Here is a 109,976-nt window from a genome sequence, read left to right on the forward strand (position 1 = left end):
ACATTCATTATATATTGTATTAGTTTCCTAGGGAAGCCATAACAAAATACCACAAACTGGGTGTCTTAGACAACAGAAGTGTATCTTCTCACAGTTCTGGAGTCTAGAAGTCTGAGATCATGGTGTCAGTAGAGTGGGTTCCTTCTGAGGGCTATGGGAAAATATCTGTTCTACACTTCTCTCCTAGCATCTGGGTGGTTTGCTGGCAATCTTTGGCACTCCTTGGCTTATAGATCTCTGCCTTCATCTTCACATGGCATTCTCCCTGTGTTTCTGTATCCAATTCTCTCCTTTTATAAGGATACCAGTCACATTGGACTAGGAGTCCACCCTACTCCAGTATGACTCCATCTCAACTAATTATATCTGCTGTGATCCTATTTCCAAATAAGGTTACATTCTAAGGTACTAGGGATTAAGACTTCAACATACGAACTTTGAGGAAGGGCACAATTCAACCCATAACATATATGTTTTGAAAACATCTCCCAGTCTATGATTTGCTGTTACACAATTAATGGTGTTGTGATAGATGAAAGATGACCATAATTTCTTTTTCACTCTCCCCATTGAGAGTTGGTGTTCATTACTCTCTCCCTCAGAATGTAGGCTTGCCCTGTGATGCTTAACCAATAAAACATGCTGAGAGTGCTGCCATACAAGTTCTGGGCCTAGCCTTTGAGAGATTGGGCAGTTTCCACTTCTTGTCTCTTAGAAGACTTGCTTTTGAGACACCAGTCTGAGAAGCCTTAGCCATATGGAGAGGCCATGTGTAGGTACTCCCAAGTTAGTAGCCCTGGCTGGACTCCCAGTCGATAACCAGCATTGACTAGCCAGCCACTGGAAAGAACCACCTTGGACATTCCAGCCTAAATGATCTTTACGTGACTCAACTCCAACCAGCATCATCTCATGGAGCAGCAGATCTGTCCAGCTGAGCCCAATCAACCCACGGAATGAGAAGAGGGAATAAAATATTTGTTGTTTATGTCAATAAGCTTTTTTTTTTATGTCGATAAGTTTTAATGAACAGAATAAAATACTTATTTTACCGTATTCCAAATATATCAATTTTTTTTTTAGGTTTAGTGCTTCTGATGTCTTGTTGAAGAAATATTTGTTTCCTTCTAGGACATGAGTTTTTACCTATATTAATTTATAGAGGAGTATTACCTTTCACATTTTAATCTGTATTACCTAAATAATTTTTGTGTATGATACAACATAGTGGGGGCATATTCCTTTTGAATTTAATGATAATGATAACTTTTTAAAATCTAGAATTAAGAGTGCACTACAAGACACCAATAGAGTAGTAAATTAACATCACAAGTAAAAGAAACCTTGAAACCTCCATAATTATTTTACCTATCTGCTATCCCATCACTTCCCAATAGGTCTCAAGACAATGGAGATTTAGTTATTCATTCATAAAACATTTATTGAGAGCCAGGATTTACATTTATATGTGCCAGTTTCTGAACTAGGTGCTGAAATTCACCCAATGAGATGTAGGCTTCTCTTCATGTAATTACAATCTTGTGGGGAAAATGGGCTATAACACATAATTTAAATTGTGTTGAATGTTTTTAAAGAAAAGCAGAGATGCTTGGGAGTGGAGCCTGAGAACTCGTAGTCCTGGGGTTTGGGATACATCAGAGAGACTCCTTGCAGAAGTGATATTTAAGCTGAGATTCATGGGATGGATATTAATTATTTAAAGGAAGAATTGGAGGGTGGGAAATTCCAGGCGGAGGCAAACACAGCATGTGCGGAAAACCCTAAGCAGGAAAGAACCCAGTGTGATACAGGAACTAAGAGGAATCTTGTGGCCAGAAGAGAGAGGATAAGGGGGACACAAGTTGAGCCTGGAGAGGTAGAAAGGGGCTAGACTTACAAGCCTTCTTAAAAGAATCCAGACTTTATCCCAAGAGCAGTGGGATGCCTTTGATGGGTTGTAAGCAAGGGAGGGGCATGGCCGGATACGTGCTTTTTGAAGATCACTAAGGCTTATAATACAAGGTAGAACATGAGCAATGTCTGACATAGGCTTCAAAGTGCCATGGTGATCCTAAGCATGGAGAAATTCCATTGTCTGAGTTATCAGGAAGGCCTTTATGGAGGAATTATTGTTTCACAGCTGAATCATTCACACATGGGAAGACAGGGTGTGTGTGTGTGTGTGTGTGTGTGTGTGTGTGTGTGTGTTTGTGCGCGCGCCCGCGTGTGTTGGGAGTCCGAGAAGGAAGTATCCAGGCATAGGAAGTAGCCTGCACTCAGTCACACAGCTAGATATGTATGGGACATGTTTGGAGAAGGGCTAACTGTCCAGTCTGGCTGGAAGATAATGGGAAATAAACCTGGAAGGATAGGCTGTAGGCATGAAGAACCCGGAAGGTATACATGGATACATACATGTACAGCCCATTCTCATAATGTGTGGAGCTGTATTGGTGAATTCACTTACTTGCTAACATTTACTTGTAACCCCCAAAATCAACACCTGCAGTACTTTCATTGTCATTTGTTGGACACGTGCAGGGTGATGAAAATTCTGAGTCACCTAGTGTATGTTTCCAGCTGAGGTTGAACAAGGTGACCCTCTGCCTTCTTGTTTCAGCTCTCATGCTGTAAATATGTGCCCCTTTTGTGGTCTACTTAACAGTACTTTTTTGCATTTTTGTGTTTTTTTGTAGGTGATTTCACTGTTTAGCATTTTATTTTTTATTTTTGTTTATTTTTGAGAGAAAGAGAGAGAGGGGGATGAAGAACACAAGCGGGGGAAGGGGCAGAAGGAGAGAGAGAGAGAAATCTCAAGCAGGCTCCATGCTCAGTGTGAAACCTAACACAGGGCTCAGTCCCAAAACCCTAGGATCATGACCTGAGCTGAAATCAAAAGTTGGATGCTCAATTGACTGAAGACCCCAGGGGCCCCCAGGGGATTTCACTGCTTAAAATAGCCCTAAAACATAGTGCTGAAGTGCTACCTACTGTTCTAAGTGCAAGAAGGCTGTTATGTGCCTTACGGAGAAAATACATATATTAAATAAACTTCATTCAGGTGTGAGTTACAGTGCTGGTGGCCATTAGCTCAATGTTAATGAATCAACAATGTACATGACGAGGATTAAGGAGTACACTTGTGATGAGCACTGGGTGAGGCATCACTATATTATACACTTGCAACTAATATTATACTGCATGTTAACTAACTGGGATTTAAATAAAAACTTTAAGAAATAAAATACATAAGGGGCGCCTGGGTGGCTCAGTCGGTTGAGTGTCCGACTTCAGCTCAGGTCACGATCTCACGGTCTGTGAGTTCGAGCCCCGTGTCGGGCTCTGGGCTGATGGCCCAGAGCCTGGAGCCTGCTTCCAATTCTGTGTCTCCCTCTCTCTCTGCTCCTCCCCTGTTCATGCTCTATCTCTCTCTGTCTCAAAAATAAATAAACGTTAAAAAAATTTTTTTAAAAAAAGAAATAAAATACATAAAAATATAATGTATATATGGTTTTTAAACAAAACATAAAATGAAATTATATATTGATCAGTGGATGAAAATGTGCCCAAAGGCTTGTAGGAACCTAACCCTGTATTTTCCCCTGGGAGCAATGGTTCAGTATTAGCAATTTCAGTGTTTGTGGTCATTTTACAGGAGTACTGGGAATAATGAGAATTGGCTGTATCTATGCACATATTTCCCCCCGCCAGAAAGCTGGTTGTTAAACATTACCCACCCACGACTTTTGGAGGCAGACCCTGCAGGAGCTTGCCACACTGTGAAGGTGGCAGCTAACCACATTCTCACAGCTGGGCAGTCTTTTCTCGAAGCTGGATCTGAGTGACACATCTCCATGTTAGCAGCAATTTCGAAACCCTTAATTAGAAGGGGGTTCAGGCGTTGGAGTCACTATGACCCAAGTTTGAATCCCAGCTCCCCGTTTTACTAGCTGTGTGTCCTCAGGCAAGTAACACTGTTAGCCTTGATGGAAGAATAATGGCCATTAGAGAGTTTTATTGTGAGTCCCCAAGACATCATGATGTAAAATGCTTGACTCAGTGCCTGGCACATACATAGATGGTGAATACTTGTTAATCCAGCAAAGGATGGGAGCAAGGAGGCCCTCTATTCTCTGCCTGCTGCTCAATCCTTTGATTACAGAGCTTCAGGATACAGCAGTGTTGTGGCCAGTCATTCTAAATCAGCTTTTCAGACTCTGTCTGAAAGGCCCAGGCTGAGTCTTGCAGTGGAGATGCCCAAACTGGAGATTCTAGAGGACCTGCTGCCTACAAGGGGTCCTCTCTTTCCAGTCTAACTCTTGTTGCTCTCCTATTATGGAAAAATAGGAACTTTCTAGCTGGTATATCTGTGTCTGTGGCTTCTGGTTTTGTGGGGGTAGAAGGGGTGTGTCTATTTGCTTGGTCCATTTTTCATCCTGTTTCTCGATACCCTAATCTGGGATTCAGAAGCCCTGACTGCCCCAATTCAGACCTTGCTTCCTCTGACTCAGCTTTACCCTCAAGATACAGCTTCATCTCTGAGTCATCAGGCTGAGCTTTCGAGGACAGCAGTCTGGCACTCCCGCTCTGTCTTCCCAGGAAAGGTGCTATGTCTCCACACCCCAGTGCCAGTCCCATGCCTAACTTGGCTCACAACACTCAGAAACAAAGAAACGGATTCTTAATGAGTTTGGAGGACACAGAGAAAAAAGGCTCTAGGACCAGGAGTCAGAATGCTGGGTTCTGTTCCAGCTCTATCAATTAGCTTGCACAACCTTGAGCTAGTCATGGAAGCCTCCTGAACTGAGATTTCCTCCTTCATAAATATAAATAGTAATCCTTGCGGGGTCTACCCCACAGGGACATCGGGAGGCCTAAGTGAAATAGTGTGAGGCGCCTCCAAACTCGAAGGCACATACTCCTGTTCCACGGGCTGGATACGGTCCATAAACTCATTTCATTTTGCTTCAACAACACTGACTTAGACTTCAAGTGTTCAGCATTTTTAAAATGAGTTATCAACAAATTGGTCAGCTGAGCAACCAACTCTTGATTTTGGCTCAGGTCGTGATCCCAGTGTCATGGGATTGAGCTCTGCATGGGGCTCCATGCTGAGTGTGGAGTCTGCTTGAAATTGTATCTCTTTCCCTCTGCCCTTCTTCCCTGTGCACGTGCGCTCTCTCTCTCAAATCAATCAATCAATCAATCAATCAATCAAAATTAAAAGATTTCCAAATTAAAAAAAAAATGGGAGGCTTCACTTAAATATCTGGATGTACAGGTTCTCTTTAAAAATGAGAAGATCTGGGGGCGCCTGGGTGGCGCAGTCGGTTAAGCGTCCGACTTCAGCCAGGTCACGATCTCACGGTCCGTGAGTTCGAGCCCCGCGTCAGGCTCTGGGCTGATGGCTCGGAGCCTGGAGCCTGTTTCCGATTCTGTGTCTCCCTCTCTCTCTGCCCCTCCCCCGTTCATGCTCTGTCTCTCTCTGTCCCAAAAATAAATAAAAAACGTTGAAAAAAAAAATTAAAAAAAAAAAATGAGAAGATCTGGGGGCGCCTGGGTGGCTCAGTCGGTTGGGCGTCCGACTTCAGCTCAGGTCACGATCTCGTGGTCCGTGGGTTCGAGCCCCGCGTCGGGCTCTGGGCTGATGGCTCAGAGCCTGGAGCCTGCTTCCGATTCTGTGTCTCCCTCTCTCTCTGCCCCTCCCCTGTTCATGCTCTGTCTCTCTCTGTCTCAAAAATAAATAAACGTTAAAAAATTAAAAAAAAAAAGAGAAGATCTGGCCATATTAACTCCTTGCTCTTTGTGAAAAGGAGAAAAAACGAATAAAGAGAGACCTCACTAAAGTGGACTCTGGCATGCTAGAAGGGGAGGCTGTTAGGGGGAGCCTTACCACTCAATGTCAATGCCCCACCCTTAACAGAAGAATCTCGACAGGAAAAAATCATCAATTACACGCCCCCACAGGGAAAGATATACTCTGCATCTCTTATAAGAAATACACCAGCCTTGCAACTCAGCCGTTGGTTATCGCCCTGAACTCTTCCTTCTCTCCACTGGACTTTTGTTTAAAACAACCCAACACAACTTCCTCCTTCTTCTTTATAAAATAATGTTCCTCTCTTTCATTTATTGGACTTGCCCATGGTTTTGCTGTATATTACTCGTCCTGGATTGAAATTCTCTGCTACTCCCAATTAAACCCATTTTTGCTGATAGAAGAACTGGCAGTTTAATTTTTTTTTTTTCAACGTTTTTTATTTATTTTTGGGACAGAGAGAGAGACAGAGCATGAACGGGGGAGGGGCAGAGAGAGAGGGAGACACAGAGTCGGAAACAGGCTCCAGGCTCCGAGCCATCAGCCCAGAGCCTGACGCGGGGCTCGAACTCACGGACCGCGAGATGGTGACCTGGCTGAAGTCGGACGCTTAACCGACTGCGCCACCCAGGCGCCCCAAATTTTAAAGGTTAACACCTTAAATGGCAACAACACACTAGAGCTGAGTGGCAGCAGCCCCTTCACTTGGGCAGGAGCCTAGAGCTACCTTCAAGCTCACCACAGTCCCCACTACTCCCTATTACTTCCCAGTACTAAGGCCAAGCCTCTGTGGCCACTTATTGTGGCTCTTGGACTATTAATTTGCTCTTAGTGGAGCCCTAGTAGAAGCAAACCTTTATAATAACCATGTTTCTATCAAAACGGGGAAATGAAAGTCCCAGAACTTGTCCCTTGCCCCAAATTCTCTCCCCCTTCAGGGCCTTCATGTCAAAAGTGCAACCCCTTTGGTTCAGTTTTACCGTGTGCCAACTGGCTCTTTGGAAGGGGTGTGAGCTGAGCCAGAGCTGGGATCTAGAGTCCCGCAGTCTCTACATTGACCCCTTCCATGCCTGTTTGTCCTCATCTATAAAATGGAGCAGTGCCACCTTTTTTTGTCCCAGGTTGCTTGTGCACAACATACGGCCCTTGGTGCGCTGATCAGTCACGGTGAGTGACTGAAATGTAAGGGGTTGGAACTGATAAAAAGCATTGTGGGTAATGGCAGAGTGAAGTGAGTGGGGTAAAGCAATGGCTGGGAAAGAAAAAAGCGAGTGGAAAAATAAATGACTTAGGGGAGATAAAAATTCCGTTACATCCATCCCCACCCTGCCTCTTCCACCTCTGCAATGAGAAAGTCCCACTAGGGATGGACATCGCCTCGCTATACTCTCGGTTCTGGTACTAATACTGGGTTCTGCTCCTGGCTTGGGCAAGCTTTACCTTGTGCGATGGTGTCTCCCCATCTGTAAGGACAAAAATGCCCCAACAGTTGGTTACTGTGGTGGCAAAGATTAACTGACATAAATGTACGTGAAAGCACTTTGGAAATCTGCAAAGCACTATACACACTTAGGAGGTTTCGGGTCTCTTTGCAAAAAGTTTTTCCTCCAAACTCTGTCCAAGGCTAAGACCCTCCCCTCGGTTTCGCAATGCTGCCCCTTCCCACACACCAAAGCCCGCGCCGCGTCAGGAGTCTTTTTTCTTCCCCTAGCGAAGGCGGGGACTCGGGTGGTGTTGGCAGCCGGCGACGCCGGCCGCGCCTGGCCAGTCCCGCATCGGCCGCGGTGGGTGTGCCCCACTGGGTGTGCGCCCCGGGCCCAGGCCCAGCCCGCCGGCGAGAGGGCGCCCGAGGGTGTGCGCGCCCTGGGCGACCAGAGTGCGCCAGCCCGGGGGTGCGCGCCCCGGACCGGGACTGTGCACCCGGAGGCTGCGTGCGCCCCGAAGCCGGGGTGTGCGCCGGCCCCAGGCACAGCCGGCCGCCTCCCTCCGGACTTCTGCGGCGCGCCAAGGTAAGGCTCTCTGCGACCCCAGCGCGCGCCGCGCGTTGAGTGGGGCGTGCCAGCACCCTGACCCGCGCGACCCGGGTGTTGGCCCCGGCGCTCGGCCACTCTTCTCTGGCTCCTCCGCCCGCCTCGTCCCCTCCCCGCGCCGCGTCCCCGGCTCCCCTTAAGACACAGGCTGCGGCAGCCTGGGCCGACCTGGCGCCCCTGCCTGGGGTCCGCGACAGAGCGGGGAGGGGGCTGCCGGGGCTGCGCGGGCTACCCAAGGGCGGGCGTCGCTCCCCTTCCCGCCCTGACCGGCTCCCCGAGTCCCAGCGCTGGCGAGGGAGGAGACCGGTGGGGAGGGGGAGGCCGCGTTGTCCTTGCGGCTCGGGTGGTGCAGCCCCCGCCCAGAGCTTCCGAGCGGGGCGCTGCGGTCCGGGATGCAGATTGCGGGACTGGGCGCCCTGCCGCCAGCTCCCAGGGCGACCTGGAATCGAGCTCTTAATCTTCTATCTTTCGCAAAAGCCGGCCCCCCAGTGTCTACCCTGGTATCCCTCGGCTCCTGGCTGAACTTTCCGGAGCTCGCGCTGGGCCACGACCTTGGGTGGAGGCAATGGGGCCGCCCCGGGGGAGGAGGGGCGGGTGCACAGGCAGCTTAGGGCGCTTTCGTTCAGCTGTGGGCCACCTGGTGAGATTCCCTCCTCATCGCTCCCTTGAGGTCAAACCTTTGGCCCCAAGTACTTTGTCCCTGTAGAGTCGCCAGTAACTTAGCACGGGAGGTGGAAAGGAGAGCCCAGGGCCGCTAAGCCTGGTCTAAATAAGTGCTTGCTCTGAGCATCTGCTAGGGCTGCAAGAACCAGTGGTTTCAGTTCTCAAGAGATAGGGTGCAGGCTGGGAGGGCTAGAAAGAGGCATTTTCCAGGAAAAGGAAGAGGAGATTCCCCCCTTCCTCAGGATGACCCTCCGAATGCCTGGGCAAAGTCCTGTTGACCATGTCCAGTCAGATGCAGCCAGTGACCAGGTTGAGGCCTGGGGAGAAAGCATCTTGAATTAAACACAGAAGCTGCCTGGATAAAACCAAATGTGGGTTCCTTTCCAACCTTTCAAGACATGACACAGAAGAACACAGAGCTACACATGGAATCACAGCAGATTCCACTCTGATATTGCCTTTTCATCCTAATCCTCCTGCCCATGTCCAAAACTCCTCCTCACTGGACCATAAGGTGAGTTCTGGGGAATGTTTAAAGGACACTGAGAATGGGGGATGGCTCAGGGTCCATTTGGTCAACAAGTACTTGCTCTGTGCCAGGTACGAGGCAAAGTAGCGGAACACAGAAATGAAGAAAACCGGCACTGTTTGGCCTTATGAAGCTTGCAGTCCAGTGGCCAAGACCGACATGAATCAAATCACTCAAATACAGAGTTACAAACAGTGCTGACTTCTTTGAAAGGAAAGGATTAGATACTGTGATTCTGTGATAGGTACAGTAGTTGCTAAGTCAGAGGCTCACAGGAGTTAATTAGTTGAAGAGGGTGGAAGCACAGCATGTGGGAAGGCCCTGAGGCCAGTAGCAGAGACCATTAGAAGGACTGAAAGACTGTTTACCAAGTGATGACCAGGGACCCATAATATGGATATGCCCTTACTTTAGCATCCCATTGCCTGGGCCAATCATTAATTTTCTTTCTCAGCCGTAATAACAGGCAGCTGGAATCCCCCAGGCTGGGAGGACAGAGGGATAAACTGTCAGGCGGGTGCCAGGCCCGTCCTGACGCACGCACTTACTACCAGCACCTTGGTCAGACAGCCCATGTCCACCCAGAGCGCCAAGGGGCAATAGTTCTTTCCTCCAGCTGTTCGCTGTTGCCCACTGTGCTCACAACTTAACCAAGGCCCCTGCCCAACATTTAGGAAGATTCATGTTGGAAGCGGTGGCTCATCCTGAGACTTTTTTTTTTTTTTTTTTAAAGTTTTTTTTTTTTTTTCAACGTTTTTTATTTATTTTTGGGACAGAGAGAGACAGAGCATGAACGGGGGAGGGGCAGAGAGAGAGGGAGACACAGAATCGGAAACAGGCTCCAGGCTCCGAGCCATCAGCCCAGAGCCTGACGCGGGGCTCGAACTCACGGACCGTGAGATCGTGACCTGGCTGAAGTCGGACGCTTAACCGACTGCGCCACCCAGGCGCCCCTGAGACTTTTAAAGCTAGAGTGAACTCACTGTCTACAATCCTAAGATTCTTTAGGATGGCTTACATGGCATTTCCTAATCTGGACCCTTCTGCCTTCCCTGCCCCATTTCTGGTTCTACCACTCCCCCATCTCCCCACCACTGCACCCCCCGCCCCCCCCCCCATGAGCACCCTCTAGGTTTTACTCACAATTACACTTCAAACAGTTCCTGGAACACACATCGTCTTTGCACATGCTGTGTTTTGTCTAAAATAGTGTTCCTACATGTTCAGCCAGTGAGTGCACAGCCAGCTTTCAACTTCAACATTAATTTTTTTAAAAATGTTTCTACGTATTTTTGAGAGAGAGACAGAGAGACAGAGTGGGAGCACGGGAAGGGCAGAGAGGGAGACACAGAATCCGAAGCAGGCTCCGGGCTCCGAGCTGTCAGCACAGAGCCAGATGTGGCACTAGAACTCATGCATCACGAGATCATGACCTGAGCCGAAGTCTGACACTAACCTACTGAGCCACCCAGGCAGGCGCCCCTCAACTTCAACATTAAATGTAAGGTTTCCACCACCACCAGCACCGCCAATGCCGTCACAGAAGGCCTTTCCTGATCAGGTCAATGCTGCCCCGTCTGTCTTTTTGAAACTCCCTGGGCATGCTTCCGTCACAGAGACTATAAACTGCACTGAACATCAGAAAAGGAGGACTCTTCTGTCATATTTGTGTTTCAAGTCTAGCACATTGAAGGTGTTCAGTAAATGCTTATTGGATAAAAATGGTCCAGGCTAGTATTTCTTAACTTTCTTTTTAGGGAGGGGAGGGAGGGTTACATATTATATCTTGGAGATTCTGATGAAAATTATGGATACTATACTCGCCTCCAAATGCCTGTAACCTAAAACATCTTATATACAATATCACATGATTCACAGCCCTCCCGTCTCCCACTGACCCCATTTCCAGAACTTTGGATAGGAAGCAGAGGCCCAGGGAGGTGCAGTGACTGCCTAAGCACCTACAGCTGGGTAACAGCATGCCATCCCCCTTCAGTGTCCCACCCCTGCACCTCCTCCCAACCCCCAGCTCTTGACTCCCCAGCCAGGGCTCCCTCCGGCTCTGTCTGCTTCTCTTAGCCAAATAGCCTCCTTTCATCCCTGGCACCTTGTGAAGGCCACTATTTATGGCTGGAAGATGGATATTTTGGTTTTGCTTCAGTTCAGTAGCAGCCTAAGGTGTGACAGGGAGAAAAATCTTATTATGGGCAGAGTTGACAATTCGGAAGATAGATGGGCCATCTCCCTGGCCTGTTTGCTGCCCCTTGCCTGCAATGTTATTACATCTGTTTTAGCTGGAGGAGGGTCACGTGTGCTTCACAGTTATCTTCCGGGCCCTGGACTGAGTTGTGTGGGCCAGGTTTGGAAACCCTCTGGATGGGATCATTGAGATCTGGGACCTAGCTCTTGGTCTTGTCAAAGGCTTCTTCCCTATAGAACAGGCTTGGGAATGGATGAAGAGAATGGGGTTCTTGCTTCCTGCCCTTGGAGCTCTTGCTGGCCTGCTTCCTGCTTTCTGCAACAAAACATCTATTTCAGGTTATTGGGCCAATCAGTACCTTCTTATCTGTGGATCAGGATTTTTACTCATTCAGTAATTCACTCACTCATCAAAACTGCACTGAGTCCCTGCTTTGTATTAGGCACTGTGCTGATTCCAGTTTATGAGGAAGGATCACAGAGTGTGAGCCAATGATAGAAGGCTCTGCTCTGTCGGGGGCAAGGAAGGGAAACTCATTCTAACTCAACCCAAACCTTAGGAGGTGTGGTAGGGAGGACAGTTAGGACTTCTTAATGCTGAGAATGTACCTTTTTTTTTTTTTTTAAGTTTATTTATTTATTTTGAGAGAGAGGGAGAGAGAGAGAGAACGGAGGAAGGGCAGAGGGAGAGGGGGACAGAAGATCTGAAGCAGGCTCTGCATTGACAGCAGAGAGCCTGATGTGGGGCTGGAACTCACGAACCGTGAGATCATCATTGAGCGGAAGTCGGACACTTAACCACCCAGGCAACTCTGTGCTCACTTCTAAAACTGGTCTCCTGCAAGTTATGTCATCTCTGAGGACTGAATTTTCTTAACTGTAAAATGGGTGTGCTAGCAATCTTGTCTTGCTTATCTCTGGGCAGTCATGCAGATAGTTCTCACATCTCAGATGGCAGATCCACTCACTGCTTCACAGGAAACAGGAGCACTTACACTATAATAATGGGCTGTCTGTGTGTCAAGCTCTGGCACATGTAATTCAGTAATCCTCAAGACAGTTGTAGTCATAACCCCAGATGTACAGATGAGGAAAATGAGGCTCAGAGAGGTTAAATGACTTGCCCAGGGCATGGAACTAATCAATGATAAGACTGAGATTGACAGATCTGTCTCTGCATATCAGATGGCCAACCACTTTGTGCTGCTCTGTATCCGTTTGTGGAAAGAGGTATGGGCTTGAAGGCTAGGGCATGCTGGGATTGGAGCCTACATCTGTTGCCAACCAACTGTGTGATCTACAGCTAGATCCCTAACCTCTCTGTGCCTAGGAATGTTAATCTCCCAGACCCAGAGTTTAGACTAAGAGGCTTCTAATAGGCTTTCTGTGAACAGTTTCCAGTCTATATGGATAATATTTCAAAGTAGGATTAAAGGAAAGAAGAGGCCCTCCCACTAAAAATAGGCCTGTCGCAGTTTCTAGGATAAAATAAATGCTGCCTCAAGATTTCAAGTAGATGGTTAATGTGATATGCAGGCAGTTATAGATTGGTGGTGTCTGAGAAGCTGGCTGAATGTTCCTTCTCCAAGGGAAAGAAGTGTATTTTCAAAAGGAATGTCTCACTGGCTTGCCCAAGCCCTGGGGCCTGGGGCCTGGGGCCTGGGCCCTGCCCCTCACATAGCTTTCTGGGGACACAGGCATTGTGGGAGAAAATCTGAATTCTCATCTGCCCTCCCCCTCCATTATTTTTCTCTCAAAGTAAATAAAACTTACTGGCTGGATATATATCTATCTTTCATGTGGCTGTGGTTTTGCCCCCTTTGCGTGGAAGTAGCCTTTGTTGTCTCCTTTGGTATGTATTTCTAATTTGCTGCTCTGACGTTAAGTGACAAGGGGGCAGAGAAATATGGCACTGGGGAGAATATGCTCCACGCAAAGATAAAAGAGCAGCCTTTGGTGCAGATTCCCCTCCGCAGCCTGGTTTTTGCCCAGCAGCCAGAGATGCCAACTCTCAGTGAAACTGATTTTGGTTTTCATAGCAGGGTACCAGGCGGCTGGGCTGTGTGTTTCCAGGTGCTGTGCTCATCTCCATTCCTCACCACTCCACCCCCTTTGGCCCTGGTAATGCAGCCATCCTACTCTTGGGGAAGGGTTTAGAAGACAGGAATGTCAGCTTGGGTGAAAACAACCTAATATGGTCAGGGTCTATATTATTAGGCACCATACTGAGTGTGTGGGGAGGTGGGGTCATTTTATCAGTAATGTTTAAGTTTTATTTTTTTTTAATGTTTTATTTTTGACGGAGACAGAGCACAAGCAGAGGAGGGGCAGAGAGAGAGAGGGGAACAAAGGACCTGAAGGGGACTCTGTGCTGACAGCAGACAGCGAGATGCGGGGCTCAAACCCACAAACTGAGAGATCATGACCTGAGCTAAAGTCAGATGTTTAACCGACTGAGCCACCCAGGCGCCCTCCCCCCCCCCTTTTTTTTAATGTTCAGTAATATTTAAGTTTTTTAAGAGATTGGTTTCGTGTATCATTTGTGTGATTTTATTTATTTCTTTTTTTAAGTTTATTTATTTATTTTGAGAGACAGAGTGCATGTGCAAGTGGGGGAGGGACAGAGAGAGAGGGAGACACAGAATCTGAAGCAGGCTCCAGGCTCTGAGCTGTCAGCACAGAGCCCGATGTGGGGCTCGAACTTATGAACCTTGAGATCGAAGTTGGACACTTAACTGACTGAGCCACCCAGATGCCCCTCATTTATGGGATTTTAAATAAATAAGTAATGAAGGCTATCACCCCTCTTCTCCTCCTCCTTAAAAAAAAAAAAAAAAAAAAAAGGAGGAGGGTCAGAGAAGGGAAATGGCTTCACCACATGCTGGCCCTGTGAGCCTGAGCAAATGACTCGTGTTTACTGAACTTGAACTTTCTCATCTTTAAAATGCTGTTGTTCATACTGGCTCTTCTGATACAGAAAACAGAGATTCCCTAAAGCTGATTCGAATGAAGAGGAAGGGAGCTGTCAAATGCAGCACTGATATTTAAGAACAGTCCTGAATGGAAGCCAGGCACCCTCGAGGCTGGGTGGAGGAGGTTCTGAGTTGGAGGCTATTCCACCAGTATAGCTGGTGCCATGGGCTCCACTCAGCACCTGCCCACCCCACCCTCAGCCTACTATCAGAGGGACCTCTCCTTTGTCACTCAGTACAAGTTCCAGGGAGGATCCTGTTGTCTGAGCTCAGTTCTCAGAACACCGAGGCTCTCTTCCTGGGCCATGTCTTGGCTGGTCCCTGGCCAGCCTGGGCACGGGTTGCTATGGAGGCAGGCATCCTCTCTGGGCCAATCAGATGGCCCAGTCCTCCCAATCAGAGGAGGCTCATGTGTACAGAATGTGACCTTTTGGGGCAGGAAGGCCTGTGGGTGGGTGGAGATTCCTGGAGAAAGAGGTGAGGGTGAGCTGGAAGTCTAGGATATGCCCCATACAAAGACTCACGGAGATCTAAGGACCTAACATTGTTAACTTGGGATTAACGGCCCCAAGGAGCTCATGTGTAGAATTCAGTTTTTAAACGTGGTTGGGAGAAAAAAGATAACATCTTTATTTGGCATTTTCTTTGATTATGTGGGTTGTAGGCAACAAACCATAGTGTATTTGCAGTACCTGGGAAGTTGTCACTGATAGAAATCACCAATCTTTTCTATTTAAAAAAAATTTTTTTTTTAGTGTTTTATTTTTGAGAGAGAGACAGAGTGTGAGTGGGGGAGGGGCAGAGAGAGGGAGACACAGAATGGAAGCAGGCTCCAGGCTCTGGGCGGTCAGTACAGGGCCTGATTCAGGGCTCAAACCCATGAACCGTGAGATCACGACCTGAGCTGGAGTCGGCCACTTAACTGACTGAGCCACCCAGGCGCCCCTAGAAATCACCAGTCTTTTCATATCACATTTGAACTGCTGCAGATAACTATTATTTATGCCTGTTGCAGCTTTGAAATTACAGCCGTTATTACACCCAGTGTTAAAGCTTGTTATTTAATGCATTAATAAAGAACGTATGTTACTATATTACATTCATTTTTTAATTTAAGAAACATTTTTTTAACGTTTATTTATTATTGAGAGGCAGAGAGAGACAAAGTATGAGCATGGGAGGGCAGAGAGAGGGAGACACAGAATCCAAGCAGGCTCCAGGCTCTGAGCTGTCAGCACAGAGCCCAACGCAGGGCTCGAACTCACAAACCGGGAGATGGTGACCTGAGCCGAAGTCGGACGCTCAACCGACTGAGCCACCCAGGCACCCCTTTTTAAAAAATTTTTTTTTAATGTTTATTTATTATTGAGAAACAGAGAGACACAGAGCATGAGCATGGGACGGGCAGAGAGAGAGGGTCATTTTTTAATTTTAATAATTATATGTCAATATAATTGAGTTTCTTTGTAGTCAAGCTATACATTTTATTTTCAATATTTGAAAATGTTCGAGAAAGGGTCCATTGTCTTCATTAGTCTGCTAAAGGGGTGCAAAAAGACTCTCTGACAGGAAGTCAGTAAACTTTAGTTCCCAATTTCCCACACTCCCTAACCATAATCTTTCATATACCCATCTATCTCTGTGTAATTAGTGCCAGGCATTCTTGGGCAGTAGTAAATTTCATTTACTAGTTTGGCATATTTGCAAGAGCACATAATTTGCAGTTTGGGTAGAAGGTTTTGATGTATATCCAGAGGTTAATTTACAAATTGCAGGCACACATGGGCAACTGGTTAGATGATTCCTATCAGCCCACAAACCCACCAGCTCATATGTTGATCGCTTGGTCCATCCCATACAAACAAGTCCATTGACACAGTCACAGAATGGACCGTTGTATTCTTGAGAGGTTAAGGAGCTTATAGGCTAATTGATGAATCACTTGATCAAATGCAAGCTAGAGTCCTTAGGAAGGAGAAGGAGCACTGGGGGAAGAGGCTTTGAAGTGGGTTCTGCAAGGGAGGGAATGCAAAGGAAGCAGACAGGAGGAAGGAGGGAGTTAGGATGTGGGGGGGACTGGCCAGATGTCGATTTTGAGGAGGAAGCATGGAGAGAGGGGAGCCCACTGGAGTGTATTAGAATACTGGTTGGTTTTTTGCTATCTTTTATTGAATGTTTAATATGTGCCTGACCCATGCCAAGCCCCTTAAATATAGTTCTCCAGTCTTTACCAACTACCCAATAAGGTGTGACTATTATTATTCCCATTGTATTGAATGAGAAAACTGAAGCTCTAAGAGGTTAAATACATGCTCTAGGTCACAGAGGGATTAAGCGGTGGAGCCAGGAGCTCAGCCCAGATTTGGCTAATTTCAGAACCCAGTGCTCTTAAAAACCACTATATACAACCACAGAAGAGTCTGTTTGGAAAAACTATGGCTGCCATTTTGTTTCAGTAAGAAAGTGCTTACTGCCCTTCCTTGTCTTTCCCATTGTATTCTCCAGCCTTTTGCCTGTTCTCACACCTCCTCCCTTTCCCTCTTTACCCTTGCTCCTCTCACAGACACACATGCTACATCAGTGAGGATAAAAATAGAGAGCAAAAGCTGTGAGGTCAAGCAGAACCGGGTTCTAACACTGGCTCTGACACCTGGCTAATACCATGCCGAGCCTCAGTTTCTATCTGTGAAAAGGAGGTAATGATGCCTTCTTCATAAATTGGCATGAGCCCTCTAGTGCTTCAGTACCATTTTGGATAGTTGTTTCCATTTGGGTGACTCCAACCTCTACACTGGGTGATGGTCCCTGTCTCCTTGCCACATGGGCTTCTCTGAGAGGGCTTCCTTGAACCCCTCAAACCTGGCCTATGGGCAGCAGGCATCACTACTTATAGCTGTCAGCTCTGGCCTGTGGGGAGAATTCAGGAGTGGTACTTGTGAGGCTGTCCCCTCTAGCTAGAAGCTCCCTCTCCCCATCCCTTGGGCCGCATCTGGTCTGGCCTGGAGAACCCTGATAAAAGCAAATGAACAGTATCCTTCGATCCCCTTTTCAGGACCAATCTTGGCACTTGTTCTAGGTTCCATCACCTAGAGCTTGTCTCTGGGAAACCTCCCTGGTTACCTACACCACCCCTCTCGTCTTACAGATGAGGAGCAGCAAGGGCAGGTGTCAAGCCCTGGTGGCACAGGGAGTGACCTGGGGCGAGAACCCAGGCCTCCTGCAGTAGCTCCCTGCCTGGCCCTCACACTAACACTGAGAGTGTCTCTTCCACGTTGTTAAGCAGGCTACTATTTTTGGGTGAGGGGACATCCATGGAGCACCTGAAATGACCTTCTGCTTTTTCTTCCTTGCCCCACACTTGTGCCTGCCTTGGGGCTGGCCTTCTCTGACCTAATCTTCTCTCTCATTCTACCCCCAAGTCCTTGGCCTTGCCAGCTGCTGAATGGAGCCCCGTGTTAGCCAGGCCCGTGGGTGGCCGCCTTCGGGTGATGCCTGGTGTTGCCAAAAGGCTCCTGCCCTGAGAATTCTGCCCACTGGCAGGGCTGAGGCCTAAAATTCCTGGCATTGGAGTCATTCCTTTGATTACTTTGTCTTCTCTAAAGAGCTATTGTTAAAATGCTAGCATGTTACCCTGAAGGGGTGAGCCTGTTAACTCACCACTGTGGCCTAGTCTGGAAGACTGGAATGGCCTGGGCCTTTGTTAACTCATACCACCTCCCTGTCCCTCAGTTTCTTATCTGTAAAATGGGGATAACAAGAAATTGCATTGTAGGGTTACCCCAAGAATGAAATGAGATAGTGCACTTAAAGCACTGGGCACATGATAAGTACTCAATAAAATTAGCTTTTTTTTTTTTTCCTTCTTTCATTCTAAGGCAGTAGATTATTTATTTTTTTAAAAAAACTTTTTGAACGTTTTTATTTATTTCTGAGAGAGAGACAGAAACAAAGACAGACCGCGAGTGGGGGAGGGGCAGAGAGCAAGGGAGACGCAGAATCCGAAGCAGGCTCCAGGCTCTGATCTGTCAGCACAGAGCCGGACACGGAGCCTGAACCCATGAACCATGAGATCATGAACTGAGCCGAAGTCGGATGCTCAGCCGAATGAGCCACCCAGGCGCCCCTAAGGCAGTAGGTTATTTGGTCAGTTCTCTGGTTTAAGTCCTGGTTCTTATCAGTTTTTGGGTTTTTTTTTGTTGTTGTTGTTTAAGTAATGTGGTCTCCTTTTAAGGTTTTTTTTTTTTTCTTCCCTAATTATAAAATGGCTTTGAACTTTATCTTCTTGTCTTTATTATTTTTTTTTTAATTTTTTTTTTTAACGTTTATTTATTTTTGAGACAGAGAGAGACAGAGCATGAACAGGGGAGGGGCAGAGAGAGAGGGAGACACAGAATCTGAAACAGGCTCCAGGCTCTGAGCGGTCAGCACAGAGCCCGACGCGGGGCTTGAACTCATGGACTGTGAGATCATGACCTGAGCCGAAGTCAGACACTCAACCGACCAAGCCACCCAGGCGCCCCTATCTTCTTGTCTTTAAAATGGGGTAAAAGATCCTATCTTACTGGTTCATTGAGAATTTACTGAGCTAAAGTACCTGCGGATGCCAGGCCTGCCAGGTCTACTCAGTGAGAGCCTGGTATTCTGTAATCCTAGAGGCAGGGATCGGAAGCACCTGGGGGTTGGGGGGAGGTTCTGGGTGGGTCACTAAGTGAGATGGGAGACAAAGAGGGAGGAGAAGGGGGAGCAAGGGGGACCCTGCTCCTCCACCCCAGCTGCTTGAATGTGGAGTCTAGGTCTCAGGGGACCTGGGAATGCTATCCTGGCTCTGGAACAGGATGGATCCTGTGACCTTTCCCCAGATCTTTGGACTTCTAGGCTTGTACTCGGAGGTTCCGAATTCCCTGGAGGAATGGCGTCCTTGGCCTCCCTCCCGGCTTGACTTTGGTGGAATGGTGGTGAGGAGACCAGAGTTTTCCTTAACCCCCTGATCTCACGGTGGCTGTCAGTAGATGCTGTAAACTGCTCCTTTGAGAGGGCAGTTAGGTTTTTGAAAACGTCAACCCAGGCTAGAGTCTCTGCAGTTTCTCCTGAAACCAAGATGGTTCTCTTTGGCCTGGGTCAGGGAGAGGGTGTAGGAGCAAGAACATCCTGGCCTAGCCTCCTGGCCTGTGAACGAGGAGGGGCTGTGTTGAGTGGCAGTGTCACAGGAGTTTTCTAGCAATCCACAGAGCAGAAAGCCTCACTTCCAGGGTTCTCTGAAGGAAGATACTCCTCTCTCCCTTGTCTACCCTGGGCAGTGAGGATTGTAGTCTGTCCTTCTCCCTGCACTGGCCCGCTGTGAGCTTCTCCAGTGTGCTTTCCTGCCAGCCTCTGGGGAAGGCTGATCCCCAACATCATCTGTCATAACGGAAGTTATCCTTCCAAAGCAGAGACTCACTGATACAGAAAATCACTTTCCCTGAGGCTGGAAGCCAGGAGCAAAGAACAGAGGTGAATGCTGATTCCTGGGACCTTGACACCAAGCAGCAAGCTGCCACCTGCCGGCCCCACTCTGGTAGGGACGGAGTATGAAGGGGGTATAACTCAAGCCTTCCCATGTATCTGCTTTTGGGCTGCAAAGGAGCCAGCATCAATTCCAGCCCAGAAGTGGGGCTCGGAACCATGCACTTTATTATACCTAACATTTGTTGATTACCTGTGGGCTATTACTATCCCTTATTCCCTCCATCCCTTTTTCTTCCCTCTCTCCCTCCCTCATTCCTTCCCTCTCTTCCTGCCATCCAACAAATACTTACTGATCACTTATCCTGGACCAGGCACTCTGCTAGGAAGGGAGCTTATAGTCCCAACAGAAGAAACAAAGAATCAGATAGCTAATTATGTTTGATGAGTGCTCTGACAGATGTTCTTACAGGGTGCTATGGGAACACAGAAGTGTGGGGAGCAGGGGGACCAGTCCAGACTGGTGTGTGGAGAAGGGAAGATGCTGGTAGGTAAAACTGTCTTGGTTGAGTAGGAGTTACTAGACGGAGAAGGAAGGAGGAGGAGGATTCTGGATAGCAGGAACAGACAGAGGTGTAGAAGATGGGCAGTATATATGGGAAGCTCAGGGTGATCACTTAGTCACTGAGTTTTGGTTTTCTGTCCTGTAAAATGAGGATAATAGTACCAAGGTCATAGCACACACACAAAAACATCCTTCCTTTTTACCAATTTATGATCTACCAGAAAGACTTAAACATGCAGAAATAATGGCAACGAGAGGCAGAATGTGAGAAGTGCCAAAATCAATGGAAATGCAGTGGAAGGGAAGTAGCTTTTGGAAGAAAGCCTTAGACGATGGACAATGTTAACTGAGATTAATATTTAGGATTAGGAAGAGCTGGTACCATTTAGGCAGATCCTTGAAGGATGGAAAAGACACTGGTAGAGAACTCAGGAAAGGGCATCTAAAAGGTTGGTGCGTTGCGAACCCAGGCACAGAGGTGCTCGGGCACAGGGTGAGGTTGTGAGGGGCAGAGGAGCTGGGAACGAGCCTGGAAAGGTGGGCCGAGGTCACATCAATGCCCAACTAGTGGGTACATGGGCAGCACTGGGCCTGCACGTGGGTTTTATTTGACCTTCATAGTGTTTACAAAAAGAAAGAAGATTTATATAAACATTTAAAAAGCAGATTTTACATAAATCCACATTCCAGCTTCTTTTGGAAAAAGGCAGGACTGGCGACACCAGCCGTGAGTTAATCCCCACATAGCAGCCCCCCCCCCCCCCACCAGAAGGCCAGTGGTGGACATTCAGATATCATGGCTGCCCGCAGTGGCAGATTGATAACCCACCAGCCAACTAGCTTGCCTGGTACCTCTGCCATTCAACTCAGTCTCAAATTCATTCAGCATGTTCAGAGAGCTCCTGCTGAAGTGCTAATTAATTACATGGGAAGAGAAAGAAAATTCTAAACCCTTAACTTTGTATTCCTTCATCATATGAGGGAATGAATTCTGCTCGGGAAAACTTTAATAATGGAGTAATGGTTAGGTGGGGGCAATCGGAAGCCTAATGCATGATGGCTTGGGAAGGAAACTCTCAGAAGTGAAAGATGGGAGCAGACACTTGAAAAGATGGAGATGTTGGGGCCCTGCGGTGAGTCATTTTGACCACTTCACTCAGCCATGAAGACTGGTGTCTTTGCTGGAAGGACCAAACACCTGTCTTTGGCAAGTATTTATTGCATTGTAAGACATTACTACCTTACTTTATTAACGTTTTAAGCTTAAAAAAAAATTGGACTCTTGAAGGACAAGGTGAAATTTGTGTGTTTTTTAATTGATAAACTAATGGAAAAGAAAATTTTCCCATTTATTTAAATTAAATTAAATTTATTTTATTTTATTATTTTCTTATTTATTTTTGAGACAGAGAGAGACAGAGCATGACCAGGGGAGGGGCAGAGAGAGAGGGAGACACGGAATCTGAAGCAGGCTCCAGGCTTTGAGCTGTCAGCACAGAGCCCAACACAGGGCTCGAACTCACAGACCGTGAGATCATGACCTGAGCTGAAGTTGGACGCTTAACCGACTGAGCCACCCAGGTGCCCCTTATTTTTTATTTTTTAAAATTTTCATCCAAATTTGTTAGCATATAGTGCAACAATGATTTCAGGAGTAGACTCCCTAGTGCCCCTTACCCATTTATCCCATCCCCCTCCCCACAACCCCTCCCATAACCCTCCGTTTGTTCTCCATATTTATGAGTCTCTTCTGTTTTGTCCCCCTCCCTGTTTTTATATTCTTTTTGTCTCCCTTCCCTTATGTTCCTCTGTTTTGTCTCTTAAAGTCCTTATATGAGTGAAGTCATATGATTTTTGTCTTTCTCTCATTTCACTTAGCATAACACCCTCCAGTTCCATCCATGTAGTTACAAATGGCAGGATTTCATTCTTTTTGATTGCTGAGTAATACTCCATTGTGTGTGTGTGTGTGTGTGTGTGTGTGTGTGTGTGTGTGTGTGTGTATATCACATCTTCTTTATCCATTCGTCCATCGATGGACATTTGGGCTCTTTCCATACTTTGGCTATTGTTGATAGTGCTGCTATAAACATGGGGGTGCAAGTGTCCCTTCGAAACAGCACACCTGTATCCCGTGGATAAATGCCTAGTAGTGCAATTGCTGGGTCGTAGGGTAGTTCTATTTTTAGTTTTTTGAGGAACCTTCATACTGTTTTCCAGAGTGGCTGCACCAACTTGCATTGCCACCAACAATGCAAAAGAGATCCTCTTTCTCTGCATCTTCACCAACATCTGTTGTTGCCTGAGTTGTTTAGCCATTCTGACAGGTGTAAGGTGGTATCTCATTGTGGTTATGATTTGTATTTTCCTGATGATGAGTGATGTGGAGCATTTTTTCATGTGTCGGTTGGCCATCTGGATATCTTCTCTGGAGAAGTGTCTATTCATGTCTTTTGCCCATTTCATCACTGGATGATTTGTTTTTTGGGTGTTGAGTTTGATAAGCTCTTTATAGATTTTGGATACTAACCCTTTATCTGATATGTCATTTGCAAATATCTTCTCCCATTCTCTTGGTTACCTTTTAGTTTTGCTGATTGTTACCTTCGCTGTGCAGAAGCTTTTAATTTTGATGAGGTCCCAGTAGTTCATTTTTGCTTTTGTTTCCCTTGCCTCTGGAGATGTGTTGAGTAAGAAGTTGCTGCGGCCAAGATCAAAGAAGTTTTTGCTTTCTTTCTCCTCGAGGATTTTGGTGGCTTCCTGTCTTACATTTAGGTCTTTCATCCATCTTGAGTTTATTTTTGTGTATGGTGTAAGAAAGTGGTCCAGGTTCATTCTTCTGCATGTCGCTGACCAGTTTTCCCTTTCCCATTTAAAAAATAATCTTTAGAGTGTGGGTGTGTGTGTGTGAGTGGGTGGTCTTTTGCAATTTGAAAGTTTCAATAAACCCTATTGGAAAAATTTTTTATTAAAAATTATTTAAAAAACCATGCCAATGAGTGGCAAACATCTAAAATAATATAGAAACACATGAAAGGGAAAACTCTGACTTGATAAGAATTGGTGGTTGGGGTTTATGGGACAGTTTGGAGTGTATTGTTTTAGACTTGGCACTACACCTATATGAGTTATAACTATAGATATAGGTATAAATTCATATACATATAATCTGGATAGAAACTTTTTTTTTAAGTTTATTTATTTATTTTGAGAGAGAGCTTGAGCTTGAGTTGGGGACGGGGAGAAAGAGGAGGAGAGAAAATCCCAAACAGGCTCCACATTGTCAGCATGGAGCTTGATATGGGGCTTGAACTCACAAACTGTGAGATCAAGACCTGAGCAGAAATCCAGAGTTGGATGCTTAACCGACTGAGCCTCCCAGGCACCCCTATTTATTTATTTATTTTGAGAGAGAGAAAGCATGTGTGAGGGAGGGGCAGAGAGATAATCCCAAGCAGGCTCCACACTGTGAACACAAAGCCTGACACAGGGCTCGAACTCACTGAACGTGAGATCATGACCCGAGGTGAAACCCAGAGTTGGAGGCTTAACTGACTAAGCCACCCGGGTGCCTCTAGATAGAAACTTTTTTATTAAAACAAATTTCTTTTAATGTTTATTTTTGAGACACACACACACACACACACACACACACACACACACACACACACACACGTGAATGGGGGAAGAGCAGAAACAGAGGGAGACACAGAATCTGGAGCAGGCTCCAGGCTCTGAGCTGTCAGCACAGAGCCCGACACGGGGCTTGAACCCGTGAACTGCAAGATCATGACCTGAGCTGGTTGGACACTCAACCAACTGAGCCACCCAGGCACCCTGATGACACTTCTTTAAAAGTTTTTTTTGAGAGAGTGAAAGTGAGTGCACATGCACAGGCGCGAGAGCAGGTGAGGGGCAGAGAGAGAGGGAGAGAGAGAATCCCAAGCAGCTTCCCTCCTGCTGTCAGTGCAGCCTGACTCGGGGCTCAATCTCTGGAACCGTAATCAAGAGTTGGACGCTTAACTGACTGAGCCACTCAGGCACCCCTGGATAGGAATTTTTTTTAATAAAAATGAGGTTTTACATACTATTCTGCTGTTTTTCTCCTAATACTCTATCTTGAATATTGAAGGTCATTACATCACTTCTATGCATATGTAAAGAGAGTCTGTGATGAGCCTCTGTTTACTCCTCTATAAAATGGGGATAACAATTCCTTTCTTCAAAGGTTAAGATGAGAGTTAAATACAATGCAAATGTGCTTGGCACAGCTTATTGGATACTGGGTGATAGAGCCCACTACACCACTGAGAAAAAGCAAACCCTGCTTACATCTTGCATTCTTTGGATGGAATTGGGAGAAGGGGAGTGTGAATTACAACTTTTCACAGTGGATTTTTATTTATTTATTTTTAATGCTTTTATTTATTTTTGAGAGAGAGGGAGAGGGGCAGAGAGGGGGACAGAGGATCTGAAGCAGGTTCTGCGCTCATGGTGCAGAGCCCAATGTGGGGCTCAAACCCATGAACCATGAGATCATGACCTGAGGCGAAGTCGGACATTTAAGCAACTGAGCCACCCAGGCGCCCCTTCACAATGGATTTTAAAAATCCTTTTTTCAGTGCTGAGTAACATTAAAATCTCAAGCTGATGCATTCAGGTTTTGATTAGGACTTTTTCTCTGGACTTACTTTTATTTATTCAGCTGCGGGAAAATTCCCGAAGCCAGGTATGTGGATAGGAAGGTATGTCTGATAGGAAGGCTGTGACCTGTGCTTGCCCTTCATGGGGGTGCCTCTTGCCAGAGGGGAAAGTCAGCCCTTCTCAGTACAAGGGGAGATTCAAACCTCTTCTTTGAACACATCCCCTTCCTGCTACCTACTTGTCTTTTTTCACGTCTCTCCTTCCCCTTCCAGCTCTGGACTATACCCATGCCATGTCCTCCCTTCCTTCCTACAGTCTCCCCTTAACACCTCTTACTTGTGTAAACCCCAACCCTGGATTAAACTTTACTGTCCCCTTTCTCTGATCTTGCCTTGCAACTGATGGATTCATTTTAAATCCATGCCCTTTAACCTCTGCCGCTGCTTGGCCTCCTTCATGTTTATCTCCGTTGTGTCTCATCCAGTCTCCCCATTGACTGCTGTAAACCTCGTCTGCTGTCCTCTGGCCTCCAATCCATTCGTAGGCTCTCCCTCCTAGCACTCGATCTGTTTCCTGCCTTCCTGGGAAGGTGGAGGTCCTGTGGCTTGAACTCTCCCTGCCCCCCACCTCATGATTTCTCCCCATCTTTGCTGTCCTCTCCCTTGCCAGAGCGCAGCCTTAACAACCTTCCCTTCCCGCCTCCAGAAACACTCTCTTTCAAACTGGCTGTGGACTCTGGAGCCAGAACTTCTGGCTTCGAATCTCAGCTCCTCCTTCGGTTAACTTGGGGGAGTTACTTAGCCTCTCTGGGCCCACTTTCTTCATTGCACAATAGGACTAATAAAATCGCCTCACTGCTGTGGTTGCAGGGAAGGTGGCATTTAACTCTGCTGCCTGTGTTAGCAGTGCCTGGATACGCATCGGTTTTTATACCCCTTCTCTTCCTTGCATCTCTGTCCATTCGTCACCTTGGCTTCTCCCCCTTGGCCTGCAGGCATGCTCACCTTCCTGCGAGCTCACCTTACGCCTCCTATGAGCTGCTGTCCGTTTCTCTCCGGGATTCCACTGAAGCATCAAAGCATAGCCCCACCTGCTGCTTCTACAATCTTGTCAACCCTTGGCATCTTCCCTCACTCCTCTGAAACTGAGCCCAAGCTCACTGGTTTCCTCAAGATTTACCCACTTTGGCTTTCTGGGCCACACGCCACCCTGGTTTTTCTTCCTCGTCGGCTTCCCAAATGTGACTTTCTTCAGGAGTTTCCCTTACACTCCTCCTCTGCTAGCTCTTGCTTCCCACCCCCAGTACCCACATGAATCCGCACCTTTAATCTTTGGGTCTCTCCCCTGTCCCGGGCCCACCTTTTCCACTATCTGCTGGGCCACACTCTCCGGGTGAACCCCTCTCTGTGGGTGGACCCCTAGTCAGGCACTCGGCATGCCCAAGGATGAACGCCCGTTCCCTTATTCCCAAATCTTTTTTCCCTCCTGATCTTTCTAACTCACTGGTTGTCCCTGCCACTCTAGTTACCCAGGTTTGAAAGGCTGGGGCAGCTGACCCTCCCTCTCCTTCCTGATCCAGTGCTTGAACGGAGTAAGTGTTCAGCAAACAAAGGGTGAATAACCAATGGATCCCACAGGTTGCCAAGTCCTGCTGTTTTCTTTCCTTCTTTCTCTCTCACTCAATCCCTTTCAACTCCTACTGCAGCCACTGTGATAGACATTTTATATACTTCACCCCAGTGAATCTGCATAACCTGGTAAGGAGGAAATTGTATTTTTCCTGTTTTACACGTGTGTGGACACCATGGCTGGGGGGTTTAGGGAACTTGCCAAACACAAAACGGGTTAAGCGGCAGAGCTGGGATTTGAACTCGGACCCACCTTCCTCCAAGTCCACACTCTAATCTTCATGCTGTCCTCTAACAGTTCTAGTATCAGGCTATGCTGTAAGCACTGAGTAAGCACTGAAGCTGAATACTATGCATGTACATGAACACATTTCTCTTGTGCCTATATCGGTTGTGTGTTGGTGTTCTATTTGCCCTACCGCTACCCAAACTCATCGCTGGTGGATTTCAGAGTCTGTTCTTGACCCTTGGTATTCGCTCCTGAAAGGCTTAACTGAGCCCAAGTCCCTGCTGTGAAACGCAAGGGCCCAGAAGTAGGACTGTGAACGTATTTTCAGGTAGGGCATGTGTTTCCCTCCCTCTGGGTCTCAGTCTCCTCATCTGTACAATGAGAGAGTTGAATCAGTTAATTACAAAGCCTGTCTGACTCTTAGGCTCCGTGAAGCAGCTTCACGGTTCTGCCTACCGGGGCCTACTGTGTGCTCAGCACATGAGAGGTATTGCTGGGCAATGCACACAGACCATAAGAGGCATTGCCCTGCCCGTCAAGGAGATGACAGAGTTATTATGGGAGACAAAGCAAACATTCAGGAAACTGCCAACAATGTAAGACATTATGTAATTATGCCTCCAATCTCAGATTATATACATTTGTGATGGTTCAATAAAGGAGAAGAAAAGCTTTTGCTCTCTTAAAAGAAAAAAATGCATAAAACGAGCAGTTAGTGAAAAGCATTACGTCTGGCCAGACCTCTTGTCAGAACTGCTATATTCTTCCCTCTCAAAATCATTTGTTCGTTCTGTAAATACTTATTGTCCACTAACGGCCAGGCTCTGGGGACACTACCCCCAGCCACTACACCTCCTCCGCCTCACTCACTGCAGTCGGAGTTCTATCCAACACCCAGCTTTCATCTGGTTCTTGCCCTGCTGTAGAACCTTTGCTGGTTTCCTACTCTCTACGGAATAAACTGAGCTGACCTCCAGCCTTGCCCTTCCCATCCTCTGCCCCCGCCATGCAATCTGGGCCTGGTTTGCTGGCCATTCCCCAAGCCCATCAAACATACTTTCATGTCTGAGTTAGAAAGCTGCTTCCTCCGTCTGCCCGGCGAGCTTTTATTCATCCTTCAAAGCCCAGCTCAAATGCCATGGCTGCAATGCTCTTGCGGTCCTTCGTAATGCCTTCGCCCGCCTCTGTGACACTGTATGGCCTTGTTTAGGTCTCTGCCTTTATTTTTTTTTTTTTAATTTCTTTAATGTTTATTTATTTTTGAGAGACAGAGAGAGACAAAGCATGAGCGGGAGAGGGGCAGAGAGAGAGGGAGGCACAGAATCCGAAGCAGGCTCCAGGCTCTGAGCTGTCAGCACGGAGCCCCACACGGGGCTCGAACTCACAAACTACGAGACCATGACCTGAGCCAAAGTCAGACGCTTAGCCGACTGAGCCACCCAGGTGCTTCACTCTACCTCCCATTTTGGAATGTGAGTTCCTTAAGGGATCTTTATTCCCTGTCTTATTCACTTGTGAATCCCCAGAACCTAGCCCTGTGCCTGAACAATGATTTCTCATTATTGGCTGACTGAACACCATCTGTAGAGGCTGATCTTTGAACAGGAAAGGCTCCCCTTGCTTCCCTCAAGCTGCTGGGCTTTTTCATTTCATGCCTTGGGGCCCCGAGAAGGTGACAGGATGATTGAGAAAGCATCACTGTCTCTTGTCTCCACACAGTAGTGGGGAGACTCAGCCAAAAGGGCCTCACTTTGGCCCTGGAGGGGGGATTTTAGAAACAGCGGTGGAAACCACACGTGACAGAGGGCTGTGGTGAAGGAGGCATTTGTGTTGGGCTTGGCAGGCAGGGGGGTTCTGTGCTCCAGAGCACAAGTGGGTAAGTATGCTGGGCAGGCTCCGTGCTGCACACACCCGCTGAGGGGCTGGGCCCCAAATGCCTTCTGGTCTGGGAAGAAAAGGAGGCATTGTGTGGTCTGGCTGGGCTCCAAGGGAAATATTCCTGTTGTTCTTCTATTTTAAACTGCTCTCTTTTTAAAGAAGGAAAGTCCAGAAGTGAACATTTCTCTCCCACTCCCAACACATCCTGCCCACCAATTTCAAATCAGTTGCTGCTTTGAAAATATTAATGAATCGGTTACTCCATCGGTTCATTCATTCAATTACTGTATCTTTAAGGAGCACTGCTATGGGTCAGTCTGTATGAGGCACCAGGGAGCCAATCCTTGTCCTTCTAATTAATTAATTAATTAATTAATTTTTATTTGGAGAGAGAACATGAGCAGGGGGGAGGGGCAAAGGCAGAGGGGGAGAGGGGGAGAGAGAGAGAGAGAGAGAAAGAGAGAGAGAATCTTAAGCAGGCTCTATGCTCAGTGCAGAGCCCAGCTCAGGGCTTGATCCCACAACTCTAGATCATGACCTGAGCCGAAATCAAGAGTCGTATGGTCAACAGAATGAGCTACTGAGGCATCCCTTCTCATCCCTTTTAGATTCTATTCCTGATTGCTATGTGTCCATATCCTTGTGGAACACGGCCCCACTCCTTCTGTCAGGCCTGATGTCCCTCTGCTGGTCGGCATTCCAACTTCAAGGACTCCATTTGCCCGTGCCTGTTCTCTGCCTCTGCAACCGGACCTGTATTGTACCTCCTTGCCGAGACCTAAGTTACAGCCTGCCACCCTTCCCTTGACTCAGCCCTTGCAGACAAGTGTGGACAGAGCCATGCCTCAGTCTGGGCGGTTAGAAACTTAGGCAGGAAGACCCACATTCAACCCTAGCTCTACCATTCGCTTTCTTTGTGACTTGGACCAAGTTACTAAGCTATCTGGGCTTTGGCTTCCCAGTCTGCAAACCAGAACAAATAATACCTGACGTTGTACACAGATACACAGAGTCTTTGGGAGAAGGAAAAGACAGTAGGGTACCACTTGACACACTGCCTACAATACCATAGGTAACTCTCGATAAATAATAACAAAGAACAATTATTGAGCACTTACTAGTTGCTTCCTTCCCTCAGAAATAACAGCAACCACAGCTTCTGTTTGAGTGTTTTCTACATGCCAAGTGCTCTGTTAGGTATAGGCATGTTGCCATCTCAACAGCCTTATAAAGTAGATGGTACTATTTTACACCCTTTCAAAGCTCAAGGAAAGTGGCTCAAAGAGGTAGAGTGACATGGCCAAGGTCACAAAGCTTTACAAGCATGGGAGCTGGGAATCGCGCCAAGGTCTGTTGGACTCCCCCACTCCCATCCCTTCTCAACCACAGACACCCATCATGTGCCTGGCCTCTTGGTTCTGGAACCAGCCTCATCAGCATCTCCTGAGGAGTTGTTGGAAATGCAGATTCTCAGGTCCCACCCCACACCTACTGAATCAGCATCTGCATTGGACGAGATCTGCAGGAGGTGTATATGCACAATACAGTTTGAGATGCACTGAACTATAGTTCACAAAGTGTTTTTTAAAGTAGGTTAGGTCAGGACTTCTCAACCCTAGCACACATAAAAATCACCTGGAGGGCTTGCTAAAACAGAGATTCCTGCCCCAGCGATTCTGACTTTGTATCTACTGTTTGTTCCATTCCTATTTATTATTTTTACTTCAGGGGTCCCTCTGAGTAGGTATAGTGGATTTGAGTGGGATCCTGGCAAACTCCTGGCTCAGGCCTTAGCGCCAGATGGCTCGTGATTTATAGCTGCTGGAGCCGTTAGGGGAAATCTGGGCTGGACTGGGTCCTCAGTCACCGATGGTAGCATCCCCCTACTTTGGGGGAAACTGGCCCACTGGCAGGGAGGTGCATCTCTCCCCCAAGTTATACCAGGCAGGACCCATGGATTCCTGCATCAGCCACTGCAGTGCCCCACCCCCCTCCCTTCACCATGCCTAGGTGAAGAACAGAGAAGCAAATTTAATTTGTAACTTAAAACCCTTGTATCTGGCCTGACAATATGTGTTTCTAATATAAATTTTGACAGAAGGCTAGATCTGCAAAGAGCATTTGCTCTGAAACTTGTATTGGTGTAACTTGACCATTGCTATCTGGTTAAAAAGCAATTAAACACCTCAAGACTCTTCAGAACTTTCAAAGATTATTTGAAGAGTAAGTGTGTTGTATTGATTAAATAATTTTAAGTTAATTAGAAAGTCACTGCATTTCCCAGCTTGTTCCTTTGCAAACAAATTTATCTTATTTATAGACCTACTGCATGCCAAATAATGTTGTTTATATTTTCATAATCATGTGATACTTAAGGAGCATGGCTGGTGATGCAATTTAATGCTAAGATTCTTTCACTTGCCTAAATCTTTCTATCTGGTTCCTTCCTTTTGTATTTAAGCACGACTGGCAACTTGTTTCGTAGATAGTCACAGAAATAGAGTCTTGAAGCCAGAGAACACTGTGATCAAGAGCTTGGTCAGACACACTTCAATCTGAGTTCCAGGGCTGCCATTTACTAGCTTTGTGCCCTGAACCCATCATCTGTGAAAAGGATATAAGAGCACCTATGTCATATGGTCAATGTGAAATTAAATAAGTGATCATTTGTACAATATCAGATAATGTCTGACTAATAACAGTTATTATTTATAATAATAACAGTATAATTATTCATGATAATGACGATGCCTCAGTTTTCTAATCTGTAAAATGGGTGTGACAGGGACTAAAACATATAAACGTGTGAGTATTCAAAACTTCTTTGCCTGTGGAGACTTCAAGTAATTCCCTTCTAAGAAAATTTCTGGCATAGTTTTCTTGGCTCTTGCCCCAATTATACAGATTGGGGTCACCCAGTGATGAGAAAGCACTGGACAAATGGAGCCAATATTGGGATTCCTGGTGATGAGGGGAGAGAGAGACTGGCAGAGGATGGGTAAGTAGAGCCCAGAGGTGAGGGAGGTGAATGAGCTGATGAGCCAGGTGGAAGAGTTCAGGTATGAGATGATGGGAAACAGAGCACCCGGCTGCTGGAGCAGTTGCTTTGCTGGAAGTAGATAATGAGAATAGGAGAGACAGGAAAGGAAAATTTTAAGACTTTGTCTTGTGCTAAGAATGCACTTCCCCTTTGGTGTTTTCTCTAGAGACTGCAGTGAAGGTTTGGACTGCCTCCAATTCATTTTTTCCTGCTTAACTGTTGTTTCATTGAACACAACCATTGAGCTGAGGCTGAGCCATGAGGTGGCCATCTTTGCCGGGTTGATGGGGGAGTCATGACAGTGCTGTTCCAGGGCTGAGTGTGGACGAGTACAGGACTCATTCAGAGGAAGTGCTTAATAGGTGTTGGTGACTGTTCTGTCATTAAGCATCATACTTTTCCTGTAGCCAGAGGCTGCAAACAAAGGTCACCAATAGGATTTAGCACCTGCTCTCTGGCACTCTTCACCACAATAATGCCATTATCCCATGTTTAAACTGGGGACCACCAGCCACATCGCTTTTAAAGAAACCATTCATTTGATAGCCTCCAATACCACACTGCAGACCACTGCCTTCGGCATGAGGTTTATAAAGGAAAGCACTCGATCAGGAGTCTAGAAAATAGAATCTGACCTTCACCCTGCTGTGTGGTGTGGACAAGTCAATGAACCTGTTTCCTCATTGGTAAATGAAGATGATGTCCCAGGTCCTGTTTTGTTTCTCTGCTCCCAGCTGTAGACGATCAGCAGGAGGGATTTAGCACCTGCCATCTGCAAGGCCCTAGGCGCCCTAAAGCAGACCTAGAAGCATGAAAGAGGGACCTTGACTTAAAAAAGGCCCCATAATTGAGCTGGATCTTTATTGTATTTGTTGTTAGAGTTAATAAACAAGTCTGCCTGTGCTGTGCTCCAAATGCCCAACTGTTTTGTGTCATCTTTGAGCTGCAGTGGGGTGATAACAAATATGGGATGTGAATTTTGGACACACCTTTTTTTACTGACTTTATCCACATTAAAACAAAACAAAACCCAAACCAGAACAGTATATATGACCTTTCTTTGTACCGCTGATGATGCACTGGCAATAAATCCCATCTTCTTCAAGGACAAGTTGAAGATGATAGAAGTTTCTCTCATTGCCTCTCTCTGGTTCATGTCTGATGATGCCCAACCTTTATCCAGCTGTATGCCACTGAGGCTGGATGCTCATCCTTGTCTGACCCCCATCACATACGCCTGCTTTTCCTTACACTGTGCCTGCTAGAGGGGCAGGCGGGGTCTTGTGAAATAATAAAAAGTCTTTCAACTTGCCTGAAAAATCTGGAAACATCACTGGTTCCACCCAGGTGTCTGGAGATTACTTATCAGGCTCAGTTTGGTTTAACTGACTTTCTTGAATGTGCAGGCTGTGCCAAGATAAATCTTCCTCCCAACCCAGAAGGCAGATGCCACAGCCCACGCAAGCCCTAAAGTGTCTGCACCTGCGACCCATGTTCTGCAGCCAGGCAGAAGTCTGTGAAGGTTTCCGCTGGATTCTGACCAGGGACAATGATGCTGAGAGTGGGGGCCGCCCAGAGAGGGTGGGTGCTGGAGGGTGTGTCTGTGCCTACCCTGGAGATGCTTTCACTGAGGTGACCCAGGAGGGAGGAGGTGAGGTTGAATTCCTTGGTTTACTCCAAGTGGTGGTTCCCAAGCTCTTTTGACCGTGGCCCAACCTGGCTAAGCAAAAAACCTTGTGGCTCACTGAGCCCACTGGCTCCTACTTTCCAATGGGAAAGAATCTGTAATAACAAAGGATGAAAGGGGAAGAGAAAAGTAATCAACATGGTCATGCAGCAAATACTCAGGGCAAAACAATCAACTGAAACTCCAGAAAGTAGGGTTTGGGTGCCTCTGTCGGTTAAGCGTCCGACTCTTGATTTCAACCCAGGTCACGATCTCATGGTTCATGGGTTCCAGCCCCGCGTCAGGCTCTGCACTGACAGCGTGGAGCCTGCTTGGGATTCTCTCTCTCTGCCCCTCACCCACGCTCTGTCTCCCTCTCTCTCAAAATAAACATTTGAAAAAAAACCCAAACAAACAAAAAAGAAACTCCAGAAAGCAATCTACAAGCAATATAAATTAATAGAAAAGAAAGCAATTAAAACCCAAACCAATGCTGACGCTGCATGGTAGCAGTCAAGGGTCATAGTTGCAAACAACAGAACCAGGCTTATGGAGAGCTTATGTAGAAGAGGAATGTATTAAAAGACGTTGAGTCACTCCACCACACTCTCCAGAATCACTTGCCTGCAGCCCTTCCTTTTCCAGGGCACTTTCTTCCAACCTGAGGTCTGGCCTGCGTGCCTCTCTACCTGCTGAGCGCAGGTCCCATGACTGAGTCCTAACTATAAAGGAGTCTGGCACCGCAAATTCTGGTTGCAGCCTTGGGGAGGTGCGACTCTTAAGGAAGGAAATAACCCAAGCATAGGAAGGGTGTTCACAAAGTGCTGGCTAGCCCAAAAAAGCAACAAATATCTTCTGTATTAATAACAAAGCACCCTCCTGAGAATTGCGGGAATTTCAGCTGTTGGCCTGTGTGCATACATGGGAGTTTGGCAGTGCTATTTTGTGATGGCTGGAGGTCACACTTCTTTGTGGAACAGAGAATTAATGTTCTTGGGAAAATCTTGTAGTGAACTAATTTTTGTTTATGAATACCAAGGCTTATTAACTCTCAATAACTCACTTATGTTTCTAGCTCCTTATAAAAATGAAATCCCACGTATGGGGTTTCTTTTCTTTTTGGGGTGATGAAAATGTTCTAAAATGAGATTGTGGTCTTTTCAACAACTGGTGCTAGGAAAACTGAATGTTCATAAGTAAAAGAATAAAGCCAGACCTTAATCTTAAACCACAAAGAAAAATGACCTCGAAGTAGATCAAAGTCCTAAACTTAAAAGCTAAAACTAAAACTTGTAGAAGAAAACATTGAGGAAAATCTTCATGACAGTGAATTTGGCAACAATTTCATGGGTATGATACCAAAGCACAGAAAATATAGACAAATCCGACTTCATCAAAATCAATAACCTTTGTACGTCAAAGGACAATATCAAGAAAGCAAAAAGACACCCTACAGAATGGGAGAAAATACATGCAAATCACATAGTTGATAAGTTGTTAATATCCAGAAAGAACTTTTACCACTCAACAACGACAAAAAACAAACAATTTTGCCAATTCAAAATGGGCAAAGGACTTGAATAGACATTTCTGTAAAGAAGGTATACTAATGGCCAAGAAGCACATAAAAAAGATGCTCAACAATCATCGTCAGTAGGGAAATGAAAACCAAAACCACAAGGAGATAACACGTCACACCTACTACACTTACTAGGATGGCTGTAATAACTTTTTTTTTTAATGGAAAACAAAAAAAAACCCCACAAATGTTGGTGAAGATATGGAGAAATTGGAACCTTTATGCATTGTTGGTAGGAATGTAAAATGGTGCAGCTTCCTTAGAAAACAGTTTGGTGGTTCTTCAAAATATTAAAAATAGAATTACCATATGACCCAGCAGTTTCATTCTTACAGGAAAGCAGGGACTTAAACATACATTTGTATACCAGTGGTCATAGAAGCATTATTCACAACAGCCAAAAGATGGAAGCAACCCAAGTGTCAGTTGATGGAAGAACGGATACACAAAATATACTATATATACTATATGTAGTATGCTACCTATGTACAATGGAATAATATTCAACCATAAAAAGAAATGAAATTTTGATATATGCTAAACCTTGGATGGACCCTGGAAACATGCTAAATGAAAGAAACCAGACACAGAAGGACAAATATTGTATGATCCCATATATATGAGGTATCTAGAGTAGGCAAATTCATAGAGATAGAAAGTAGATGTTACCAGGGCAAGAGGGAGTGGGGAGTTATTGTTTAGTGGGTTACAGAGTTTATGATGGAGATAAAAAATCGGGGGCATAGTGGTGATGGTGACAGAACATTGTGAATGTATTTAACGCCATTGAATTCTACATTTACAAATGGTTAAAATGGTAAATTTTATCTTATGTATATGTATTTTAGCACAATTTTAAAAATCAGGTTGTGGCAATGTTTGCATAATTCTGAGTACACTACAATTGTTGAATTGCCCAATGTATATGAGTAAATTATACGGTATGTAGATTACATAACAAAGCTGTTTAAGAAAAATCCTTTCCAGCTGTGACAGTTTCTATGATCCATCCATTTATTCGCGTGTTAGTTGAGTTCCTATCATATCCACTGTTAGGAATAGGGTGATTAATAAATCAAACACAATCTGTGCCCTTCCCTCACTTAAAACATTGTGGGTTTACAAAGTAATCCTAGCTGGGGAGCCTGGGTGGCTCAGTCGGTTGAGCGTCCGACTTCAGCTCAGGTCATGATCTCGCGGTCCGTGAGTTCGAGCCCCGCGTCGGGCTCTGGGCTGATGGCTCAGAGCCTGGAGCCTGTTTCCGATTCTGTGTCTCCCTCTCGCTCTCTGCCCCTCCCCCGTTCATGCTCTGTCTCTCTCTGTCCCCAAAATAAATAAACGTTAAAAAAAAAATTGTTTAAAAAACAAAGTAATCCTAGCTAACATTTATTGATTGTTTATTATATACAGAGCATTGGTACAAGCACTTTACATACGTATCTCACACGGTCCTCACAACCATGGACTGAGCTGAATAGGAAAATTTGCTCAAGGTCACATAGCCAGGATTTAAACCTGGTCTGTCTTACCTCAAAGCCTGTGCTCTTAACCATTCATCATCATATGTGTCAACTGGGTTCCAGCCACCTGGAATTGGGGTCTTCCTGGAGACCTGCCCTGAGGCCTGCCTGTCAGGCTGCCTGATCTGGAAGCACCAACGAGAGAGCTAAAGATGACGTGGAATGACCTCCAGGAGGGAGTGAGTTTGGAAAATAAGGCCTAAGTCGAGGGAATCTTGCACAGCCATTTACAGTAATCATTATAAAACAGATATGACTGTATTTTTTAAACGGTTAGGTGATAGAATTTTAAATATAAAATTGAATTCACAATTGAATTTATACTATTATGTTAATAGCTAACATATTTACTACAAGTTGAACACAGACTGTATACCAGTCTGTGTTCTAAGTGGTTGACCCGTATCATCATCTTTAATCCTCCATGACATGTAGGGTATTATTACTATTCCTTTTTTTACAAGTGAGGCAGCTAAGGCACAGAGAGGTTAAGCCATGTGTTCAAGGTTACACAGGGAGTGGCGGACCTGGGATTCTAGCCATGGCTTCTTGATTTGGAGCCCAGACTCTTAACCACCATAGAACTTGCTCTTTTATTATGTTAAGATACACAGAGTGCCAGGGTAGTTCAGTGGGTTAAGCATCCAACTTCAGCTCAGGTCATGATCTGGTTTCTGAGTTCGAGCCCTGCCTTGGGCTCTGTGCTGACCGCTCAGAGCCTGGAGCCTGCTTTGGATTCTGTGTCTCTCGTCTCTCTCTGCACCTCCCCTGCTCACCTTCTGTCTCTCTCAAAAATAAATAAATATTAAAATAAAATTATGTTAGGATATGCAAAGTAGTTGGACATGAAACTAGTTTTTATCGAGATAGTAGGATAATGATGGTTTCCCCCCTTTTTTCCCACAAATGATTTTTTTTATTTTCTAAGAATATATCATAATAGTGATTTTTTTTTAATACCACGAAAAGAAATCTCATGTCACTTTCATCTTCTTACTTCATCTTTTTATCTGGCTGTATTTGATTTGGAAGTTGCTGTGCGTGTGCACACACTAAGCCAGCGCCATGGAACAGGTGGACAGCGTAGCGGGAGATGCCGGCAGGTGCCGGAGGCGCGGCTCCTGTGTGGTTGCAGCTGCCCCGACTGCTGCCATCTTCCAGGGAGGCGTGTCCCCTTCTCATCACATGCTTACCAACACTGACGCTCTTTCTTTCTTTTTAAATTTTTTTTAAAGTTTATTTATTTTTTTTGAGAGAGAGAGAACACAAGCTGGGGAGTGGCAGAGAGAAGGAGAGACAGAATCTCAAGCAGGCCTCACACCATCAGCGCAGAGCCCGATGTGGGGCTCAAAGTCACAAACCGTGAGAACAGACCTGAGCCGTGATCAAGAGTCAGACACTCAGCCAACTGCACCACCACCCCGATGATCTTTCTTTAAAAACAGTTTTTTCCCCTAACTTGTAAGTCGTTGTCATACCATGGTTAACAGCGGTGCATAAACTGAATTTGAATCTTGGTGCAGATAGTCTTGGTACCTGGGCAACGAACTGCCCTGAGCCTCAGACAATGGAAATAACAGGACCACCTTATAGGGTTATTGTGAAAATTAAATTGGATGGTGTTTGGAATGGACCTACGGTGCCTGGCACAGTGTAGGGTAAACAAAGAGTATGGCATTTTGATGTTATCTTGCTCCATTTTGATTAATTCATGTGGGTAAACATCTTTCGAATATTAGCCGTGAGTACTTCTTCTTTTCTGAATTGCCTGCTCGTGCCTTTTCCTTATTTGTCTCTTGGTGTCTTGATTTTATAGTGCGTTTGGGTGAAGGACTGAGAGCATTCCAGGAGGGTCTTTTCCCTGTGGCCCCGATGCCTTCCATTTTCTCTAGGGAACGTTTCTCACTGGTTAGTGAAGACTCCTCTCTCCTCGAAATTGGCACTGTTCCCTTCCTGAGAAATTCTCATCCGCTTTAAAGGGTCAGTCTTTACAACCGCTGATTCCCCCTGGACAGCTGCACCCGCAGGTCTCACGGGCATGATTTCTTTCTCCATCCGTTTAAGTTGTGTTCCATCAGAGTGGCCATGGTCAGAACCCACGTGCTCAGAGAGGCTCTGTTTCAGCAGCATGCGTACCTAACCAGTATGCTCCAACTTGGCTCCTGTCATCACACAGGCTGCCAAGTAGCTGACCTTCCTGAGCAAAGTGCAAAAGCCTAAGGGACTTCTTAGATAAAAGGTACATTCTTAAGATAGTTTCATCTCCTTTTCTTTTTGCCTACATGTCCATCTTGCCTCACGTGGAGAGTCCACTCTTTTCCCATCATGGGGCAGACAGGACCTAGGCCATAGAAGTTGGATGTTTCTAAACTGCAAAAGGAGTCAGTCTCCCCTCAGCCAAATGATTCTTGCCAGAAAAGTTCTTGTGGATAAATGTGTTTGGTGTGGGGGATTCTCTGGATGGCTTGGTGGGAACATAAAGTTGGCTACTAATCTTAAGACCTATGTCTGGGTGAGGCATAGGGGTGGGGGCATGCCGGTATCCCATGGCCCAGAGGCCCTGGAGGGGGGCCTCCCCAAAGAAGCACAACCCCCTAGAGAGCTGTGGGGCTTTCCCATGAAGACCTTCCCTAAATGCGAAGTCACCCTCTGCGTGGACAGAACCAGCACTGAAGCTTCCATCAGGCTGCCTGGCTGAGAGGAAAGGGTGTTAGACTGCGAGACAGAAAATCTGGGTTTGAGTCGAGGCTTTGCCTTTTGTTAGCTTTGTAACCTGGGGAATGAGCTTTGTGTCCTCATCTGGAAAATGTAGGGTAACGACCCTGGTTCTGCTCACCTCCCTGCTTGACTCTGGAGTGAAATGAGCAAAGTGGGCAAGTTAGAAAGGCATAAAAGACAAGAATCTCTCCTCCTCTTAGAGACATGGCGGTCAGCACAGTGTCTGTCCCAGCATCTCACGTGGAGGCCAGAGAAATGAAAGGGCTCCTTGTCTCCAGAAAGAGGTCTGAAGAAGAAGAAACTAGATTAGGAGTATGTGTCTTTTCCTGTGGGTCTTCTGTCCTGGCATCTGAGCCAAGCAGTGGCACTGCTGGGGGCCTAGTATTTCCTTCCCTCAGTCTGCCGTCTTTTTAAAGGGTTTTTTTTTTTTTTTTTTTTTTTTTAACATTTATTTTGAGAGAGAGAGAGTGCACATGTAAGCAGGGGAGGGGCAGAGAGAGAGGAATAGAGAATCCCAAGCAGGCTCTGTGTGCACACTGTCAGCACAGAGCCTGATGTGAGGCTCAATCTCACAAACCATGAGATCGTGACCTGAACCAAAATCAAGACTCGGACGCTTAACCGACTGAGCCACACAGGTGCCCCTGTGCCATCTTTTTTAATCTGATGAGAGGCTTGGAGTCGGCTAGAGAAGCAGAAGTGCTGCCTTGGTGCTGAAGGGAGTATCTGGAGGGGTCACCTGTGTTTACTTTTTATTTTTTTATTAAAGTTTTTTTTAATGTTTATTTATTTTTGAGAGAGAAAGACAGAGTGTGAGCAAGGGGAGGGGCAGAAAGAGAGGGAGACGCAGAACCCGAAGTAGGCTCCAGGCTCCAAGCTGTCAGCACAGAACCCGATGCGGGGCTCAAACTCACGAACTGCAAGATCATGACCTGAGCCGAAGTGGGACACTCAACCAGGCACCCCCACCTGTGTTTAGAATGGTCAGTATTGTGGATTAGTTCAGTTTTACAAACCTGACATGGCCTCTAGCCTGTGATGCTGGTCAGGGACACTAACGCAGAAGCAGCAATCAGAATTCAGGTGATACTGGCTGCGGTAGAAAGCAGACAGGAGCAGTGGAAGCAGGAAGGCTAGCCACTGCTCTTGAGGGGATGCTGAGTGGAGCTTGGTGGATAGGCAGGGACTGGCCAGTGGTCCGGGTAGAATGGTGGATCTTGAAAGAAAAGTACAGGTCTGGAAATAAGCCTCTCATCTCCATACTGGATAAGGAAGAATTTCTCCCTGGGAGAGCAAATAAGAATGCTTATATATCCAACACATAGATGAATCAGAGGGGAAGAATGGGTGGCTGGAAAGTCGCGGGACCCAGTGAAATGGAGAGCTTTTTTTTTTCACTCTGTCCTGCTGAAATGGCATGCGCCTCTAGCCATTCTCTGGCCAATTTGGAGAGGATGGTCAATGATCATTTTTTTAATGTTTATTTGTTTATTTTGAGAGACAGGGCAATCAGGGGAGGGGCAGAGAAAGAGGAGATCGAGGATCCCAAGCAGGCTCCATGCTGTCAGTACAGAGTCTGATGTGGGGCTTGAACTCATGAACCATTAGATCATGACCTGAGCCAAAATCACGAGTTGGACACTCAACCAACTGAGCCACGCAGGCGCCCCAATCAATGATCATTTTAATCTATCAAAGAGGCTGTTTGCTCCTTAGTATATTTTTCCATGTGACCTCAGAGTTCAAGGCATATTTCTGACTTTGTTTTTATTCTGATGGTTTGGTCTGTGTACTCAGTTAACACAGAAATCCTTTCAGCAGTTGAGAAAGGTGAATGCTGGTGTTCCACAGCCTTGTCCATCACATCCACCTGTGCCCTTCCATAAGTCTCTTAACCTCCCTCTTGAACAAGATGCTCTAGAATATAAAGCAAGTAAGGAAAATAAGGAGCGTGATCCAGTGTAGTAGGAAAAACGCAGAATTCCACCCCAAAAATACTCATTTTAATCCGGATTCACTCCGAGGTGAGCCAAGAGAAGTCACTTACATGTCTGTCTCATTTTCTTTGCCTGTACAATGGGGACGCTCATCCCATCTGGCTGCCTCAAGCTAGTTTGAGGATAAATGGGATTCAGAATGTTTAGTGCTTTCCAAGTGTATTGGGCTGGATGCAGGCAGCATTTCAGGGTGACACTCAGCTCTGGCATCAATTTCAGCGTGGGTTAAACAGGAATCTGCCCTGGTCTTTGAAGCGCATCTCGACAGGCAGTGTCTGTGAAGGTCAGAGCTGCTTTGACATGTCTTACCGATAGAGCTTCATTTCCTAGGACACACTCATGTGGCTAGGGCGCACGGAAGGTAAAGGGGATAAGGTCCCCATAATCTTTTTGCTAAGCCTGCATACAGGAGCCCAGATGCTCTCCTGGCTCCTTTTGACACCTACCCCACTGTGTTTCCTTCAGGTCCAGTAGTGGTGCTGGATTTGGAGAGCGTGGAGCCCCTGAGCCTGAGCCTCACACCTGCCTCTGCTCCAAAGAGCTGTGGCTGCAGTGGGCTGGCTGAGACTCTTCACAGCACCTGCCTGGGACACTCTGAGACCGTCCTCCTCCACAGCTGCCTTCTCCCGGGCTCCTGAGCCTGCCCTTCTGAACTCACTGGTCCGTGCCGCAGTTAGAAGCCCTGCCCGGAGCTGGATTCTTATAGTAGGTATTTTCCTTTCTCTTTCTGCCAGAATAGGATGCATTTTGGTCCTGGGGCATCAGACTGGTAGAGTGGCAGGAAGCAGAAGCTGCCAGTCTGGTCCTGGGATCTCACTGATCATCATATCTTCCTGCTCTGCCCCAATAGACTTCGAGTCACAGATCCAGGCAGCTGGCGGTCTAGGGATTGCTTGCGGAAGCTTTGTATGGTTGTGGGACCCCAGGAGGTGGGTGGGGGAGGAAGTTTCTAAAGCAGAGCTTAGAAGAAAGAGATGCACCACTGGAGGGTTTCAGCTCCTAAGGACAAACCCTGTGTCCTCATTAGGAACAATTTTATTAATGAGCCACCCAAGCTGCAGGAAGAGAGAAGGAAAGCATAATTAATTATGACCCCTCAGAGAAGCGCTTAGAGTCGGGGCAGTCAGAGGAGGAAGGCGTGTGCTGCTTCTGAGTCTTTAGATGTGGCTGCAGCTCTGGGAACTAACTTTGCAGTTGAAGGATTGGAGCTTTCCTCTTTCTGCAAGATCGGGTATCAGCTTATTGAGCAATGAATTCCTGCCTGACCCTGCTCCCCTCTTCCCGGGAGTGAAAAGGAAGTCAGTATTTGCTTTTCCAGCAAGGTCACGGATCACCTGACCAAATCCTTTAACAGCTGGGAAGCCAGTGCTGCTGTGCTGAACTCATGAGCCATCAGCTCTGGTCCAGCAGCCAGAACCTCGCTTTCCGCAGGGAGACGACTTCTCTCGCTCCAGGTTATGGCAAGGGGAGGATGCCAGGGGAAGGTAATGTGGTTACAGCTTTCCTCCCGACAATTTTCTTTTCCCGAAGCTCCAGATTCAGCTGCTGCATTGCAGGGAAAAATGACAGACACTTGCCGAAAAATGTGAGACCGGAGTTAATGAGGTTGTGTTAATGTGTCATTTATTGAGAATGAGTTATCTCTTTGTTTCCTGAGTCGGCGGGAAGGGAGCTGGCTGGAGAACTCCATAGGCAGAATCTTTTTTAGGAGTGCATCTCACCTCCCCGGGTGTTTGGGCTTCAGTGCTCTCACTCTCAATGTTAAGTAGTACTGTCAGATGCCTCCTGCTTCTCAGCACAGGGGACATTTACACTTGAAGGCATGAGGCCATGGAATGGGGAAACAGGAAGCTCTCGTCTTTTTGGCAGGATTCGTAAGAGGTACGGGTAATTTTTTTTTCCCTCTTTTGGAAAGAGTGCTTTGTCTTTGCAAGTGATTGTGCAGGGATTGACAGGGTTGCTGTTTGGTGCACTACCTTGCTAAATATTTGACTTTGTAAGGTTGAATTCTCCAAGAATCATCGTGGCAGTACGGCTGTGCTTTGAGCCAAGGTTTCTTTTCAAGGAAATCCAAGGTGCTATTTATTTTGGCATGCGGCCTGTCCTAGGATGAAATACGGCATTTTTATGATTGCAGAATAAAGAGAGGTTTGAAGAGAATAAAAGTGCAGAACTAGGTTTCAGTTTCAGGACTAAGTAAAGGAAGGTTTCTTTGTATTTGGATTCGAGGTTAGGAATGAGACTGTAAATGGCATCATAAAAGGGATAAATGTGGGTAGGGAGAAGGTGTAAGTATACACGGCAGGAGTCGGGCTGACTAGGGGAAATCAGACTGTTTCTTCTAATGTGGCTTCGTAGTTACACAGGGACTGTCAGACTGACTGCCTCTGTGGTGAATTTTGAACGGGCAGCCTCAGTCTCCATCTCTTCACTACCCACTGGCTTTGAGAGGCAGTGTGGAGTGATGGAGTGACACAAACTGTCCTACCCCTAATTTACTGGGAACTTTGGATTGGCCACTTAGCCTCATTGGGCCTTCGATTCCTCATTTGTAACTTGGAGATGATACCATGAACTGAGTGTCTACCATACGTTAGGTTGTGAGGGTGTGGAGGTGGGGGTGAAGGGCACAGAAATGAGTCCGCAGGAATTCTGACCTTCACAAGCTTGTAGAATAGGAGGGGAGAAGAGCTAGAGACAGACAAATCTATATACACTCGAAACATAAAGCTATATATACTCGAAACATCTAGAATGTGATGAGCTAATGAGAGGGCATTCTTGATCCTGGGATAAGCCATAAACAAATGAAAAGTTGCATAACAGGACCAGGCATTATAAGGTTCTGTTAACGGCATCGAGTAATAAACTGCTTTATGTCAGAATTGTTAATGCTTTAGAAGGTTGCAAAATTCCATTTGAAAGGGGAATTCTGTCCAACAAGGCTAATTTTCATATTCAGTTGTGTTGCAAAGTAGCATGTGTTGATGCGGCAATTATTCTTCCATTCCACTCACCTAACCACATGAAATATACACCCTCAGCTAAAATCTAAGATGTCCACCATAAGGACGATGGGCCGAGGACAGAAGTCTGGGGTGGGTGGAGGCCGGCAGCGGCATGATGTGGGCATGACAGTTCTCTCCTTTCCTTCCTGTGTCTAGCCCTTTCAAGTGCAAGCTTGCTATGCCCTCTTCTTCAGAGTGTTGGGGTGTCAGCTCCATTTGATTTCTGTAACCTTGGAATGATTAATTTTAGCAAAATTCAAGTTTAAGAGAACTATTAGAAGTTTCCGTAGAGTTCTTTTTAGTGAAATTTGATCTAATGTGTGCTGCATAATTATTTGAAGCCCTAGGATCTGATACATCAAGGACTGAGTCCTAACTCAAACCAAAGCTGGTGAGTGTGACTGAACTCTCCGACGGGATGGTGGGTTTGTGCTGAAGGTCCTTCTGCACCCAGGTGGCCCCCTCTTGCTTAGGAGGAGCCTTGTTGTGTGGTGTCCAGTCCTAGAGAAGGAGATCACACACACCTTTGGCCAAGAGACCTTACAAGAGAGCGGTCTCCTTATCCATGTCCAGAAGGCGTTTTGTGCATACTTGTGAGAAAAGCAGAGAAGCATCCAAGTCAGGAACATCTCCCCTCACAGAGAGAGCTAGGGATCAGTCACAGCATTAGGGCTGGGCAAAGGTTTATAAATCACTTCTGTTCCCAGGACACGATTGGAGTTGGCTAGATTTGAGGGCAAATCCTGCTCTAACACCTGCTTGTTATGGGACTTTGGCAGGCCTGTAAACCCTCTCAGCCTCAGTCTCCCTATCTGAAAAGTGGGGACCATAATAATAATGTCCTTGGGGCTATGGTGACGATTGCATGAGATAATTCGAGCATGTCAGGTGCTCTGACACTTGCCTGCTGCTCAGTAAAGCTGTGGGGTAGAAGGAAGGAGGAGGGGGAAACCATGATGATGATGGAGAGACAGGCTGAGGGGCCATGCCTAGGGTTTGTGTCCTCACCCTTTCTTCCCTAGGCTTCACCTCACAGCTGCCAAGCCTTTCCTGCCCTCCAGCATCTGGGAGGCTCCCCCACCGACTGTGGACCTGTGGCATTGAGATCAGTGGCAGTGTCCTCTGTCTGGAAACCCTTTCTTTTCTTTCTTTTTTTAAAAAAAATTATATTTATTGGGGCGCCTGGGTGGCTCAGTCGGTTAAGCATCTGACTTTGGCTCAGGTCATGATCTCATGGTTTGTGAGTTTGAGCCCGCGTTGGGCTCTGTGCTGACAGCTCAGAGCCTGGAACCTGCTTTGGATTCTGTCTCTCCCTCTCCCTCTGCCCCTCCCCTGCTCATGCTGTCTCTGCCTCTCAATAATAAATAAAAACGTTAAAATTTTTTTTTAATTTAAATTTAAAAATTTAAAAAAATATATATTTGTTTTTTAATTGAGATCATTGAAACATAACTGACATAATATTGTGTTAGTTTTAGGGGTACAACATGACTTGATATTTGTATTTATTGTTAAATGGCTTCTACAATAAGTCTAGTTAACATCCGTTGACTGTAACCATAGTTACAAACTGTGTAACACCATAGTTACATAGCTACAACTATGTGAAATATGATGAGAACTTTTTAAAAATTCCTGCATAGTAGGGGTGCCTGGGTGGCTAAATCGGGTAAGTGTCTGACTCTTGATTTCAGCTCAGATCATGATCTCAGGTTCATGGGATTGAGCCCCACATTAGGCTCTGCACTGACAGTATGGAGCCTGCTTGGGATTCTCTCTCTCCCTCTCTCTCTGCCCCTCCCCTGCTTGTTCTCTCTCTCTCTCAAAATAAATATTCAAAAAAATTCCTGTATAGTTAACATACAGCATTATGTCAGTTTCAGGTGTATATTATGATTCAACCATTCTATACATTACTCAGTGCGATCATAAGTGTACTGTTAATTCCCTTCACCTGTTTCACCCATCTCCCCACCCACCTCCTTTAATCATCAGTTTGTTCTCTATAGTTAAGAGTCTGGGTTTTGTTTGTTTGTTTGTTTTTTAATAAAAAATTTTCTTAAGTTTATTTATTTTGAGAGAGATAGACAATATGTGCACATGCACAAGGGAGGGGCAGAGAGAGAGCAAGAGAGAGCATCCCAAGCAGGCTCCATGCTGTCAGTGCAGAGGCCGATGTGAGGCTCAAACTCATGAACTGTCAGATCATGACCTGAGCCGCAATCAAGAGTCAGATGCTTAACCAACTGAGCCACCCAGGTGCCCCTTGTCTCCTGTTTTCTTTGTTTTTGTTTTCTTTCTTAAATTCCACATATTAGGGAAATTATATGGTATTTGTCTTTCTCTGACTTATTTCAGCTAACATAATACCCTCTAGACCTATCTATGTTGTTGCAAATAGTAAGATTTCATTCTTTTTATGGCTGAGTAATATTCCATTATATATATGTGTGTATTGATATATATATATCAATATATATATCAATATATATATATATATCACACTTACAATGATAGGTTTTAAGATCTACTCTCTTAACAACTTCTAAATATGCAGTACAGTGTTATTAACTATAGTCCCCATGGAGCACATTATATCCCTATGACGTATTTATCTTCTAACTAGAAATTTGTACCTTTTGACCACTGTCACCCATTTCACCAACCATCCCCACCCTGCCTCTGACAGCCACCAATCTGTTCTCTGTATCTATGGAATCAGGTTTTTTTAGATTCCACAAACAAGTGAGATCATATGGTATTTGTGTTTCTCTATTTCACTTAGCATAATGCCCTTAAGATCCATCCATAATTGTCACAAATGGCCAAGACTTACTTCTTTGTCATGGCTGAGCAATATTTCATTGTATATATGTATACACCACTTCATTATTTTTTTTTTTTTAATTTTTAATGTTTATTTTTGGGAAAGAGAGAGAGAGACAGAGCTTGAGCAGGGGCAGGGCAGAGAGAGAGGGAGACACAGAATCTGACACAGGCTCCAGGCTCTGAGCTGTCAGCACAGAGCCTGACGTGGGACTCGAACCCACAAATTGTGAGATCATGACCTGAGCTGAAACCAAGAGTCAGACGCTTAACTGACTGAGCCAGCCAGGTGCCCGTATACCACACTTCCTTTATCCTTTCATCCGCTGATGGACACGTAGGTGATTTCAGAACCTTTTCTTTCTAGCAAGGGTGACCCTCCCTTGCCCCAGGTTAGAACCTTCTAGGTCTCTCCACCTTCTGCCTGGTTAGCAGGACACTTGCCCTTCTTATCCCCAGTTTCTCTCTACTCCAGCTCTCTACCACCCCCAGACTCAAGTACTTATCGTCCCGAGGTAGGTGAGGTACTTCGTGTCAGCATTCCCTCTTCAGAGAATGTGTCTGCACATAGAAACCCGGCCCGCTCTTCAGAGCTCACTCTTCTACAGAGAAAGGTCCCTCTGGCAGCTGCTTGGAAGGTAGTTTGGAATGCTCACAGAAAAGAGGACACATGAAAATCTTCCAGGCAAACTTTAGACTTCCTCTCATTTGGTGGGCCTCACATTTCCCAGCCCTCTTCTCCAGTTTACTTGTTTGCTCACCTTCATTCCATCCTGGATTGTTGGAGGCCACCCCTCATCCATCTGTCACTCCCAGTTTCCCTCAATCCTCCCCTCATTCCTGGTATGCTTTTCTGGTCTCGAATTCATTGTCAAACACATTGGAATTCCTGAAACAACTCCGCTTCCACTGCTGCGGTGTCACAGATAATTCATTGTTATGATGTGTGTGGAGTTACAATCATAAAAAGACAATTTTCCTAGGTGATTTATTATAATGGGGGTAGGCTCCAGGTTGTTTACCATTCAAAGAAAGAGTCCAGGGAATGGATTAAAACTTTGGGGAGAATTTATGATTAAACCTCAAGGTATCCTAATTCAGAGTCAGGACAGTTTTCTGCTTGAATAGTTTCTGATGTCTTTGGACCACCCAGCTTGAACTTCCCTTGTCCTGCCCGTGGTTAGAAATCACTTCTAAGTATCGGCTCCTACTCAGTACTTGCAATGATCTCGCCCCTGTTTTGAATCTGATTGGGACGTCACAGATCATTTAGAGATACTCTGATTCCAGTATTAAAAATAAATGGATTATAATTCTTTTACCATAATGGAGGGGGGGTTGATTACAGCTTTTGATGTTATGGAAGGAACACCGTGATAGTTGTCAGAGCCCTGGGTCTGGCTCCAGCTCTGTCACTAGAATGCTGAGAGGTCCTGCACAGAGCAATTAGCTACTTTAAAGTTTGTTGACTTTGGGGCGCCTGGGTGGCGCAGTCGGTTAAGCGTCCGACTTCAGCCAGGTCACGATCTCGCGGTCTGTGAGTTCGAGCCCCGCGTCAGGCTCTGGGCTGATGGCTCGGAGCCTGGAGCCTGTTTCCGATTCTGTGTCTCCCTCTCCCTCTGCCCCTCCCCCGTTCATGCTCTGTCTCTCTCTGTCCCAAAAATAAATAAAAAATGTTGAAAAAAAAAATTTAAAGTTTGTTGATTTATTTATTTATTTTGAGAGAGAGAGAAGGAGAGGACCCCAAGCAGACTCCATGCTGTCAGCACAGAGCCTGACATGGGGCTCACAATTCATGAACCGTGACATCATGACTTGAGCTGAAATCAAGAGTTAGACTCGTTAATTGCCCTGAGAGCAATTGACTTCTGAGCCTCAGTTTCTTCATCTGCCAAGAGAGCAGGTTGGGCCAAATGCTTCCTTTGTTGTTAACCATTGCTAACATCCTGTGAAGTCATGCCCAGGATTGGACACACTGTAGGAGGGAGTGTGAAGCTCATGGGTATCCCTGGGAGAAATGCAGGGATAGGAGATCTTTGGTGTTATGTTGCCTCCATACTTATTCTAGCTGTAGGTAATAAGACTCCACTTTCCTGTCCTTCCTTTTAGGACTCTCCAACGAGTTTTACAGACTTCCTGGATGAAGAGTGCCTGAGAGACTGACAGTCTGCGTTCCCTAAGATGGAGAAGACAGATGGTAGGCAGGCCGCTCTGTACTCCCTGGTCTAAAGCAAGTACTTGGGTTGGAAAGGGATTGCCTTCACAGATCCTGGAAATAGCCTAAGGGAGACCCACAAGAGACATTCCCCAAATAGACAGTGCTGGGAGACCCCAACCATGTATTTCAGGTATGAACAGCAGAAGGTGGTAGAGGATGAAAAGTTTCACGTCTGTGTCGCACTTGTGTAATTTTTGGACAGTTTTCTCACCTCTTCCAAGCACGGAGAAGGCAGCAGGATGCCCTCACCCATTACCCTCATTTTTTTTTTTTAATGTTTGTTTCTTTTTGAGAGAGAGAGACACAGACAGAGTGTGAGCGCGGGAGAGGCAGAGAGGGAGACACAGAATCCGAAGCAGGCTCCAGGCTCTGAACTGTCAGCACAGAGCCCAAAGTGGGGCTCGAACCCATGAACCGTGAGATCATGCCCTGAGCCAAAGTCAGACACTTCACCAACTGAGCCACCCAGGTGCCCCTTGTTACCCTCATTTTAAGGATAAGGAACTTGATGTCTGAGAAAGAGGCACAATATGGTGAAAGAGCCTTCATTTATACCTGGGTGACTCTCCCTGTCATTTAACTCCTCTGAGTCTCAGTCCCCTCATGTATCAGTTAACTTTGCTGTGTCACAAACCAGTCAAAAATTTATTGACTTAAAATAAAGACATTGACTATTTCCCAAAATATTCTGTGGGTTGTCTGGACCATTGTTCTACTCTGATATTTGGTATGTGCTGGGCTTATTCATGTGTTTGTGGTCTTCTGGGTGACTTGGCCGGATGATTTAGAATGGACATATTTACATCACTGGTTGTTGACTCCATGTCACCTGGGGCACAGGTAATGATTTGGCCATGTGTTTCTCATCATCCAGCAGGCTAGCTGGGGCTTATTCACACAATGGCCGAAGCACAGCAAGCACAGCAAGAACGGACAAACCCCAGGGGCACCTGGGTGGCTCAGTCGGTTAAGTGTCCAACTTCAGCTCAAGTCATGACCTCACAGTTTGTGAGTTCGAGCCCCACATCAGGCCCTGTGCTGACAGCTTGGAGCCTGGAGCCTGCTTCAGATTCTGTGTCTCCCTCTCTCTCTGACCCTCCCCCACTCACACTGTCTCTGTCTGTCTCTCTCAAGAATAAGTAAACATTAAAAAAATTTTTTTTTAAAGAACAGACACACCTCAAAGTGCCAGCAATTTTCAAGTGTCTGCATTTGTCACATTTGCTGTTGACCCACTGGTCAAAGCAAGTCACAAGGCCAAGCTCAGGGTCAATGTGGGAGGGGAGTGTCCAAGAGTGGGGTATGATTGTGGCTGTTTTTGCAAATGGTCTACTGCCCCTCAGCTATAAGCAGGTATAAATACCTACTTCATAGGGTTGGTAAAAGGCTAACTGAGATAATGCATGCAAAGTTGTTAAGTAATAACTATCTTGCACAACAAATGTCTTCATAAATATTCCCTTCTTCCCCTGTCCAGGAAACATGCTCAAGGTTATAGAGGAGATCCGGATCTCCTGACTTTCTAATGAAATGCTTTTTCCAGATCACAAATGTCAGGAAACAGGAGTGCCTATAATCCCCCTGAATCACATGACCTTTAACCAGCACAGGACTTAGGGACCAGACGGCAACTCCAGCCCTGCCTCTTCCTTCTTTCCAAAAGTAGTCACCGTATATGTCAAGAGTCTGCCTTTCTCCCCAGAGAGCTGCCTTTTCAGTGCATCCATGGAAGTGGTCCCACAGAACACCAGCTAATTCTCTTAATGCCCTGGGGGCCTGTCATTCCTGCCTGCCTCATCTGTCCCAGCTCAGCTCAGCAACCGCCCCCCCCCCCCGCCCCCCTCCGCTGTGCTCCACGTGATTACCCACAACTAGCTCAACAAAGGCACCCCTCCCTCAGGCACAATCACCTCACAAAATAAAGGCTGAAGAGGGAAAAAGCTTGGTCGCTGTCTTAAGCCTTCTGAAGAGGCTGGCTCATTAAATCTCCCTTCCTTCTGGCTGTGTTTTGGGTCACTTTCTCTATAGTTTCTGTTTTTCCTATTTCCTTCAGAAAACGAATATAAGCTTTTGGCCTTTTCTTCCTCACTTTAAATTTTTTTTTTTTTAACGTTTATTTATTTTTGAGACAGAGAGAGACAGAGCATGGACAGGGGAGGAGCAGAGAGAGAGGGAGACACAGAATCCGAAACAGCCTCCAGGCTCTGAGCCGTCAGCACAGAGCCCGATGCGGGGCTCGAACCCACAGACCGTGAGATCATGACCTGAGCCGAAGTCGGACGCCCAACCGACCAAGCCACCCAGGCGCCCCTCTTCCTCACTTTAAATATCTCTGATTGGTTAGCTCACCTGCTGCACTTCACTGTGTTCCTCAAGATAACCACTGTGGCATCTCCCCCCTTCCCTAGTCCCCTTCCGATCCCCTTTCTTGTATCTGTGTGTGTCTTAGGCTTACAACTGTTTGCGGGTCATTTCCAAGGGTCTAGTGATCTGGCATGCTTTCAGACTCTGTAGGGAATCCTAGGTAGCTCTGAGCCTATATATCTTACTTTTTTCTTCTCCCCTGACTCCCTTTTCCCAGTTTCCCCAGAATTATCTTCTTGGACTCTTGAGGCTGTCATTCTAACACAAAGCTAAATATTCCAAGGAATGAGCACACCTTCAGCAGATCCTCCCCTGCCTCACTCAGCACCAGACTATCTTGCCTTTCTCAAGTCCCTGCGCTGTATTCTTTCTACGGCATTCATGCTAACAACCGCAATGACTCTGTCAGTTAGGTATTATTATCACCACGTTACAAATGGAGAAACTGAGGCATCAGGAAATTAAATAATTAAGTAATGTTCCCAGAAGTAGGAAATGACAGAGCCAGGATTCAAATCCAGCCAGTTTGGCTATGTGTTCATTTATCCGATCTGAAGCTCATTTTGAGCAGAGACGGTCCTCTTAATTAATTCTTGCCCTGGCCCAATGCCTGGAATTCTGAGGTCCTGCATACCTGTCACCAGGTAGAATTAAGAAGAGCAGGGCCAAATGTGAGCACAGGTCTGCTGGCATATTGGATCAACTCCCTCATACAAGGTCCAGCATTCCTATTACATTGGGAGGAGAAGGAACACAGTGGTGGGTGGCAGGTAGAGCAGGTGTGTGTGTGTGTGTGTGTGTGTGTGTGTGTGTGTGAGAGAGAGAGAGAGAGAGAGAGAGAGAGAGAGAGAGAGAGAGAGATAACCCATAGGGCTAGTTTAGGAAAGCACCTATTAAATCTATCATCCTGGATGGCTGCTCAGTCTCCAGACTCCTTTGGTTTCCTTCCATCTCCCTTGTGGAAGATTTTGCCTTTGAATCTGCTGTTTCTTATTTGATGCTATTATTGTATTTGTGCTCTGGACCTGCTCCCAGAGGCCACTGGGTAAATCAGCCTCAATTGAATTGAGGCAATAAGCAGATAAATAATGCAGCCTCTCCTTTAGGAGAGTTCCTTGCCTTCTGGGTCATAAATCTGCTCTCTACTTAACTTTAGACAAATACCTCCTCTCTGATTAGGTCTGTCCCTGTAATCCAGGAGGCTGCAGGGCCGACCAGTAGGCTTAAGAGTACAGTCAAGTGTAGCCTGGAAAACTAACAGAAAAGCGATAGCTCTCAGTTACTGAAACTATGAGTGTGCCTCTTTGGGAAAGCAGGTTGGTAAAACATTGTGTGGGTAAATGGGAACTTATTTGGTATGGGGGGGGGGGGGGTTGAGACGTATTTACTCCTCATTGCCTGAAGTTCAGGTACCTGCCACAGAAATAGTAGAATCCAACGAAGACCATCCTGTGGATGAGCACCAGTGCCTCCTTTTGTTCCTTGCTATGGTTGTGACATAACTGTGTAAAGCCTATGGCTTTACTGAGCCTACTAGGCTTGATTGTGTCAGTGTGCACACCATGAACCTTTGCGTGTCTAGTTGATTTCATTTAGTTCTTTGGAGGTAACTGTACTTCTCTAAACACAGAGGGCCACCTGAAAAGCATGTGACACTGGCCAAAAGGAGAGATCAGATGAGCAAGTGGGAAGAACTCAGGCCCAATATGTCATCACATGTGGGGAGAAAGCAGCCCCCCAGAAGCTACCCCAGGTAGCACCATCAACTGCACCCTTTTTCTTTAACTTGTCCCTTTCCCTTCATTCCTTTCTCTTACCTTGACCATGTCAGCCTTTAGCTTCTTTTACCTTGACCATGTCAGCAGGCTCCCAAATGGTCTTGAGGCATTTGGTTTGTCCTTTTTGCAGTCCTCTGTGAAGATACTCTTTGAGAAGCCACAGTTGATTACCTGCAGAGTGAAGTCAAGGCTTGTTGGTGTGCATGTGAACTGCTCCAAGATCTGGTTCTTGCTGACTTTTCCACTTGTCTCTTTCTACTCTTCTCTACCTCACTTGGAGCTCCAGCCACATCAACTGTATTTACAGAACTCCAGAACACTATGACATTGCACACCTCCATGCCTTTGCACATTCTCCGATGTGTATCTAGAATCTGTGCTATTTATTGCTGTGTAACAAACACCCCAAAACTTAGTGGTGTAAAACAAGAATGTACTATTAACACAGCTTAGCTGAGTGGTCCTCACTCAGAGTGCCTCACTGTCACAGAAGTCAGATGATGGCTGAGACTAGAGTCATCTGAGGGCTCTTTTACTCATGCCTGGCACCTGGGCTAGCATGGCTGGAACAGCTTGGGCTGGCTAAGCACGTCTCACCATCTCTTCCGTGTGGGGCTGTTAGGGCTTCCACACAGTATGGCAGTCTCAGGGAAGACGGACTTCGTATGTGGCATCTGCCTTTCCACTGAGTGTGCATTCTAACAGACCCAGGTGGAACTCCAGGCTTTAACCTTGGAATTCCCTCAGCATCATTTCTACCATATTATTTTGGTCAAAGAAGTCACAGGCCAGCTCAGATTCAAAGGGGTGGAGAAACAGACTCTGCCTCTCACTGTGGGATTCCCTTGCCTGTATGGAGGGTGGGAAGTGATGGTGGCCATCTTGGAGATAAACAGCTACAATGTCTTTCACCCTCTTGTTCTCCTGGTAAATTCCTGTTTGTTCATTTTATGTCCGTCTTAGGTCACTTTTGTGAAGTCATCCCTTTCCTGCCAAGGCAGAATTAACCTCCAAGCCTAAGAAAAGTACTTTTTAAAAGTTTATTTACTTTTATAATTAAAAAAAATTAATGTTTACTTATTTTTTGTGAGCAAGAGACAGACTGAGCATGTGCAGGGGAGGGGCAGAGACAAGAAGGAGACACAGAATCCGAAGCAGGCTCCAGGCTCTAAGCTGCCAGCACAAAGGCCAACGCAGGGCTTGAACTCACAGACTGCAAGATCATGACCTGAGCTGAAGTCAGATGCTTAACCAACTGAGCCACCCAGGCGCCCCTAATTTTGTCCCCTTCTGTGTACCCAGGCAAATCCATTTCCATTATGAGGCATCGGTTTTCTATGTTTTGTGTTTCCACAAAGATAATAACTACAATATTGAGCACGTGTTGAATGTTTATTATCATGTGAAGCACTTTATAAATATTAATTAATCAGTTCTCACAATAATCTCATCTTGCTATTGATATTCCCATTTTATAGATGATGAGACATAGAGAGGCTAAGTCATTTCCCTAAGGGTCAAAATACAGACCAGGCTTTTGAACCTGCATTCTTGATCTCTGTGCTGTCCATTAATGTTCTCTCCTGAGCTAAGCAATTTTGGAGCATGTTTAGCAGAATGTTAGGGGTGTTACATGAGAACAGACAATTTAACCTGAAGAAGTCCTTATGGATGCAAATAGTTGAAGGACTGACTTGTTCTCAGCATTCACTGTGGGAGTCAAGAAAATCAATGGTGCCTTGGTGTGAACTTTGTCATCACAATGTCCCCTGATAGTCTGGGTTGCCCTGAAAAGTCATGAGTCCCACCCCTCTCAGAGGATGTACACCAATGTTCCTTTCGACGTGGCCCTTTTTCCTTACTAGCTTTTATCCAGTCTATGAAGAATATGGTATTTCCTCACCTGACATGAGCTTTTGAAAATGAAGCACTTTTACTCATGTTTGTAAAGCACTAAACAGTTTTCAGGTGGAAAAGAGCAGGAGCTGTGCATGACTACATGTTCCAATTCTCTCTGATCCTCCTGTATCTGAAGGCTGACACATATGAGGTAGCTTAAATAATACAGAAGACATAATTCCTTGATATCTCTGGCTTCGGCAAGCTTTACTAGTATCTATTTGAATAATGCAAGGTTCTTTCTTAATGTTGAGGCAGTTGTGTATTTTATCCTTCAAAACCTTCAGTATTCATAATTTCCAATTAGTACCCTGATCCGGCAAATTCCTGGCCACTTCAGTTCAGCAGTTACTGTGACTCAGAACCAGAAAAACAGTATGAGACCATTTTATTTTGCTGGTCTGTGGGCAGATTCCACAGCAGTAACTGAGATGAATACTGCAAATTGGAAACTATTTCCTCTACCTATTTCCTTGCAGACATTGGCTAAGTACACACTGATTTAATAACCTGGACTCTCAGCATGGCCAGAAGACTGTGAGAATCTCAGCTTTAATTTAGAGGCTGGGACATTTAGGAGAAGTCTCATGTGAGAGCCTTAAGTCTAAATCACACATATTCGGCTTCACCACCCTGCAATTCTTATTAACATTGTGCTTCTTTTTTACAGGTCTCCCAGCCAAAGACCAGTCCTCTCAGGGAGAGGAAGAGAAAGACCCTCCAAAGAGCCACCCCTACTCTGTGGAGACCCCATATGGCTTTCATTTAGACCTGGACTTCCTCAAGTACGTGGATGACATTGAGAAGGGAAACACCATCAAAAGGATTCCTATCCACAGAAGGGCCAAGCAGGCCAAGTTTAGCACTTTGCCCCGAAACTTCAGCCTTCTTGACAGCAGGGCTCGCCCCCATGCTGCTCTTCCCCACCAAAACTGGTCCCCAGTGGTGCCAAGGAAGGTGCCGCTGGGGACAGAGGAGCGAGCCCAGTCGTTGCCACCTGGTGAACATGTGCAAGCCTCCACCAGCGGGAGTGACGTGAGCTACCACAGGAAGGCCCTGCTGGCGGAGACAGCCAGACATTTGGAGGCTGCAGCCCCCAGGGAGGCTGAGCTGGCCTCCGGGAGTGGACGGCCCCAGCTCTTGAGGGCATCCAGCATGCCAGCCACACTGCTGCAAAACAGGGCCTCAGAGGACCCAAGCCTAAACTCAGGTCCCCCCACACCTCCTGCCCTCCCTCCCCTTCAGGGTGAAGGCAATGTCTGTGATGGCACCTTTGGCCCTGCAGATGGATTTGCGGGCTTTCAAAACTCCACCCCACGAGCAACAACTCAACCCAAAGTCAGAGAGTTTGGGGACCTGGTGCCAGGGATTCCAGAGCTGGTCCAGGAAGGCGCTGAGCCTCCAGAGGATGCAGATGATGAGGAGGCTCCAAATCACCTCTCTTTCCCAAGTCCTCCCTTCTCATCCCAGGATGCACTGATAGTTCTCGAGGATGAAGAAGATGAACACAAAACCCCAGAAGCAGAGGTAGTGGTCACCCCTGGCTCCCCAACACCAAGTCCCCCACCTCTGCCATCACCCATCCCTGAGAACGAGTTCCCCCTAGAAGAAATAGAGCTCAACATCAGCGAGATCCCACCCCCACCACCTGTGGAGATAGACGTGAGAAGCATTGGCGTCCGGGTCACGGAGGAAAGCCTGGGCCTCCCCACGATGGATCCCATCAGCATCTCCAGCCTGAAGCAACAGCTGTCTGCCCTTGAGGGTGAGCTATCTGGAAGAACTGAGGAACTGGCCCAGGTCAGAGCTGCCCTCCAGCAGCAGGAGGAGGAAATTAAGGCTAGAGAGCAGAGGATTCAAGAACTAGAGTGCACTGTAGCTCAACTGGCAGATAAGCTTAGCCATGAGAACGCCAGAGATGCTCAGGGCCAGACTGACACCATGGTCAACACTGACCCCCTCCATGGACTCTTGACCAGGGAGTTGTGTGACAAGAGCATTGAAGTCAACCTTCTGGGCAGCACAGGATCTGAAAGCTGGAGGGCTGGAGGAGAGGAGAATGGGCTCTTATGGGGGCAGGACAGCCACAAACCGGGGGATTGGAGCCCAGCAGAATTCATGCCACCATCTCAGCTCTCACTGCCACAAGGACCCGAGATGGTCCTCACGCCCTCTTTACATAGCTGCCTCTCCACTGAGCTGAGGATCGAAGAAACAGGCTCTGAGCTTGAGGGGGACCCTCAGGTGGGAGCCAAGGGTCTGGGCAAGGGACCAGGAGGCTCTCCATGGAGCAGTGATAGAAAGACTCCCCCGGCAGGGAGGGAGGAGGCCAGTTCAGAGCTGCCAGGGAAGGAGCGCCCAGGGAGGCCACCAAGTTCACCAACAGATGCCACTATTGGGCAATATGTTAAGAAGATCCAGGAACTCCTGCAGGAGCAATGGAGCTGCCTGGAGCACGGGTACCCGGAGTTGGCCAGTGCCATCAAGCAGCCTGCCTCCAAGCTCAGCAGCATCCAGAGCCAGCTACTCAGCTCCCTCAACCTGCTGCTGTCTGCCTACTCGGCCCACGCTCCACCCCAGAAGGAGCCCCCGGCCCCCGCCTCCTCTCCGCTGATGGGTGAATACTGGTCCCCGACACAGGGAACCATTTCTCCTCTACCTGGCGAGTCAAAGGGAAAAGGGATTTTAATTGCATGCATATATATGTATTTTTAAAAGGTTTAAGCAGCTCGGGGAACCCAGTGGAATAAAAACCCATCTATGTAACAGTGGAGGCTCTGTGCCCCTACTCTTGTCCTTGCTCTAAGGTTGGGCCTGACTGCAGGCTGTGCAGGCCTGTACAGCTGTGCAGATAGCACAGAGCACAAAGGTGCCGGCCAGGGAAGTTAAACGGGAGCTGAAATTCAGCCCACACTCACTCACCAAGTCTGCAGCACTGTGTCCAGCCAGAGGGGTGCCTGTTTCTCATTTGCATGGCGCAAAGGCAATGTCTAGGGCAAGAATGGCCCTGGCTGTGTGTACTCTAAACCTCAGCCTGCCTTCGCTGTTTCCTGGGCTCTTGCATTCCTGTGGTCCTCTCTGGTTCTTGCACAGTAGAGGTTTTCTCTAGCCTGGTTTTGGAGGAGCATGATGTTGAGATCGGAAATATTTCACTGAATACTTTGTGTGTGTGTGTGTGTGTGTGTAAGAGAGAGATTGAACAATACATGTGGAAGTCGACCCTTTGGCTGAGCACACTTCCTCTTGTAAGAGATCACACACTTTTCTGTTGCATAAAGTGGAACCATATTTTGCTTTGCTCAACGAGCGGGGCGCAAGTCTGCTTCCTGCCGCAGATCACAAACTGGCTGCTTTTTCCTGATGTCGGTGCTATTTCCAGTCTTGCCCATTGGAAAATGCCTCCCATAACTGTGAGCACAGCCAAAGAAGCCATGTTCTCGTTCACGTGTCTGCTCTACCTGCCCTGCATCGCAGGTGTCAACTGGCTTGTGAGCCAGGAAAGACCACTGAGGTGCCCTCCGGCAGAGGTGGGTGTTGGAGCAGAGGTCATGTGAATGGACTTCTGCTCCTGTTCTGCCATTCACTGAGCAAGTCTGAGCCTCAGATTTCCCTCCAGAAAACAGGGACGATAAATGGCACACACACCACATGGCTCTTCTGGAAGAGTGCCACTAATTCCACTCCATCATCCACACTCAGAAGGGCTTTGTGGACAGGGACAGGTCAGCTGGTGTTGACCAGAAGGCCAGTCCTCCTCAAAGACCTTCACAATATTTGATTTACATTATCTAGTGCTCTGTCCCTTTCTACCCCCTTACATATCTTCAGTGTGTATCCGCTCAAAGCAAGAGTACCGGTTTTGCTGCATTCTGGGGCATCCCCAAGATCATTCTAACCTGTGATGTTGTGTCTGCCTAGAGATCTCCCCGTCGACCAGCCTTAAATCAATAATGAAAAAGAAAGACTATGGCTTCCGTGCAGGAGGTAATGGGACCAAAAAGAACCTTCAGTTTGTTGGGGTTAACGGTGGGTAAGCATCGCTCGTGAAGCCCAGACTGCCCCCTCCACACTTCCCATCCCGCTGTTGTCCTTAGTGCTCTCTTTTCCTAGGGGGAAGCATCTGGTTCTCATTTTTCTTCAAGGGAATTAACAGCCCTTTAAAACTCCATCTTGGGTTTGCATGTGTTTGGCTCCTTGCCAGCTGTGGTGGTCTGTCAGATCCCGTGCTTTTAATGTCTCGGTGTTGGTGCCCCCCGGGCCAGGATTCCAGGTGGCTTCTGGGAATTTGGGGAGCACATGGGCCCTTTACAGAAGACATTTAATCTGCACAACAAACACTGAAACCAGGACAAACTCTTAGTTTGTTGAACTTCAAATTTCATCCATTTAGGTTTTTTTCTTCCTTTTAACTAACTTACTGCAAATCAATCCAACATCTTTTAGCGTGAAGAAAAGCAACCAATGCCTATTGACTCAGAACATGAATCAAACCTTATATATTCTAGAGAGTAAATCATTGGCTTTAGAATATTTTCTTTCTTTTTTTTTTATTTTATTTTATTTTTTGAGAAAGAGTATGAGTGGGGTAAGGTCAGAGAGAAAGGGAGAGAGAGAGAATCCCAAGCAGGCTCCAAACTGCCAGCACAGAGCCCGACTCAGACCTCAAATTCACAAAACAGTGAGATCCAAGAGTCGGACACTTAACGGACTGAGCCACTCAGACGCCCCTGGATTCAGAGTATTTTCTAGACCAGTCATCCAACAAACATTTATTAAATGTCAACAAATGTATTAGGTGTCAGTCATAAAAAAAGTGAAATAAATCATGGTCCCTGCCCTGAGCTCATAGTTTGGACAGGGCAGGGAGAAGACAAGAAGTAAAGAGAAAATGCTGGGGGCGCCTGGGTGGCGCAGTCGGTTAAGCGTCCGACTTCAGCCAGGTCACGATCTCGCAGTCCGTGAGTTCGAGCCCCGCGTCGGGCTCTGGGCTGATGGCTCGGATTCTGTGTCTCCCTCTCTCTGCACCTCCCCCGTTCATGCTCTGTCTGTCTCTCTCTGTCCCAAAAATAAATTAAAAACACTGGAAAAAAAAAATTAAAAAAAAAAAAAAAAAAGAGAAAATGCTGATATGCTGAGAGGTGTAGAGGAAGAAGTGTAGGCCTAAAGGAGGGGCACATGACCCAGCCAGTGGCAGGCCCCGGTGGTAGCCCCAAAGGGGTCAGAACCCCTGCTTAATTCAGGTCAGATCAGAAGGAAGACACCAGGTTCAAATAAGAGTGACGGCACTGTTGCAGGTTCTGCAAGGAAAACATCAGATATAAGGAAATGGGATGTCATAGGAGGGTTGCTGTTCTCATTGCCACTAACGTCAGCTTTCGCTGACGTTTTCAGCTTTCGCCAGCTCATGCACAGGAAAGGAGAATCAGCCTAATCTCAAAGTCTAAAAGCAGGTTCTCTCTCCCTTTCTGAAATGCCCCTGACAGTGCCTGCCCTGTGCCCAAATCTGGAAGTCAATCTTGCATCTAGAGCTTGCCTCAGTGTCTACCATTGGCTCCTGTCTCTCTTCCCTAAAATGTGCCAAGTTGGGCCCATGCTGGGGCCCTTGCATTTGCTATCTGTCCTTCCATCCATCTCCCCCACCTCTTAAAGTGCTCTTGTCCCAGATATTCTTCAGTATTTGTCACTTTAGTCCAATGTTTCTCAACCTTGGCTGCACCTTGGAAACCCTGGGGGAGCCTTAAAAATACCAACGTCTGAGTCCCCTCCCTGAAAACGCCAGTTTAATTAGTCTGGGGTGCAGCACAGATATTGGGAATTGATATCCCCTCAAGTGATTATAATGTGCAGCCAGGGTGAAAAAAACTTCTGCTCTAATTAATGTAGCCCCTCCTCCCATTACTCAATCCCATGGTCCTTTATTATCTTACTCATTGTTCTTATCACTATGTAATTATACTGTTTACACGTTTACTTTCTGTTGTTTTCCTATTAGAATATAAACTCAATTAGGACAGGTACTTTGGTATAGCATTTAGAACAATGTGTGACACATAGTAGGTGCTCAATAAATTTCTCTTGAATGAATGAACTGACATCCAGGTGATGTCTTTATGGAAGCAACTGTAAGACAAGAACAGCTTGGTAAATGTAGTATGTCCCCTACTCCCTTAATCACAAAAGTAAAAGGTGGTTCCAAGCACAATAGAAGAAATATCTGGTTTAAACAAGACCGAATGTGAACACGCCAAGGAGCAGGCTGGGTTTGCAAATCCAGTGAGCACAGGGGCCTTCCATAGGGGCCATCATTCAGAGAAAGGGCATGAGGGGGTTCTGTGGAAGCCATGGCCACTGGTCTCCCCTGATCTCTGTGGCAGCGTCTAATGGCCCCAGCACCCGAAATCTTCATCCTAACTGCAGCATCCTCTTTCGGGGTCTCCTGTTGACTATCGGCAGAAGGATCGATAAATCTTCCAGGACTTCTCTTCATGGTCTGTGGTCTGTCACCTCAGTGGAGTTGCACATAATTGAATATAAGGGTCACTCCTGGGGAGGAGGGGCCACAAGTCAAGGGCCCGTGCCCTTGCTTTTGCTGTTGCAAGTAATAGCTAAAACAGGCTGCAGCCAGGAAAGGCAGATGCTGGGTTCAGGTACCCTGACTGTTCAGGTTTCCCATGGAACCCTGCTGGGAGTAGATACAGATGGGTCCCTCCTTTCAGAGGTCAGCTGGGCTAGAACAGGGGAGCTAAATGGAAGCCTCATAATCACCTGGAGACGTGATGATTTGTCAGTCAACTCAGAGGATCCAGGGTGGGAGTGGGGATGTTTGCCTAGATCTGGGCCCCTCTCTAGACAACATGTTAGGATTCCCGAAAAAATGCTTCTGTGAGAATCTTGGATTGCTTGTCTAAATCCTCCAAATGCATTGGCCAATTAGGGTATGGGCTATTTACATGTTCACTGCAAAGAGCTCAGTTAATTATCTTTTCTCCCAAAATGGCCTCTGGTGTTAAAGCCACAGCTCTTAACTACATCTTTCTCTGACATAAGGTTCCTGGGAGTCCCCTCACCCAGGTCTGCAGGTATAGAGAATGGAGATGTGGTTTAGCAAGCTGGGAATTATTATCTGAAGCCCACCTGGTTCTTATATGTGTTGACCTGGGCACTGGGTAGGAAGCACAGAATGAGTGACCTTTGTCTTGTTCTCCAGCTATGAGACCACCTCAAGCGAGGAGACCAGCGGTGAGGACAGCTCCCCGGAAGACTTGTCTGACAGCGAGGCTGAGAAGAAATGTGATGGCACAGAACACAAGCAGGGCAAGGAGGCCCACCCCGGCTGCAAGGCCGGGCAGGGCACCCCAGAGGGCACCAGCACCTCAGGCCAGGACGGTGGGCCTCCTGAAGACCTCCCCCATCCCAAGGCTGAGAGGTGAGTCAGATGGGCACGGATGGGAGCACTAATCCTCCGAGAAAGAGCAAGGGCATTTCTTCACCCTTTTATTCCATTATTTGTTCATTTGTTCATCTTTCTCTCTGTTCACCAGATTTACTGAGTTTCTAATCTATGTTAGGCACAGACGTACTCCTGCCTTCATGGGATATCCTGTCATAGAGCGCTACGTGTAAAGCTAACATGGTCCCAGCACTAGAAATGTGAAGGACTTTACATGTACTATCTTAGATAATCCTTTTAATTATCCTGCAAGGTATAAATTATTATAATCCCAACTTTACAGATGTGGAAACAGAGGCTTAGAGAAGTTAAGTGACGCAGCTAGCAGAGCAGGGATTCTGACCCAGATCTTTTCTGATTCTTACCCATATGCTTTTCTGCCTCTCCCGCTGGCCATGTTGACATAACCCCATCTTTGAAAGAGATGCGAGGTCATGTCACATGATGAAAAGAGTACTGTCTTTGGAGTTGGACACACTTGGATTCAAATCCTATGTCTGCCACAGGGTCACTTTACACAAGGCACCTAAACTGTGGTTGCCTCAGTTTCCTCATTTGGAATAATGTGGATAACAGCCACCTGATAGGTTTGACCTGAGGACTGGATGAGAAAAAATATGTAAAATGCCTAGCACAGTGCCTGCCACACAGTAGGCTCTCAAGAAATAGTGGAAATAAGGATAGTAAGTACCATAATCATCACTACCACACCCAGCCAGGGGTAGCGACGAGCAGTGAGTGGGATCTGACTGCTAAGCGGGTACACAGGGCTGCTCCAACATGGCAGCACTATAAAGACGTGATGAGGGTAGAGCTTCCTGGTGACCAATGCCATTAAGTCCTACCCTGGGATGGTCTGTCTGCCCTTATACTAACACGGGAAGAGTGCTCATCATTGAGTGCATCCCAGCTTAACTGATTTTCATTTTATTGACTCTGTTAGCATTGATGGTACCCTTCATGAAAGAACAACCTGACAAAATTTGCTAGTATGGATTGGGTTCTTTGGGTTTTTCAAGTCGCTGAGGCAGAAAATGTTTTAGCCAAAGTCAGGAAGACAGCCCTTCCTTTCCCAGCATGTCAGGAATTGCAGTTAGGCCCATGGCCCCCAGAATGCTTTGGTGATCTACTCCCTCCTCCTGAAAACAGCAGGATTAAAAGGGCAATGTGCTTGACTCACTCTTCAGAAGAGTTCAGAAGCCAAGCCTCATTGTGGGAGGCTGTATTCAGTGTAATATCCCTTGTCCTGGGAAGTTGCTCAGTGGTGTTTCAGCCGCTGAGAAGCGAAAGTCAAGGTAGGGGATTACTTTCTTTTTTATTAATATGAAGATATATATATATATATATATATGTATTTTTTTTTCTTCTTTAGATATAAGCCTTCAGAAGAATTCCTCAGTGCATGCCGGGCATTGAGCCAACATCTGCCAGAAAGTGGGGCCACCACCGACCAACTCTTGGTACTGTGATTTTTCATTGTCATGGAAGGATGTCCGTGCTGTTTAAGCTGTTAGTTCCAGCTCGGTGACTTTGGTCTCCCGCCTGAGGCGGCAGTGTGGGTGTGCACGGAGTCCCTTTCCTCTGGGTGCCTTCATTTGCCCAAACTCTGCTGCCTAGGTGATGGGTTATGCTGGGAGAGGGGAACCGATGCATTTACACCAGGAAGCAGCCTGGTGCTCAGAGGCACTACTGAGGGTTATCAGGCGCTGCACCTGAATATCAGGTGTACAACAATCAACAAAACAAAACTGTGTGGCTTAGGCTCAAAATCACCTCACAATTGGAGAGAGCTGTGGGCAGAGTGAAGAGCGTGTGGAATGGGAACCGGGATTCTAGTCCCAGGACCTCTGTGAGATCTTGAGCAAGTCAGTTCACCTCATTAATAAAATGAAGGTGGGCGGTGGGCAGCATGTTTCATTACCCTCAAGCCCTTGTATTTAATTCTGTAGTCTATACTGTTTTTCTTGACGTGTACCTATGGGTTGAGAGACCAAAAGCAAGAAAATATATCTGTTGGCGCCTTAATGGCCACAGAGGTGTAAACAGATAACCATTAGGTTCTACTTTTACTCAAGAAACACTGGCACAGACACATTTTCCCAAGTCATGAGAGCCAGCTGGTAAGCCCCAGTGTGTAACAACCCATAAGCATTTTAGAGCCCATTTTGTTCTCCCTTGCAGAAGAGGCTTAGGGGTAAAAAAATGACCGATTCAGCCCAACCCATCTTGATTATTTTATCTCAGCTGATTTGGCAAACAACTGTTCCCAGATTGTTAAAAAACCAGTGTGTGATGTGGATGGATGTTGATCGAAACTCCTGTTACTTATTCTGAGTTACAGAATAAGTAGTTCTGAATGAATTACAGAACTAAGCCGTATGTTCCTTAATATTAGGATCTTTCTCCAGATTCTCCTGAAGATTCCACAGGAAAGGGAGATATTCTGATATATAAAAAATGTTTCAGCCACAAAAGATTCCACTGTTTCTGCCTAGAAGACATAGGGTAACCTGGATGGCTCAGTTGGTATAACATGCAACCCTTGATCTTGGGGTCGTGAGTTCAAGCCCCACACTGGGCATAGAGTTTACTTAAAAATAAAGTAAACAAGAAACAGAAAAAGAAAAGTGACGGAAGATGTGCAAACCTGACACCACACCCAGGTTAGGTTCAAAGTACCCCCGACCCCCACCCCACCTTCGAGACAAAGCAGGTTGTACAAAGACCTCACTGTGTAGAGCCAGGGACAGGTTAGGGACCCAGCCCTCTTTTCACCCACATTTGGTAGTTGAGAAAGGTTCAAAATGACTACATGACTTCCAAGGTCATACAACTGAGCCAGAAAATGACTATATGACTTCCAAGGTCATACAACTGAGCCAGGACTTAAGCTTGGCTACGTTGGCTTAAGTGACTCCAACTCCAGTCCCTTTCCAGAATGAGTGTGAAGTCACATCCCCATGGTTTCTCCTCCCCCTTACATAAATAACTTAAACATGTTCTATTTTAAACATGTAGGTCATGTAACACAGAGAATCGATGTCATTTATGTCTGGAATTCTCCTCATCGATGGTTCCAAAGGAGCTAAATACTGCAGATAGTGAGGTCCTGCCATGGGTTGTTAAATCATTTTCTCTGAAGGTTCTAGCAAAGCTTAAAAGCCAAAAATAATTCAAGCACAGCTGTTTGGGTTTTATTTTCTAGCATAAATTGGCCATGTTGTTGATCTTAGCTTTCAGCATGCATTTTTCCCATTAGTAAAAATGTTGTGACTTGTTAGTTATGGCTATTGAAAACACACAAAAGTCCTGATAGAGTCTGGGCTAAGGTCAATATTGGCTGGTTATATGAAAGACGGGGCCTTGGTTATCCTGTGCATACAAGGGACGCAAGCTAAACGTACAGTAGATTCAAACTGTCACCTAGGACACTGTCACCAGTTATTGTTTGCTCTCCCAGTCCTCTTTCTACCTCACATGGGGGGCTCATCACACAGGTGCAAACTCAACCCCACTAGCTCTGATCCCTCCAGGAGTAAGTCACATGGAGTTACAGGGAGCTGAAGGGCTAGCCGTGAAGCATCCAAAGCTGACTTTTCCTAGTGGGAAGGAACACCCCAGCTGGAGCACCCCAGGCCAGGTAATCTCCTGGAACTGGAATCTGTTGGTATTTCAGAGGCAGAGCTTGAACACCATCCGTCAAGAGTGGTTCCGTGTCTCCAGCCGGAAGTCGTCTAGCCCTGCTGTGGTGGCGGCCTACCTCCGTGGGGTCCAGCCCCACTCCCCACACTTCCTGAAGCTGCTTGTGAACATGGCAGATGGCAACGGGAACACGGCTCTTCACTATAGCGTGTCTCACTCCAACTTCTCTGTGGTGAAGCTGCTGCTGGAGACAGGTCAGAAACAGGTGCATCTGCACAGCCAGGGTCCCTCCTTGAAGAGCAACTTTTGTAGCCACTTCCTTCCAGGGAGGTGATGCTTCACTGTCCTGAGTTCCTCCTGTATTCTAGGAAGTGGACTAGACCACCGTGCCTTTGTTATGTCACTTATTCTTCACAATGCTCTTGTGATGTAGGTATTACTATCCTCACGTTGCTGTGTGGGACAACATCAAGTGGCCTAGGAGTGACAGTGTGGACAGGTGGGTGATGGGGCTGACTGAAGGCATGTCCAGGTCCAGTGTCATCTAGGAGTTCACGAAGGCTGTATGTAGGATATCTAGGAGAGTATCTATAGGAGATTTAACATCCCAAATGATCCTCCGCAGAGTAGGCCCTCTACTAAGCCCCTGGCAAATGAGGTCTCACTTAATCCTCATAACTCCTGTCAATAGGGATGATTACTCCGATTTTTTATAAGTGATGCAAGCGATGCTCAGAAAAGTCAATAGGCTTTTGCGTGATCCCAAGATCACATAATGACTAAGTGTGCTGCTGGGGTTTAAAATTGATACGACTGACTTGTTCTTCCCATTCCTGGCATCCAGGAATTAGAGCACATGCTAGATCTGTAAACCTTATGTAGGAGGCTAGAGGAGGAGTTTAAGTGGGCATCAGGGAGTCTCAGTTCTAGATCCAACAGCTTTCCCCCAACTTGGATCTTATCCACCCTGCCTTAAATTCCTCCCACGGCTTTCCATGTCTCTTAAGATGAAAGGCAACTTCCTCAGCCTGGCCTTCAGAAATCCAAGACTCCTGCCTGCATTTGCTCCCTCAGCCACCACCATGCATTCTCTTTCCATCCACTCCAGTCAGATGGCCTCAAACTCACCATGCTCATTCCCTCCTTTTCTCTTTCTATCTGAACCCTTTTCCCTAAAACCCTTCTCGTGACTGGCTCCTTCTCATCATTCCAATACTCCAAAGGTCCCTTAAGAAGCCTTGAAACTTTTTACTGGAATGAATAGGTGATGGACCTAATGACAGCCTAAAATTCTTTCCACTTTCCACATCATCAGAGGAAGATAAAGTCCCAACTCTGACATTGAGCCAATTTTACTAGATTTCAGTTCTTCATGGATTCACGCATACCACAAAAAGGGTAGCTCAACTGAGAAAGGCACATAATTCAATGGAACATGCCCCTGTGCGTGAAGAATCCAAAGACGGGAAATGTAGAGCCCTCATCTTCAAGTAGCTCAGACTTGCAGCCTGTTAGAAGTTCTCCAGGTGGGCCAGGCCAGAGAACAGACGCCCTAAGCTTTGGTTGTTGTGCACTTCTGCTGGTGTGGACTGAGAATCCATTCAGTTCTCACCAACCCTAAAGTGATCTGGAAGCTTTCTGTTTAACTTACTGATAGAGCTAAATAGCCATAAGCACAAAGAATGAAGATTTGCTGGAGAACGGGCTGAAGGTACCATTACTTTCCCTCAATGTAGAAGGGCTGTTGAGGAGGACAGACCAGTCACACTCCGAAACTTAGGCTCCCACCCCAGGCAGTTGTGAAGCATCCAGAGAGCACACTACAAACCGTAAGGGGCTACACTGAAGTGACTCGTCATTTTTGAGAATGGAGCCAGCGGGTACACCTCTACCACCTTAGTCTTTTTTGATCCTTTATTTTTTTTATTTTTTTTATTTTTTATTTTTTTAGTATTTATTCATTTTTGAGAGACAGAGAGAGAGAGAACGAGCATTAGCAGGGGAGGGGCAGAGAGAGAGGGAGACAGAGAATCCGAAGCAGGCTCCAGGCTCTGAGCTGTCAGCACAGAGCCCGACGTGGGGCTTGAACTCACGAACCATGAGATGATGACCTGAGCCGCAGTCAAGACACTTAACCAACTAAGCTACCCAGGCACCCATGTGATCCATCCTTTATTTTGCCAGAACACCGCTGCAGGGGAGAAAGCTTGTTGAACGGGAACGTGCTCAGTCATGAGTCTTTCTTCTTGACTCCAGAGAGGGTTGGCTTTACTCCCTAGGGGCTGCTCAGAAGAATTTGCTGTGAAAGCCCTGGGTGAAGCCCCTTTCTGAACCCCTGAGGAGGAGTCAGTCCTTAGTCTGCTGAGCTACAAGTCATGTTCCTGAAGAGAGTAAAGAGAACTGTAACCTGAGGACTGTTTACAGCAAACAGTCCTGTATTCTAGCAAGACAGCTAGACACAAGATAGTCAAGAGGTAAAAATAAAACACAAGCAAACACAAGATAGTCAAGAGGTAAAAATAAAAAAGTCATTAACAAGGCAATGCAGATATTCCCATCTTTATCAAGGCAAAGTTGTGAGGCAATGTGTGGAGTTAGATTCAACTTTCATAGCCCAGCTGGTCATGACAGTGGTCAGAGGGGCTTACTGATGATAAATGGACCAGACTGATTTTTTTGTATCCACTGGCATCCTGGCATCACAATGGCACATTTCTGAAAAATTGTTTGAGGTGGGGTGGAGCGAATGTCAAACAGATATTGTTTTTTTACCCCAAGTACAGAACTTGTAAATAAGTCACCCTAATTGTAGGTTTATGCATTTTTTCATAAACCATATTTGTTACAATGAATACCTAAGTCTTCATGAGCAAGTAGCAAGGATATAGAAATAAGAATACTATACTAGTGAAACAGTAAGTGCTTACTGACTGTTTACAATGTGCTAGGTACTGTTCTAAGTTCTTTTGATATATTAACTCATTAAATTTCATGGTAACCCCATAGGTTCTATTATTATCCCCATTCTACAGAAGAAATGCTAAGAAAAACTAAATGACTTGATCTATAGAGATAGTTTTTTTTATTGTCCAAAAGAGATACATAGCTTTTTTGGATAAGCAACAGTATGGGAAAGATTTTGTTTTCCACATGGTATTGCCCTTAGGAAGTGGGACTGTGGGCCATCTGGATGGCTCAGTCGGTGAAGCGTCTGACTTCGGCTCAGGTCATGATCTCACAGTTCGTGAGTTCAAGCCCCACGTCAGGCTCTGTGTTGACAGCTCAGAGCCTGGAGCCTGCTTCAGATTCTGTGTCTCCCTCTCTCTCTCTGCCCCTTCCCCACTCATTCTCATTTTCTCTCTCTCTCTCTCTCTCTCTCTCCCTCTTTCTCTCAAAAATAAATAAACATTTAAAAAAATTTATAAAATAAATTAAAAAAAAGAAGCGGGATCATTTATACAATAGTTAAGAAGCTGATGACCTATGTCACCTTTGGTGCAGCGAGATATGAATGCATACCCCCAGGGTTACAAAACAGATATTTCCTTTGAGTTCTCAACTAATACTTTATTTAAGTATTTAAATATTTAAAATGTGCTATTTTTCATTCTACTTTGAAATGTATATTCTTAATTGCTTTAACCCAAATGTGTATGGAGGCCTCCACCCTCCCCGATTTTTCAAATAAGATGCTTATTCCTGGAAAGATTTCCTGTGGCGTTTTTCATGCCACCTGGCACACTGCCCAACATATCACTAGGCCTTTGGAAAAGACATGAAAACGCTGCCACCAACTTAAGAGTTGTACACAGACCTAGAGTAAAGCCTAAAATGACAGTTGTGGGTGATGGGTGGCCAGGTGAGCGGTGGGTGAGAGCCAGACTTACCTGAGCTCTGGTCTCATTTCATCTTCACTCGGGCAGTTTATGAAGCTTCACCGACCTTCAGTATCCTCATCTGTAAAATGGGAATCATGTCATGTGCTCTGCTTTAGGAAACAGTCCTGGTCATTTTACCCCTTGGCCATCTCTGACTCTACTACCTTGTTGGACCTTTCTTGCTGAGTAGCTTCAGAAAACTTGTAAAGAAAACTAGCCACTTTTAAAGGCTGCTAAAAATGTAAACACTGACTCCACCACTGGGAAAAGATTGCTCTGCTCCATGGCCTTTTAACTAGCAGGGAGTGCCCTGTTGAACTGTGCTCTGCTAAAGCAGAAGCTCACTCCTGCCCCCTCCCCCCCCCCTCCCCCGCCAACCTGGGAGCTATCCCAGCGCCTACTGCTCCCCCTGCAGGTGTCTGCAATGTTGACCATCAGAACAAAGCCGGCTACACTGCCGTGATGATCACTCCCTTGGCTTCTGCAGAGACCGACGAAGACATGGCTGTCGTCTGGAAGCTCTTAAGAGAAGGAAATGTGAACATCCAAGCTACTCAGGTAAGAGGTGTGAACGTGATCCCATCTTTAATAAATATGGGTACCTCTCAGTTTTATTCTGCCAGTGGGGTGAAAAATTGCATGTAGATCCCTGTAGAGTTTTTAACCCAAGAAGGCTGGGCCCTCCAAATGGCATCCATCCAAAGCCTGTACATTTGGTTTCCTCAAAAGCTTCTGAGACCCAGACAGGCTAGGACAGAGGTCAGTGAGCTTGTAAACTGTGTCCTGGTCTGAAACTGGGCAAAGTCCATCTGGACCAGACTTCTTGAACCAGTTAGCACCAGCAGGACATGAAAATGCTGAAAGACATTTGTTGGTTGTGTAGAAAGCCTCTGCAGGTAATCAACCTCCAACATGAATTAGAAAGCAGTTCAAAGGGTTAGCATGTCTCTGTTTAGCTTCTGGGCCCCTCTACTTGAGAGGATAGCATAGGGGCATGGTCCTTAGCCCCAAGGGCTTTGAGTTAGACAAGGCTCCATATGGAACAATGGGAACTCCTCAAAAGACCACTTACCCATCTTTGACCAATATGAGAACAACAGAATGCAGGCAACTCTCTTTCCCCCCAGAGTGATCAGAGATGTAGCTTAACTATCAAGAACTGTGAAGGGTCTGAGATTGTACTCTACCTTAATGCTAACAAGTTAGCATGCTACAGTGTCATGGACGCTGGCAGAAGACATGAAACTCCTGTGCCAGAGATGGACAGTGTATTACTCACAGCAGGAAGAGTAGCCATGGCATCGGTATTTACACCAGTTCCCTGAGCCCCAATACCCAATTCTCACAGGTGTGAGGAGGGTCAGATCCCTGTACATGGAGTAGGTTGTATTACTGGAAAGGAACCCTGAGCTTAGGGATCCTGAATCTTTTATATTGGATAGTGAGTATGTTTGCCCTTTGTTTTGGAGAAGACGCTATCTCTTTCTTCCAAGGCTGTTCACTATACAAGCATCTTTAAAAAGACAGTCTAGGGGTGCTTGGATGGCTCAGTCAGTTAAGCATCTGACTCTTGATCTCAGCTCAGGTCTGGATCTCAGGGTTGTGACTTCAAGGCCCGCACTGGGCTCCACGCTGGGTGTGGAGCCTACTTAAAATAAAGCAAAAAATATAAAGACAGTCTAGAACAACAGAGCAGATAGTGTCTCACTCACAAAGTATGCAAAAAACTTAGAGACCCATAAGAAAGTGCCTCCCAACAATATATTTAACTCCCTTGTCCCCCCCACCCCCAGGAAGTGACTGCAGACAGTAGCCTACCCAGATAGCAAAGTCACTTTGCACACTTTATCTAATAGTGATCCTACTGATGGCAAGGAACAGACATTTGTAGATCACTTTCTGTTTTTCAAAGTATTTTCACCTAGAGCTCCTACCCCATGGGATTTAATAAAGCTGCTTTCATTTTAAAATGTTTGCCATAAATATGTTAATTTTTTTTCTAAATTGGCCCTCTTTTAAGAAGGGATGCTCGTCAAAATCAAAATCAATGCCCTTTTTTTTTTTTATAGATGCTCTAGGAGGGCATGGGTCTCATCCCAGGTTGCTAAGGAGGGAAAGGAATTCATAGCTGCCACTGTTCCCTTCAGCTCCCTCCAGGGCTTTTACATATTTCAGCTGCATATGAGCTGCAGGTACCAGGTAAATAGTGAATTAGGAGGCTGGGAGTCTCCTAGGCTAAGCTGTTTATTTCTCTTTGTATCTCCAGGATCAGCACCGTGCCTGGCATATAGCAGCACTCTGTAAATATCGTTGAATTAAATTGTATTGAACTGGACCAGGAGGGAGGTGAGGAAGGCAGGGGCCCCAAGCCAGGCATAGGGACAGACAAGAGGACAATCTACATAAGTCATCTGGCTTTAATACCACTTGGAGAGAGGGGTCTCGATGGAAATCTCCTGATCTAGTTAGGCCAGTAAAGAAAGAACCATTACTTCAGGGCTGAGTATAAGCAAACCAAAAGGCAAACAAGGCTTCTCTGGAAAGATCTATCTGGGTGCCAGAGAAATGGAGAACCAGGATACCTAAGAATACAATCCCACATACTGGGTATTTGTCACACATTATCGCTCATGCTCATAACAACAATAATAGCTAACACATGCACAGCACTTGTTAAGCACATGAGTCTCAGAACAGCCCCATGAGGCAGGTAATATTGTTGAGCATTCCCATTTCCCTAGATCAGGAGAAGCCATTGAGAGGTTAACTCAATTCATATAGATAATAGTTAACTCAATTCACATAGATAAGAAGTGACACAGCCAGGATTTTCCTGATTGCAAACCTCCTTTCTTTTCTCTAAGTCCCAAAGTTCTGGGCAGGGAAGCATAATCCATCAGTGACCACAGACCGGCCCTTAATCAGTGAGCAAACATATCAGCAAACATGTCCTCAGCACTTTTTACACGTAGGACTTGGTGCTGAGAGCCACAGGGATCTGAAAGGAGGGAAAACATAGTCCTTGCCTCATTCTTACAACCTTAAAAAAGCCTGGTGTCCAGTGAGAGACAAGCCTGGAACCCAGGAGAACCATAAGGGAAAAATATAATCAGGTCATTTAATAGGACTAAGTACATAAAGGAAAATCTATGAGAAATAATGGCCCATTTATAATCAGCAAAATTGCTACCATACGTTGTTCTATTTACACCCTTTATTTCACTGGATTCCCACAAAAGCCCTGTGAGGTACACAGGACAGATTATTATGATAATTTTTAAGAAAAGAAAAAGGCAAGATTCAGGGAATACAAGTGATGGGGCCAGAGTAACACACTAGGAAATAGGAGAACCAGGGCTTGGACTCACTTTCTGACTCAAGGCCACTGCCACATGCACTAATGATTACAGGGATGTGAACAGTTGTCAATGCCAGGGTACTTGGCTGGCTCAAGTCAGAAGAGTATGCAACTCTTGATCTTGGGGTTGTGAGTTGGAGCCCCATGTTGGGTGTAGAGATTATTTAAATAAGTAAAAAAACCCAAAAAACCTTAAAAAAAAATTTAAATGGTGATAGATTAGCAATGACCATAGGACCATGCGGGTAGAGATCTTGTCAAGACAAGAGGGTTCTAGGTATCACTGAACTGAAAATACCAGGGGTGTTCTGAGTAGACCAAGGCTTCCTGCAGGAAGTTAGGCCAGGGCAGAGAGTAAAAAGCCACAGTACAGAAGCATTCAACCCTTCATTTACTCTATCATTCCATGTTTATCGGCATATACTTGGTGCCAGGCACTGGGGAGACAGAGGTGAAAAAGGCTTAGTCCCTGCCATCAAAAATCTCACAGTCCACGAGAAGGAGAGAGATTGACAGGTTGCAATACCAAGTGGTAAGTGCTGTGTTATGTATCCCGTGCCTGGGGTGTTAGCAGAGGGCTCTAGAGAGGATGTGGCATTTGACTAGTGTTTTGGCAAAGCAGAAGTTTGCCAGGTGGAGAAGGATGTGTCCATTACCAGGGGCAGGAGGAGATTCAGATTCAATGGTCATTTTCTGGAACCATCTTGCCCAAGCATACCCAGGCTGGAGAGGGGATCCTCACCATTCCCCTGTGCTCTGTGTGGCAGGGAGGCCAGACTGCCCTGATGCTGGGAGTCAGCCATGACAGGGAGGACATGGTCCAGGCACTGCTCAACTGCCAGGCAGATGTCAACCTGCAAGACCACGAGGGATCGTCGGCCCTCATGCTGGCCTGTCACCACGGCAACGCCGACATGGTGCGGCTGCTCCTGGCACACCCAGCCTGCGACAGCAGCCTGACCGACAAGGTGAGAGATCCAGGCAATTAACAAGTAGGTGTTTCACTTCCCTTCCCGAAAAGTGCCTGCCAGCCAGTAGAATTCAAGGAAGCACATGTCAGAAGCAATGGAATCAACCTCATAGCGCTGTTGTGGGACTTAAGTGAGATGATCTGTAGTAAATGCGGGGAGCCTTGGAGCTGGGAACCCCCAAATCCTAACCTTTCACACCATCATAAGGAAATGTGCCCAGGCCTGGCCTTGGCCCTGAACTGGTCACAGCAACAACCGCATTTGGGCTTTGGAGCAGCACCTTGGACAAGGGAGCTCTGCTGCCCACGGGGACTTGAAAGGCTGGGGAGGAACCAAGTGCAAATTATGTCCACTCTCTGACAGTGATACACCTTACAGGGTGGTGGATATCATCGACCGACTGGCTCGAGGTCACATTGCCAGGCACATGCTTCTTAAATAAATGTCTTTGTAAGGTGATGGCGATGATGATCACAAGGATGATGGTGGTGACGGCTGGTGTGATAACAATGATGGTGGCTGGCATGTCTCTAGGGCTTGCTCAGTGCCCAGTACTGCACTAAGCATTTACCGAGGATCACATTATTGAAACCCCACAACAACCTTATGAGGTTTGTCTCTGCTGACGCCACCCATTTGCTTGTAAGGAAACAGAGGCACTGAGTGGTTAAGTAACATACCCCAAATCACACAGCTAGTGCAACCCAGCTCCATCAAACCCCTTAGAGTACTGTCAGGAGCCAAACCCTTTCCATGCATTATCTCACTAATCCTCTCGATAATCTAGTGACGTGGACACTTTGATCCCCATTTTCACTGATAAAGAAACAGAGGCTTAGAGAGTTTATGTAGCTGTCATAAGGTCACAAGCTTCTGGTTCTTGGAGGAAGGACTCAAGCCCAGGTTCGACTTCAGTGTCCTTATTGTTGGAACTATAATGCTTTACACAGACTTGTCTATACTTTATTAACACCCACAGTTTGAAGGGAAAAAGACCTGGAAAGGGGAAGAGTCCCTCCCCTGCCCAAGGACAGCCCCCCTCACTGGGCCACATCTGAACTACCTGAGATTGTTCCATCAGTGACTCAAGCTGCTGGGTCCCTCACACCCCACCCAAGAAGCTCACACCCTGGTCCAGTGTCTTTAGGTCCCCTGAGCCCCAACTCTACCCTACTTGTGGCCCACTCACCTGCTCCCTGCTTGGGTCACACCCCAATTTCCCAAAGGTGACTTGGGTGAGACATTTCATAGGGACAAGGGGACTGCTGACTGAGGCCCTACCAAGCACCAAGCCCTGTTCCTCCAGGTTTACCCTGAAGGGTGGGGTCCAGCCCTTGTCGTGGTCACCATACTGTTTCAATGGGCACATATCCTATGGAGACTTAGACACGGGTTTGGATGACTTCATAATTTCCTTGGAAAACTGAGAGATAATTCATGTCCTAAAATCAGTTTCTCTTATCCTACCACCATTTAAAGGTTGATATAAATGTGGAACCCCCAGAATAGCCAGCAAGCACTTTCTCTAGGTTTAGAAGGTAATTTGAGAAATTGGTCACCCAGCCTCTTGGGGGCTGATCAAGAGATGAGGAAGAGGAGGTGGTGAGGACTGGTCTCTGGATCCCGAGGCTTACCCTTTGAAGGGCCTACTCTGGCAATGGGTACCTCCAAAGCACCCATCAAGTTGAAAGCTTCTTTTAAGGCAGAGACTATACCTTGCTCATTTTTGCCTGATACATAGTAGGTTCTGTCATATCGAAAGACAAACCAACTACCACCACACACACACACACACACACACACACACACACACACACACACACACGTGTGCTGGCTGCCTGAGCCCATCCCATTTCTTCAGGCCTTCAGTGTTGCCCAGCAGGAACTTGCCCAGCCAGGTTCCCACTGGAGCTACACACTATTGCCTTGTTCCCAGGGCTCTGGCAGAGGCATTTGAGGGATTCACCCACCCCAGGTGGTCTCACTGGCCACACTTTCTGAGCTGAATTGGGTCCCTCACTCTCCAGGTTTGCAAGTGAGAAGCCCACAGATACAGGCTGTCATCTCCAGATGGGCCTCTTCAAAGGCGCATGGGTCCCCTGGGACTGGCCCGTGGCTCTTTCCCATAATAACAGTAATCACACCATTTTTGTGCTTACAGAGAACCTCAGGGTTGACAAAGTGCCACAATGAAAACCAGAGCACAGGGCCTACAAAAACCCAGGTGCCTCTCTTCAATCGAAACTACGCAGGTGCTTTAGAAAACCCCCCCTGCTTAAAATCTTTGCTTTGTTCCCGACTCGCCCAACCTAGGAACACACTCATTAGGAGTTAGGCTGCTCAGGCTCTTCATCAACTTGAAACGAATACCTCTCGGTTATCATCCAGCATTCCCTCTTTCAGCAGTGCTTACTGGGTGCAGACCAAAGGGCAGGCACTGAGCCAGGTGCTGGGATATTCTTTCTGGGCCAGTAGCCACAGGTCAGATCTAGAGTCTGACCTGGCGGAGAAAGATTTATCAAACGGCGCCAGATACCAACTTATAAATGGTGGTAAAAGGAAGGTACAGTCATGAGGCCTTTTCAGAGAAAGAAGCTGTTATGTTTTGTGAAGCCCATGAACATCCTTCGGGGTCCTGCTGAAACGCCACTTCCTTCCTCTGCTTTCCCCATCCCTACACACACACACACACGCACACACACACACACACACATCATATACACACAGAGCACCATCCTCTTCTCTGATCTCACTGTGTTCCTCTTTCAACTTGTTTGGCTCTTTGCCATGCATTATAGTGATTTACAGGTGTGTGGAGCCCTGATGGGAGCTGGACTCCATCCTGGTGAAGACTGAAGAGCTTTAGGCTGAGGGTGAACACCTCCCACCTGCTTCCAGGGATTTTCACATTTTAGGAAGTAAAATTCCACCCATATACAATAGAGCAGAGAACAGTCCAGTGGGGTCTTGGGTGCCCCCCCCCAATATGCTAAATCCATGAGTATTTATGAAGCAGAGTATAAAAATATTCACACTAACTGGGCTACATAAGGTCACAGATAGCCTCACATCGGGTTTTGCCTCCTAATTCACTTGGAGGCAAATGAATTACCATAAAAGTGGTTTGGGAGCTGTTGAGATTTCAGAATTCCAGAATGGGATTGAGCCATTCATACAAGAACATGGCTGCCATCGCAGAGCTTAGCATCCATTGCATCAAGTTGGCCTTCCCCACCACTCTCTGTAGAGAATGGCCCATGTTGTTGGCTGAGAGCCCTTCTGAATACAGCTTCTTTACAGAGTGGGCCTGGCAGCTTCCTGCATTATTGCAGCAGTGTAAAAAGCACTGTGGTATCATGTATCAGGTGTAAAAATGGGTATGTCCTTTTTGCTGTGAGCCCACTTCTCTAAGAGTTGGTCCTTAAGAAACAGGTAGAATTGGGGAAATACTGTCTGCACTATATTTATAGTGGTGAAGACCTAGAAATGTAAGTCTCCAATAGAAAGGAAACAGTTCATTAACTCATGGAATATTAACACAGCCAATAAGAAAAATTTTAAGAAGAGGGAAAAATCTTGTAGTGTGCCATGGTATGTTAAAAATAAAAGCAGACTTGGGGGGTGCCTGGGTGGCTCAGTCAGTTAAGCATCTGACTTCAGCTCGGGTCATAATCTCTCAGGTCCTGAGTGAGAGCCCTGCGTCAGGCTCTGTGCTGACAGAGCAGAGCCTGCTTGGGATTCTGTCTGTCTGTCTGTCTGTCTCTCTCTCTGCCCGTCCTCCGCACACTCTATCTCAAAAATAAATAAACATTTAAAAAATAAAGTAAAACGAAAGCAGATTCAAAATTGATATATACTATCATTCCTTTATGTAAAGACCAACGACAAATTTGCACAGGAGAAAAAACTAGAGGGAAACATACCAAAATGCTAACTTTCATTAAGGTCTGGGCAATGGAAAAATGGAAGAGTTATTTTCTTTCCTCTATTTCCCAATTTAAAAAAGAAGTATTAAAAACCATGTGGGAAAACAAGCAAACAAACCGTGTGACACTTCTATTTCCATCAGCACAGATTTTTCAGAAGTGAATAATGTTTCCGTGGAAGGGGACCCATTTTTTGTGAGCCTCATGCCATTCTAATCTCCACCTCTCCTAGGGTCACTGGATGCTTGGAATAGACTTCAATGCCCCATGCCTACCCGGTCCTTCCAACTCACCCTTCTCTGGGGCAGGAGGCAGACACGATAAAATTGTTTCTCCTTTTCTTTCTTCCCTGTAGGCTGGCCGAACAGCTCTGTCCATCGTTCTGAAATCACCCGCCCATGTGGAAATTGCAGGGCTTCTGCGGGCCCACGCAGAGCAGGGCAGGTCCCTGGGGCCGTAGGGGCTACAGAAGAACTGGCAGCTGGGAACAAAAGACTCCTTCTCTGGACTCCTTCTTAGCCCTTGGAGAGGGCATGGGTCAAAGCCAGAGGGCCGCCCTTCAAGAGAAGAAACTATGTCAAATATGCACATACATTCCTGTTATATAATTCTGCTCATTAGAACGCTTTGTAGTTTTTGCCTTAGGCCAAGCCCCAAAACTACGCAGGCTGCAGAGCAGGGTATAAGGTGCAGGGTGCATTGGTGTTGTCTAAAAATCCCCAACATCTTCAGCCTTGAATTCCTCATGACTCTATCCTTTGTAGCACCATGTAGCGAGCAGACAGGCAGGAGCACATTAGCAAAGCAATCCTTTTTACATGGAATTTTAAAGTGCACCATCTTTTTTGTTTTTTAATCAGTTACATGAATATGTCTCATTGAATATGCATGTCTAGAGAGGATTGGGTGGGGAGGGGAGGGGGGGGTTTGGGGGGAGGTGGATTTAAGCAGCCACCCTGGCAATCATTCTCTAGAGGACCCTAGGAGAATCACCATACTGACAGCTGAAACTGAACAAACCCCATCTGGGGCCTTTGTTTGGCTAGGGTTGATAGAGAAATCTTAAATTCAGGCAAAGTAGAAAGAGCATATTGGTATCAATGCCAGGTATACAGTCTTGACCATTTCTGAGTCATTAAGTGGCCCCAATTTGCGCCAGGGAAATTGGAATTAATTAGGAAATCCAATCCAGTGAAGCACACCACATGTATTTAGGCAGAGCCTAGTTACATCAGCTATTCTGAATCTATGAAAGAAACAAATAGGAATGAGCATCCTCCTGGGGACAGGCTGTTGTCATCTAGAAGCCACCACAGTACCTCTAGAGCCATATCCATGGCCTCATGGGAGTCCTGGCTCCTTTCCCCTCATAGACCTTGAGTGAACTCTGAGCCCTCATGAGGCGCTGGGGTTTCTGAGGCTCCTGGTTGCAAAACCTGTCACTGTGGACTGCAGCAGGAGTGTGGGAGCTGAGCAGGGCATGGCCCTCTCTGGGCTCACTCCTCTCTCCACTAGACAGACAGTTCTCTCTTAAACTTCCATAATCCCAGGGGCCCATACGTGCATGGCTTCTATTCAGTAACTCACACAAAGTTATCTATGAATTTGTTCTTAAAGTCTCCTATGCAAAAAAAAAAAAAAATCCTCTTTATATAAAAAGAAAAGACATCAAAGTTTGGTGAGCCTCACATTGGAATATCAAAACCTCTAGTTCTCATTTTGACTCATATGTCAATTTGCTTGGTGTCCCTTGGGAGAGTCACGAAACCTCCTTGGGCCCTGGTTTCATCATCTCCCAAAAAGGAACTTATCATACAACCTATCTCCTGGGGGTGTCATACAAGGAACAGCTGATGGAAGTTTGGGAATCAAATTTGTAACCCATACTGACTGTCTACAGAAATGGCGCAGCAAACTTCTGTACGCTGTTGGGATTCATGAGCATCTCAAAGTCCCAGAGCAGGACACTGATGTGTGATAGTGTTGCTCAGAGGTAGAGAGAATGGAGCAAATAATGAGCTAAAAATACTTTAAGTGGGTTTACTTTGACCTGAAAGCACATTTTAAGGGCAAAAACCCACCTTAAAAAAATGTTCCAGCCCAGTGCTTCTCAAACTTTGATATGCATACAATCACCTGCAGGTCTTGTTAGAATGAAGTAGGTCTGAGGGGAAGGGAGCTGAGAGTCTACTTTTCTAACCAGTCCTCAGGGGATGCTGATGTTCCTGAGCCACACCGCACTTGGAGTATCAAGGCTCTGGCCTGGCCTGACTGTTTATATATTAAAATGCTGCCCCTTAGTCTTTTGTCTCAAAGGTATTTCTTTGCATTTCTCTAGTCTTGGTTCTTGGAATTTGCACTGTGGGTCTTATTCGCTATTGTAGTTCTGCAGACAGCAGGAGGGGTTCCATGTCCTATGTTGCCAAGTTAGAGTCTATTTCCGTATCTCACGTTAGGGTGGCAAATTTCATTTGGGTCACGTTACCTTTTAATAATCTCATTTGAGTCCAGCTATTAAGCACAGCTTATATACCAGAGAAGGGTTTGAAGCCATTGAATCACTATCCAAAAAGCTTTGTCCATCCTTTCTCAGATTTTTAGTGTGTTTCTCCTCATCTTGAGTTTGGAATGTGAACACATGATCTCACTCCTTATAACTATTCCATTCTATTGGAATGTCTGAGCCCAGAACATGGTGAGATTGAACAAGCACAGCCTGCCTCCCTGTCATTGTCTCTCAGTTCCAGAACTCATTCAACAAACATCTATTGAAACCAGCCAGGTACCTGACACTGTTCCTGGTGCTGGCTTTTATTTATGTATTTTAGTCATTTAGCTTTATTATTCTTTTGTTATTGAAGTACAATAGACATAAAATGTTATATTGGTTTTAGGTATACAGTTTTTTACTTAATTTTGTTTATTCTTATTTTTTTGTTTTTATTTTTGAGAGAGAGAGAGCATGAGCTGGGAAGGGACAGAGGAAGAGGGAGAAAGAGAATCTTAAGCAGGCTTTGTGCCCAGTGCAGAGCCCAAAGCGGGTCTCGATCTCACAATCATGAGCTCATGATCAGAGCCAAAATCAAGTCAGATGCTTAATCGACTGAGCCACCTAGGCGCTCCCAACATGTTAATTCTATACGTTACTCAGTGTTGACCACAGTGTAGTCACCATATGACATTATTACAATATTACTGACTACATTCCCTATGCTGTACTTTCCATCTCCGTGACTTATTTATTGTATAACTATAAGTTTGTACCACTTAGTCCCCTTCGTCTGTTTTGCCCATCCCTCCTCAACAGCATTCATCATCAGGGAAATGCAAGTCGAAGCCACAATGAGTTATTACACCAGTCAGAATGGCTAGTAACAAAAAGACAAGTGTTGACAAGGATGTAGAGAAAAGGGAACCCTCAGGCTCTGTTGGTAGGAATATAAACTGGTGCGGCCATTATGGAAAATAATATGGAGATTTCTCAAAAAATTAAAAAGGAAATACTATATAATCCAGTAATTCCGCTACTGCACATTTGACCAAAGAAAACAAAAACATTAATTCAAAAAGATATATGCATTGGCACTGGCTTTAGTCACGTCTAGAAAAAAGGTATCTAAGGTCACCGTGATCCCAAACCCAGGTTTCCAAAAACATTAAGCCAAGTCTCCACTGATTAACAGATTGGTCAAATGTCTGACAGCACAGCCTCCAAGCAACATATATCAGCCTTACTGGGGACAGAAATTAAGCTCAGGCCTGGAGAGAGGCCCCTAGACACCTTAGCTTCCCTCACTGACTTCATGGAGCTTCCAACCTGCTTTTGGAAGACAGGACACATGCACCAACAGTAAGAAATAAGACCAGGAAATATAGTTTATTCTACAAATATTTCAGGAGTGCCCACTGTGTGCAGGCAGTGGGTTCACATTCGAGATACTGTAGTTCAGGTTTCCACTTAACCATCTACTTAGGAAAACAGAATGGTAAGAAGGAAGAAAGCCCAGAATACTACAAGTCTTAAGAACTGCTCTTAGGAATTCAAGGAAGGCTTCCTGAAGGAAGAGGTATCTGAACTGAAAGATTAAATGGATTCAAGATTAATGGGGGGCATCTGGGTGGCTCAGTCAGGTAAGCATCCAACTTCAGCTCAGGTCATGATCTCACGGTTCATGGGTTCAAGCCCCGGGTTGGACTCTGCTGACAGCTCAGAATGTAAAGCCTGCTTTGGATTCTGTGTCTCCCTCTCTCTCTGACCCTCCCTCACTCGCACTCTGTCTCTCTGTATCTCTGTCTAAAAAATAAACATTAAAAAAAATAATTAATAAGTGGATGTTTGCCAAAAAAGGAAGAGAAGTGAGAAGTGAGAAGTGAGGAGAGCCCAGAGTGCACCAGGCACAGATCAGCACTGCTGAGGCTGAAAGATGGGACTGCAGGCATGTGGGGACCTTCAAGCAGTTCAACAGGACTTTCATGTGGAGCTTGAGTGAGATGCTGAGATCAAAGGGTGGGTTCGGAAGAGAGGAGACTGACAATACATGAGGACAAATGATAAAGAGCTAAAGGGGCTTTGTTCAAAAGGCAGTGGAGAGCTACTAAAAAACAGATTGACAGCTAAGAAATTCATTTTTCTAACCCTCCTTTAACACAGATTTATCAGGTACCTCCCCTGACCCAAGCACTGTGTTTGGGGCTGGGGACATACTGGGCAAGTTAGATACAGAATTTAGTTTCGCAGGAAAGAAAGACAAACCAGTCATTCTGACACAGCATGATGCATGTTACAACTGGGAAAGTACAAGGTGCTATGGGGACACATAGGTGGGACCCTCAGCCTCATCTGAGGGTGGGGAGGGGGCCCAAGAAGGCTTCCTGGAGTATTTAAGCTATCTGAAGTATGGGAAGGTAGAGCCATGCAGAGGAGCAGAGGAAGAAGCATGCATAAAACCTCAAGGTAAGAAAGAACCCTGATTTGGAGGATTAAAAGAACTTCAGGGTTCATGGAGTAGAAAAAAGAAAGAATTGCAAGATGAGGCCAGAGAAAAGGCCACTGTAACAAATTTGAACTTGGAGGCACTAGGAAAGCAGGAAGTGACACTCAGATTTACATTTTAGAAAAGCACTTCAGTTTTTGGGCATGAGTGACAATTATTCAATGAACATCTGTGGTCTACCTACTCTAGGTCCTAGGCTCCAGAGTTAACGGTTTGGTGGAGGAAACAGACATAGGTTGATGACTGTGCAAAAGGATGCGTAGCGGATGTCAGAACAGTGCTGTGGAGGCTGACTGTGCCAGAAGGAGTTAAGGAAGTCTCACAGAAGAGGGGGCTTTTCTGCTAAGCCATAAGGATGTGTAGGAGTTTGGGCATTTTAGATAGAACAGCAGCCATAAAGATGTGGCATAGGAAAGAGCATGGCCTGTCTAGGCGATGGAAGGAATTCCAGAATGACTTCAGTTTGGGTTACACTATGGGAGTGCCCAGAGAGAAGATAGAAGAAGGTCCGTAGACACATCCCACTTGTATGTTTGACATTAGGAATTTCAACTTGAGCCTGCAGCTTGAGAGGGAATCACAAACTCCTTTGAGAATCTGAAGCTCCCTTCAGAAAAATGCACATATGTGCAAAATTTGCATGTAAGTCCCAGGATTCAAAAATTGGCAGTTAAAATCTCACTGCTATAAGCAATAATAACAATAAATAAATAAATAAAAATAAAATAAAATAAAGTAAAATAAAATAAAATAAAATTTCACTGCTATAAGCAGTGGGGAGCTGGGTGTGATTTGCACTTGAGAATGATCACAGGGGGAAGCTGGAGAGAGACTGGAAGCAAGATCAGTTAGAAGGTTCTTGGGAGATGCTAGGTATAAAGCTCTAAAAGCCTGGCCTGTGATGACATCAGTGGGGATAAAGAATAGGGCCCTATGAGAAAGGCATCAGGAGTGGGATGTGTCAGGATGTTCTGACAAACTGAATGGTGGAGAGGGGTCAAAAATGAGTGACAGGAAAATGGTGGTTCCATTGTCCCCAGTATCTACTCTTCCCTTCCTCCTTAGTAAAAGAATCCTCAATTTTTATCTGGACACATCATCACCCAGAATACTCCATCTCCCAGCCTCCTTGCAGCTTGATGTGGTCATGTAACTAAGTTCTGGCTAATGAGATGTAAGTAAAGTGATGTGTGCACACTCTGGCTCCTGCATTTAAAGGGAAGGGAAATACATTTCCCCCTTCCCACTGGCAGGACTGTGCTGGTAATTCATCTTGATCCATAAAGATAAGGCCAATACCCTAGGGTTCACAGGGTGGCAAGTCAGAAAGAGCTTAGACCCTCCAACACTGTAAAGCCATCAGATCTGCTCTGGATTATCTATTCCCCATTTATATGTGAGCACAAAATAATCCTTTTACTTGTTAAAGCCATTGTACATTTGGATCTCTGTTGCAGTAGGAACTGGACAAATGCACTCAGCACTTCATGACAGGCTCAAGGGTCTAATGCTGTGGGTAGTGGATTTCAGGAGGGAAAAGCTTGGCAAGGCTCTTGGAGCCTCCTTTCAATGGCTAGATACAATGGATATGTCTTCATGGTACAGGCCCCAGCTCCATGTCCACAGTGACATCACCCAGCCCACAAGGCCTGGCAGAAGGGGAGGTCTTGTGTCACCCTGGGAGACTCCTGAACACAGGCTCTGTATCATAAGGTAGCCAGTCCTTAAGCAAGACAGTGCCCATGAACTGGTCCGGCATGGAAATATGGGCAGGACTAGGGAATGTTCTGAGAAATTTGAATAAAGAAACATGGAACAGCAGAGTTTCATGCAACAACAGTGGGTTATGGCTGGGAAGTAAAAAGAGAGAGGCCATGAGGTGGAATGAGGCACAAGGAGAGAAAATCCACATGCACAGAGGTCAATATAGACTGTAAGTATGAGATACCAGGAACTATGGGCTGAGAAAAGGAGAACAAAGAAAAGGGTAAGTCTATCAGGTACATGCCTACGGACTGCCTGCTAGGTGTCCCTTCCCCTCTGGCATCCACATGACCATGGCAGGAGCTGCCGAGTTCCTACAAGAAAACCTGGCCTCTTGGCCATTGAAGGATGGACACTGGCCACTACGTGGGCCAATTAGGCCCTCTCCCAGGAATTCTGGAGCTGGGATTTAGGAGATACAGTCTCCTGGTTGTCTCAGTTAACACCTGCAGATCTCAGAAGCTACTAGTGGCCAGGTGCAGCCCTATGGATTGAGGAACAAAAGTGACTGACTCTTCAGCCAGAAAGACTGAAGTAAACAGACTTCTTGGCTTCCCCAGGGCAATCCCTGCTCCCTCCTGAAGACCCCAACAGATACCCACACTTCAATGCCATAGTTACCCTATTTGTTTCCTATGCCCAGTCTCCTCTCTGGCCTCTGTAGCATGGTGTCTGGAATCAGCTATCACAGGTGTTGAATTCCAGCTGGACTATTTGGTCACTCAGCCTCTTATTCTATAAACTGGGGATAATAGTTTCCCCTGTTCTTGTAAGTGGTTAATTGAAGTATCCACATAGTGCTTGGCCCTTGTGGCAGAACTCAATACACAGTAGAGCACTTCCCCCTTCCCCTGGCCACTTCAACCTTTCCCCCTAGACCTAGCCTCATAAAAATGGCAGCTTGCCTTCACTAATTACTTAGAACTACCCAGGCATCAGTCTTAAAGGTGTTATATGAAATCATCTATTCTTCACAATAATCCTGTGTAGGTATTGATATTATTCCTGTTGTACATATGAAGAAACCAAAGCACAGAGAGGTTATATAACTCTTCCAAGACCACACAGCTAGTAAATACGAGATCTGGGATTTCAGGCCAAGGAATTCTGGCTCAGTGATCATACACCATTGCCTGCCATATTTCCGGAGCGCTTCTGGCTTCCTTGCCAGTGACCCAGGCTAGGAAGGGGTGCCCAGCAGCAGGGGGTAGACACGGCTGAGGAAACAAAGCTGTTGCAGGGAGCCAGCATTTAGTCAGTCCCTGACTTGCAGGTCCTACTGGGTGTCCCCAGGACAGAGTAGACCAATAGGCAGAGAGCTGGGGATCAGAACAGCTCAGGGGTGAGGATTCCCATGTATTCAGCATTCCTGGGGAAGAAAGCAGCCTTCTGCCCAGGACGCAGATAGACTGAACCCCACACTGACTAAACTGCCCTTTCGTAGGTAATTCCTTACTGTTCCAAATCCATTCCTTTACTCTCATCCCCATCCTGGAGAGAGATGGGTCTGGACCAGAGGGAGCCCAGCCAGTGTCTAAGGGGGGTTGCACCTGCCTTCCTCCAGCCTCACTTCCCCCTCCCATACCCCACCCTGCTCCCATGCTCAGTGAAGACCAGGTAACAGCTCTGAGGCCTTTGCTCTGAAACAAACAGAACCGTCCCATTGTTCACTGGAGGTAGGGGAGACATTCTCTAATCCTCTCTTGCCTTAGAAGTAACGAAATTTCCATTCTTCTCCAGAAGGGAAAACTACAGGAAGAAACTAGATGCCCTCCTCCACAATCCCAGCAGATCCAGAGCAGGACTGGGGTAAAGCTCAGATTCTGGTCTCCATTCTGCCTGCCTATGGAGTGGGATCACGCTGGTCTGTCTTCCACCCTTTAGTGGCTCAGAAGAGCAGGCCTGGCCCTGAGGGGGGTGGGGGGGGGGCTGGGGGCTGAGGTTCTGAACATCAGTTCTCATGTGTGTAGGGGGGTGGTTTCCCCACATCCAGGCAATTCTTTGGCACCAGCTGGGTGTCCTACCATTCAGCTCAACTCTAACACTACGCCCCTGGAGATAGCATCAGATTCCATAGATTAAAGGCTCCATCCTCCAAGACTGCCCCTTCACACCTGGTGTGAACACCAGCCACAAACCCAGGCTGTCACCTGGGCTTCCTACACACTGGCTATAGATTAGAGGTTCCAGTGACCCCCTCCTTGGGCTCAATTAATTTGCTAGAAGGGCTCACAGAACTCAGAGAAACATTTAACTTATTACATTGTTACTAGTGACCAAGGCATGAGAGCCCCTGGCTCTGGAGGCCCCAAAGGTTTGTCCACTCTCAGCTGACAAAATCTAGAGAGACAAGTGCTGGTCAAATAAGAACGTTTATTCCAGTAAGACCAACACCAGGAAGACAGTGGACTAACACCCCAAGAACTGTCTTCAAGATGCTGAGAATACTTCTAAGTTTATGTAGGGAATATATGGAACAAAGATTGGTGGGTATATGCAGCTAAACAGCAAAGGTCGGGTTGATCACTGTCATGGGGTGAATTATGGGGGGTATGGTGGCATCAGAACAGTCATTATTGCTTGGGGGGTTAGTTTTGGTGCCCATTACAGGATGTTTTGCCTGCTGGGTCCCTTGCTGAAGTTAATAGATAAGCAGGAGGGAAAAAATAAGCGATTAAGAGGAACAGGTTAAAGGCAAATGGAGTCAGTCAGGGCAATGACTGGGTCCTCCTTTGAATCCCCATGTCAAGTCACCATTCCATTTCAACGGAAGGAGAAGGGATGACGGTCATGTCTTCTGTAAACTACTTCCTGCTGATCAGAGATGACGTAGGGATGTTGGGATGGAAGACTTTGACAGGGTAGGAGACCTTTGTTTCTTGAGTTCCTTCTGAGATGGACAGCAATCTTCCATGGGGGTTCTCACCCACTTACACGTTGTGAGTCCTGACAAAAGTCGCTGTCTGGAGGTGCCTTCCTAATGCAGGTGTGATGAATCCGTGGCTTGATGCCTGCAAGTTTTGAAGTAGGGCTAGTTAGCATATCGTGAGGACCTGTCCATTTTTCAGTTAACTGATCTTCTGGTCCTTGGTTCTTCCAAATCTTTAGTAGGATCCACTCTCCTGGCTGAAAAAGGGGGCAGTGTCTGCTCAGGAAATGGTTTGATCTTAGAAAAGACGAACTCGTGTGTAGATGTCAAAATTTGATTCAGCTGCTGCACATATTATTTAATTCTATTTTCATGTTCTAGAAAGGGGAAAACACCCCTTTTACTCAAGTCGAAAGGGTTTCACATATATCGTCTCATAAGGGCTCAGTGGGAGCCCTACTTCCAGAGGCCACCCTTATACAGAGGATGACAACAAGAAGTGGCTTTTCCCAAGTCAGGCCAGTCTCTTAGCACATTTTAGCAAGGGCTTTCTTTAAACTATGGTTCATTTTTTTCTGTTTTACCTGTTGATGAGGTGGAGGGGAATGATTCCTAACCACAAATTGTTTAAGAAGTACTATTCTACATAATGTCATTGCACATAGCACATTGCATTTTATCTGTTTACGTCTCTCTTTCATACTAAGCTGTGGACTGAGGGCAAGTAGGGAGACTTCATATTTCTTCACCTTTTAATTCCCATTGTGTAGCTTCTGACCTGACAGAGTAGACAATAATAAATTGAATTAATATGGAGGCCCATGCTGGATCACCTAAGACTATGCACGGTGAACATAAGACCAAGGCCTTTGTCCTACTGGACCAGAAACGCTCTAACCCAAATCCCCTTTGTCCAAACTCAGAATCAGTTCCAGAACTTGGGGAGAGGTTGGGATGACAGATGAGATTGTTACATGCTGCCTTCTTCAAAGGACCACCAGAGCTACATGTTGATACGACAAGGCTGAATTCCTTTTCTCAGTAAGACTTCATCTTAGCAGCATCCTAGAGAGGGGAGAGCCAAGTGGGAAGTCTATGAGGTTTTGGAGTCTGGGTTAAGGCAATTCAGCAGGGTTTTTTTGGTTTTGGTTTGTTTTTAAAAGTTTATTTATTTATTTTGAGAGGGCACACATGCGAGTGGGGGAGGAGCAGAGAGAAAGAATCCCAAGCAGGCTCCTCGAGGTCACCACACACTGTGAGATCATGACCTGAGCCAAAATCAAGAGCTGGACTCTTAACCAACTGAGCCACCGAAGCACCCCCAACAGTTCTTTTAATAAAGCATTTGATTAGGAACACAATATGACGATTTAAGATTGGTGTCCATAGCAAGGAGAGCATTTTTAAAGTAAGGGGCTCAAAACATCTTGGGAATTAAAATTGTCATTTGATTGAACAATTTAATGATCATTTAAATATTTTTTGGGGGGGCACCTGGATGGCTCAGTCAGTTGAACATTCAATTCTTGATTTCAGCTCAGGTCATGATCTCATGGTTCATGAGATCGAGCAATGCTTTGGGTTCTGTGGACAGCAAGAAGCCCACTTGGGATTCTCTCTCTCATCTCTCTCTCTCTCTCTCTGCCCCTTCTCCCATTCATGCTCTCTCACAATAAATAAGTAAATAAACTTTAAAAAATAGGTTTTTTTTAAAACTTTGAGGAATAAGGGGCGCCTGGGTGGCGCAGTCGGTTGGGCGTCCGACTTCAGCTCAGGTCACGATCTCGCGGTCCGTGAGTTCGAGCCCCGCGTCGGGCTCTGGGCTGATGGCTCGGAGCCTGGAGCCTGTTTCCGATTCTGTGTCTCCCTCTCTCTCTGCCCCTCCCCCGTTCATGCTCTGTCTCTCTCTGTCCCAAAAATAAATAAAAAACGTTGGAAAAAAAAAATTAAAAAAAAAAAAAAACTTTGAGGAATAAGTTATTTCAACTTTTATCTTCTGGGCCAGTTTCCTGAAATAGTTAATGTATATTGATGAAGACAGTGGAATGGGAACATCATATTAATGCAGACAGTGGCTGTGTGGGTGTAGAAGGTTTCAACTCTCAGGAGTCAGGTGGCCCAACTGAGGGAGAAGAGAGCCGGGGAGGTTCAGAGCTGATGTACCCAGACACCTATCAGTTTCTCATCAAGATGCTATAAAATAATCCTGCAACAGGAAACTCTCATCCCTCATAATACGATTGATTTTTAGTCACTGGTCCCATTGGAAGCCATTTGGTCTTTCTCTTCCACCTTCCGTCTCCCTCTGATGCTTGACTCCATCATTAGGCTGGAATAACTGCTTAAAATCTTCTCACCCAGAGCCTACCATGGTTTGTGTGAGCATTTGCCAATGGGCAAGTCACATATGACTGCACTGGTGACCTTTTCCATGCCCCTCCTGGTCTGTGTGCAGTCTGGAAGCAGGAGGCCTGCCCTGAAGCTTCCGAAGTGATTATGCTATTGCAGACATCAGGCAAAATGAGCAAGCCCCGCAGGGGCGAGTACTGATGTGTGGTAGAAAGGTCAAGTAATGCAGCACACAGCCTCTGCTGGAGAGACACAGACGCATCTGGCCCAGACAAGGAGACCTAACCTAATTTCCAAACAGGAAGAACATAGTTCCCTGGGATGAAACACCAGGGCTGATATGCCTAGAAGCTTATTGGGAATGGGAGGTAGGGGATGACTAACATTTACTGAGGGCCCGTACAGCAGTTTTTACACAGCATTTCATGGAAAAGCTTAGCATATACACAATCTTTATCAATAGAATAGTATTTTCAATACCCTAGGAAAGAACTTGGTTTATAGGAAATCTATAGCAAACTTTCTCTCTGAAATGAGGGAAGCATTCCCTGTTTGTTTGTTTTTAATCGAGCTGCCCTCTCTTTGATATTATCCAAATGAAGGTACCGGTCAGCAAGGTCGGCAATTTCTCCTGGATGTGTGCTACCCAGCAGGTGAGGTGGGAGCTGACCTCCCCCCAGCTTCAGCCACATCAACAATCCTCTCATCTCATTTGTTAATTGTGAATAAAATAAAAAGATCTGAAGGAGTGAAAAGCCCATTCTTTCTGGAACCTACATCCCATCAAGTGCTGCTCTGTGATACATATTTACTCATTTAGAATTGAGAATGAGGGGTTACTTAAAAAAAATAAATATTTGGGGCGCTGGCTGGCTCAGTCAGTAGAGCATGGGACTCTTGATCTTTGGGTCATGAGTTCAAGCCCCACGATGGGCATAGAGTTTACTTTTAAAAAAAAAAAAATGTAGAATTGGGAATAAGGGAAGCCTTCTTTCCTTCCTTCACTCATTGTAGCTCTGTCACCTGCTTTTAGGACTCTGATCTCTCTGGTTCTCCTCCTTCAGACCTCCAACTCAGGCTTCTCTTTTTGCTTTGTTTTTGTTTAAAATGGAAAGTTTATTTGCTCAGTACACCAAATAGGATGCAAGGACGGTCATGACAAATATACAGAAATATGCAGATCAAAATAAAACTATAATTTAGTTTAAACGAAGGGAAACATATTAAAATGTTATGACAACATATTCCCAAGAGGTTTTTTTCTTCAGTTAATTTAACTATACATTTCAATAAAATAAAAGGTAATGGATTAAGGGGAAGTTAGCTTGTGAATTTTTCTTAAAAATAAAACTCCAACTCTATCAACCCATGCCAGTTAAACACAACAGCTAAAATTTGCAAATAAATGCAAAAGGAGATGAAGGAGTTATTTACCTTTTGTGCTTGAATAATCCAGAGGAAAATGGTTACCACAACTACAGCAGGCAAACCGGTAAGACTGACCAAACTAGAACACAGCGTTGTACTAAATTTCAGTCTCAAATCCTGCTAAATGCTCATCATTAGTATGGCACATTTTGATCCATGATATGGTTTAATACCTAGACTGATCCCAATCTGTCTAGGAAGCACATAGATACTACTGTTGCTTTGTTCGTTTTTAAATATATATACATATTTAAAAAGCCAGGTATACTTCCACATACAAAGGCAGGTTTTCCCCAGGAGGAATTTACAGGCAGTAGTCTGGGGTGCAACATGAGGCTGGGTCATGTTGCACCACCATGAGGTGCTGGGTCAAACTGAAGGAAGGAATATTTTATCTTTTATATTTTGTTTCATTTTTTATTTTTTTTTAACGTTTATTTTTTTTATTTTTGAGACAGAGAGAGACAGAGCATGAACAGGGGAGGGGCAGAGAGAGAGGGAGACACAGAATCAGAAGCAGGCTCCAGACTCTGAGCCATCAGCCCAGAGCCCGACGCGGGGCTTGAACTCACGGACTGTGAGATCGTGACCTGAGCTGAAGTCGGACGCTTAACTGACTGAGCCACCCAGGCACCCCTATTTTGTTTTATTTTTTGAAATGTTTATTTTTGAGAGACAGAGAGAGCACGCACATCAATGGGGGAGGGGCAGAGAGAGAGGGGAACAGAGGATCAGAAGCAGGCTCTGGGCTGACAGCAGAGATCGTGAGGTCATGACCTGAGTGGAAGTCAGATGCTCAACCAAATGAGCCACTCAGGCACCCAAGGAAGGAGTATTTTAAAGTGTCATCTAATTCCATGAGAGCAGCCTGGTTCCCACAATGATAACAGTAACTGGGTGCACTAAAAATGGTAACCACATTCTAATCATGACACCAATTGTATCCCTCCATTACAAGCTGGTGAGCTCGAGAAGCCAGTGTGAGGCCATTCCCATGGTTAAATGTTTCAGAAAAGTCTTATCCACATGTGTAGCCAGCACCACATGGTGAAATACCCCACCCACCACAATCATCTGGATCTGACCACTACACATCACACATTGGGCCCTCATGTGGAACTTCCTGTAAAGGATCCAAGTCTCTTATATGACCCAGCACATCTAGGGATGGAGAGAGGCTACTGTGGAGGCAGAATATCTGTCCATCTCCTAAAGTTGTAAGTAGAAGATAATCAGATAGATCTGTAACATATTTCCAAACATTGGCATTTCTAAACCTTCACAGACATTCATTACAAAAGCCATATACTTGGGTAATTTCGCAGCTTTCGTGGTTTCCTCTCAATATTGTAATGTGTTCTGAGTAATATGCCTTTAAGGCCACAAGGAGAGTCACAGTCTCCACTGAATAATAGCCTCTGTCTACACAGTCGCCCATGAACAGACAGTTTGTACCTGGTGATTTTCCACCAGTTCTGAAGAGTTCAGTAAGCTCAAGAAATTGACCATGCACATCTCTGACACGGTAACAGAACAACAAACCTCTTGCACATTTTGTTCTTTTGTTAAAATTTCCTTAGCCTTTTTGCACAGCATCTGTACTTGGTTCTGTTAAGCTGTTTACACACATGCAGCTCTTTGGTGAATAACTAGCTGTCCATGGCTGCCTGAACCCCTTCCCCCCTGTTTCCTTCCCCCTACCCGCCCCCCAACCCTGAGTGCCCCATCGCTGCCACCAGCTCCTGAGGAGGTGGGGGGGTGGTGGTGAGGAAGGAGTCTCAGAGCATTTACCCCACCCAAGGCCAGCTGAGGGGAGGGGTGCTAGCCCACCCAGACCTGCTCTGCTGCTTCTGTGTCCACCTCCTGGGAGGGAGTGAGTGAAGGGTGTGGGGAGGTCAGGATGACTTTGGCCCAGGTCTTTCACTGACCACCAGGTGTCTTCCCACCGCCCCCTCACCCCCACCCCCACCAGCCTCTACCCATAGGCTCCTCTTTTTTTAAGTCCTTTTTAAAGGCTTCATTCTCTGACCAACACAAACATGAAAAGATGCTCAACATCACTCATCATCAGGGAAATGCAAGTCAAAACTATGATGAGATATCACCTCACACCTATCAGAATGACTAAAATCAACAACACAAGAAATAAGTATCGGTGAGGATGCAGAGAAAAAGGAACCCTCCTGCACTCTTGGTGGGAATGCAAACTGGTGCAGCCACTGTAGGAAACAGCATGGAGGCTCCTCAAAACATTAAAAATAGTTGATCCAGTAATTGCACTACTGGGCATTTACTGAAGAAATACAAGAACACTAATTCAAAGGGATACACGCACCCCTATGTTTACTGTGGCATTATCTACAATAGTCAAATTATGAAAGCAGCCCAAGTGCCCATCAATTGATGAATGGATAAAGATGTGGTGAATATATATATAATAGAATATTACTGAGCCATAAAAAAGAATGAAATCTTGCTATCTGCAATAACTTGGATGGAGCTAGAGAGTAAAATGCTAAGCAAAGTCAGTGAGAGAAAGACAAATGCCATATGAGTTTACTCATCTGTGGAATTTAAGAAATAAAACAAATGAAGAAAGGAAGGATAAGAGAGACACAAGCTAAGAAAGACACTCTTAACCCTGGAGAATAAACTGATGGTTACCAGGAGGGAGGGCGGAGGGGATGGGGATGGGTCAAATAGGTGAAGGGGATTAAGGAGGGCACTTGTGGAGATGAGCACTGGCTAATGTATAGAATTGTCAAGTCACTATAGTGCACACCTGAAACTAATATAACACTGTCAACCACACTGGAATTAAAATTAAAAACTTAAAAAAAAAAAAAAAGTTTCATCTTCAACGCTTTTCCCCTTTCTCCTCAGAATACTCAGGACTCCAATGTTACTTTCATCCAAATCATTTCCACTCCTAACATCTTCTCCTGACCCACCTGGCTTTGGCTAACGACTATGCTGGAGTGCCTGACACCCTATACTATTGACTGTGTCCAACACCCTGGTCCAGGCACCTGCCTGAATTCCTTCTGATCTCAGGGCATGCAACTCTAAACAAGGGCTCCCCACTGCCTACAGAATTTCTCTAAACTCTAGCCCTGGATTCAAGATCCGGTTTGGTCTGGCTTCCAAACAGCCATCACTACCCTGCTTGACATACCCTCTAGCTCGACACCACCTCTATGCTTTTCTGGCCTCTGAGAACTTGCTTACAATGTCTTGTCTGCTATTACCCAAGAAATCTTTTCGTGCCCAATTTCTGCACGTTCAGATCTCACCCAGGGTTCTCATTTAGTCCTTTAGGTTTGAAGTAGCAAAACACACTGAAGTAAGTAAATCCCAAAAGGCCACCTCCAGTGGGTGTGATATCCTGGAGGTCAATACATGGCACGTATCACTACCTCGGAGGAAAATCCCATTATACAATAACTGCTGATAACAGAAAAAAATACATGAAGAGTCACCTATTCCAAGAAGACAGAAAAACAATAAAATAAACCCAAAGAAAGTAAAATAAGGATAGCAGTAAAATTAAAATCAGAAATCAATGATTACAAAAACAAAAAATGAGTTTATAAATCAAAAAGCTGAATCGCTGAACATACGGGTGTGCTAGCTAGCTTTACAGAAGAAACAGGGAAAAGAACACAAAAACACAAAATTAGGATAAAGGGAAACTTGTTAGCGAAAATACAGATAAGTAGGAGACATTATATACCACTATACTTAATACATTTGAAAGTCTGAACGAAATTGATGATCTTTCATGAAACTACATATTCCCAAAACTGGGTTGGAAACACATGGAAACCTTAAACAATAACACGTAGAAATAAACACAATTCTCCTCCAATCAGCCCCAGATCATTTCACATGTGAACCTTTCAAATACTGAATGAACAGATTTTTTGATGCTGTTTAAACTATTCAAGAGCATAGAGACGTAAAGGAAATACCTTAACTCATTTTACAAAACTGACAAATGACTGATCTGAGAACCTAATAAAGACAAAACTGCAGACAATTTTACTTGTAAAGTTGAAAAAGTTTAAGAATATATACACACAAACCACATATAAATTGTATATATCAAATCAAGCCAGCCGTACATTAAGTAACACACCAAGACCAAGTAAAGTTCATTTCAGGAATCAAGGAATCAAGGATGGTCTCATATTAAGAAATTTAGTAATATAAATTAATCTTAAGTAAGTCAGAGACTTTACTATCAAAAATGCATTCATTGGGGTGCCTGGGTGGCTCAGTCAGTTAAGCGTCTGACTTCGGCTCAGGTCATGATCTCAGTCCGTGAGTTCGAGCCCTGCGTCGGGCTCTGTGCTGACAGCTCAGAGCCTGGAGCCCATTTCAGATTCTGTGTTTCCCTCTCTCTCTGCCCCTCCCCTGTTCATGCTCTGTCTCTTCTCAAAAATAAATAAACGTTAAAAAAAATTTAAAAAAAATGCATTCATTAAGATTTGTACACCTATTCCTCCTTATAAGCCTCTTAATAAAATGAAAATAGAGGTGCCTGGCTGGCTGTGTCAGCAGAGCATGTGACTCTCGATCTCGGGGTTGTGAGTTCCAGCCCCACATTGGCTGTAGAGATTACTTAAAAATAAAATCTTTAGGAGAGCCTGGATGGCTCAGTCGGTTGAGCGTCCAACTTTGGCTCAGGTCATGATCTCGTGGTCTATGAGTTGGAGCCCTGTGTCAGGCTCTGTGCTGACAGCTCAGAGCCTGGAGCCTGCTTTGGATTCTGTGTCTCCCTCTCTCTCTGCCCCTCCCCCGCTCATGCTCTGTCTCTGTCAAAAATAAAATAACATTAAAAAAATTATTATAAAAAAAGTAAAATCTTTAAGGGGTGCCTGGGTGGCCGAGTGTCTGACTCTCGATTTCAGCTAAGATTGAGATCCCCAGGTTGTGGGATAGAGTCCTGTGTCAGGCTCTGCACTGAACGTGGAGACTACTTGAGACTCATTCTCTCTCTCTCTCTCTCTCCCCCTCCCCCCGTCTCTCTCCTAAATAATAAACAAAATCTTTCCAAAAAAAAGAAAAGAAAATGAAAGGTATTCCTTTATCTTAGTGAAAGTATTTCTCAAAACCAAAGCCAGGATGTGTTTAAAATGCTAAAACACTAGAAACATTTCTGGTCAAGTCAGATTCAACAGAGGGCCTAATACTAACAGTGTTGTTGAATATTATTCTAGAAGCTCCTGCCAATAGAAAAGGACTGAATTAAAATGTGTAATTAATAGAAAGGAGGTTGCAAAATTGTCATTATTTACAAAGCATACGATTGCACATCAAAAAACAAAAACAAAAACAAAACACCAGCTTAAGCCTACTAGAAAAATAAAAGTGAGCAAAGAGATTATTTTAAAAATTAACAAAGTGGCACCTGGGTAGCTCAGTTGGTTGGGTGCCTAACTCTTGATTTCAGCTCAGGTTATGATGAGCCCTACATCAGGCTCCTTGCTAATAGCATGGAGCCTGCTTGGGATCCTCTCTCTCCATCTTCCCCTCCCTTGCTCGTGCTCTCTTTCTCTCAAAATAAATAAACTTAAAAAAAAGAACCTGAGCAGAGGCAACCAAATGGAGTTGCCCCAAATGGAGACCTCCACAAAGTCATGTAATGACAAAGTTCTAGAACAAGTAGGATATATGTGAAGAACTCCAATGCCATTAAGTACAATTCACATACTTAAGTGGGAGAACTCCCTCCTAAAGTAAAGCTACTAGAAAAATCTAAAAGAGATGTTAAAATAAATACACTTCAGATATTTGAAGGAAGAAAGAATAGCAGAATTAACCATAAATAGGACGTGGGTGATTCTCTTACCAGCATGACTCAACCCATTAAGGTTTCCAGCCTCACCTGCTCTGCCAGAATCTGTTCTCTGTGACTGCCTCCTCTGGCACACAAAGGGAACAACAGGCTGCAGTGACTACTTGAAGCCAATCTGATTTTTGTTTCTACACCTGGCTCCATGAGATGGACTCAAGTCTAGGAAGGAGAGAAAGGCAGCGACACAGGGAAGCCTCGGGAGAAGATGATCACATGGGGGCAGGGACAAGTCACTGCCCAAGAAAAGTAAGCACTTCCCCAAACACCTTTTAAGACACTTAAAATTTTTTCATGTGGAATATAAAGAAACCAGGTGGGGAGTGTAGGTGAGAGTGTGGACACTTCATTTTCAGGACCCACTGTTTTTTAAGGGCTTGTCTAGGAAACAAATAGCTTATTAGACCCCTCTTGGCGGGCAGGCTTTTGGTGAGCCAATGGACTATTACCTGCTATCTCAGCCGTGTGCCACCTTGGGACCAATCCTTACCTAAGTCAGCATTTAAAAAGCTACAGCCGGGGTGCCTGGATGGTGGCTCAGTTGGTGTAGCATCTGACTTCGGCTCAGGTCATGATCTTGTAGTTTGTGCGTTCAGGCCCATGTTGGGATCTGTGCTGACAGCTCAGAGCCTGGAGGCTGCTTCAGATTCTGTGTCTCCCTCTCTCTCAAGAATAAACATTAAAAAAATAAAAATAATTAAAAAAAAAAAAAAGGCTACAGCCAAGGGGCACATAGCTGGGTCAGTCAGTAGAGAATGTGACCCTTGATCTGTGGGGGTTGTGAGTTCTGGCCCCACGTTGGGGGTAAAAGTTACTTTAGAAGAAAAAATAAAAGCTCCAGCCAAGCACCCTGCTGTCTACAAGGGACCATCAGTCTTCCAGGTTTCGCCAATGTGGTCTTTCAATTACCTGTCTCCAGGCTGGGGCTGAAGAGAGCTTCCTGGAGGAGGTGATACTAACTGCTAAGTGGAAGGAATTTCCAGGTGACAATGGGGAGGAGGGCTTTGAAGTTCCTGGGAGCAGCCTATGGACAAGGCAAAGGAAGAGGGCAATGCGTTCTTAGAGCTGCCAGTCCAGAGAGGCTGGATGGGGAAGTGTAATGAGATAAGACAGAAACCAGTGACAATCTCTTTAAAATCTTTGTTGCCTCGATTTAATTTTTTTAACCTTTTTTATTATTCAGAGACAGAGAAACAGAGCATGAGCGGGGGAGGGGCAGAGAGAGGAGGAGACACAGAATCCGAAGCAGGTTCCAGGCTCTGAGCTGTTAGCACAGAATCCAACGAACTCACAAACCGCAAGATCATGATCTGAGCTGAAGTCGGACACTCAACTGACTGAGCAACCCAGGCGCCCCTACCTTGATTTAATTTTTAAACTTGTTTTCACTGTCTTTTGAGCACATACAGTTTTTTAAATTAAAAATTTCCTAATTGGAATATAAACTCTTGAATGGCAGAGTTTAACATATATCTTTCCTCCCAGGAGAGTCTTATCTTCACCTGGAGAGACCTACTGCCAGATGACAATGCTCAAATCCAGAATCCCTGGAAGCATCAACAGACAATGATGATTAAAACCCCTAAAGACCCATAAGCTTTCTGCCCCTGGTGCACCTAGGCTCTGCTTGGAACACAGATTCTTCTGTTCCTAAACCCCTTAGCAGAGATGGGAGGGGCTGTGGTGCTGGAGGGGCAGGACCACACCCTCCTTACTCTGGGTGAGACAGCAAGGATCTTGCTTTTGAGCCTCACTTCTTTAATTGTTCTTTATTGTTGTTGGAGTCTTTTCTTAAAGTTTATTTTATTCTGAAAGAGAGAGAGAGAAAGAAATGTGAGCAGGGGAGGAGCAGAGAGGAGGCTCCACCCTGTCAGCCCAAAGCCCAACAAGGGGCTCAAAACTACAAACTGTGAGATTATGACCTGAGCCGAAATCAAGAGTCAGATGGTCAACTGACTCAGCCACCCAGGCGCCCTGAGACTCACTACTTGCATCAAGTTGTTGCTATGTTAACTTTTTAACAGTTTGCTTGCAAAGTTAATAACTTTCCAAGTAATGGATCGGGGCGGGGGGGGGGGAGGGGGTCCACATGTTCTCAGGAACAATTTAATTTCATGTTATAATTTGGAGCCAATAAGAAAAAAAAAAAAGCCTAATATAAGCATCTTCTAGGTTTCTGCCTCAGTATGAGAGCTGCTTCTGTCTTGGCATGCTGGGGGAAGGCAGGCTCCCCAGTGGGTTCGAAGAGAAATACCATGTGAGAATCAGGTCTCCTAAAGACAGGCAGAATTCTAGAGAGTCTGTTCTGGAGTGGGTAGGACGACGGTAATCATGCTGTGAACAACTATTAAATTCCAAAAGAACAACTTTGTAGATATGGCTATATTAATGTTTTTCATTTCACTGGCTTTGCAGCTTTGTAATTCAGATATAAGTCTGTCTCCATTTCCTACTTGTAGAAGAGCCGTAAACCCAAGGAGTTTAATGTGCACAAAGCCCAGTATAAGTAATTAGATAACAGAAACTTTTGTAACAGAATTTTTTTTCTTTAGAAGTCAGGCAAACCTGTGAGGATTTGGCCTTCAAGGAGGGATGGTGCTGCTGCTGGGACCTCGTGCAATCTGTCAGTTTAAGGGCCTGAGTGGGGACAGTGTGTCCCCATATACAGCTGAGGCGGTAGGCTGCCAACAGTTATCTCCAGGACAGACTATTACAAATGTTACCGCTAAAGACATTTTGGTTAGCCCTCCCACTGTTCTATGCAATAGGGAGACTCGATAACTTTGCCTCTCTGATTTGCAAATCCAGATTTTGTTTGGAGAGCATGTTAGCATGGAAGAAAAAAGATGGCTGCTGATCTCATTAACTGCAGATGGGACAGGGCAGTTTTTTCCAGATGAACTGTACTCAGAAGATTCATACTTTTCAGGAAATCATGCACCTATTGAAAAAGAAGACTAAAATCATGAAAGCAGGCAAGAAATTTCAGGTAAGTGATTCAGGTCGCTATCTTTATAGTACCCACATGAATGTTCAAAGTATAACAGGTTCTCTGGAGTAGATAAGAGTGCTGTTTATTGAGTAATCTCTACAGTCATTGTGGGACTCCAACTTATGACCCTGAGATCAAGAGTCACATGCTCTTCTGACTGAGCCAGCCAGGGGCCCCTGGGGATACCTGCTTATTTAGATGTTGGTCTATTTATAGTTCTGATGAAAACTGGAGATCATCTAGGCTTGCCTGAAACTTCAACTTTGTGCCTGTAAAGGTTACAGTAGTCTTTTATGTTTCAAATGTATTATCTAGTACTCTTGCTTTTTTTTTTTAATTTAATGTTTGTTTATTTTTGAGAGATGGAGACAGAGCGTGAGCAGGCAAGGGGCAGAGAGAGAGGGAGACACAGAATCCTTAGCAGGCTCCAGGCTCCGAGCTGTCAGCACAGAGCCCGACGCGGGTCTCAAATTCACAAACCAAGAGATCATGACCTGAGCGGAAGTCGGAAGCTCAACCAACTGAGCCACCCAGGCACCTTATTGCTTACTCTACTCTTTAAACCTTACAGTATGCTGTAAGGATTAATGATCTTGTTACCAAACAAGAAAGAAAATTTCACAAGGGTTTTCCACGTCTGAATTGTTATATTATCTCAAAAGTTTAAATAAGATGATCTACCGCCATTGTTCTTCTAACTGTCCAGTATATTACAATTCCACTGGTGTGCTTGGGAGGGTGAATAATTCTTTGGACTTTTTGCTAGAGTTATGGTGTCATCATTATTAAGTGGTGAACAGCAGACAGTGATAAGCTTCAAGTGATAATGTCTTTATTTTTTTTGCTATGTCTTTAGCTTTGATGATTAAAAAACGAATTCTGTGTAAAACCAAAAGTGATAAAGAAGAGAAACAGAGAAGGAAAAGTCATGCAGTATCTTAATCAAGACTGGGCAACACTGGAGTAGTAAATCTGTTTAGCAGTTCAAGGTCCCAAGGTTTTTGTATTTCCTTTGAATTACTTGAGTTGACACAGTATGTGGCTTTGACATCATGGACCAAAATACTCCTTTACCTTGGGATGGCAGGTGCAGCAAATCTGCAGGACTCCTCAAAAAACTTCCCTGAATCTGGAAATCATCAACTTAAAATACAAAGTTTGGCCTTGGCCTTCAAAGTGAAAACCTTGAAAGAAAGGACTGTATGAAGAATCCAGCCTGCACAGTTGGTAAGAATGCTCCATAGTGCACCACCTGGATGCATTCTGTTGCTTCTAACTCTGTGTTGGTTTAACTCTCTGTCCTTTTCTTTAATCATTTTCTTTTTAAGGAGAGAAAGAGTGTGTGAGTGGGGTAGAGGGGTAGAGGGGCAGAGGGAGGGAGGGAGGGAGGGAGGGAGGAGAGAGAGAGAGAGAGAGAGAGAGAGAGAGAGAGAGAGAGAGAGAGAGAATCTTAAGTAGGCTCTATCCTCAGCATGGAGCCTGATGCAGGACTTGATCCTACAACCCTGAGGTCATAACCTGAGCCAAAATCAAGAGTCAGATGCTCAACTGATTAAGCCACCTAGGAGACCCCCCCAATTATTTTTGAGACATAATTGACATATAACACTGTGTAGAAGTTCAAGGTATACATCATTTTGCCTTTTTTTTTTTTAATGTTTATTTTGAGAGAGAGACAGAGCATTAGTGGGGGAAGGGCAGAGAGGGAGACACAATCTGAAGCAGGCTCCAGGCTCTGAGCTGTCAGCACAGAGCCCGTCTGCAGGGCTTGAACTCGCGAGCTGTGCAATCATGACCTGAGCTGAAGTCGGACGCTCAACTGACTGAGCCACCCAGGCGCCCCTATTTTGTCTGCTTAATCTTAAAACTTATACCTTTGTTTCTATTCTTTACCTCTGACTAAAGGTAAAAATAATTTTTCTGTACTTAATTTGTATCTTGTTTAATGATGTCTTCTTCTTCCCCCTAAGTTTAAGCTACCTCCTTCTTTATCCTAGGATCTTCTCCTTTAATTCCATTTTTAAAAAATTCACCACCAAATTCTCTGAGCATAGTTTTGATCAGGACATTCCCCTAAACGTAACCCTTCAAAAGCTCCCAGGTTTCAGTAAATCAGAATGGCTCACCTCTAGCCCACACATCCTACCTGAATATTTAAAAATTATAAGCCTAGCAAAGTACTACAAATATGCCTTCATAAGGACATAGCATGCCACGTTCTAGTTCAGAATTCTCAGGCCTGTCCGAGTTCCATACCAGGTCGTGGGACAGGAGAATCACCTCTGGGCCACTGCCAAATGCCTCCTCCTACCTGCTGTGCATTCTTTGGAGGGTTTGGAGGGTTCTTATTATATACAGGTGGACATCCAGACTCATCCCCACCTCTCCCCAAACAACCACACTCCATCAGTCCATGCCCAGCTTTAGGGCCCAAGCATATGCATACCGGCTATCTGTTTTTAGGTTAGGTAGGTAAGAGGTGCTGGAAAACCCTAGTATAGGGCTCCAAGCTGTTTAGCCAGGAAATTCGGGGAGCTTGGCTAGAAGGTAGGGGGAGGGGGAAGGCTGAGCAGGCTCCTCCCTTAGCTTCTTGGACTCCATTTGTGGGTTGGGGTGAAGGGAGGGTCCCCACTGCACAGGGATTAGAATTAGGGGCAGTTTAAGGGCAGTGGTGGCCTCAAAATTTGTTTGTAAACACACTAGGTCCTCTCCACACTTCTTCCCTAGAGAACTGTCTTCTCCAGCTCTGCTCTAAACACAAACTAAAATGAAACCCAGAAGAGCAAGGAGACATAAATATAACCCTAAAGTGAAATAGAAAATGAGAGTAAAAGAAGGGAATTAAACTACATTAATAAGAAAAAGGTAAATATTGGTAAAAGAAATGAAACAAAAAAATTAAAGTTTATTTATTTTGAGAGAGTGCGTATGCACAAGTGGGTGAGAGGCAGAGAGAGGAAGAGAATCCCAAGCAGACTGACAGCACAGAGCTCCGTGCAGAGCCCAACGTGGGGCTCGATCCCACGAACCATGAGATCACGACCTGAACCAAAACCAAGAGTAGGTCAACCAACTGAGTAGGCCTCAACCGAGGCACCTAGGCACCCCAAAACAAAAATTTTTAATAAATTTTAGAAACCCTAAAGGAAATACGATGAAGGCTATTTAATGTAAATGAGACAAAGGCTAAAACCAACAGAAGTTAAAAACATGAAACCAGAGGAGATAAAAGATTTAGTGGGTAGAAAGAGGCCCAGTTCTTCAGCAATGCAGGGAAATGTGAGAGAACAAGTCCTTAAAGATGTACACTTAAAAAAATCACAAGCTACACGTAGCTAAATAGGTATGGAGCCTCATCATAATACCCCGTGACATAATGCAACCAGGTTTGTATTCTCACTAGAATTTTGAAAGTTACATAGGTACTACTTTTTTCCTATTGTAATGTGTTTTCAATTACATCCTTTGTTGGCAGCCAGAGGTGAGCTGGCCCTTGGAGTTGACACAGCTGAAACCGCGAACACGGTTTTTGAAAGGAATATGGATAATATTTAGCAAAAGCCATAAAATGACCATGCTCTTTGATCCACTCATTCCAGTCCTGCTAGACAGTCCTACGGCAGGAGTCCTATAGGGCTGAAAAAAGGAAACGTTCCAATCTTAAAAACTTCCAATTTTATGCTTATGCTGACTACAGAAGTAAAACCAAAATGTCCACAGGCAGGAGAAAGATGTAACAAATGATGGTATATTTGTCTGAGGAATCATGCAGCAACTAAAATGATGATTACTAAGACTTTTAATGAAAATATATCATTTAAGGGACACAAGCAGAAAATAAAAATGATTGTACTCTAAAATTGCACAAGGTATGCAAATCACCTTTTAATTTTTACAAAATGTTCATTTTTTATTTTTGTATGAGAGAGACACAGAGCACAAACAGGGGAGGGGCAGAGAGGGAGCGAGACACAGAATCCAAAAGCAGGCTCCAGGCTCCGAGCTGTCAGCACAGAGCCCGATGCGGGGCTTGAACCCACAAACTGCGAGATCATGCCCTGAGCTGAAGTCTGGCATTTAACTGACAGAGCCACCCAGGTGCCCCTACAAATCACTTTTTAAAAAATCATTGCTCTAAGGGCGCCTGGAGCATCTGATTCTTGATTTGGCTCAGTCATTTCTTGGCTTAGTCAAAATCATGATCTCAGTTTATGAGGTCAAGCCCTGTATTAGGCTCTGAGCTGACAGTGCAGAGTCTGCTTGGGATTCTCTCTCTCTCCCTCCCGTGTTCTCTCTCAAAATAAATAAACTTAAATAAAAACAAACAAACAACCCAAAACCAATGTTCTAACAGCTGTGATGTTTCAGTGATAAATGATGGGTAAGTTCCCCTTCCTTCCCTTTCACAAGATGCAGGTACCCTCAGCTTATCACAGAATCTGAAGACCTCTAAATTGTCACCTTCTGATTCTGCTTCCCAGGCACTGTCCTTAGGCTTAGGAACATTTGTCATCCCTGTCTGGCTTGGAGGCTGCACTGTGCAGCTCAGAGAACTCTAAGGCAACAAATATCAAATTATTCACTTTTAGCAGCTTCAATTTATTCTTCAGACTTCAGTGGGGGATCTGCATGCACTGATCTGACCCTAAAAACTGGCAAAAGGAAAACATTACGTTCCTTATTAACCTTGTGCAAATTTACCAAGAAATTGTAACTTCTCCCCTCTAATTCCAAAACTGGCTGTGGCTGTTATCTATTATTTCTTGACTTCTTCCACGTCTCATCTTAAGTCTATTTCCTATGATGAACCTTCCAAGGCTTCTCAATCCCCTTTCTGAAGGTTCCCAGAAAACACAGTACACTTCCCCTTATATATAGCTCACAATTCTTTCTTTAATGCCTGGCTTTCCCACTAAGACCATAAACTCTACACAGTCAGAGAATGTCTGTTTTAACATAAAGATGTTCGGAATCTTGGTATTGAGTTCATATCTTCCCTTGTGAGAAGAGATGGTCATCTCAGTCTCTAACAGCCTGGCCTGTGCAGTCTGCCTGGGGAAGATTACCACATACTTCCAAAGAAAAACTAACAATGAAATAACAAAGTCAAAAACGTGGATTTTTTTTAGAAGAGCTTTAGGCTTGAGCCACAAGGAAGCAATAGGAATTCTCTGCGGGAGTCAAGTCCTCTTCAGTGCTGGGTTTTCCAGGCTGTTCTATCTACCTGGAAGCCCTTCTTTTTGTCTTTGCCCATCTAACTTCTAGGACCTTCAGGCTTAGTATGGGTATCACCTCCTTTAAGTCTTTGACTTCCCAGACTATGCAGATTTGCAGGGAGCAATTAGTTTCTGAGAATGGCTGGAAACCATTCAAGGTTTGTTGCAAAGAATTTGTTGATCCACTGGTACCTTCTAACTCTCTTCATATGCTAACCTTACAGAGACAAGGACAGGATGTGGGTAGGGATTTAGTCCCTAGGGTGTTCACACTTCTTTAAAAATCTGGAGGCAATTAGGAACATAAATGGTACAGCCACTATGTAACACAATACCAAACCTCCTGAAAAAATTAAAAATTACCATACGATCCAGCAAGTCCACTTCTGGGTATTTATCCGTAAGAACTCAAAGCAGAATCTTAAGAGATATTTATACACACTCATGTTCATTACAGCATTATTCATAATAGCCAAGAGGTATGAACAACCCAAATGTCCACGAACAGATGGATAAAGGAAATGTGGTTATATACACACAATGGAATGTCACACAGCCTTAAAAAAAAAATGAGATCCGGGGCGCCTGGGTGGCGCAGTCGGTTAAGCGTCCGACTTCAGCCAGGTCACGATCTCACGGTCTGTGAGTTCGAGCCCCGCGTCAGGCTCTGGGCTGATGGCTCAGAGCCTGGAGCCTGTTTCCGATTCTGTGTCTCCCTCTCTCTCTGTCCCTCCCCCGTTCATGCTCTGTCTCTCTCTGTCCCAAAAAATAAAATAAACGTTGAAAAAAAAAAAAAAATGAGATCCTATCACATGTTACAACATGGATGAATTTCGAGAATATTATACTAAGTAAGCCAGTCATCAAAGGACATATACTGATGATGTCACTCATGAGAGATCTAAAGTAGTCAAAATCAGGAGTGCCCTGGTGGCTTAGTCAGTTAAGTGGCTGACTTCGGCTCAGGTCATCGTCTCACAGTTTGTGAGTTCGAGCCCCGCGTTGGGCCCTGTGCTGACAGCTCAGAGCCTGGAGCCTGCTTCAGATTTTGTCTCCCTCTCTCTCTGCCCCTCCCCCGCTTGCACTTGGTCTCTAAAAAATAAAATAAAAAAGAAAAATAAAAAAAGAAAGTAGTCAAATCATAAAAACAAAGTAGAAAGCTGTTGCTGGGGGAAAGGGAAGAGGGAATGAATATACACATAGTTTTAGTTTTGCAAGACAAAGTTCTAGAAATCTGTTGCACAACATGAATGTACTTAACACTAAACTGTACACCTAAAAATGTTTAAGATGGTAAATTTAATGTTATGTGATTGTGACCACAATTAAAAATAAATTAGGGTGTCTGGGTGGCTTAGTTGGTTAGACTGTATTATGTTAAATTAAAGCAGTCAGAGAGACAAATACCATAGGACTTCACTCATATGAGATCATGACCTGAGCCAAAACCAAGAGTCAGAAGCTTAACCAACTGAGCCACCCAGGCACCCCGGGAAGGGAATTCTTAAAATACTTTAAAAGCATGAAACGGACGGCAAAAACAATTATTAGTTTGATTACATAAAATAGTAAGGATTTCTACTCAAAGAGGATACAACAGCCAAAATTAACAAATGAGTAATGAACTGGGAGAATGTATTTGTACCCTCCAAAAATATGAGGTTACTATCCAGACATACAAAGAGGGTCTTGTAAATCAACAATCAAAAGAGCCTTGAGTGCCTGGCTGGCTCAGTCTGAGAGCATGTGACTCTTGATCTTGAGATTGTGAGTTCAAGCCCCATGTTGGGTGTAGAGATTACTTAAGGGCAAAAAAGGGGGGGGGGGCGATCATTGATAAAAGAGCAAAGCTTATGAATCAGCAATAGAGGGTGAAATCTAAATGACTAAAAATATAGGGACAGCTACCTTCTCAAGTTCAGTAATTAGAGAAATACAGATCTTCAACAATGGGATACTATTTTACATCCATTATGTTGGGAAAAATTAGAAAAGTTGAGTGAGAGGTTACCTGGGTAGCTTAGTCGGTTAAGCATCCAACTGTATTTATTTATTTACTTCTTTCAGAGAGCTAGAGAAAGAGAGCGAGTGAAGTGAAGAGCACGAGCATGAGTGGGGGAGGTGCAGAGAGGGAAACAGAATATCTGAAGCAGGCTCCAGGCTCTGAGCTGTCAGCAGAGCCCAACTTGGGACTTGAACTCAAACCACGAGGTCATGACCTGAGCCAAAGTCAAGACACTTAACTGAGTCATCTAGGTGCCCCCGGGCCCCAAACATCCAACTCTTGATTCTGGCTCAGGTCATGAAGTGACAGTTTGTGAGACTGAGCCTGGCATTGGGCTCGAGCTGACAGCGTGGAGTCTGCTTGGGATTCTCTCTCTTCTCTGTCCCTCCCCTGCTCACACTCTCTCTCAAGATAAACTTAAAAAACAAGATGTAGAAGTGGGAACTCCAGTCAAATATACAAATAGACAAAGTACTTAGGACAACAGAACTCTGACCAACAACTTCTATAGCAATTAGCCTGGGAAGCCAAACCACCTTTGCAGCAATTGGCCCAGGATGGTCAGACTTGGTCAAGGACTACCAAATTCCCTATGTTGGTTCCCATTTCCAACTTGGAACCAACCAGAGAAGCCATGTATGTTCCCCAAAACCCGAACATAAGATGCCCTGTTTGTAGTTAGCTTCCCAGGCCAATAACTTTCAGTAGGAGCATATGGAGCCTTCCCTTTAACAATGTAAAGCTCTTCCACTCCCAGCTGCCTTTGAGTCTGCGAAATACTGGCCATGGGGGCTGACTACTTTATCACAGCTAGGTGTGAATGAATACCACGGGTTTGTTTTCATCCAGGTGGTCTTCATCTATTTTCACAAAATAGAACCATTGTGAAGAGCAACCTGGCAATACTGAGAGGAATTAATCATAAGCTCACTTCAGGAGCCAACAGGTACTCTTTTTGGGGTCCATAAGGGGTCAGAGACGAAGATGTTCATAAGCAGCATTGTTGCAGGGAGGGGTGGGGGGTTGGAGCAGCCTGGGTGTCCACCACTAGACAAAGTGATAAAATAGTGTGGATAAATACTGTAAAATTCATTAGAAATCTTGAGTCTTATGTACATACAAATATACACATCTTTTTAAAAATATATAAGATCCAAAGCATAATTCCTTTCACATAAATTAGAAACACCATCACTCACAAAAGGACATACTTTAGAAGAAAAACATCAGTGAACTATAGGACTATTAAGTGGGTGGGAACCCTTTCCAGGGAAGGGAACGTAGGAATGAGGGCCAGATAAACGGGAAAATACAAGAGGTTTCGTAGATTTGATAGAGTAGCAAGGACTAAAGGATATTACCAACGGTGTTTATTTTTTTAATAAAGTTTGAGAGAGAGTGCACATGTGCACCAGCACGAGCACAAGGAGGGGAGGGGCAGAGAGGGAAAGACAGAATCCCAAGCAGGTTCCTCACTGTCAATGCAGAGCCCAATGCGGCGCTTTAACTCACAAACCACAAGATGATGACCTGAACTGAGATCAAGAGGCAGACACTTAGCGTAGGACTTTGGCTTATGTCGTGATCCTTGTGGTTCCTGAGTTTGAGCCCCACATTGGGCTCGCTGCTCTCACCAGAGCCTGCTTTGGATTCTCTGTCCCCCTCTCTGCCCCTCCCCTGCTTTTGCTCTCAAAAAAATTTAAGTAATCTCTACACCCAACTTGGGGCTCAAACTTACAATTCAGAGATCGAGTTGCATGCTCTACCAGCTGAGCCAGCCAGGGGCCCCCTACTGTCTACTCTTGTCTAAAAATTCTTATCCCTCTACACACCAGTGGAAAAAGCAACTTAAATACTATTCCCAAGTGAATCCCACAACAAAGGGGGTTTTGACCTTGTAGGTGTAGGTCAAAGTAAGCATCCAAGTTGGAGAGGAATACCTAACAGGTTTGTCTCGCAATCTGGTCATTAAAAGTAGATCAGCATCAGCAGAATTGCTCCTTGACCTATAATTCTCCACCCTCACATGTCTACAGAAGCAGGTTATTAGTCTAAAAGAAAGCAGTT

General features: G+C 45.5%; 1 protein-coding gene, 1 long non-coding RNA gene and 1 pseudogene across 7 annotated transcripts; 1 reads left to right on the plus strand and 2 right to left on the minus strand.

The window, feature by feature from the left end:
* Nucleotides 1–7,570: 7,570 nt before the first annotated feature.
* On the plus strand, nt 7,571–80,733 carry KANK4 (KN motif and ankyrin repeat domains 4). 6 transcript variants are annotated; one of them, XM_058717179.1, is made up of 11 exons: nt 7,571–7,827; nt 41,583–41,822; nt 49,061–49,148; nt 55,881–57,827; nt 59,129–59,240; nt 62,418–62,636; nt 64,033–64,120; nt 66,337–66,556; nt 70,596–70,738; nt 74,306–74,506; nt 78,791–80,733. In XM_058717179.1, the coding sequence occupies exons 3-11, from the start codon at nt 49,133–49,135 to the stop codon at nt 78,893–78,895; spliced, it is 3,051 nt and encodes a 1,016-aa protein (XP_058573162.1). In that variant the 5' UTR covers nt 7,571–7,827; nt 41,583–41,822; nt 49,061–49,132; the 3' UTR covers nt 78,896–80,733. The 6 variants fall into 6 exon arrangements, with proteins under 6 accessions (XP_058573162.1, XP_058573164.1, XP_058573166.1 ...); XM_058717183.1 differs by having other exon boundaries at nt 7,572–7,827; nt 55,890–57,827; XM_058717181.1 differs by lacking the exon at nt 41,583–41,822.
* LOC131504637 (uncharacterized) lies at nt 53,346–78,825 on the minus strand. The gene is made up of 3 exons (XR_009258081.1): nt 78,729–78,825; nt 70,190–70,259; nt 53,346–53,482 (listed from the first exon to the last, which is right to left on the minus strand). It is a non-coding gene; the product is annotated as an uncharacterized LOC131504637 (long non-coding RNA).
* An 11,883-nt stretch (nt 80,734–92,616) lies between the features above and the next one.
* Nucleotides 92,617–108,696, minus strand: LOC131491156 (serine/threonine-protein phosphatase 2A catalytic subunit beta isoform-like; annotated as a pseudogene).
* Nucleotides 108,697–109,976: the final 1,280 nt, after the last annotated feature.

This window comes from Neofelis nebulosa, chromosome 2 (assembly GCF_028018385.1).
Source record: "Neofelis nebulosa isolate mNeoNeb1 chromosome 2, mNeoNeb1.pri, whole genome shotgun sequence".
In the NCBI taxonomy this organism is placed as follows: domain Eukaryota; kingdom Metazoa; phylum Chordata; class Mammalia; order Carnivora; family Felidae; genus Neofelis; species Neofelis nebulosa.

What these genes read in the sequence shown, in the direction of transcription:
- KANK4 (XM_058717179.1), top strand. An exon ending in CGCCTCCTCTCCGCTGATGG is followed by an intron (nt 57,828 to 59,128) that starts GTGAATACTGGT and finishes GTGTCTGCCTAG; the next exon opens with AGATCTCCCCGTCGACCAGC. An exon ending in CCCCATCCCAAGGCTGAGAG is followed by an intron (nt 62,637 to 64,032) that starts GTGAGTCAGATG and finishes TTTCTTCTTTAG; the next exon opens with ATATAAGCCTTCAGAAGAAT.